The 144,179-nt window shown below is 42.4% G+C and overlaps 2 protein-coding genes across 8 annotated transcripts; one reads left to right on the top strand and one right to left on the bottom strand.

The window, feature by feature from the left end:
* Positions 1–23,859: 23,859 nt before the first annotated feature.
* On the bottom strand, positions 23,860–40,371 carry EGR4 (early growth response 4). 2 transcript variants are annotated; one of them, XM_089527141.1, is made up of 3 exons: positions 40,334–40,371; positions 28,785–28,902; positions 23,860–26,180 (listed from the first exon to the last, which is right to left on the bottom strand). In XM_089527141.1, the coding sequence occupies exon 3, from the start codon at positions 26,170–26,172 to the stop codon at positions 24,823–24,825; it is 1,350 nt and encodes a 449-aa protein (XP_089383267.1). In that variant the 5' UTR covers positions 26,173–26,180; positions 28,785–28,902; positions 40,334–40,371; the 3' UTR covers positions 23,860–24,822. The 2 variants fall into 2 exon arrangements, with proteins under 2 accessions (XP_089383267.1, XP_089383266.1); XM_089527140.1 differs by lacking the exon at positions 40,334–40,371 and having other exon boundaries at positions 28,785–29,012.
* Positions 40,372–53,426: 13,055 nt separating this feature from the next.
* On the top strand, positions 53,427–143,915 carry ALMS1 (ALMS1 centrosome and basal body associated protein). 6 transcript variants are annotated; one of them, XM_089526403.1, is made up of 20 exons: positions 53,427–53,548; positions 69,836–69,970; positions 71,790–71,985; positions 78,782–78,902; positions 81,781–84,046; positions 87,118–87,277; positions 88,652–90,034; positions 92,055–92,185; positions 96,679–98,431; positions 101,969–102,094; positions 104,816–104,986; positions 112,677–113,872; positions 117,260–117,307; positions 120,592–120,709; positions 124,927–125,151; positions 129,831–130,003; positions 131,499–131,679; positions 133,822–133,885; positions 138,262–138,361; positions 143,431–143,915. In XM_089526403.1, exons 1-20 carry the CDS (start codon positions 53,513–53,515, stop codon positions 143,473–143,475), a joined length of 8,628 nt encoding a protein of 2,875 aa, XP_089382529.1. In that variant the 5' UTR covers positions 53,427–53,512; the 3' UTR covers positions 143,476–143,915. The 6 variants fall into 6 exon arrangements, with proteins under 6 accessions (XP_089382529.1, XP_089382527.1, XP_089382530.1 ...); XM_089526401.1 differs by having other exon boundaries at positions 129,831–130,075; XM_089526404.1 differs by lacking the exon at positions 104,816–104,986 and having other exon boundaries at positions 129,831–130,075.
* The last annotated feature ends 264 nt before the right edge of the window (positions 143,916–144,179 follow it).

Genomic DNA, 144,179 nt, shown 5'->3' with positions numbered 1-144,179 from the left:
ATTACTGGACTAGAAGAACCAAGGAGTTGACTCTAATGTAGCTTGTTATATTCCCAAGAGGAAAGTTTCAACATGCAGAAGGTCCCAGGCTGACTCTCAGGGCTCCTCTGCAGGGCTGGGAAAAATGCTGTCTGGAACCACAGAAAACCATGACTGCTGGCCAGAGTAGGCAATCCTGGCTGGATAAAGCAGCTTCCATGTTCCAAACGTTCGGAAGGTTCTCGGTTGGTTCACAAAGATCTCCAGCTAGGAGAGAATTGTGCCTAGAATCCCAGAAAGCCAGGGCTGTGAATCAGAGCTGGCCTTTGTATTTTCCAAGCATGGTCCAAAGGCACTCTGGATAGGAAAAGCAGAGGAAATAGAAATAGTAAAAGAGTTCCTATACCTTGGATCAAACATTGATCCGAACAGGGACTGCAGTCAAGAAATCAGAAGAGGACTAAGAATGGGAAGGGCAGCTATGAAAGAACTAGAAAAGGTCTTCAAGAGCAAAGACATACAAGTAAGTACGAAAGTCAGAACCGTACAAGCAATTGTGCTCCCTGTGGCCATATATGGATGCAAGGGTTGGACAATTAAGAAAACACATAAAGAGAATATAAAGTTGTTTGAGTTGCGGTGCTAGAGAAAAGTGTTGAGGATCCTGTGGATGGCCAAAAAGGCAAACGAATGGGTCATAGAACAGGTTAGGCCTGAGAGCTCCCTGGAAGCCAAGATGACTAAACTGAGGTTGTCATACTTTGGCCACATCATGAGAAGACATGACTCATTAGAAAAGACCATAATGCTAGGAAAAGTGGAAGGATAGAGAAAGAGATGAAGACCACAGGAAGGCCATGGACATGAATCTGCAAGAACCAAGGGCAGTGATGGAGGACAGGAAATCTTGGAGAGGTCTCATCCACAGGGCAGCCATGAGTTGAGATCGACTCAAGGGTAGTTAAGAAGAACAACATCCATTTCCAGCATTTAATATGTCCATGGTCTTCTGCTCAAGGTGGAGCCAATTGTGTTGGGCTTGGTGGCACATATCTGCACATCTGGGAAAGGAAAGTGTGCTGTCTGAGCCACAAATTGCTCTTGAATAATATCGCTCTTGGATAATATTTGCTTTTGATGATGATAGTTTTGGTGATTCAGTGGCAACATTTGAACTGCAAATCCTAATGGAGTAAAAGTTTTCCTAGATTTAGAACATGAGGGATATATTAGAAGAGATATCCTATTGAGGATGAAGCAAGCTTGTTTTCTATTGCTCCAGAGACCAGACTACAGGAAAAGAGATTCCAGCTCAACATTAGGAGGAACTTCCTGATGGTAAGAGTTGTTTGACAGTGGAAGATGTTCCCTTGGAGTCTGGTGGAGTCTCCTTCTTTGGAGGTCTTTAAACAGAGGTTGGGCGGGCATCTGTCAGGATTGCTTTGAGTGCGCCTTCCTGCATGGCATTATGGGGTTGGATGGATGACCCTTGAGGTCTCTTCCAACTCTGTGATCCTATGATTCTATAACTGGATGGATGCTTACAATCCCCAAATGCTCTCCTTTAATGAACAAGTCCTAGGTCTGGTGGATCCTTTATGACCAATGGGATCACTGGGGGAAAGCCAACTTCCTTTGTTTTCCATTATCCCCCCCCCCCCCCGCCCCTGAAATTGGCATGAGGATTATGCAGCCCTCTTGCTATTGTTAGGCTCCAACTCCCAACAGTCCTAGTTACCATGCACAATGATAATGAATCCTGGGACTTGTAGTCCATCAACATTTGGAGGACTGCAGGATTCTGATCCTCAATTTCAACAGTCCTTTAAGAAATGAAAAACACTGACTATTTTCCACACTGACATGGAATTATTCTCTGTGTTCTGTTGTGTGGTTTTGTGTTAAAAAAATACCCCTCTCCCTCCTTCCTTCCATGCTTTTTAAACTTTTTTCCTTCTACATGGCTGGGTTAAAGATTGGTCTCCATTTGTAACCTTCATTTGCTTGTGGTTTTGCTTGTCTCCCTGACAATGGCTTGGTTTTCCACTCTTGTGCTATCATATTTTTCATTTCTATTTTTGGCTTTTGTGTGTGTGTGTGTGTGTGTATGTGTGTGTGTGTGTGTAGACAGAGTTTGAACAATCTGTGCTCCCTGGATTTTTTTTTAAAAGAAAAACACCAACCCAACAGCAACACTTTGTGCTTTTGCTTGCTCCAGAAGGATTTGGCCAGATGGGACTTCCAAGCGGCACTGGTGCCTATCAGGGCTGTGCTGGAGGCAGCTGCGCATGAAGAGAGCTGAACTCGTGGCCCCAGCAGAATTCAGATTGGAGCTGAGCTGGGACTTTGGGACAGATCTGCTGGGAGAGTCAACCCAGAGCCAGAAGCAGAATAAGAAATCCAAGCAAAGATGTTGAGCCAAAGGAATCCGACATCGAGAGAAAGACAGTGGCATCACTAGGGTTGGTGTCACTCATGTTGTCACCTCCAGGCTTGGAGCCACCGGTCCAATAGTCCCTCAGGAGTACATTGGGCCACTATAGAAGAGAAAGGCTTTGGTCTACTTGGTGGACCAAAGGTCCATGTAGTGGACCACAAGCTGAACATAAAACAACAATGTGATGCGGCAGCTTAAAAAGCCAAGGCTGCATCAATAGGAGTATAGTATCTAGATTGAGGGAAGTAATAGTAGCACTCTATTTTGATTTGGCCAGACCTGACTTGGAATACTGTGTCCAGTTCTGGGCACCACAATTCAAAAGGGATGTTGACAAGTTGGAGTGTGTCCAAAGGAGGGAGACAAAAGTGGTGAAGGGTCTGGAAGGGTCTCAAAGCCCTATGAGGAGAGTCTTGGGAGGTTGGGTATGTTTAGCCTGGAGAAGAGAAGGTTAAGAGGGAACATGATAGCCATGTTTAAACATTTGAAGGGATATTGTGCTGGGGATGGAGCTAGTTTGTTTTCTGCTGCTCTGGAACAAGGACCTGGAACAAGGGATGCAAGCTAAAAGCAAAGAGATTCCATCTCAACATTTGGAAGGACTTCCTGCTAGTAAGAGTTGTTCGACAATGAAATATGCTGCCTTGGAGAGTGGTGGAGTCTCCATCTTTGGCCGTTTTTAAAGAGAGGTTATATGGCCATCTGTTGGGGGTGCTTTGATGGTGTATTCCTGCATGGCAGAATGGGGTTGAACTGGATGGCCTTTGAGGTGCATTCCAGCTTTATGATTCTATAATTCTATAGATACCATGCACTGCCAGAAGAACAAATAAATGGGTCTAGTTAACAATTTTCCATACTTTGGATCAAACATTAATCAGAATGAAGACTGCAGTCAAGAAATAATAATAAGACTAGGAATGGGAAGGCTAGCTATGGACATCAGTGATACCTTTATTGGCCAAGTGAAATGCACAATATACTCGTTGCAAGCTTTTGAAGCTCGATAGGCTTCTTCATCAGGGAAGATGTTACAAACCAAACAGGAGAAGAAGGGAAAACAACAACAACACAATTGGAGATGTTAGTTAGGTGCCTGCATGTTGTTTCAGTCCTTAGTAAAGATGTTATGATGGGGAGGGTATCTTTTGCAGACAGGCTTCTCCTTCTAGCCATGTAGCAATAGGGAGATTTGCAAAGTCCAGGGAACTTAAAATCCATTTGCATCTCAACATTCAGTTTCTTCTTCCAAAATACAGTGGGCCCTTGGTATCTTCTGGGGTTCAGTTCGAGAAACCCCTGTGGATACCAAAATCTGTGGATTCTCAAGTCCCATTACATACAATGGCGTAGTAAAATGGTGTCCCTTATATAAAATGGTACAATCAAGATTTATTTTTTGGAATGTATATATATTTAAAACAAATATTTTCAAGCCATGGATTGTTGAATCCATGGATACAGAATCTGTGGCCATGGGAAGGAGGACTGTATTCCAGTCCAGCCAGACTTCTCTCCAATCTTCCTTTGTAATTTCTTTGTTCAAGGGCAGCTGTCCTGAGGTCAGAGATGGAAAGCCCAGGAAGATTGTGTTTGAGACTTACAAAATTCACATGCAGCTGTTTTGTACAAAGTACATTTTCTGCATGAGAAACGGCATGCTGTAGTAATAATAATAGTAATAATGATAATAATAATAATAATAATAATAATAGAATACAAAGATATAGTTGTGTTAATATAGAATCAGTATGTAGAGAGATCTTGTAGCACCTTTGAGACTAACTAAAAGAAAGAAGTTGTACTTTTGTAGACTTCAGTCTACTTCCTCAGTCCAAATGCATCTGAGGAAGTAGAATAATGATGATGATGATGATGATGATGATGATGATGATGATGATGATATAGTAGGCTCTTGGTATTGGTGCTGCAATGATGATGATGATGATGATGGTATAATAAAGTAGACCCTTGTGGTTTGGCTCTGAGACTCCCTGTGGATACCAATATCTGTGGATGCAAATATACACTGCTTGCATGCATGCATACAATGGCATCATAAAATTGTGTCCCTCATAAAAGATGGAAAAATCAAGGTTTGCTTATTGCAATGTATATTTTTGTATTTTATATTTTGGGGGAGAATATTTCCAAGCCCTGGGCGGCTGAATCCGTAGATGAAGATCCGGAGGGCTGACTGTAATACTGTTCCCTTTGCAGAATGTTGCACAGGTTAAGTCTCAAGCTGTGACTAGCCTTTGAGAATTGCACAGTTTTCAGAGATTTCTTTTTCTCACAGCAAGACGAAAAAGGCTGCAAGTTTTGTCGCTTCCTTCAAGAAGACAATTAGCCAGAGAATTGCATTATTACTGTAGAATCAGAGGTTGCACTGAAGTCAGCAATGATGGCAGGATTTTTACAAAAGGTCACTGAGGCCAAGGGGATGAACACTGCCACCTAGTGCTAAGTGTGAGTAATACCTCCCTTAGTCCTCCCTTGTCTGCTTCATTTGCAACAAACTCTTGTCTTCAGCTGTACAGTATTGTTTAGAGGCTTTCAGGGGACATTTGCATTCAGTTCCAGCAGTCCCACATCTTTGCCCAAGGCCAGATGATGACCCTTGGAGCTCTGGACTAGTCCTAGAAACCCAAAATCCCCTTTCTGCATGTGTGCAACCCTTTTCTAGGAACAGCAGCATTGAGATTAATTAAACGAACAACTCATTGGCTTTGCAAAATAAATCAAAATGCAAACTGCACCAGACAGCAGCAACAGAAAGATGCATGTGTGGGCTCTTTCCTAACCCTGTTACTTTAGTGAGAGTAACAGCCAGATGGCATCCATTTTAATACAATTCCTCAAGCCACACACATACACAAAAGGCAGAGCCTTGTTGCATGTACAAATCCCTCTACAGATGCGGTTGGATATCTGTTTCTGGCATGCAACATCCACAGAAGAAACTGGGTACTCAAGATATTTGTTTATTTATGGGGTTTATATCCTGCCTGTGTCCCAAAATGGGATCCAAGGTGGCTCAATCGATGGTTCAGAAGATGGTTGGTAAAAAAGTCCAATGTGTTTCAGCCTGGGTATATAACCCGAGGCAGTGTGGTGTAATGGTTTGAGCCTTGGAATATGACTCTGGCGACCATGGTTTGGTGCCCTGCTTCATCATGGAAACCCACTGGGTCACCCACTGAGTAAGTCACACACTCTCAGCCCCAGAAAACCCCCTGATAGTTTCTCCTTAGGGTCGCCACCAGTCAGAAACAACTTGAAGGCACACAACAACATACTTTAGCCTGCATTATTAAAGGAAACCTAATTTCCAAGACAGTGGAAGTAAGAATCCCACTATATTTTGTGTTGGTCAGATCTCACCTGGACTCCAGCATTTAAAACAGTGACCATTTAAAAACAACAACAACAACACGTAGAAGTCCAGCACATTATGCAATGTCTTTCGCTAATTATTATTATTATTATTATTATTATTATTATTTATACCCCACTCTTCAGCCAAAAGGCTATCAGAGCAGCTTATAAATTGTCCATTAGACACTTCCCTTCCCTCAGGCTTACAATCTAAAAAGACAAGACACAAAAGGAGAAGGGAATGACAGAGGGGAAGGGTCCTCTCCATCATTATCATCATCATCATCCTGCCCTTCTCCCAAGGCTGGGACTCAGGGTGGCTTACATCATTAAAAAAAACCCCACACAGTTAAGGATATACAAAGATAGTATATTAAAATATACTATTAAATTACTACAATAATTAAAACAAATTCAAGTTTAAAAAGCTTAAAAAGCTTAAAATACATTTAAACAATATAAAAATCAGCTTTCTTTTTTAAAAAATGATTAATTTTATTGAATGTAATAATCATGCAAATCCATATATACATTAACATGATCAAGCATATAAACATAAATTTGGGCACACAAACATATACCCCCCTGTGTTTACAATTAAAACCACACACACATACATATATACACCATCTCTCCTTACTTAATCACATACACATGCCTACTACCTCCCTTACTCCCCTCCTTCTTCAACACCAAAACAACGTCAGCATTCAGTCATTCCTCATTCTTACCCATTTCATCATATTTTCTTCTATCTTCCTTTCTTACAGTCTTCCTTTATTTCTTATAGTCATTTCTGTGGATATTCTATATTTTAACCCCCAAGATATTTTACCATTTGGATCTACTTCCTTATTTCAATCAGGCTTCCTTTACTTACTTTCTAGTTTTAGTATTTATCTGTTTTAAACCCATTATATCTATTTCATCTCTTTCTTTCTGTTTCCAAATAGGCAATTCTAGCCTGTGTCTCCTTACTATTTATTTGCTCACTTGTATTCCTCCTTCTTTCTCATACTATTTTTCCTTGATCTTTCTCATCACTATACTTCTCCTCCCGGTATATTACAATTAAATCCAAATTGTCTTTTATCATTATATTATCTTCTTCATTAACCTTATTTGAGCATCTGTCCAGTTTTATTCCACCATAAATGGCACAATTGCAAGAAAGCGAGGAAATTGTGGGTAAATATACATTTGGCAATGATAGAAATTCTAGGAAAGTTTTCTTATTATGAAACCAGAACTGTACCTTCTGAATATGATAAAGGAATGGAAAGAAAATATTGGGAAATAATACTGTTTCTCTTGTGGGTTTTATTGGATTTTATCCCCCAGTTTTTCCTTCCTTTGATTTTGAACATCCACCAGTTCAAAGTTGTGGAATCAGAATTGTGCAAATGGCGCATGGGCGCACATGTGCATTTGGTTTCTTGGTGCAATTGCACAGTGCTGTCCTTCAATGCAAGTGTTTCAGAAGAGAAGAGAAAAAGACTAATGCATAACTCTGCATGCAAAGATCTATGTTATCCAACCCGAACATAGGATCGTAGCCAATATTGTACATTCATGGCCATGAAACCCACTGGGTGACCTTGGGCAAGTCACACTCTCTCAGCCTCAGAGAAAGGCAATGGCAAACCTCCTCTGAACAAATCTTGCCAAGAAAATCTCAGGATAGGTTCCCCTTAGGGTTGCCCTAAGTCAGAAATTACTCAAAGGCACACAACAACAAATAAAAAGCAGATGATAAAGAGCCATCATGGTGTTGTGGTTTAAGTGTTAGGCTACAACTCTAGAGACCAGGGTTTGAGTCCCAGCTCAGCCATGAAACCACTGTGTGGCCTTGGGCAAGTCACATGCTCTCAGCCTCAGAGGATGGCAATGGCAAACCCCCTCTGAACAAATCTTGCCAAGAAAACCCCATGATAGGTTTGCCATGATAGGTTTGCCATCAAGTCAGAAATAACTTGAAGGCACACAACAACAAGAACAACAACACTGATGACAGCAGAAGCATCAGGAGATTAAGGAAGCCATTGCAGAAGGAGAGGAAAGAACTGGTATCATCATCATCATAATCATCATCATCATCATCATCATCATCATCTAGTGAGGAGCCTAGAACAATTGCTCATCCAGCCCTGATGTTGCTTGTTGGGAATGACAATGAAAATCTAAGATTTCAGTGGTGAGACACCATCGTCTTTCAAGCTTTGGAAACCATAGGATGGAGGGATGATGGTGTTTGTTGTTGTTAACTGCCCTCAAGTCAATCCCAGCTCATGGTGACCCTGAAGATGAGACACCTCCAAGACCCCTTGTCCTCCACTGCTCTGCTCAGGTCCTGCAAATCCATACCCATAGCCTCCCTAATTGAGCCCAAGCATCTAGCATGTGGTCGTTCTCTCTTTCTACTGCCCTCTACCTTTCCTAGCATTACTGTGTCTTCCAATGAGTCGTTCTTTCTCTTGATGTGGCCAAAGTACAACAGCCTCAACTTTATCATCTTGGCTTCCAGGGAGATTTCCAGTCTGATCTGTTCTAGGACCCATTTGTTTGTCTTTTTGGCTGTCCACAGGAACCTCAGCACTCTTCTCCAGCACTGTATCTCCAATGAATTGATTTTCTTCTTCTTCACTGTCTAGCTCTCACATCCATCCATCCAAACAGGGAATAAAATGGCTGGCACAATTCTAAGTTTCATGCTCACTTGCATATCTTCTCTAGCTCTTTCATGGCTGCCCTTTCCATTCCTGTCTTCTTCTTATCTCTTGACTGCGGATCAATGTTTGACTATTTTGATTGCCTCATTGTCTGGGTTGAATTTGTGTAGATCTTCTGTAGTCATTGTTTTTGTTTTCTTTGTCTTCGGCAATAAGCTAAACATAAAATAAGCTGGCCCAAAAATGGCGTGATAATAACAACAGAAAGAGCCCTAGCTCAGCAGGCAAACATGTGCTTCGCATGCCAATGATGCCATGTTAAATCCCAGTTCAAGGCTCTTGTGTCACAAGGCTGGGAAGAGGTCTCTGCTCCTGTCACTCAGAGGCAAGGATATTGGGTGCTTTAGCACAGTATGAGGCAGACTTCGCTGGAATGGGAATAATCTGTTTATTGGGCCCACTTTGCACGGATGAAATCCTAATCCCATTGTCAGGAAGAAAAAGAGCCGCGGGATCGCTCCAGCTTTTCGCTGCTTTTTGGAGGCGAGTTGCACTGCTCCGATCTTCCCTGGAGAGAGAGAGATGCTTAGGTTTATTTATCTTTCATTTATTAAGAGTATTTCTAACTTGCCCTTCATCTTCAGGTGGTATGTATCAGACACGGAAAATATCAATATAGACCAAAATAATAGAATGCAACAGGAATGGAAGGTTTGACCCTTCTAGAAAAGGCATAAAAATCAATATAGATAGATTAGATGGATGGATGAATGGATGGATGGATGGATGGATGGATAGATAGATAGATAGATGATAGATATAGTGCAACAGAAAGATGCCTGTGCTTTTTCTTTAAAAGCTATTTTTTATTATCAGTTTTCCAAGAATAAAAGACAAACTCATATAAAACACTTTCCATATCCATAAACGTTCAGCTCCCAGTAATATCTCAGACATCCATTTCTTTATGCAGCGAACCCACAAAAACAACTCAAACACAATTAAATCATACCCTAAACTATGACATTCCATTCCATCCAGGATTTAGGAAAATTACTTTTAGATGACAAGTGCCAAAATCCGCTCCTGGTTTTAATCCAAATATGAAAGGAGCTAAACAAGGCATTGCTGGATGAGGAACCCTGGAACTTGTCATCCAAGAATAACTCCCTTGCTCTGGTAAAACCACAAACACCATTGCCACAAAGCCAAATAACAGCAGGACAAACTAAATAAATCTGCATAACACTTTAAAATGCATGGACAAATATGTATATTTTCGCCTGGTTCTCAAATGAAAGTAGTGTTGGCACCAGTCAGGCTTCAGATAAGGAGGAAGGTCAGGGTGGCTTGTAAAACTTGTAATCTTGTAAAACTACAAATCCCAACATCCCCTAGGATGGAGCTACAGCACTCAAAGTGATGTCAAACTGCATTATTTCTAAGTGTAGATGTGCCCTGACACGGAACCCCGCCTGCTCCAATCCTCACAATGTTGTACAAGGGGCCATGTGTCTGCATGCAAATACACATTTCACTTTGTTCGGAGGGATCTCCAGCTCCAGTCATCTTTCCTTACTCCAAGGAAGGCGAATATAATCTGGGCTGAATCTTTGTTGTTCACATGCATTTCAAATTCATCCAATTAAATTTGGGTCAGGGCTGCCAAAAACCCACTTAATCTGGGATAATTAGTATCAGGGTTTTTTCCAAGCTTTAAAAAAAGATTTGTATTGTCAGCAGTGTGAATAACTGATGCAAATAAACCCATATGGACCTGGAATAAAACTCTGCATGCCTTGAACATGTCCCAAATGCATTCACATAGTTAAATCCATCTTTATTCAAATGCTGGCATGTGTGAGCAACTGAACTCACAGAGATGTGCATAGATGTGATTCCTTAGTATGAACAACAAACCTGGAATGTGTGAGTGAGATTATTTGCACACTAAAAAAAACACGACTGCAATCCTAGAGAATTATATCCACTTCTCTTGGAAATAACCAGCGCCTTAAGCATTACACTGTGCCCTTGAGAGCTCCATTTCTTTTGCCTTCAGAGACATTATTTGGATTCCTGGGATTCTGCGCTGTACGCTTGGGCCAATTTTGCTCTGATTTGTAGATTTTTCTGTTTGTTTGGGCCGAGGTGGAGAACGTCTTGCACATCCTGGGTTGCAAGTCTTCTTGTTCAAGTGGTGTGCACCATCTGGAAATCTCAGCAGGAAATCTTTAAATGTGATGTGATGTGGGTTTGAAGAGGTGGATGCTGTTCTCCCCATGAAAACACAGAAGCTGGCTGTTGTTTGGTTTTAACTCTGGAGCAATTCTTCTGAACAAATCTTGCCAAGAAAACCCCATGATAGGTTCACCTTAGGGTCCCCATAAATGGGAAACTACTTGAAAGCACACAACAGACACACATATAAGCAGCTATTTGTGTGCTGCTGTGGCCTGAGCAAAGGAGAGTATTTGCATTTCTTCTGGGTCCCACAAGGAGGCAGCACATATAGGCTCTCTTGTGCTTTTGCTAAGGGAGGCATTGCCACAAGGCTCACAAGAAGACCAAACCAACCCATTCGTTTTCAAATACTTACATCGCTTCCCAGTTACTTTTTATAATCAAACTGGGCATCCAAAGAAATGTATGTTGTGATGCTCCGATTGTGCCTTCCAAAGAAAGAGCCACACAGATCGACTGGGTTACTATTGGCGTCTCACACCTGTCTAAGTTCCATGGTTGACTTGAAGGCACACAATAACAAAACAACAAATGAATGAGAGACCTCCAAGTCACCTTGTCCTCAACAGCCCCACTCAGACCTTGCAGACCTTGTAGGTCATTTCTGATTGTAAAGAAAGATCTTGGCCTAAAATGGCCATGCCCCACTCCAATGGATAAAATGACCTCACTATAGTGTATATATATATATATGCATGTGCACATGTGTGCACTGGAACGACAACTTTTGAGTAACTGTAGTTCGTACTTAACACTTAATGAAATCATCAGAGGCTTTTGCTAAGTGTCAGGTCTTAGTCTGGAAACCTCACTACTTGGGACAATCCTGAACCGGCAAACCCTAATTTGAATGGACTTTCTGACCCTCTACCCATCTTTTAGTGTGCTCTAGTGGTTTGAGCATTGGATTATAACTCTGGAGACTAGTGTTCAAATCCTGGCTTGGCCATGGAAACCCATGGAAGACTTTGGGCAAATCACACCTTCTCATCCTCAGAGGATGGCAACGGCCAACCTCCTCTGAACAACTCTTTGCAAGAAAACCCCATGATAGGGTCGCCTTAGGGTTGCCATAAGTCAGAAATGACTTGAAGGCACACAGCAGCTTACCATTATTATTATTATTATTATTATTATTATTATTATTATTATTATTGCACGCTGTGTTCTATGCAAAACATATTGCACCTGCACCTTCCTATCCTGGAGGGGGCAAGGTCAGCTGCAAAGAAGATTTGTTGTTGTTGTTGTGTGCCTTCAAGTCTTTTCGGACTTATGGTGACCCTATCCTGGTTTTCTTGGCAAGATTTGTTCACAGTAGGTTTGCCATTTTCTTCCCCTGAGGCTGAGAGTGTGTGACTTGCTCAAGATCACCCAGGAGAGGAATCATATCTTTGAAAGGAAGGGAGGAAGAGAGAGAGATCCACTGATGGAGAAAGGCATTTTCAGTTCCTTAAGCAGGAGATCAATTGCTGCAATGGCATTGATTCTCCAAGGAATATTAAGCCCCACAGAGGTAATTTCTCTTGGAAAGAATGAACTCGCAATGACCTTTGGGTGATGCAAACCAGGGCTTGATTTATGGACACATTGCCAGATCATTCCCCACTTTCAACCTGCTGCCCTGTTTCTCTCCAAGCCTTGGAGAGACATGTCTGGAAGAAGACATCATGGTCCAGTTGCAAGATCCCCCCTTGAGTCTCCTCCTCAACACTTTCAGCTGGTCTCCTCCACTTCCCATGAGAGCAGGACTGGGCAGTTGTGGTGGATCTGGAGCCCAATGTTCTGCCTCTTTTATGAACAGCCAAAAATCAGAAGATTAGGAATGGGGAGGCCAGCAATGAAAGCACTAAACAAGATCCTAAGGAGTAAAGATATACTACTGAGAATAAAAGTTAGAATTGTACAAGCCATTGTATTTCCCCATCCCCATGTATGGGTGCAAGAGCTGGACAGTGAAGAAAGTGGATAGGAAAGAAGTGAATGTATTTGAAATGCGGTGCTGGAGAAGAGTGCTGAGGATACCATGGATGGCCAAACAGACCAAGAAACTGGTCCTTAAACAGACCAAGCCTGAGCTGCCTCTGGAAGCTGAGGCTGTCTAACTTTGGCCACATCATGAGAAGGCATGAATCATTAGAAAAGAGATTAATGCTAAGCAAGGTGGAGGGATATAGAAAGCGAGGAAGACTGCATGCCAGATGGATGGACTCTATTAAGGAGATCACAGGTATGAATTTACGGGACCTAGGTATAGTAGTGGAGGATGGGAGGCTTGGAGATATCTCATCCATAGAGTCACCATGAGTTAAGGTTGACTTGAAGGCAGTTAACAACAATGACGACAACCACCACTACTATGGCTTGGGTCTCTGTATGGACTCAGTCCCTGTGTCGTGTTTTGAAGTAGGCAAGCACCCAAGAGTGTATGCTTCCAGTCTACAGAGAATGACCAAGAGAAAGCCAGCCTCAGTCACTGTTGTTAGTACTGGTTAGGTATGGGTACATCCGTTGAATCCATTGGATTTATCTATATGTGGATTCACCATCCAACCATCCATTTAATGGTTCTACTCTAATTGGGATTCCAGCCTATATCTCCTTCTGTGAGGCTCTCAGATTTTATGATCTTCAGGGGAGGGTTTGCTTTCAGTAAAACTGCTGTCACAAGTATGTTTAGGAAGCACAAGAGAGAGACCCTTTTTGGTGGCTGCTCCTAGGCTGTGCAATTCCCATCCGCAAGAGGCTATCTTGGTTTGTGATGTTGAAGGTTTTCATGGCCAGCATCCATAGAGTTTTGTGGGTTTTTCGGGCTATGTGGCCATGTTCTAGAAGATGGCCACATAGCTCAAAAAACCCACAAAAAGCCTAGAGAGGCTTTGGGGTTTGTTGCTGTGTGCCTTCAAGTCATTTCTGACTTACACTAACCCTAAAGTGAACTTATCATGGGGTTTTCTTGCCACATGTCTTCAGAGCAGCATTTCCTTTGCTTTCTTCTGAGGTTGAGGGAGTGTGACTCAGTAAAGATTACTCAGTGGGTTTCCGTGGATGAGTGGGGATTCAAATCCTGATCTCTAGAGTCCTAGTCCAGTGCTCAAACCACTAGACCACAATGGCTCTCAGGTATCAGGGTATTTAGTATTTATACTAGTCCCTTCCAATTCGTGGACTTGGAGTCCATGGTCTCGCCTGTTTGCTGGCAGCAAGTGGGCAAATGTGCTGCCATTCAAATCAATGGGGCTTGTATATGTGTGATTTTCCGGATTTGTAGGGGATTCCGGAACAGATCCCCCACAAATTGGGAAGGACAACTGTAATTGTTGTTCTTAATTTTTGATTAAAATATTTTAAAACTATGTTTTGTTTTAATTTGTTCCATAAACTGCCTTGCCCTCCCCATTTTTGGGAGAAACAGGGTAGAAATAAAATAACAATTAATGAATAAGTATCCAAGTTGATCACCAAGCTTGCAAAATCAATGCGGCTATTAATGGATGGCTCACTCTGGCCAGGAGAGCAATTTAGCTTTCTAAGGAGCCCCGGATTTTCCTCTTGTGTGTTGTGGTGGGCATAAAATATGCAGCACATGTGAAGCTCACTTCCATGAGGCTAGGAGACCAAGAAGTGCACCAAATGTTGCAAACCTTTATATGCACCAAAGCCGTTAGTGCAACAGGGACCTTGCAGCTCTTGCTCGTGCTGGGGGACTTGCTAGTAGCAATGAGATCTATAATAAGACTTGCATTTTCTCAAAGGGTATTAATAAAGCTTCATGTATCATTCATTAAAAAGAGAGTGCAGGGAAAGAGATGGGTTGTGCTTATGCCCAGGAGAGGAGGCTGGTTTGGGAGAATTTGCTTTCTAGTGGGCAAAGTTCTTGATCAGCATTGGTGGAATATGCAACATGTAGTCATCCCAGAGTTGTTTTGCTGCTTGTTCTGAGTTGATGGGAGAAACAAAGCGGTGCCCATATGCCAGGAGAAACTTTAGGCTGGTCTACAGCATTGTGGGAGAGTGAGGAAGTGGTTCCATAGAGGAGTATTGGATGCCTCTTTACTGGGCCTCATTCCCACTTACAAAAAAAGTGGTTTGCGATCCAAATCAATGGAATGCTTTATTCATGTATTTTCGGGTTATTTTTGGCTTGATTATTCCCTCATTCATTTGTTTTTCACTTCTTTATCATTCATCCCCCCTTTTCCCTCTTTGTTCCCTCTTCCCTTAGTATGATTTCCGCACAATGAAAAAGGGGGGGAAATTAAAAACACATGAGTCACCTGCCATTTAAGGATATAACCCACCAGTCAGCTGAGGTTCTGAAGTACACTTAACATAAATCATCTGGCATTTGCTTGTAATGCTGGAGTCACTGAGAGACAGTTGAGGTTGCCAAGTGATATCCCAAATTGGTTAGTCACTTTGTTCGACAAGAGGGCAAAACAGGGCATGCCAGGAAACAAAAGAGCCCTTGGAAAGAGATTTTGGTTCCAATTATTCCAACTGGAATATTGTGTCCAGTCCAGGAACCACAATTCAAGAAGGGTATTGAGAAGGTGAAGCATGTCCAGAGGAGGGCCACCAAAATAGTGAAGGATCCATCTTGTACGAGGAGCGACGAGGAGAGCCAAGCATGTTTAGCCTGAGAAAGAGAAGGTTAAATGGTGGTGACATGATGGCCCTGTTTAAATGTATGAAGGAATGTCATGTTGAGGATGGAGGAAGATTGCTTTCTGCTGCTCCAGAGAACAGGACATGGAGCAATGGATGCAAGCTACAGGAAGAGATTCCAGCTCAACATTAGGAAGAACATTCTGACAGTGGAAGATGCTCCCTGGGAGGATGGTGGAGCCTCCTTCTTTGGAGGTCTTTAAGCAAAGGCTGGGTAGCCATCTCTCTGGGATGCTTTGATTGAGAATTCCTGCATGGCAGAATGGGGTTGGACTGGATGGCCCTTGGGGTCTCTTCCAACTCTATGATTCTATGGTTCTATTGGCAGCTTGAGTGATGAATCTGCTCTGGATTTTAGCCTGAGCTTTACAGTGCTGTCCAAACTGAGAGGCCTGTTTTGGGTCTAGGATTCAGCACCACAAATCATTACTTTGATTGAAGATTCCCATATGGTTGAAGGAGGTTGGACTGGATAAACAACATTGTAAATTGTGTTTTTTATCCCTGGTGGGAATGCCCTCCACACAGCCTTAGAGGTCATTTTGGGACATTTGGGGGCATCTTTTGACTCCTGGAGTCTACAAAGAAGGCCAATGCAGCCCATCGGCCACACTTTTCCCACCCTTGAACTGCGCAATATCAGTATTCAGCAGAAGGGTGGTTTAGCACAATATTTCTATGTGATTGTCACTTTCAAACTGGCCTCCAGAGTCGCAGTCCAACTCTCAAACCACTACACTACGTTGGCCCCCATATTACATATACTGTATTTTATTATTCACTTATCCATATTATTTTGATGAATGTATCTTTATTAAAATGCTTGTTTGGCTTGTAAGACACTTCTAGAACTCTGAGCAAGACAAAACGGTTAAAACTGTACTTTACTAGAAACAAACCCGTGACTAGATCTATATTTAAATTATTCCTTTTACACTTCTCCTTCCACATTCGCTGAGGTTAATGGCAGTACTTTTTTAACCTGAGAAAACCCCTCTCTAGGAATTTCTAGGACCTCCAGCAGAACTCTGTGGTCAACATCTGTCAGAATTTGACCATAGAGTCATGTTGCAGGACCTACACATGCCTAGAGAAGTGTTTTCTCTAGGAATCTTTAGGTCCTCTGGTGCAACTCTGTGGTCAACTTCCAGCAGCATTTCTTTGGAGGATCTTGAGATTCGTAGGCAGAGAGCATATTAATCCAATCCGCAAATAATGAAACCCGCGAATGTCAAAGCCACAAATGTGGAGGGACGAGTGTTTTTGTCTAGTGTGCTGAAATTAAGGAAAAAGACCTCTTTGAATTGTGTCCTCAAACAACTCATTGCCTAACATGTTTTTGCTGTTCCTCTGAGAAACAAATGCACTCTGAGCTCTGGGTGCGAGTCTTGTCTGCTGCTTCTCCTAGGAAAAAAGAACTTTAGAAGGAACCATCCTATCTTCCCTATTTGCAGCGAGGGCAGGCTGCCAAGTAGATGCATTTCTCGAAGGAGAACAACACATGTGTTGTTACTCAATGGGCTTCTCAGTCATGCTCAAAATGGAGGATATTTTGAAATTCTTCCTGGACAGGAGGTTATAGAATCATAGAATCATGGAGTTGGAAGAGACCCCAAGGGCCATCCAGTCCAACCCCATTCTGCCATGCAGGAACTCACAATCAAAACATCCCCATTGACAGATGGCCATCCAGCCTCTGTTTTAAAGATCTCCAAAGAAGGAGACTCCATCACTGTTCCACTGTCAAACAGCTCTTACTGTCAAAAGTTCCTCCTAACATTGAGCTGGAATCTCTTTTCCTGTAGCTTGCATCCATTGCTCCAGGTCTGTAGTCTGGAGCAGCAGAAAACAAGCTTTCTCCATCCTCAATATGGCACCCCTTCAAATATTTATTATTACTGTCATGAAGTTCCTCCTAAGGTTGAGGTGGAATCTCTCTTCCTGTAGCTTGCCTCCATTGTTCCGTGTTCTAGTCTCTGGAGCAGCAGAAAACAGGCTTGCTCCATCCTCAATGGGACATCAAATACTTAAACAGGGTTAAATGGTTGAAATGGAGGATATCTCCTGGAAAAGGAGACTATCTGGTCACCCTGAGGCTGCTGAGAGGCGATCCTAGCATGCTTTTTGGCCCGATGTTAGAGAGGCGAAGGGTGTTAGAGAGGCAAAGGGATCTCCAAGATGAGAATCGGTGCAGGTTTGTGATGTAACTCAAGGAAGGCATCCATGTGGCAGGAGAGACCCATGAATGGCATTTGGTTGTTATAGCAACAACCGTTCTAAAATTGAAAAGAGAAAACAAGCCAAACCCGCCAAATTGGGAAAGTGCCAGTTTCTGCCTTGAACAAACAGGCTCTATTTTTCTCTCACACTTCAGACAATGTCAGGGCAGAGAATGATGGAATTTCCTTTTTGGGATGATTGTTCCCAGAACCCATGAGCCAAGAAGCTGGGGATTTGGGGAGCAGAGAGCAAGGGAGGCGGAGTGGTTTGAGTGTTGGACCATGACTCTGGAGGCTGGGGTTTAATTCCCAGTTTGACCATGAACCCCACTGGGTAACCTTGGGTGAGTCACAGCCTCTCAGCCTCAGGGGAAGGCAATGGGGAATCTCCTCAGAGCAACTCTTGCCAAGAAAACCCTATGATAGTTACACCTTAGGGTTGTCACAACAACAACAGTCCAAAAAAGAACATCTCTCAGCTTGAGCAAATGTGGCTGAGAAATGCTTTTCCTCAAGCCATATTCAATTCATAGAAACTTACCCATTTATTTCTTATTGATTTATTTAAAGCATTTATCTATCACTTCTTGGTTCACTTTGGCTTGTCACCTCTATATATAGTTTCTACATATGGTTGTGAAGGCTGGACAGTAAAGAAAACTGACGGGAAGGAGATCAACCCATTGGAAATATGGTGCTAGAGGAGAGTTTTGCAAAAGCCACAAATTGCTAAAAAGACCAATGAATGGGTCCCAGAGCAAATCAAGCCTGAATGATCCCTATAAGCCAAGATGGCTAAACTGAGGCTTTCATACTTTGGAGACATCATAAGGTAACATGACTCAGTGGAAAAGATTATAATGCTTGGGAAAGTGAAGGGCAGTAGGAAAACAGCATTTAGCATTTACATTTCTATACCACTTAATAGTGAACTCTCTAAGTGGTTCACAATCTGTAAGCCAATTGCCCCCAACAAACCGGGTACTCATTTTACCGACCTACAAAAGGATGTAAGTCTGGGTCGATTTTACAAGGGGATATTGTAAAGTTTTAATCATCACCTTTTTAATGGTGCCTTATGGGGATTTTACCCTTTGGTCACTTCCGGCACAACCTGTCCCCAGAATAAAGGACACAATGATCTTTTCTCAACATCATGCACCGAGGGACCAATGATGACACTGACAAAATTTCATCAATATACCATAATAAAGTTTGGGCGATAATTATTATTTTTCGATACCTGCCATAAGGTGCAATTTGCAGACTTCTACAATATCAGATATTTAGAGGGTCAACAAATGCTGGGGGAAATGTGTAAATCTGGATGGTGACTACGTAGAGATAAGCTCACAACTACAAATCAATACAAACTTTCTGCCAATTTTTTTTAAAGGTGATCACTAAAACTTTATGATCCCTTCTCAGAGAGCCCTGGGACCAAACTGCAGGACAGGCATTTAACCACTGCGCCACCAGGGCTCCTGGGAAATGGTCATCCCAAAAAGGAAAGAGGGAGATTTCTTTGCTGGTGGAGTCATTCAATCAAAGGAGCCACAGCCCTGAGTTTGCAAGACCTGAGTGGGGCAACTGATGACAGAGTGACCTGGGCTGGATCTGCACTGCAGAAATAAGGAGCCCTGGTTGTGAGCTCAATCCCAGCCAGGGGCTCTGGGTCGACTCAGCCTGGCATCCTTCTATAGGTCACTAAAATGAGTACTCAGCTTGTTGGGGGAAATTAGCTTACACGTTGTAAACTACTCAGTACATCAGTACGTGGTATAGAAATGTACTTGCTATTGCTAGCTTTGTTGGTTCCCCTCTGTGTACTGCATGTGTGCCGTGACAAAAACACACTATGCCCAAAGAGAGGTGCCAGCATTTATCACTGTCTGAAGTGCTTGACCTCAACAGTAGCTCACAAACAGCAGACTGCAGAAGCACAACCCAGTATGCAGTATTTGGCAATCAGGCACTGACCAACCTGAAATGCGGCACAGACACAGTTGACTTCTTCCAAAGTCCTTGGAAACTTTTATCTTCCAGTTGCAATATGTACAGCAAAAGCTCTGACATAAACTGTGTCTTATAATTACAATCCACACTAGCCAAACTCACCAAACCAACACCCCAACTCCTCTCTCCAATCCACTATCCTCAACCCACAAGGGTTTCAGAGTCCTTATACACATAACTACTTATAAAGGATTGGCACCTGGTGTTTCCCCTCATTTACAGCCATATAAATAATATAATATAATATAATATAATATAATATAATATAATATAATATAATTAATATAATATAATATAATATAATATAATATAATATAATATATATTTCCTTAAAGGGACATTTAACTTAACAAGTTTGACTTTGCTTCAGCTGCTGTGGCACAGTGCTATGGAATTCCGAGATTTGCAGTTTGGTGAGATATTTTTCCTTCTGTGTCAGAGAACAATGGTGCCACCTCAAACTACAGATCCCAGGATTCCATAGAACAGAGCCATGGCAGTTAAAGCAGTGTCAACTGCATCAATTCTATTGTGTGGCAGAAGCCTTGGAGCTCTCTCCTTTATCTCATCACCATAAGTCGAAGTCGACTTGATGGCAATTCACAAGAAACCAAAGACAGAATCATCCAGGCCATTGTTTTTCTGATTTCTATGTATGGCTGTGAAAGTCGGAGAGTGTAGAAAGTGGATAGGAAGCGGATCAACTCATCTGAGATGTGGGGCTGAGGAAGAGTTCTATCTATGGATACCATGGACTATAAAAGACGAATAACCTGAGTGGGCCACCAATGCTTTTCCTCACAGTAGCTGGAATCCTGATGGTTAGCCCAAACAAGAGTAGGGCCATTAAACCAATTGTTGAACGGTGAATCAACCCAGATGTATATCCAATTAATTCAACGGTTCTACTCTGACAATAGGATTTTGCTCCTTAGCTCTTTATGCGTGGATAGAGAACTGCATGTTTAACATCTAGTGGCTGTTCAACCTGTTAAGTTTTCTGCTAATTGATTGGAAGATGACTCATAACAGGGTCAAGGTGAGGCAGACTTGCAGTTTATAAAGCTGCATTATCTGATGAATCTCCGTCTGCCATTTAAAAAGAAGCAACCCTTCTGACCACTTGAGGACTCCAGCCTTTTACTCTGATGTGAACAGTTTTATCAGTAGCAGTCTCCCACAGCTCTGGAAAGAAGAGAAGGCGGGTAATGTGGGCTGATGGGACAACAGAAGCCAGAAAGAGAGGCAATGTTTGATTCAATGGGATCAATGGGAAGGTGATGAGGAAAAGTGACCAAGATGGCCAAAGGTCTGGAAACCAAGCCTTCTGAGGAATGACTTGGAGAGCTGGCTACATTTAGCTCGGAGAAGAGAGGAGTTATAGGTGATTCGATAGCCATCTCTAAATGTATGAAGCGATATCATGAAGAAGATGGAGCCAGCCTGTTTTCTGGTGCTCCAGAGACTACAGTGAGAACTAATGGATTCAAATTATAAGAGAAGAGATTCCACCTAAATATGAAGAAGAATTTTACTGTATGAGTGGACCACAAATTGAACATGAGACAACAGTGTGAAGCAGCAGCTAGAAAGGCCAATGTGATTCTAGGCTGCATCAATAGTAATGTCTAGATCAAGGGAAGTAATAGGGCCACTTTATTCTGCTTTGGTCAGGCCTCACCTGGAATAATACTGTGTCCAGTTCTGGGCACCACAATCCAAAAAGTATGTTGAGAAGCTGGAGTGTGTCCAAAGGAGGGCGAGCAAAATGGTGAAGGACCTGGAAACCATGCCTTATGAGGATTGACTTGGGGAGCTGTGCATGTTTAACCTCGAGAAGAAATTGTGAAAGGGTGATATGATAATATTTGTTTAAATATTTGAAGGGCTGCCATATTGAGGATGGAGCAAGCTTGTTTTCTGCTGCTCCAGAGACTAGGACCCAAAGCAATAGATTGAAACTACAGGAAAAGAGATTCCACCTAAACATTAGGAGGAACTTCCTGACAGTAAGGGCTGTTTGACAGTGGAACACTCTCCTTCCTGGGAGTGTTGTGGAGTCTCCTTCCTTGGAGATTTTTAAACAGAGGCTGGGTGGCTATTTATTGTGGGTGCTTTGCCTGTGAGTTCCTGCATGGCAGAATGGGGTTGGACTGGATGGCCCTTGGGATTTCTTCTGACGCTATGATTCTATGATGCACTGATTCTATGACAGTGGAACAGATTGCCTTAGAGGATGGTGGTCTTGGCAGGTCTCTTAAACAGATTTTGGATATGAATCTTTCAGGAGTGTTATAATTGTATACAGCTGAGAGGCAGTGTGACATAGTGGTTTGACTCTGGAGACCAGGGTTCAATTTCCAGCTCAGACATGAAACCCATTGGGTGATCTTGAGCAAGTCACATGCTCTCAGCCTCATGGGAAGGCAATGGCAAACTTCCTCTGAACAATTCTTGCCAAGTAAACCCCATGGGGGCATCATGTTAGGGTTGCCAAAAGTCAGAAATGACTTGAAGGCACACAACAACAACAACAACAACAACAACAATTGTGCCCATGGCAGGAGGAAGGACTAGATTCTATGATTCTATGAATTAAGAATTCTTCTTCTCCCAATGATATTGTCCCTTAGCCCTAAAATTTCTAGAACTGTAGAGGGAGAGATGCTGAAACCCATTCACACTTATAAAACACTTAGAGATGACTTGTTCAGAGGAAATATGCCATCGTCTTCCCATGAGGCTGAGAGCATGTGACTTGCTCAAGATCACCCATTGGGTTTCATGTCTGAGCTGGAAATCGAACCCTGGTCTGCAGAGTCAAACCACTATACCAGACTGGCTCACAGCTGTATATAATCGTAACTCTCCTGAAAGATTCATATCCAACCGATTTTTAAAAGACATGCCAAGATGGAAAGACCACCATCCTCCAAGGCTGTCCATTCCACTGTCATAGAATCAGTGAATCAGAGAATCATAGAGTTGGAGGACACCGCAAGGGCCACCCAGTCCAACCCTCTGCCATGCAGGAAATCCAAATCAAAGCATCCCCTGCGACAGATGGCCATCCAGCCTCTGTTTAAAGACCTCCAAGGAAGGAGACTCCACTACACTTCGAGGGAGTTTGTTCCACTGTCGGACAGGCCTTACTCTCGGGAAGTCCCTCCTAATGTTGAGGTGGAATCTCTTTTCCTGGAGCTTGCATCCAATGCTCTGGGTCCTGTTCTCTGGAGCAGCAGAAAACAAGCTTGTTCCCTCCTCAATATGACATCCCTTCAAGTATTTAAACAGGGCTATCATATTACCTCTTAACCTTCTCTTCTTCAGGCTAAACATCCCCAGCTCCCTAAGTTGTTCCTCATAGGACTTTATGGTTTCCAGACCCTTCACCATTTTAGTCGCCCTCCTTTGGACACATGGCTCCAGTTTCTCAACGTCCTTTTTAAATTGTGGTGCCCAGAACTGGACACAACATCATTCCAGGTGAGGTCTGACCAAAGCAGAACACAGTGGCACAATTACTTCCCTTGATCTAGACACTAGACATCTATTGATGCAGCCTAGAATCGCATTGGCCTTTTCAGCTGCTGCATCACACTCTTGACTCATGTTCAACTTGTGGTCTACTTGGACTCCTAGATCCCTTTCACACATAGAAGTCTCTCGTTCAGCCAGGTGTCCCCCATCCTATATCTGTGCATTTCATTTTTCTGCCCTAAGTGCAGTACCTTACATTTCTCTGTGTTGAATTCCATTTTGTTAGCTTTGGCCCAGCTTTCTAGTCTATTCAGGTCATTTTGAATTTTGATCCTGTCCTCTGGAGTATTAGCTATTTCTCCTAATTTTCTTGGGTTTCTTTTTGTTTGGTGGTGATGGTGGGTGAGGTGCAGCCTCATAACCTTACCTCTCGATTTAAACCCACAGGTTTGTTCTCTTTTGCGAATAAAAGATTAAGGTGTGCCTCTTGCATTTATGAGGCGTGAAAGTTAAGGAAGAAGCCTTCCTTGATGGGCCCATGTTTTGAGTTAGCAGGGGAATGGGTTAAATGGTGGTCTGAATGTCCTTCCTTATGAGGGTATAGCACCAACCATCATTTTAAGCTTCAAACCCAAACGGCTGCTTCTCCCCACACCTTTTGTGGGAATTGAATATATGCTTGCTGAGTCCGAGCTGGACGAGAGTTAAAAAAAAGTGCTTTCGCCCTTCACAATAACCAGTTTGTTTTATTTGCAAAAATAAACACAGCTTTGTAATAACCTTGACACATCCCCTTTTTACAAAGGAAGGGAGAGAGAGAGCTTTATAGAGAAGCACAAAATCCCTCAGTCGCAATTATGTACAAAAAAATTATCGTTAGGCAAACTCTGTCCATTCCAGAACAACCATTTATATCATTAGCAAAGCAACGACTTGTGCTGATTTTACACACCTCAAAAGTCCTCCCCCACGGGTTTTACATGAGGAATTGAATCTTTAGCATTAACAACAATAATAGTAATACTAATACTTAAAATGTCACCCCCAGCTTGGAAGGTCTGTTAAAGTGCTTACGAAGGGGAATGTGGGGGCAGTTCATTAAAAATTGGTAGCATTTCCAAAGTCATCTTGTTCTTGTATAAAATGGAGGCAGTTATTTAGATACATATGTATATGTAAAAATATATAGCCATACCTATCTAAATAACATATTGCATATGTATATATACACACACACATATATGCATATTTGTTCTTTTAAACTAAAGCTAAAATACAAAAGCAGGGTTTTTTAAAAGGAAAAATAGACCATCCTTTGTTGCCTCCAGCTCTGCTGGGAACTGTCCATGGCTCTCATGGCACTGAAAGTTGGAGGCATGCTTCCTGGAGTTGACCATGGACCATGTGCTGAAATATGGTGAACATCCCACAGTTGTTATAGAGCTGGCTCATTCCGTTGCCTGAGACCCACCAGACATGCATGTGGGATGACTTCAAATGTAAGCCAGGCCCCATCGAGCCCTTTCCTCTGTTTCCTTTCACCCATCCATCCATTGCAATGCCATCAGATCTTTTGCACTTCGTGGAATGACTCCACAAAACAGATGGTCGCCATTCCCAACCTAACTTCTTATCTTCTTCCAGAAGAGGGAACCATTTGGGAAATGGCTTCTCTAACCTGAGTATCAAGTGCCTCCAAAAGCCCTTTTAAGCCCCACAGAAATTAAAGTCTTTACTGGATCCCCCGAGTGGCTTTGAGTGTCCCAAAGGCAAGTCCCACCGTGTAGAAGCCAAGGCCTTTCAGCTTCTCCTCGGCTCTGGCTTTCTGCTTCTGGTGGACTTTGCTGTGTCGCTTCTTCTCATCGCTCCTGGCAAAGCGGCGGCCACAGTCGTCACAGGAGAAGGGCTTCTCTCCTGTGTGGGTCCGGATGTGCGTGGTCAAGTGGTCACTGCGGCTGAAGTTCCTTAGGCAGATGCGGCACTGGAAGGGCTTATGCCCAGTGTGGATCCGGAGATGCCGGTTGAGTTCGTCTGACCGAGCAAAGCTTCGGATGCAGTTCTCTACCGGGCAGGCAAAAGCCTTTGCGTGAGGTTTGGGGCAGAAGCATTTAGAGGAACATTTCCCCCTCCGAGACTTCTTCTTTGGCTCTGCGAGGATGCCGGCGGTGGTTTTGCTGGACCCTAAAGCATTGACTGAGGAATTGGAGGCATGCGCGAGAAAGTCCGTCATAGAGGAATGGCTAATGTGCAACCTTTGGTCGTTGGGGTTTATCAAGCTTGGCAGGATTTCAGGTTGAGGTAAGGCTGCCTCAAAGTCTTGGATGAGATGTGGTGGCAGGCTGGGGATTTTGGTCTCCACAAAGTCACTGGGGATTTGTGGGTGGGTGGGGAAAGGCTCAGGGTGGCAGCCAAAATCTAGGTTGGGCCCAAAGGCCCCTGACTGTTCTGGAAGGCTGTTGAGTTCTGACTGGCAGCTGACTGCCAGCACATTCTCTGTTTTGGAGCCCAGCTGGGGAAACATGGCAGGACTTGGTTCGATGGGATGGAAGGTCTCAGAGGGAGGGTATTCTGAGGGTAGGTAACTCTGAGGTGGGCCAAGAGGTTCCCAATGGGAGCAAGGGGGCTTGAACTTCTCCAGAGAGGGCGAGAGGGAAGAGAGCTTAATGCCCTGCTTGCTGTCCAACAGTTTTTCATTAAAAAGGCATTGGGAGGAGTTCTGTAGTTCAGGAGACGTTTGGACTTGCTGCTGGATGTTGGTGGAACTGGAGAAGGTAGAATACCCTTGTTCTGCTAAGGAAGGCTGTACAGAGATGTTCAGTTCAGGTTGGCAGGTAGAATAGAGGTCCAGGTGACTCTGTATGGCATCTGGGACACTGTAGGCAGCATCCATCTGCCTCTGGGGAGCTTCTGAGTTGGAGAATGGAGACAGTCCAAGGATGCCAGACATCAGATTGAAGAGGGACTCTTGATCTTGGCATTGCTCTGTCTTGATGAAGAAGCTACCCGTATAGCTGACAGGAGGAGAAGCCTGGCCAGAGAGGAAGTAGTAATCTGCCATTTCAGGGTTCATTGTGGCTCCCATAAAGTCGCCTAAAAATGCAAAGAAATACAATTCATTTTTAGAAAGGTTCCATGAATCAAAGGCCAGTCACCTAAAACAATGCAAAGAAATATGTTTCATTTTTTGAAAAATTTCATGGATCAAATGCCAGCACACCCCGAGGAAAGGCAACACGGGGCTCTCCATATAAGATGGCCAGTGGTTCCTAAACTTTGGTCCCCCCACATGGTTTGGACTTCAGATCTCAGAATTCCTAATGGCTGGCCAAGTTGGCTGGGGCTTCTGGGAGGTGAAGTCCAAAACATCTGGAGGACTAGTATTTGTGGGAATCACTGGCATAGATCATTGCTCCATGATAGCAAAGGTGGCTAAAGGTGTTGAATCCATTTTGGAGATAGGGCCCAGCACTTGGAAAAGCTGCTTTAAATTTCTAATCTAAAACCCCCAGAGCATATTTACCATCTCACCAACATGGAAACCAAAAGCTGCCATTGCATAATAGTATATATATATGTAAGGTACACTGGTTTCCATCCCTAGAACCTGCAGTCAAAAGGATTGTGTGGTAGGTCATGGTGAAGACCTTTATCCAACACACTGGAGAGCTGCTGCCAGACAGAGTACACAGTACTGGGCTTAAGCTGGTATAAAGCAGTTTCTCATGCTTCCCAGGTAGAAGCTGAACCTGCCAAGTCCATGTCGGAGAGCCATGTAACCCTGTAGTTCTTGATCTAGGCTTGTTTTCTACCCAATTCCAAGAGTTCAAGGTGGGATGTGATATGTTACATAATCCCCTTCTCTCTCATACATACACATCTCTAACCCATTTTATCTTTACAACAAGTATCTGAGGCAGGTTATCTTTAGGACATCCTTTGAGTCAAGACTAGATCCCAGGCCTAGTTTTCATGCTGTGGAGTTTAATGTCCCCTTAAACCAGTGGTTCTTAACCAATGATCCTCTGGATATGCTGGACATCAGCTCCCAGAAGACCCAGTCAGCATAGGTAAAGCTCAGGAATAATGGGACCAGGGGCAGAAAAGTAACTTCTTCAGCCCATGTAAATGAAAGTCAAAATCAGTATTCCCAAACAGAGTGCCATTGTGTAAGTAGCTCACAAATTTGAGATTCATGACTAAGGCCATCCATATCAGAAGCTACAAGTTGTCCAAGAAAAGACCTTCCAGCTGATCTGTGTCTTGGACCCAGAAGCAACTCTTGAAACAAGGAACCACACACTCAACTAGAAGGGGTCAGGTTCAGCTTGAACTGGGGACACTGGGGGTTCAGATCTCACCCTAGGAAGAGACTCAGGTGGGAGACCAGCATGGATTTATTCCCCATCAATCCCTATTGATAGAATCATAGAGCTGGAAGAGATCCCAGATCTAGTCATTTAGATCCATCACAGCTCAATAAAATCATGGAACAACACACTTGGATCCCCAGGGCCCCTACCAATGCAAGAATCCAGCGTTCCTTTTGGAATAATAGGACTACAGATACTGAAACTAGCTTGGTTAGAGTGTCAGAATAAGACTAGGGTTTGAATCCTTGCTCAGATGTGGAAACCCACTGGGAGACACTCTCTCAGCCTTGAAGGAGAGCAGTGGCAAGTCCCCTCTGAACAAATCTTGCCAAGAAAGCTCCAAGAGAGAGTCACCATAGGGTCACCATAAGCCAGAAATGATTTGAAGACATCTGGCCGCAGGAGATTGAAAGGGTTATGTAGTCAACCCCCTGGCAGTGCAGGGATTGAGAGCTCAGTTAGTAGGGTTGGAAAGTATTCCAAGGGTCCTTTAGTTCAAACTTCTCACAAGAACATAAACCCACAGCTGAACATCTATTGGAAGGGGCCTCATGTCTTACCTGTTCCCCACCCACCATTTCAAGGATCCAAGGCTGATTAGAACCCTAAGATTTGGAAGGGGTCTCAAAGATCATTCTGTAAAATGGGAACAGCCACAAAGCCCTACTCATGGCGAACAGAAGAATAAGGCCCAGAAATGGTCTTGCAATGCCTCCACATTCTGAGAGCAATTCAGCAACAGAATGGGCTGCTTTCCTGTGCCATCTTTTAGACATTACTTGAGAATACCCCAGTTACGTAACAGACATGCTGATCCCTGGGAGTGGGGTTGGACTACATAACCTCTTTGCAATCTTTGCTTGGAAATACTCCAGGGACATAACAGACCTTGCGGATCCATGGCAGGGGTCAGACTACATGACCCCATGGGAGACTGGGATGTTTTGAACACTAACCCTTTGGGCAGCATTGGTGGAGAACACCAAAGACTTGGCATAACCCAGGCTAGAACAGATGGCCATAGGGGAGGCCATTTCCATTTTGGGGGCTTTAATTTGCCTCGCTGAGCCCAGGCCTACCACCTAAAGACTGTCCCCTAACCTGAAACCCCTGCCATCCAGGGAACACCTAAGCAGATCAATTCACAGAGATGAAAAACACACACATAGAGATGGATATACATATACGTTGACGTCTGCTATGGCATGCATGTCTCTCATGGCATCTCAGGAGATAAAGATAGGTACCACTGCATGGTCCTTCCAGGTTGGATGCCCAAGAGTTGCCCCCTCCAGGAAGGCAGCCTAAGGCCTTCTCCTCTTACCTGGCAGGTAATCCGGGATCCCCTCCCTCTGCGCCTGGCTCAAAAGGTCCTCTTGCTGCCCAGGGATCTGGGCATCTCCTGAGGGGTCCAGCCGGCCCTTGGCATCCAGGGAGTCCTGCTGTTGGCGAGAGGAATCCATGAGGTTCAACATGTCCCAACCGAAGGAGAAGACCAGGAGGAGGAGGAAGAAGGGAAGGAAGGGGAAAAAAGGAAGGAAGGAAGGAAAGATGGAAGGGAAGTAAGGAAAGATGGAAGGATGGAGGGCAGGGCTGGAGGGCAGGGCTGGTGCTGGTCCTGCAGGTGGGGGGACTCCCCTGGGAGGGCGGGAGGGTGCCCTGCTGGGGCCAGGCTGAGGGCTCCCTCACCTGGGTCTCCTCCGGGGGGCGCTCTCCTTCCTCTGGCCCTGCTTCCCGGGGTTTGTAAGCAAAGGGTTGCGGAGCTGCAGCCAGGCTTTTTATACCAGGCTCCCGCCTTCCGCTGCGTCCGGGCGCTTCCATTTCTGGAGTTCCCAAGCCAGGCGGTGCGGTGACGTAAATGCCCATAAATGGACTCAGGATGCGGGCCAGGGAGACCCAATAAGGAAATCTCTCCCTGTGACGTGGCCCTGGCTTTTGGGGAGGAGGAGGGAGAGGAGGAGGGGGGAACCTCTCTTTCTCTTACCTCTCCTTGACAATTTCCACCAACCCTCCAACTCTAATTAATTATGTAACTGGGATGCCCTGGGTTTTATCCCCCCCCCATTATGATTGATTGATTGATTGATTGATTGATTGATTGATTAACAGAGACTGAATGACCATCTATTGGGCTGCTTAAATGATGATTTTTTAAAACGTGGATCATTTTAATCTGTGTGTGTGTTGTCATTTTAAAGTGATGTCCATTTGAACTGATAGGTTTTTAGCTGATGTTGTTTATCTGTTCATTGTTGTTGCCTGGATCCATAGGGTGATGCAAATAATTAATGATAATAATAATAATATGGAATGTTGTTATAGTCAATGTTGTCTCTGTTGCTCCTATTTGCTGGTTGGCAGAAGTTTGTCGGTTGAGTTAATAATACAACAGAATGAAACCCAATGAACAACAAAACAAAAACATATTTATTTATTTATGTTTTGTTGTTCATTGGGTTTAATTCTGTTGTGTTAGTAATTTAACCAACAAACCTCTCCTGCCCATTAAATAGAAGCAACAGAGACACAAAACATAATAAATACATTATTATTATTATTATTATTATTATTATTTCATTGTTCATTAGGTTTCATTCTGCTGTATTAACTCAACTCTATTAGCCCACCAAGTAGACCAGAACAACATTATTCACAAAAAGTAACAATGAAATGGCCTTCTTCTTCTTGTTGTCTGCCTTTAAGTCACCTCCAACTTATGGCGACCCGATCCCTTATTGGTTCTGGTGGCTGGCTGGGTTTCTAGGATGTTGTATTTCATTGTATTTTAATGTTTTAGCCCCCTCGGACTTAATGGAGAGGTGGGGTATAAATAAATTGTATTACTATTAATGATTACTTGGGCCAGTCACACTCTCTCAGCCACAGAGGGAGGCAAAGGCAACCCCTCCTCTAAACAAATCTTCTTTAGGAATGCCATATGTGAGAAACAACTTGAAGGCACACAACAACAACCTACGTAAAGCCATTCTCCTCCACCACCATCTTCTCCATCGGTGGCAATGTCCAACAGTAATAAACCAGACTTAAGGAAAACAGGTTTATAGCACATCTATCCAAAATCTCTTTCTCTCCTGATCTCTCTTTCTCTCGCACACACAACAACGCTGCCATCACTCTTTTGACAACTCTCAACAATCATCCAGATCTGCCTCATCCTATTTATAACTCTCCTCCATCTAGTTATCTCTCTTTCCCTCTGGCTCTCATATGTAATCCTTCTCATAGAAACAGACACACACCCTCCTATCCCTTCCTGGCATTTCAAGATCTACACAACTGAATGTCAACATGTATTAATACGTACTACATTTAATAATTTTTGTAGAACGTATGCCATATGCAGGCTTGTTTTGTCTGTTTATTTTAATTGATTGTATGTACAGCGCTGTGTAACATTTACAATGCTACATAAATAAAGCTTAATAATAATAATAATAATAATAATAATAATGCTCTTGTCCCTCCATATCACTAGGGTTAGGGGCACAAGACCACCGTGAATGTGGAAAAACCGCAAATAACAAAAACACCATGTTTTTACCTGAGAGGACACCTCTCTAGGAATTTCTAGGTCCTCCAGGGCAACTCTGTGGTCAGCGTCTGACAGACATGGACCATAGAGTTGCACTGGAGGAACTACAAATGTCTAGTAGAGTAGGAATCCCTAGGTCTTTCAGTGCAACTTTTAAAGTTGACCACAGAGTTGCACTGGAGGACCTAGATATTCCTAGAGAGAACATATTAATCAAATCTGTGAATAATCAAATCTGCAAATATCAAGGCTGCAAATATGAAGGGATGAGTGTCATTGTATTTATAATCCACATCTATGTAATTATCTAACCTGGGGGTCCCCAAACTGTGCTCTTGAAGGGATTTTAGACTTCAGCTCACAGAATCCCAGACTATTGGCCAACATGGCTGAGGCTTCTGGGAGCTGAAGCCCAAAATCTCTTAAAGGGCAGAGTTTGGGGACCACTGATCTAAACCTTCTCTCCATCTCCTTTGCACACAAACCATCTTATCCTCTCTAACAATTTTCAGTAGTGATAATTCAGCTCCATCGCAGCCTATTTTTAAAATCTGCACCTAATTATCTATTACAGCCAGTGTGGCATACTGGTTTGAGTGCTAGGACACTGGGAGGGCAGGGTTGGAATCCTCACCTACTGGGGGACTTGGGCAAGTCACACTCTCTCAGCCTCGATGGACGGCAAAGGCAAATGCCCTCTGAACAAAGCCTGCCAAGAAAACTCATTTAGGTTCACCTTAGGGGTCACCATGGTCCAAAACACACTGCAGGAATAACTGCCTGGCTCAATGCTAGGGGATTTGGGGAACTACAGTTGTGTGAGGCATTTAGCCTTCTCTCTCAGATTGCTCTCTGGTGTCAGCATAAACTACAGCTCTCAGGATTCCTTAGCCCTGAGCCAAGGCAGTTAAAGCAGTCTCAAACTTGGTTATTTCTGCCTGTAGGTCAAAAATGACAACAACAACAACATTGTCCATAACCCCTCACATTCTCACACATATAGCTCACCCTATTATCACTATAAATTCTCAACAATTATTCGCAGCTATCCAATAGTCTCTATAACTCACTCCCAACTCATTATCCAATTATAACCCCTTGCTTCCCTTCCTTTCTCTTCATAGCTATTGCTTTATTCCCTGTCTCCAGAGAGCTAGTGAAATCTCCTTAGGGGGACTATAACTCCCAGAATCCCCCAGCCAGCAGGGCTACTTGTGACAGCAGGGGATGGCTCTCATGTCACTGAGGCGAGGAAGCCACTTTGGGCTTTATTTTAATTAGGAGGAGAGGGACCTATTTTGGAGATGAGGTTCAGGACCATGGATAGCGCCACTAGAAACTTCCTCAGTTCTTTTGCAAAGCAAGGTATCCATTTAGCCTTTTCAGCTGTATAGCAAAGTACAATAACATCCACAATCCACCAAACAGTGAAACCTTTATGGGGCCAGACGAAATGCACAAGATACACGGCACAAGCTTTTGAAGCTCCACTGGCTTCTCCATCAGCCAAAGGTGTTAAAAAAATCATTTCTTATTGTTGTGTGTCTTCAAGTCGTTTCTGGCTCATGGCGACCCTAAGGCGAAGCTCTCCTGGGGTTTTCCTGGTAAGATGTGTTCAGAGGAGGTTTGCCATTGCCTTCCCCTGAGGCTGAGAGAGTGTGACTTGCCTTAAGTTACCCAATGGGTTTAATGGATGAGCAGGGAATTGAACCCAGTCACCAAAGTCCAACACTCAGACCACTAAAATGTGACAATGTTAGGCACAGCCTTCATTTCTGGGAGGCTTTTTGAGAAATTCAGTGTCCTCTGCCTCACAAAGAGACAACCTGAAGCTCAAAGGCCTACCTTTCTGTATTGTAAATGGAATCTAAATTTTATTTACTGGACTTTAAGATGCTTTGTCTCCCAGTACCCAAGGGCCAGAAGGAATAGCCTGTGTGCATGGATATCTCTCCATGCCATCTGAACTCAGAACAACATCTTAACAAAATGCAATCCTGTGATTAACACTGCCATTCCCCCCGTACAATTTTTAATGCTTTTGCCTGATGAAGAAGGCAGTAGAGCTTTGAAAGCTTGCAGTGTGCATCCTGTGTGATTTGATGGTATTTTGTGCATTTTGGGCCCAGTAAAGGTATCACTCTTTGTGGATTCTGGAAGTTCTTTTGTGTAGACTCCTCCAGCATAAAAAAGAAAGAAAAGGAGGCAAGGAAGAAAACCAGCAGCACCTTTAAGTCTTTCAGCAAGAGCTTTCATAGATTTTAATGCATTCCAGGATCTCTGAGGAAGCAGACTGAAATCTCTGCAAACTCATGCTAAAATAAAACCAGTCAAGTCTTAAATATGTTGCTGAATTTCTTCATTCTTTTCCTTTTTTTGGCTAAGCTCCTACATCAAGAAGATGGAATATAGCTTCATACACATGATTGTGCCTTCAAGTTGTCTGTTGGTTTATGTTGACTGAGAAGTGGTTTTGTCATTGCCTTGCTCTAAAATTTAGCTCACAGAACTTGGTATTCCTTGGTAGTCCCCCATCCAGGTTCCAACCAGGCTTGACCCTGCTTAACTTCCAAGATCAGATGAGATCGTGTGCCTTTAGGATATTTAAGCCCTGTGTTATGTTATGTGTGTTTGTGCCTCCTAGTCTCCTGTACACTTATGGTGATCCCCTGAATTTCATAGGGTTTTCTTAGGCGAGGAATCTTCAGAGGTGGTTTTCACAGTTCCTTCCTCTGAAATGTAGCTCACAGCAGTTGGTATTGCTTGGTTGTCCCCCATCCAGGTTCCAACCAGGCTTGACCCTGCTTAGCTTCCAAGATGAGATGAAACCAAGTGCCTTCAGGGAATTTAGACGCATTAGTGAATTGCAACACAGCGCAATGCAGACAACTGTGAAATGCACTGCCGCAATGCACAACATACTTCTGCATGTGTGATGTGCACTGCACAAGAGCACATCTGCATGCCCCCTGTGCAATGGCATTCCATGCGCAACTTTGCCCTTGCAGTCTTCAGCTGAAAATGGAGTTCCCCATCTCATAAAAATGCCCAACTCTTTCTGCAAGGGAACTTAACAGATGCATGAGGCATTAACCGGATGCCAGCCTTCATGTTCCCAGCTATCAATAGATATCTGCCTATATCTATATTTATCTGTATCGACACCTACATCTATATCTATATTTCTATATTCCACAATCTGGCTATCTATACATGTCTATATCCCCTAACATTTAAAGCCTGGGAAATACTAAGAATCAAGAAACTTGCAAACTGAATAGGAGTCTCCCCTTAAAGCAGTGAAGCTGGAGGAGCTGGCTGCAAAGTGAGAGACAACCTCCTCCCCCCAAAAAAATAATTGCACCCCAAACACCTTTTAGACCCTTTCTGGCCATCTTCAAGAGAAGGACCTGGACATTAGGAGGAAGGTTGTGCCCAGGGGGACCAGATGGATTTTGTCTTCTCCCATCCAAGCCTTCCCTGCTTGGCTGAGACAGCAGCTGCTAGGTTGCTGAGAGTGCTCTAGGGATGTGCGTTGGGGAGGGGGAGCAAAGATATCTAGGTCATTGGGACAGGAAGATCACAGCCAAAGGAGGCCAAGGAAGAAACGGCGGAGGGGAGTGCATGAGATGACACAGCTCCACAAACAAGCGGGTGAGTCATCGGAGTGGTGCCCACTGGCATCAAGAGAGTGGGGTGGGCGAGAAAAGTATTTCCTCCATGGGTTTGTCTGGAAGTGAGCCAGCGTGGCATCACGCTTTGAGTATTGGACTATGACTCTGGAGACCAGGGTTCAATTCCCTGCTCAGCCATGAAATCCACTGGTTGACATGCTCTCAGCCTTAGGGGAAGGCAATGACAAACCTCCTTTGAACAAATCATGCCAAGAAAACCCCATGATAAGTTTGGCCAAGGTCCCCATAAGTCAGAAATGGCTTGAAAGCACACAACAACAACAACAACAACAACAACAACAAATTTGACTGAAAGCTAAGCCTTCTGGGGAATCATTGAAGGACTTTAGCTTGGAGAAGACAAGGCTGAGAGATGACATGATCTGTGTGTGTGTGTGTGTGTGTGTGTGCCCCTTCAAGATGCCTGTTGACTTATAGTGACCCCATGGATTTTTTCATAGGGTTTTCTTAGGTAAGGGATCCTCAGAAGTGGTTTTGGCAGTACCTTCCCCTGAAATAGAGCCTGCAGCACCTGGTATTTATTGGTGGCCGCCCCTCCAAGTGCCAACCAGGCTAAACATCCCCAGCTCTCTAAGTCTCTCCTCATAGGGCACGGCTTCCAGACCCTTCACCATTTTCGTGGCCCTCCTTTGGACACATGGCTCCAGTTTCTCAATGTCCTTTTTGAATTGTGGTGCCCAGAACTGGACACAGTATTCCAGGTGGGGCCTGACCAAAGCAGAATACAGTGGCACTATTCCTCCCCTTGATCTACTATGCTTCTATTGATGCAGCCTAAAATTGCACTGGCTGTTTTAGCTGCCACATTGCACTGTTGACTCATGTTCAACTTGTGGTCTACTAGAAGTGGTAAGGTCTCCTTCTTCAGGTATCTTCAAAAAGAGGCTGGACAGTTACCTGCTCAGAATGCTTTAGCTGGAAATCCTGCATCAAGCAGAGGGCTGGACTAACCCATGAGATGCCTTCCAACTCTATGATTGTATGCTTGTACGATTCCTCAGCACCTATCAGGATCCGGCCTTTATGAGGCAGCTTTTCTGTTATAGAACGGAGCAACCTTTAATTACTTTGGCAAAAGGCAGCTCCTCCGTTATGGGAAGCTGTCAAGGCAGGTTTACATCACCCCAGGCTTCCGTTCACCTTATGCTATTTTTGCCCTAAGTGTAGCTTTCATGGCTCTGGAGTCTTGCAGGAACGCAGAAGGTGTTGGTGTGTGTGTGTGAGTGTGTGTGTGTTTCAAAATGCTTCCTGTCCCCCTCCTGTCTTCCCTTTGGCTCTTCCCTGATGCTTTTCTCATGTAGCCTGGCCTCTGAGCTTTGGAAAGCTGTGTTGGCATTCTCTGCTGGCTGCAGACCTGTCAGAATCCCTCTCATACTGTTTCACCGCTTTGACCCAATTGATCACCAAGCCAGGTCATAACAGTCTTTGGAGGCGGTTTCCTCCACACTTTGTGCACTGACACAGTGACGGTCCCCCCCTTTCACCTTGAAGGTACATAAAGAGCAACAGGTGAGATGGGGAGAAGGGAATCATCCCAACAGACAGGGGGAGGTGATGGCTGTTTTAGGGGGAAAGGTTCAGGACTTGTGATAGTCCTTTCAAAGTTGAGACTGATCCCCATAGCAGATCCACTGCCCCCCAGGCACTGCTGAAAGAAATAGGTGAAAGGGAGACACCATCTGAACCTGTTTTAGGGATGGAGCTCACTGCTTTGGATGAAGACCTGAGATGAAAACCTGAGCAGGTGTTTAAGAACAAACCCTATGAAGGACATCGCTCCTTCATAGAGTTTGCCACGAGTTGAAGGCGATCTGATGGCAACCAACAACAATGGGAGACCTTTGACTGCTGATTTTGAGAGAGGTGCTGCTCCTTAGAAGAATCTTCTTGACACACTTTGAACACTAGAGTGGATCCATTGATTCACAGCTACGGAAGGCATCAGACACCTTTTCAAAAGCAGGAAACAGAAAACGTACCTGGGGGAGCCATGCTGACCAAGAACCAGTGTAGTTATAGTGATCTGAGCATTGGACGATGACTAGAGACCAGGGTTTAAATCCCAACTCAGCTCAGGAAACCCACTGGGTGACCTTGGACACATCACACTCTCTCAGCCTCAGAGGGAGGCAAAGGCAACCCCCTCTCTGCATTAACATGCCAAGAAAACCCTACGATAAGTTTGCCTTAGGGTCAGCATAAGTCAGAAACAACCTGAAGACACACAATGACCACAGCAGCTGTGTTGGCCATACAGCAAAGTACAACAACATCCCAAAATCCACAGTATAGTCATGCTTTTATTGGCCAATCAAAATGCACAAAATACATGAGGCAAGCTTTCAAAGCTCCACTGGATTCTTCATCAGGAAAAGGGGTTAAAAACCAAACAAGAAAAAAAAATCAGTCAGAAGAAAGATTCTTTTTGAGTTGCCAATGGACTTTAAATTCTATTTCTTGAAGTTTACAATCCTTTGCCATGGGCAAACCCCCTCTGAAGAAACGTGCCAAGAAACCCCTATGATAGGTTCTCCTTAGGGTAGCCATAAGTCAAAAAGAATCGGAGACACACAACAACAACAACAACAACAACAACAACAATGTCAATCACCATCCTACACGAAGTCCAGTACTTCGAGTTGCTCCTTGAAAGTTCAGGTTAAAACACAGAACAGATGCGCCACCCCACTGACGTGGCACGGATGCCCACCAAAATCCAATTAATATAAAAGCAGGCAGGCATATTCTTAAAAAACCCTTGTGTTTCCTCAAGCTCAGCAAGATGCAGTGATGGTGGCACCCGTGCCCAGCTGCTGCTTGGAAATCCCCATGCAAAAGGCATCCAAGATCTCACTGGGCAGGAATCTGTGAAACCATTCCCATTGCTCCTTGAGGGTTGCAGCCTTGGCAATCCTCTTTCCTCCCTCTTGCTACCTGCGGATGGGCCCACCTGTCTGCTTTGTATGTCCAAGATGCTGGCAAGGAAGGAATTCCCTTTCAGCTCAGGGGGTTTGCGTAGTCTTACCAATTGCTACAGGGGCTCCTTCTATTCATTTTGATTTACTTCTGTTTTGGAAAATGTTGTGTATTTTTGAGGAAAAAAATGCATTTCTTAGAGTGAAGTAATGAATCAAACCTAAGAAAAACATCTGTGATTCTATATCACAGTCTGGTTGTATAACTTTAAGCATATGGAGCTAGGAAACCTCCTAGTGAATTTCAAAGATGTATACCAGAAAATCCTATGAAATTTGTGGGGTCACCATAAGTCAATAGATAATGCACACACACACACACACACACACACACTTCAGGACATCAGCAATAGTGTCCTGGTGTGCATTGGGCCCTATCCATTGTCCTGATGTGCATTGATGCCTGTTCAGCACCTGTCTCACTGTGCATTGATTCCACAGTGCATCTGTCCCTACATGCATCAGTCCCATTGTGCAGCGGTCATTTTGCTGGCTTCCCTACATAGTAACACCATGGCAGTCCCTTGTGGAATACAGACATTGTCAATATGGTCAGGTCTATTTCCAGCAGACTTAATACCATTCCCATGTGCTTAGATCAAACCTCCTTCTTTCCATGCAGCTGATGACCGGTAAAATAGGTTGGGGAGGGAAGTTATGATAATGGCAATAGTGTCATAACTGTGACTAAGTAGTGATCGTGAATACAGAACAGTTACAGATTATGTAGATTACAGGCTGCTATTCTTATTGTTGTTACCTGCTGTCAAGTTAACTTTGGTTTATGAATGAGAGACTATCAAGTCACTCTGTTATCAACAGCTCTGCTGCCTTTCTTGATTGAGTCTATCCATCTGGAATGCGGTCTACTTCTTTTCCTGATGCTTTCTATCATTGTTTTTGCTGTTATTGTTGTGTGCCTTCAGGTTTCTGGCTTATGGAGATCCTGAGGCAGTGGTTCCCAAACTTTGATGCTCCAGGTATTTTGGACTTCAGCTCCCAGACGCTTTAGCCAGCTTGGCCAACAAGCAAGAATTCTTGGACCTGAAGTCCAAACCATCTGGAGGACCAAAGTTTGGGAACCACTGCCCTAAGGCAACCCTATCATGGGGTTTCCTTGGCAGGATTTGTTCAAAGGAGGTTTGCCATTGCCTTCCCCTGAGGCTGAGAGCTTGTGAGTTGCCCAAGGTCACCCAGTGCGTTTTGTGACCAAGTTGGAAATCAAACCCTAGTCTCCAAGGTCATAGTCCAATGTTCAAACCACTATGCTATGCTGCCTCTTGTCTTGCACCTTGCAAAGCATTCTTGTCTTTTCTAGTGAGTCATGTCTTCTCCAGACTATGACAGTCTCAGTTTAGCTTGGCTTCTACAGAGACTCCAGACTCGATTTGCTCTTGGCAATGCACCAAAGATAGTTTGGGGCTGGGAGAGGAAATATCTGTGCTGAAAACTAGTTATTTCTAATTCTAAAACCCCAAGGCATCTTCATCCCAGGTACCCTCAGGTTTGTCACGGAGTTGGAGAAACTTATTTCTTAGGACTACAACTGTGTGAAATATCCTAGCCAGCATGGCTGAGGGATTCTGGGAGTCAGTGGTTCAGATCATACGTTGAGCTTGAATAAGATAAGTTTGCACCCAAGCGGTTAAGTGCACTACATTAGCCATCTACTCAGTCTTGACAATGTGATACCAGTTGCATGTCTATAGGATTTAGAGACATAGCCATGTGAGTCTGGAATATAAGTATGCCAAGGAATCTTTGATTAACTGAGTAAAAGAAGTTTTAGCATGAGCTTTTGTAGACTTAGTCCAGTTCCTCTGATGCATGACTACAGGATTCCTTTGTAATTGCATATCTATGAATGGTCTTGGAGTTTTCCTGTGAACCAAGAGGTACATTGAAGACATTGATGAATAGCTCCATACCATTCAAGAATATAGGACTGCATGTATGGTAGTTACACTCACAGAACACGGTTTACACAACAGTGAACCGAATATGGATGTAACCCCATGGCGAAAGAAGTACAATCACATGCATAAAGGAACTTGTAAGCGTGTAAAATGCCAACAGGATGCCAGCTGTAGTCTTGGGCTTCATCATCATTTAGTATCATCTCTATACACAAACTGAGAGCCGGCTTGGTGTAGTGGTTTGAGTGCTGGACTATGACTCTGGAGTTCAGGGTTCAAATTCCCGCTTGGCCATGAAAACCCACTGGGTGACTTTGGGCAAATTACACTCTCCCAGCCTCAGAAGATAGCAATAGTAACCCCTCTCTGAAGAAACTTGATAAGAAAACCCTGTGATAGGTTCACCTGAAGGTTGCTCTTAGTTGGAAGTGACTTGAAGGCACATAACACACACATACAAACACAATATTCCTTTTTTTAAAAATGTAGGCTCAGGATCTCGGGGTTCTGTGTTAGCAGCTTGCATTGCAAAGATAAAATTGCGACATCTGTAATGCAAGGAATCCTAGGCTCCAACTCTTAAAGGTTTGATATCCATTGTTCTATCCAAGGAAATTCATGTACAGAGATCAGGTCTGGCTCTACTTCACTGACTCAACATATAGGACTTGATGTCTAGCAATTGATCCCATAAACTCCTGCTGGAGAAGTGTTCTGATGTTTTGGCAACTCACCAGGAAAGCCCAAGACCTTGGTTCAGATCCAAGAGGTGGCTGGTTCTCCCATCCAGCAACGGCCCAACTGACTCCGTTTTGCCTTTCAGGAAAACTTCTAGAATGTGCATCCTGCGAGTTCCTATAGCAACTGGCATATGCTTGGCACATTCCAAGACTATTCCTTTCTCAGCTCTCAACATCCCTAGTGCAATTGTGACTTGGCAGTGAAAAAACAAAGAAGTAAGCAGAAATCAACAAAGATGGTGTTGCGTTACAGATGGGCTACACATTGCATGGGGTTACATCCATATTTGTTGCAGGTACAGAGACAAGGGGCCATCCATGGAAGGTTCTGGAAATGGCTTCCTCTTGTAACTTCTCCTCCCTTAACAAGGGAGCTGGAACATCTCACACGGAGAGCCTTTCAACTGTATAAAAAGTTTCCAGGTGGGATCTGGGTTCAGGGTAGGTGTCAGCCTCAGATCAGAGCCCCTCTGAATCCCTGCCATGCTTGCTAGTCAATAAAGCTGTACCTGCTTTACTTTGTATTATTGGATAATGGGTTATGGCATACCTTTATCTGCTGGGTAGAAGGGATGATTATCTTTCCTGGAGCAGATGTGGATGTAATTAATGTGGTTTCATTGATGTTGTTCATTGTTATCTGTTGTTCCCTGCCTTGATTCATGGGGAGAGGTGGGTAGGAAATTGTTGTTGTTGTTGTTGTTAAGCATCAGGAGGTGCCAAGGTCCATCTTGTGGGAACACCTGGTACAGAGAGAGAGACAACAGAACAGTCCTGGAAAAAGGATGTTTTGGAATGGGAGTGAATAGGGTTGAACATGGAAAAGGGATTGAATTGTCCTGTGCTTTTAATATACTATGTAACTGAAATTCCTTTAGTTCAAACATTCTCAGGGAATTTGTGATTGTCATCTGGCTGTCTGATAATGTTTGATGTGATGTGATCTGCTTTTATATTTGATGTTTTTAATTTGTCTCTTCTTTTCTACATGGTAATTTTATCTATTCCTCTATTTAATTGTTATTATCTTAGAGTGTATGCCTTGGGCAGGCTTTTATATACTCCTTAATTTTACCGACTTTGTACAGCGCTGTGTATAATTACAGCGCTCTAGAAATAAAGTTTAATAATAATAATAATAATAATAATAAGACCTAGGACAGAGTGAATGGAGGATTTGAGTCAAGGAAGTCTGTTAGTCCAGTTTAGGCATTAATGAGTGCTGCTTAAAAGTCTGAATCATGGAATCATAGAATCCTAGAGTTGGCAGAGACCCAAGGGCCATCCAGTCCAACCTTATTCTGCCATGCAGGAACTCTCCATCAAAGTACCCCGACAGATGGCCATCCAGCCTCTGTTTAAAAGGTTGGATGGCCACCCAGCCTCTGAATTAGCTAGAACTGGAGTATGTGAGAGTGTGAGCTCTGTTCTAAATATAGTGGGCCCTTTGTCTCAGTAGGAGTTCAGTTCCAACTCTTCCCTGCAGGTGCCAAAAATACATAAAATTGCATCCCATATTATTCAATGGTGGTGCAATGTTTCAGCGTGTGTGCATTCGTGTCACCATCACTGAATAATATGGGGCATGGCAATCTGTAGGTGGTGAAATTAGCAGATCCTACAGGCGCTAAAGCACAGGGCCCACTGTACATCAATTACTTACATGATTTTGTTATGTTCAGCCTCTGTTAATTTTGAACTGCGGTTGATACGCCAACTGCGTCCCTACTTGGACCAAAAGGACCTTGAAGCAGTGGTACATGCACTGGTAATCTCCCATTTAGATTTCTGTGATGCGCTCTACATGGGGCTACCTATGTACCAAGTTCAGAAGCTTCAGATGGTTCAAAATGTGGCAGCCAGAGTGGTCACCGGAACATCCAGGTCAGACTATATAACACCAGTATTAAAATCTCTTCACTGGCTGCCGATTACCTTCTGGGCGCAGTACAAAATGTTGGTCATTACCTTTAAAACCCTACATGGCTTGGGCCAGAGTTACTTGAGGGAACGCCTCTCCCTACACAATCCACCCGCACTCTCAGAAAACCGTGAAGAACTTATTAGAGTATGCAAAGACCAGGTTAACAACAACTTCCCACAGGGCATTTACTGCCATAGCCCCTAAATTGTGGAATGGCTTTCCGGAGGAGAGCCGTCTCATCACCACCTTAGATGCCTTTAAGAAGGCACTTAGATGGATCCCTTCCGACAGGCCTATCCACCCAATCTGCTATAAGAGAGTTAGATACGCCACCTCTATTTGTAATGATATGTATTTTAAATGACGATTTAGTCAACACATTGTATTGGTAATGGTTATATTGTTTTATTGAGTGTATTTTATATGACATTGTAGTTTTAATCTTGTAATTATTGGCTTTATTGTTGTAATCCCACATCAATCCACAGGGAGAGATGGAAAATATAAATAAAAATATTATTATTAATTATTATTATTAATTGAGCATGGGTTTTGCCTTTGTACACTCTTGGGAATGCTATATTCTAGAAAGCTTAGATTCAGACACAATGTCATTGGTGGCAACAGTGAAGAAAGAGGGGTGGTGTCCAGTGATGACATAAGTTACATTATCATAGAATCACAGAATCACGGAGTTGGAAGAGACCCCATTCTGCCATGCAGGAACTCCCACTCAAAGCATCCCCAGCAGATGGCCATCCAGCTTCTGTCTGACAACCTCCAAAGAAGAAGACTCCATCACTCTCTGAGGGAGTGTGTTCCACTGTTGAATAGCTCTTACTATCAAGAGGTTCTTCCTGAAGTTGAGGTGGAATCTCTTTTCCTGCAGCTTGCATCCATTGCTCTGTGTCCTATTTTCTGGAGCAGCAGAAAACAGGCTTGCTCCATCCTCAGTAGGACATCCCTTCAAATATTTAAACATGGCTATCATGTCATCCCTTAACCTTCTCTTCTCCAGGCTAAACACCCCCAGCTCCCTAAGTCTCTCCTCATAAGGCATGGTTACCATACCTTTCCCCATTTTGATCACCCTCCTCTGGACACACTGTGAACAATACACAGATTAACATGTGCATCCCTCCTCCCAACCTAGAGTCACACAGTATATATATATATACCCATTTCTCTTCCATGCCAGCAATCTCTGAAGATGCCAGCCACAGATGCTGGCGAAACATCAGGAGTAAACTCTTCTAGAACATGGCCACATAGCCCAAAACCCCCCACAAAAAAGACTAGACATTTCCTCATTATTGATTCTGCATTCTAAGCAAATCCATCAGCTCCACTTTCAATTCACATTCAGAAAGTTAAGTCAAAGCCATTCTGTTTTCATAAGAAAATGGGACAGGGCGGGCGGCTGCTGTTAATCTCTCAGCTGGAGGGTGGTTGCGTTGCATTTTATACGCTTTAGAACGCCAAGCAATTTTGCATTCTTCATAAATAATAACTTGTAGAGATGACTAAAATCTGAAAGTCACTTCTCTCTGGGTGACCTGCCGAACCTCGGCTGAATCACTGCGATGTCACAGGATGTCCTCAAACCCTCTAATTAGTCAGAGTGAAGGTGACAGTTGCCGAATGTTGACAAATAGTATAATTGCAGGGTAAAAAAAGAACGATCCATATGGGATGGAGAGAAACCATGCCCAGGGCCTCTATGAAGTTTTTCTCCGCTCCATATGCGCTGCTGGAAAGTGGAGAGAGACAAAGAAACTTGAGGGTGCTGTGCCTGTCTGTGTATGGTTTTGGGGGGCTGGGAGATCAGCGAATGAAACAGATCAAAATGACTCTTTAAAAAAGCAAATAATAATAATAATAACAATGAAGTAGAAGGCTTTCATGGCCGGCATCCATAGTTCTTTGTGGGTTTTTGGGGCTATGCAGCCATGTTCTAGAAGAGTTTATTCCTGATGTTCCACCAGCGTCTGTGGCTGGCATCTTCAGAGAATAAAGTTTGTTTATATCCCGTTTCTCCAAGCAGATTGAAGGGGCTAACAATAATAACAAAACAACATTAAATTACAATCAAGACCCATAAATGGTTGGCAGGTTTTTGACTCCCACAAATCAATCTGAATGAAGCAGATACATTTCTTTTTGTTATTTCGTCATTGTTGTTGTTGTTGCTGTGTGCCTTCAGGTCATTTCTGACTTATGGCGATCACTATGGATCCTTCTGCCTCCAGCTCTGTAGTTATTTCCCTCCCCTTCCCCTTTTCTCTCCAGAGTCACATTGCTTCTTGGTTTGTCCTGCATTCCTTGAAACTGCTTGTTAAGAGTCCCATCCCAATGTTCTGACAGGTAATAATAATAATAATAATAATGATAATGATAATAATAATATTTATTTATATTCCGCTCCTCCGAACCATCGAAGCGGCTTACATTAAAATGAACCAATAAAATGCAACATCAATACAATATATATAATAACATTATAGCCCTACCCCTCCCACCAGTAATAATAAAATGCAATTAAATTATCGGTTATTAAATTATTAAGATGGAAAAATCTATTAGAAGAGACAGGGTGCCAGACCTACCCATCTTGAAGGTTTTGTGAGATATTTAGGATTCTCTGTCAGACAGCTCTGGTGCCATGAAGTTATAGTGGTATCAAACTGCATTATCTCTGCTGCAAGGATTTATCCATCTTTCCCAAGCGAAACATGGGAAGAAGTAGAGAGAACAATCTCAGCAACACTGATATTATTACTTTAGATCAGAAGGATGGTTAGTGTAGGCTGAGAATACAAAGGACAGCCCAGTAACTTCAAAGGCCTCTTATCTCCTTCTGCCCATGGAAATCCATGCATCTTCACTATAAGCAGAGCTGCTTCTTTGTCACATCTAACATTATTGTCTAGACCAAAACTGTACAGTTATAGAGTCAATGGCATCTGGTGGCTCCCATGTCAGTGGCTCAATCTTCACTGCAGAGATAATGCAGTTTGACACCGCTTTAACTGCCATGGCTCCATCCTATGGAATCCTGGGATACATAGTTTGTTGTGGCACCAGAGCTCTCTGATCAAGAATTCTAATTATCTCACAAAACCTTCAAGATGGGTAGGTCTGGCACCTGTCTCTTCAGCCTAGTAGACTCTTCCATCTGCCACAACATCGGGATGCGACTCTTGGCAAGCAGTCTCAAGGAATACGGGGAAAACCAAGAAGCAATCTGACACTGGAGAGAAAGGAGGAAGGGGAGGGAAATAACTACAGAGCTGGAGGCAGAAGGATCCATAGCACTGAGCCATGGCAGTTCAAGTGATGACAAACTGCATTATTCCTGCAGTGCAGATTCAGCCAGTGTGTGGTGACTCCACTGTAGGTTTTAATGGAGTTCTCCAAAGTGCTAAACCCTACCCTTAAACTACATTCAACACCTTGGAAAGCTCCTCTAAAGCTATTAAGTCGCTGGAGTGGCTTCATTGCTCAGCTGACATGGGAGTCACCAGCTCCCACTGGGATAACTGCATCCGAAAGGACCCTGAAGTCATCCATTTTGTACCCCCCTCTCATCCCAGAATGCTTCTTCTCGTTCTTCTTGCATGGCCATTTGCCTGATTGCTTTGGCAGGCCCAGATCACAGCTTGCCTTAACAGTGTGAAATGAGTAGATTAAACTCCAACGAACTTCAAACCTTCTGCATGAGGGAACAATCAGATCAAGTTTTTCTTTTGTGAATTTTTAGCTTGCCATTTATACAAGGATAGGATTCAGTCTTTCCTTTCCTGCCGCAAGAATTTTATATCTGGCTTGTTGCTTTTTGTCATATCACAATCAATGGGAGCAGCCTGTTAAATAGAGAGAAAGGGGGTTACAAGGAATGAACATTTAAACAAAATGAAATGCAATCCCTATTACTGTAGCAAGGTTAAAAGAAAAAGGAAACCACAGAGTATAAGCAAACTGGATTCATTCCATCAGGCCTGTAATAAGGCAAACTATGGCCACATATATATATATAGTGAAATTCAAATATATTCTTTCATAGTGTATACATAATGCAAAAGGATTAAATACTAATATATGTTCATGTTTAAATGAAAGAGAGAGAGGTATGTCCAATGGACAGAAAGCAATAGGTAAAGCAATAGGGGGCTGGCTGCTTCTATGCCAACATGGTAGTGAATCCACACCTGGTTCACCTAATCTTTATAGGAGCTACCCAAGGCAATGAAAGCTATTCTAGAGTCTACTTCAGGACTTTGGACAGTTCTGTTCCAGTAGGAAAAATTGGCTACAGTGCTAATCTGTGTCAGCAAAACTAATGAAGACTTTTATGGGACCATACAAGATTCACAGGTTTCTGTGCTCTATGTGGAAAAGATTATAATGCTTATTAAAATGGAATGCAATCAGAAAGGAGGGGATCAAACTACAGATGAATGGACTCCATCAAGGAAATCTCCGCTGCTGCACTGAATTTGCAGCACGCTAAGGAATCCAGCAAATGAATGGGGCTCTTCCAGCCTTCTCATTCATTTGGGTTTCCATAAGTCAAAGTCAACTTGATGACAAATAACGACAAAAGCTTAAGCGGACACCAGGAAAGATGATGCTCCATGCATCTGATGAAGTGTGATGGGAACAACAAAAGTTTTGGCCAAAGGAAAATGGTTAACATGTAATGTTTTCCACTCTCTTTGGTTTCTCAAAGACCTGGTGATGGTGGCTGTCGTCGTCATCATCATCGTCATCATCATCTATTTAGACTCATTAATGTACATGGCACTTTACAAGTAAAAGAACAACAACAAAATCCCCTGCCCTCAGGCTTACAATCTAATTAAGACATGACACAAAAGGGGATGGCAGTGCAGGAGGGAACTGAGTCTAGCAGATACTGCTGGCTGCTTCTGAATGTAGGAATGATGGAGCCATGCCTGCCTTTTCTTCTTTCCCTCCTTGGCCAGGACATTGACCATTTCAGATGGATGTAAGATTTACTATCTCCTCCTGGACCTAGGCATGATGGAGCTGTAACTACATCTTCATCTCTCATCTGAGGCAGGATAGTGGCCATTTGGGATGGATGGAAAGTCTTCCATTTGCTCCTGGGCCAAGTATAATGAAGCTATGTCTGTCTCTTCTCTCCCTCCATGGCTAGTACAGTGGCAGTTGGGATGGAGGAAGGACCTTTCAGCCGTTTCTGGATATAAGAATGATGGAGCCATGCCTGCCTCTTCTTCTTTCCCTCAAGGGCCAGGACAGTGGCCATTTGAGATGGATGGTCTTCCATCTCCTCCTGGACCTAGGCATGATGAAACTATGCCTGCCTTTTCTTCTCTCATCTGAGGCAGGACAGTGGCTATTTGGGATGGATGAAAGGTCTTCCATCTGCTCCTGGACCAAGGCATGATGGAACTGTGCATGACTCTTCTGTCCCTCCATGGCCAGGACAGTGCAATTGGGAGCATAGAGGGGCTTTCATTTGCTTCTGGGCCTAGGCATGGTGGACCTGTGCCTGCATCTGCTCTCATTTGAGGCAGGACAGTGGCCATTTGGGATGGATGGAGAATCTTCCATCTACTCCTGGGCCTAGGCATGATGGAACTGTAACAGCATCGTCATCTCCCATCTGAGGCAGGATAGCGGACATTTGGGATGGAGAGAGGGCTTTTCATCTGCTTCTGGGCCTAGGTGCATGGACATAACAGGTGGAGCGAAGTGTTAAGGATTTATGTGAGTTCAACTACTGATGATGTTAGCTGGAAAACTCTAGAGGTGGCACCTGAAAATTAACTTTTTCAAGTTTGTCCTGAGATGAACCAGGGAAACAGTCTGTCACATTATTTTCCCCAAGGATTTTGGAATTTCTTTCAATCAGAGCTTCTAAGGTGGCTTTTAAAAAAAACAACCATCCCAGCAGGAGGAAGTTGAGCCTAATCTTAGCAATGTTCTGTCATTACTCATCCAATATGATTTGTTATATTTATTACACGATCAACTACCATCCATAGTTCACTGGGATACAGATTTGTTTCCTTGGCTGTCAACCAATGGAAACTGGCTTTTAACCACATTACTCATGCAATTGATTTCTGCCTCTCTTATGTTCTGTTTCATTACTGTTATGAAATGTGCACCTTTTTTATTTTTCTGCTGTCTAGATTTTAATAATTGTGAGTTCTTATCATTTTCTATAATGAAGACAGGAATCATGGGGTCCTCCCAATGTTTCTGTGACTGGTTTTTGCATGTGCTAGCTAGGGTTAATGGGAGTTGTAGTCCAACCACATCTGGAAGGCTACACATTCTTCCTTTGTGCTATGTAAAGTAATTTAAATTGAATGGTGTGTGTGTGTGTCATGCATGTTTTGTTCGCAGAGAGATGTATTATTTATTATACTTGCTTGTAATTACAGGAGTATGTTATGCAAACCGCAGTTTATAAAGATTCCATTTCTATCAGTGTCCTCTTGCTTTTGGACTAACATTTATTTGTTTGCTCATTAAAACACACCTCATCTTTTATCCTGTCCTCCTTGCGCAAGTGCAAACATGCTACTTCGAAATCAAGAAGCCAATGGGTACGTACTCATGTGATGATTGCATTCGCATTCGCACTGCTTTCTCTTTTGGATGGATGCTATGTTTGTCTGTGCATGTGATGAGCTACTATGAAATTTCTTGCATTTTAGGATTGCCCCCTCCTTTCTTCTTCTTTCCGGACAGTGATACATTCCTCCAAGTGAAAAAGTCCCTAGAGAGAACATAGTAATCAAAACCGCAAATAATCAAATCTGCACAAATCAAAGCCGCAAATATGGACCCAACTGTACATTCAAAATAGACCTCATTGATGAATTTGGTTTCCTGGCCTCTGTGCAACCTTTGAACACAAATGTCTTCCAGAGGCTCCAGATCCAAGAAAGAACATGTCAAGCCTTCTTATTTCCCGACATCATACTGGGCTATTTTCTTTTTTCCCTCCTTTCAATAGCAAATTTCTTTTTTTCACAAAAGAGTTCCAGCATTGCTTAGAGCACACAAAAGTATTTCCCTGGAAACATGAAAGTGGAGCACAATGGAGCAAACAAAGGTGTTGGAGGAAGGGAAGAGTTGACAAAGGCATATGCAAAGTGAGGGCGCCTTGTTGTGCCTCTTCCAGGTGATGATGATCAGGGAGGATCTGGAACACAAATTACATCAGCAAGCATTCATCCGAATTAAACTCATCGCTTGTTATTTCTCTTCACTTCCATGCAGTCATGCTACACAATGAGTAATGCATTATTATTTGTTTAAAAAATAAAACGAAACGAACAAAAGCAGCAAAGACCTATCATTTGTCTGCAATGGCAACCAGTGGCAGTGGCTGCAGCCACACTGCAGAAATAATCCGGCTTGACACTACTTTAACTGCCCTGGCTCCATGCTATGGAATTCCAGAGCGGAGCCACAACCAACCACAATTCCCAGAATTCCACAGCATGGAGCCAGGGCAGTTAAAGTGGTGTCAAACTGGATTGCTTCTGCAGCACAGGCACAACCTCAGAGTCACATGTCAGGAAAGTGGTGAATCTTTTTTGGGTTTTGGCCGCTACTCCTTGTGTAGAGACATTTCCCTGTGACCCTGGCTTGCGCATGGGTTTTCTCAGTTTGGAACAGATTGCCTCTGAATGCAAACCCAATAATCTGAAACTAACAAGAGGAAAATAACGAGAGATAGGCATATAGTCTTGCACAGAGCCAGTGAAATGTAGTGGTTGAGAACTGGACTATATTTATTTTATTGATTTTATTTATTTCATTTCCATGCCACCTTTCTCCCAGGAAAGGACCCAAGGCAGCTTACAATATATATATATATATATATATATATATATATATATATATATATGCTTCAAAGTAAAAAATTAAAAACAATTATAATCATCTATTTAAAACAGATTAACATGGGAAACACTCCTCCTTGCCCAGGGTCACACAGTATGTGTGTATATATATATATATACACACACACACACACACACACACACACACACCCAACTCCTTTCCAGGCAAGCATTCTCTGAAGATGCCAGCGAAACGTCAGGAAGAAACTCTTCTAGAACATGGCCACAGAGCCCGAAAAACCCACAAAAACCTATGGATGCCAGCCATGAAAGCCTTTGGCTTCACACAGTGGATGAACTTGGGTGCTTTCATTGTGTATTCCTGCATGACAGAATAGGATTGGACTGGATGACACTTGTGATCTCATCCAACTCTGTGATCCTATGATAGCCCTGTTTAAATATTTGAAGGGATGTCATACTGAGGATGGAGGCTGGAGCAAGCTTATTTTCTGCTACTCCAGAGAACAGGATCCTGAGCAATGGATTCAAGCTATAGGAAAAGAGATTCCACCTCAACATTAGCAAGAGCTGTTTGACATTGGAAATACTGTTTGACATTGGAAGACTCTGCCTTGGAGTGTGGCGGAGCCTCCTTCTTTGGAGGTTATTAAACAGAATCAGGATGGCTATCGATCTGTTGGGAGTGGTTTGATTGTGTATTCCTGCATGGCAAAATGGGGTTGGTTTGGGTGGACTCTTGGGATCTCTCTCTTCCAACTCTATGATACTATGACACCGACGGGATTCCAGCCGTGGTTTTGCACCCTATTCTCTGAGACCCAGTTTCTTGTTGCCTGCCTTTCCTATATCAGATCAATCCCCCCCCCCTTTCATTAAGCACACATTTCTCTTTATTTATACACCCAGCACACACCACGGAGCACAACCTGTTCCAGTCTAAGTGGCAGGCTATTCACAGCTGATTTTTATAATGACAGAGTGGTGTGTATGTGTATAAGACCAATTTGCAACCAGGAAACATTGGGACAGGGTAAGGTAGGGAGAGAAACTTTCTCAGCAGGAAAACCCTTAAGTGGCTGTGTGTCTTTTTCTCATCAAGCCTATTTGATTCAAACCCAGAAGCTCTCTGCTGAGTGCATCATCCAATGCTCAATTCTGAAGTGCACAGGTTTTGTTTTTTTGTTTTTTTAATTTCCCTTTTCTGGAGCATTAGCGACGTCGTCATGTGGGAAGATTTAAAATAGGCTGTTGCCAACATCATGCCGGGAGCAACCAAACGCTTGCATAACAGGCAAGGGGAGGTATTGCATCTCGGTGCAAAGTCTCTCTGAAAAGTGTACTACAGCATGCCAGGAGGACTTCAAGTTTTTGTTGCTACTGTCTCCCAAAGCAAAGAGAAAAGAAAGTATTACAGTCCCAAATCAGACACAAAGTGGATGGCATGAGCAGAGATCATAGAATCATAGAGAGTTGGAAGAGACCCCAAGGGCCCTGATCCAGTCCAACCCCATTCTGCCATGCAGGAACTCTCAATCAAAGCATCCCCATTGACAGATGGCCATCCAGCCTCTGTTTAAAGACCTCCAAGGAGGGAGACTCCTCCACACCACGAGGGAGTTTGTTCCACTGTCAAACAGCACTTACAGTCAGGACGTTCTTCCTAATGTTGAGGCGGAATCTCTTTTCCTGGAGCTTGCATCCATTGCTCCATTGGGTCCTGTTCTCTGGAGCAGCAGAAAACAAGCTTGCTCCCTCCTCAATATGACATCCCTTCAAATATTTAAACAGGGCTATCATATCACCTCTTAACCTTCTCTTCTCCAGGCTAAACATTCCCAGCTCCCTAAGTCATTCTTCATAGGACATGGTTTCCAGACCTTTCACCATCTTAGTTGCTGTCCTTTGGACATGCTCCAGTTTCTCAATGTCCTTTCTGAATTGTGGCGCCCAGAACTGGACACAATATTCCAGGTGGGGCCTGACCAAAGCAGAATAGAGTGGCACTATGACTTCTCTTGATCTAGACACTATACTTTTATTGATGCAGCCAAGAATCGCATTGACCTTGTTAGCTGCCGCATCGCACTGTTGACTCATGTTCAACTTGTGGCCCACTTGGACTCCCAGATCCCTTTCACACATAGTTTCATTCAGCCAGGTGTCCCTCATGATCCTATATCTGTGCATTTCATTTTTCTGCCATAAGTGCAGTACCTTACATTTCTCTGTGTTGCAATTTCATTCCCTTCTCCTTTTGTGTCTTGTCTTTTTTAGATTGTAAGCCTGAGGGCAGCAGGGAAATGTCTAATTAACAAATTGTAAGCCGCTCTGATAGCCTTTTGGTTGAAGAGTGGGACATAAATAATAATAATAATAATAATAATAATAATAATAAATCAATTAAGGTCATTATGAAGTTTGATTCTGTCCTCAGGGGTATTAACTCCTCCTCCTAATTTAGTGTCATCTGCAGATTTGATAAGGATGCTCCCTATTCCTTCATCCAAGTCTTATGTTGCAGAATGTTGACATGGTTTTGCTTGCAGTGCTATGGCCCTATCGTTGCCACAGTTCCTTGTGTCCCTTAAACTTCAAATCCCAGAAACCTATAGTGTGTTCTCATGGCAGTTTAATGTCGAAACCAGACCCCAATAACTGTAGTATGATTAAACCATAAAACAGTGCTTCTCAGCTTTTGGGCCTCCACATATTTTGGACTTCAATTCCCAGAAGTCCCAGTCAGTACGCTCGTTGTTCAGGAATTCTGGGAGTTGAAGTCTCAGGAAAATCCCAAGTGAGTCCAACGTTGAGGCCTTCAGGTTGCGTTTTTCTTTTTTATGGACTTCAACTCCCATAAGCCTCAGCCAGCTTGTCCAACGGTGAAGAACTCTGGGAAGTGGAGTCCAAAAAAAAATCCTGAGGTATTCAATAATTGGCCTCTTTCATCCGGGTCTCCCTCAAATCCCCGCCCCTTGAAAAAGCTGATTGGCCTAATGACAGCGCGGGCAGGGAGAAGAGTTTGGAGTCGATTGGCTCGTCGTATTCTCCTCTCCCCGCCTCTCTGAGACCCCGCCCCTTGATGCCTTAGAATGACTCCCAACGGCCGCTGGCTCGCGCCCGCGTTCCCGCCAATAGGAGGCGGGCAGGTCGAGCATGCGCTTAAGGCCACGCCCCTTCTTGCTCCTAGTCAGAGCGAGTCCTTAACAACGGAGGGAGCGCGGCGCGCATGCGCGTGTCCTTTCCCTTCTTCTTGGTGTCTGAGTGGAAGGAAGAAAAAGGGGGGAAAGGGGAGCCTGGTTTTGGGGGGACGTGATTTTGGGGGGTTCCCCCATTATTATACCCCTCCTCTTCCTCCTCCCCAGACTCCCCAAAGCCATGGAAGGACCCCAGAGAGAGGGCAGCCCAGCTCTTGTGAGTAAAAGGGCCAAGCAGAGCCAAAAAGGGGGTGGGTTTTTTGGGGGGGGGTCAGGAAGCATTTTAGGGGCGCCTGAGACTCCGAGGTGCATCTTGAAGAGGCTTAATTGCCTTCTATGTCCTCCTGTTCCAAAGGGAGGCGGGTGGCGCAAGGTATGGATTGTCCCAACATATTCCAGCCATGGAAGCAGAAAGAAAGGCGGGCTACAAGAATCACATGCCTTTGTTTGTTTGTTTGTTTGTTTATGGGCACAAGGACTGCCCCCCCATAAAAGTATATTATTATTATTATTATTATTAAGAGCTTAATTTTAAGGGTTATATTTGCATCTGCTGATTGATATCCTGCACACTGTATTTTAAAGCTATTTCTCGGCTTTAAAATGGTCTTCTTCCCTGGAAAAACTTTTCTTTCGAACAGCTTGGGGCTTTATTACTGTGTTTCTGTGTTGTGTGAAAAGTAACAACTGTAGTATGTCACAAACTTCACAGTCCATAAGCCCTAGTATCTCAGAGTCGGTTTAAGACACGTTTATCACTCCCTAGCATTTGCGCTCCTCAGCAGTTCCTGTTGTTGTTGTTGTTGTTGCTGTTGTTGTTGTTGTTGTTGTTGTTGTGTGGTTTCAAGTGGTTTCAAATGTATGCTCCTCTTTTTTGCATGCTTCTGTACATCATTATTCTTTGAGAACTTGGTGGTGCTGAACACTGCCCTGTTTTTCCTATGAGCATACATTCCCCTTTCCTTCTTGGGAAGAAAGAAGCATTGCACACTTTGAGAAACCCAGCTTCATTGAGACTGAGAAGTGTCTTTTCTGGGTGAGGTTTCCCAGATTCACAGCTTTCCCTGACCACATCTGTGGCAAGTGAGCTGCTATTTCTGTCTCCTTGACTGTGACTCCATAGAATTCACTTAAGGTTCAGCCTAGGAATTGGCCTTCAAACGGTGGCTTAAATGGCTTCTTGCTCATCCCTTCTTAGAGCAATTGCAATGTCAGTTTTTTGCTTTAGCAAAAAGGAAGACTGCCTTAAAGGTGAGAGCCAGCATGGCGTCATGGTTTGAGTATTGGACTGTGAATTCCTTCTCGGCCACGAAGCCCATTGGGTGACTTTAGGCAAGTCACACTCTCTCAGCCTCAGGGAAAGGCAGTGGCAAACCTCCTCTGAACACATCTTGCCAAGAAAACCCTGTGACAGGTTTCCCTTAGGTCATCATAAGCAAGAAATGACTTGAAGGCACACAACACACACACACACACACACACACTCTACAGGTGGATTGATTCCTGTTCATGGGGTTTTCCTGGCAAGTTTTGTCAGAGGAGATTTGCCATTGCCTTCTCTGGAGGTTCTCTGGTGCTTAAATGCATGTACTGTAGTCGCTCACTTGCAAACCAGTTCACTCCCAGCCAGGGGCTCTGGGTCGACTCAGCTTTGCATCCTTCCATAAGTCACCAAAATTGTCCCCAGCATGTTAGGGGCCATTGGCTTACGCATTGTAAACCGCTTAGGGAGTGCTTAGGTGCACTGATAAGCAGTATAGAAATGCACTTGCTATTGCTATTCCCCTGAGGTTGAGAGAATGTGACTTGACTCAGGTCACTCAGTGGGTTTCATGGCCCAGCTGGGAACTGAACTCTGGCCTCCAGAGTCATAGTCAGAGTTCAGCACTCAAACCAGTAAAGAATATTCGGAAGTGGTTTTGCCAGTTCCTTCTTCTTGAAATAGAGCCTGCAGCGCCTGGTGTTTATTGGCGGTCTCTCATCCAAATACCAAAGTGACCCTGCTTAGCTTCCAAGGTCAGAGGGGCTCTGGTGCCTTTAGGGCAGGGGTAGGCAACCTTTTTGAGCCGGGGGCCGGGTTGCTGTCCCTCAGACAACTGGGGGGCCAAAGCCAAAAAATAAATAATTAAATAACTTTTAAAAATTAAATACATAAATAAACCAGGACAAATGTAGGACAAAATTTTCAAATGGAAGACACTTTTTTTTTAAAAAAAAGGAGGACACTTGAAAAAATTTGCTGATTTTTAAAAAAATGTTAATATAAATGCATGTTTCTGAGGCTTCTATAGATAATTGCCCCCCAAAGGCCCCGGCGGCAATCGGCGGCAGGACTGGGCTGGGGCCGGTCCCAAGGCCTCGCCGGGCCGCATCCGGCCCGCGGGCCGCAGGTTGCCTACCCCTGCTTTAGGGTATGTAGGCCCTCTTCAGTTAGCACCATTGATCCCTTGTGGGATAAGCTGTTAGGAAGGGAACATTCCTGATTATATAAGCAGAGAAGTAATAATAATAATTTGTTTCATTTATATACCGCTATTCCAAAGATCATAGCGGTGAACAGCAAGTAAGCTAATTAGCAAGTAAGCTAATTAGAAGTAAGAGGATATAAGATTGCAAGCAAGTTGGTACATACTGTGTTTCAGTGTTTTTGGGGGAGTTTGTTATTATTTAATACTGGTACTTTTATATTGGCACATTACAGACTGCCCCTTTGGGCCGGCCTGTAGGCGCTCCTTTCCCCGCCGGATCGGGGCCTCAGCTGCCAGAGTGGCAGCCTCCAAGGCCCCGATCCACCACTTTCCAGGCCGTGGGGAAGTGGCAAAAGGCTGTTTCCCCGTGGCCTGGAAATGGGTGTCCTTGGGGCTTCATGCCCCAAGGACACCTGGTGGCGGCAGGGAGGAGAAGAAAGGGGCCACTCGACCCCTTTCTCCCTTGCATTGCTGGCGCAGCCGTCTAAAGGTGCGCCAGCAACGCCATGGAAAGGGCGCTCTATGCACCCTCTGCGGCGCAAAGATGTCACATCTGTGCCGCCTTGTTTGGAGGCGGCGCATTCGTGACATCGTAATGGTGGCCCTCGTGTGGAATGGGTGCCGCCATTTTGTATGGACTCGATCCGTACTAGGGTTAGGGGCGTCCAGAAGGGACACCCCTTTCTAACCCTAGTACGGACCCAGTCCATACTATTACACTTGTGCGGAACGGGCCATTGACCTTTACTAAAAGTTAAGCACACATGTTTTTGCTTTTGTTGAGCCCCTGCCTTGTTTCCTGTTTTTACAGCTTTGGTAAAAGCTCCTCAAGGGAACTTGGGAAGAGAAATGAACATGCTTCTTTTTAAATAAATGACTAAATGCATGCCACATTGCTGTGAATTCATGATATGCACATAGCCCTGTGCATTTTCTAAAAGAATAAAGGTGCATATTTTCCCTCCTTGTGTTAAAAGACAACAGAGAAATCCTAAGCAGTAATTGTGCAGATTGATTTACAACTTTGCTTTCTCCAGGCCTGTTAAAATGCTATTTTCTAGGTATAAATAGCATTGATATAGGTTTGCTGCGATGTTGTGCCACATGGTTGGCATCTTCTAAATTAATCTTTTAGTCTATAAAAGCACTCCAGAATGTGGCAGTGATGGTGACAGTTTTATTACCTCTTTGTCATTATGGTGGAGGCCTGTGACTTTAAATTAGAGAGGATTGCTTCCCCTGTGGGTTAAGAAGCTCCACTGAGCCATAGTGGCCCAATGTTAGGGATATTTGCACACTCCTCTCCTTTAAACACCACAAAAGGCGTATTTACTGAAATGAAATAATACTGTGTAGAGAGGGTCCTACACATTTGCTGGGGTTACAGGTGCAGGACCCCAGTGAAAGTGGGAAAACTACAACTCTTTTCTTTTCTTTTTCCCCCTGAGAGATATCTAGGAATCTCTAGGTCCACCAGCATAACTCTATGGTCAAGATCTGGCAGATGTTAACCATAGAATGTGCTGATCTACAGATGCCCAGAGGAGTGTTTTCTCTGGGAATCTCTAGGTCAGTGGTTCTCACCCTGTGGGTCGTGACTCCTTTTGGGGATCAAATGACCCTTTGATAGGGGTCCCTTAAGACCCAGGGTTGGTGCCATAATCTATAATACTCTAGTGCAGCGGTTCTCAGCCTGTGGATCGCGACCCCTTTGTGGGTTGTGGCATTAGAAAGGTTGAGAGCCACTGCTCTGGGTCCTCCAGCGTGACTCTATGGTAAACCTCTGGCAGAGTTGCGCAGGAGGACCTAGTGATTCCTAGAGAGAACATACTGATCAAATCTGGAAAAGTCAGAGCCACAAATATGGAAGGCCAACAGTATATCGCCTCAGTCCTTATCTTCTGCTTGTGTGCAGTTAAGTAATTTCCTATTACATTCAGGAGCGACTGTTGACAAATGTCAGATTCATTTTTCCCAAGAATTTCTGATGCTGGAAAATACTTGTTGAAAGTTAGGACACAATTTTTTTTACTTCCCGACTTTTCTTGTGCTCAGAAGTATTGTTCCTACTGTCACTCTGGGTTAAATGCATTTGAATCAAGGACTCCTAGAGCCAATGGGATTTTAGTTAGACATGTTTATGTTTGGGGTGTAAATCCGAGTCTTCAGCTGTTTTATGTTCACAGCTGCTCTTGATTTGTTTTATGCATAACATCTAATTATTGGGAACTAAGAGGGGCTTGATATCTACTTCCAGTTATCCGGCAAGGAAGATCCGTTCAGAACCTAATCAGCCGGAGGACTAGTAATGTAATTTGCAAATTGAAATATTGAACATTCAGGCTTCTTATGCCTGAGTGAGTTGCTTTCTGCCTGTGAGCGAAACCAAGACTCTTTCAATTTAATCTCCTGCATGCTCCTTGTGATTTATTCCATTGAGATCCTAGTTTGATTTTGATGTATCTCAACTCCATCTCTGGAGTGGCTGTCACAGGTTTTGCACATTGTGAAATTGACTGGAAGGGAACTGGGGTTTGCTGGGGTTGGGGTGCACTCTGCATTGAACTAAACTGTATGGCAGAAAAGGGGGCTGTGTTCTTGTCTCTGCTTGTCAGTAACTATATCCTGCTGAGCAGGATGAAGAAAATGGAAGGTGAAGTGTATGTGAGACAGCGTTTGGGGTCGCATGCCACGATAAGCCAAGTGTATGTAGTGGTTTGAGTGCTGGATTACGACTCTGGAGACCAGCATTCGATTCCCAGTTTGGCCATGAAACCCACTGGATGACTTTGAGCAAGTCACACTCTCTCAGCTTCTGGAATGCAGTGCAAACCTCCCTTGAACAAATCTTGCCATGAAAACCCCATGATAGGTTTGCTTTAGGGCAGGAACGTAGCCAGGATTTTAGGAAGGAGGGGGGTCCAGACTAAGTGCCACCATTATAATGGGGCTTGGGTGCGGCGGCGCAGCAGCATGTACCATTAATTTTTCTAATGGAAGGGGAGTCCGGACCCCAAGGACCCCCCCCCCCCTTGGCTACGTCCCTCTTTAGGGTTGCCATAAGTTGGAAATGACTCAAAGGCACCTAACAACCATCACTGAGTGTATCTTGCTTGGTCTGTTGTTTAGATGGAGTACTGTGGTGTACCCATTTACTTCTCTGTGAGGCCGGAGTGACTAAACAGACCATTGAACTTTTGTCTGTGGTTTGCATGCCATATTGTGATATTTAAACCTAGCACTCTTTGTTTTAGGGAGGGAGAGACAAGACAAGAGTGCTGGGTATTGTAAAATACAAAGCTAAGAGTGACTGGAAAGTGTTGGACAAGACACTGCACTGTTCACGATGAGCTAGAAATCTAGTTTGTCATGGCATTGGTGCATGCCCAGTGTGCATGAACAAGCAGTTATGTGAAGATCTAAACTAAGTGCACATGTGTACAGTGTTGTTGTTGTGTGCCTTCAGGTTTTTTCTGACTTGCGGTGACCCTAAAGTAAGCCTCCCACTGGGTTTTCGTGGCAAGATTGGTTCATGGAAGTATGTTATTGTCTTCCTCTGAGGCCAAAAGAGTGGGACTTGCCAGGGTCGCCCAGTGGTTTTCCATGGCCAATCGGGAGTTCAAGTCCAGCACCGAAACACTATACCATGCTGGCTCTTGTATATACCTACTGTATATACTCATGTATAAGTCTAGAAATTTTAGTCAAAAAATTGCCCCCAAAACTCAGGTCGACTTATCCACTGGTCACTGTAAATACTATACTTTAACTCTTGTTAAAAAGGGAACCATCCCCTGGTGAAAGGCAAGGGTGCAATCTGTCCTAGAAGCACTGACCTCCCTCTGTTCTCTCTTCCATCCAGTATTTAGTGTGAGCCAAAACCGTTATGCCAGAATTTTGTGGGTTCTTTGGCATTGCTTTGCTTCATCATTTAGATCCTTAGTTGCATGTCCTTAAATTTCACTGTCGACTTGTCCAGGGGTCATATCAAAATCCATAATTTTGGCCCCAAAACCTGCCCTCGACTTATACATGAGGTTGACTTATAGTCGAGTATATACAGTAATATACTTCTGATATTTATAAACTACATAGCGTTGGAAGAGACCCAAGGGCCATCTAGTTCAACCCCCTTCTGCTGTGCAGGAACACAAAGCATCCCTGACAGATGGCCATCCAGCCTCTGTTCAAAGACCTCCAAAGGAGGAGACTGTACTACACTCTTAGGGAGTGTGTACCACTCTTAAACAACTCTTACTGTCAGGAAGTTCCTCCAAAAGTTGAGGTGGAATCTCTTTTCCTGGAGCTTGCATCCATTGTTCCGGTTCCTATTGTCTAGAGCAGCAGAAAATAAGTTTGCTCCATCTGCAGTGTGACACCCCTTCTCATAGGGCTTTATAGACTCCAAACTGTTCATCATTTTGGTGGACACATTCCAGCTTCTCACTATCCTTTTTGAATTGTGGTTCCCAAAACTAGACCCAGTATTCCAGGTGAGGCTTCACCAAAACAGAATATTACTTCCCTTGATCTAGACACTATACTTCCATTGATGCAGCCTAGAATCGCACTGGCCTTTTTAGCTGCCGCATCACAATGTTGACTCATGTTCAACTTGTGGTCTACTAGGACTGCTAGATCCCTTTCACACGTAGTTTCATTCAGCCAGGTGTCCCCCATCCTATATCTATGCATTTCATTTTTTCTGCCCAAGTGCAGTACCTTAAATTTCTCCCTGTTGAAGTTCATTTTGTTAGTTTTGGCCCAACTTTCTAGTCTATTCAGGTCATTCCTCTCCTCTGGGATATTAGCTACTCCTCCTAATTTGGTGTCATCTGCAAATCTGATAAGCATCACCTCTATTCTTTCATCCAAGTCACTGATAAAGATGTTGAATAGCACTGGGCCCAAGACAGAAACCTGTGGCACCCCACTGGTCACTTCTCTCCAGGACAAAGAAGAGGAGTCATTGCTGAGCTTGCCCCAAGTTTTCCCAGCCTTAGACCAACCACTTCTTATTAAGAACAGGCTGCACAACAGGGATACAAAGGACAAGGCTCTGAAATTTAGCCAGATGTTAATTTTTGCCATAGATAATTTTGCATCTACCCGCCCCCATTGAACTGGATGCTTAGTTCATCATTTTTTTTTCTAGCTAGGTCCCTAGAGAAGTTCTGATCTGTGGTTAACCATACCCCTCCATTAAATATAGCTTGGCAAGATTTACTAGGTAGGCTGGATATACTGTGTGTATGATCTGACCTTCCAGTTTGAGTCATACTCATATGAGGAGGAAGGCTATAACCCATGCCAGTTATACAGTGCTCCAGGGACTGTCTCAAATCATCTCAAATCTGCTAAGTAGACATAATATGACAGCCTTGCCAGGACCTTTGCTGTTAAGTAGGATACAGAATGAGAAGCTATGAACTAGGAAGACAGGAGGTGTTGGGGATGTTTGGATTCAAAATATGTACTGTAGGCCTTGTCCTTAATGTCGAAAAGGCCTATGCCAAAAATAATTTCAGTTATGGTCAGGTATTGATTATTCTTATGGCCTGCCCCCAAATTAGAACTACCATTGTGCCATACTATTTAGGGTGCATTTTACAAGTATATAAGACCCATAAGGAGAGATTAAAGCTTGCTTTCTGACTGGAAAACTTGCCATATCTACTTGCTGACTGGTAAGAAGGAAAAGAGAGCTTCAGGGGAAGTGTGTTTTGCTTTGTTATGTTTTGTCCCTCTGCTTTCATTTACTTAAACTTATATGTTCATTGAGATGCTTTATATTCTATTTATATACAGTATGTCCCTTCAAATGGCCTGTCAGTTTATGGAGATTCTATGAATAGGCAAGGAATACTCTGAAGTGGTTTTGCTAGTTCCTTCCTCTGAAACATAGCCTACAACACCTGGTATTCGTTGGTGGTCTCCCATCCAAGTACTAACCAGTGCTGGCCCTGCTTACCTTCCAAGATCAGATGGACTCCGGTGCATTTAGGCCCTCTGCTTTGTATTAGCAGTTATGTATCAGTAAATAAGTGTTATGTTAGTTGTCATTGTTAACTATCCTCAAGTCAACCCTGACTTTTAACCCTGTGTATAAGGCATCTAAGTTCCATTATATACAGTGGTATAGTTAAATGGTGACCCTTTGCAAAATGGCAAAATCATAGTTTGATTTTTAGAATTTTTTTTGGGGGGGGGTGGTTGGAATACTTTCAATCCATGGATGATTGTATTTAAGAATGCAGAATCTGTGAATATGGAGGGCTGTCTGTACAAAATACAGTACATACATATATACATACAGTTGTCACTTCCGATTCAAAAGGGATCTGTTCTGGACCCTCCCCACTGCGAATCGGAAAAACCACCAATATTGGAGCCCCATTGTTTTTAATGGCCCCACACTTCCATGTGCACCTGCCATTTTGTACCTCCTGGCTTCCTGTCCAGCGAAATTCAAAACTGCGAACAGGAAGTCAGCAGATCCGAAGGGACGATTGTATAGACATATGTTTTTCAATATGTATTCATGTTAAATTGTAAGCCACTTTTGAGTCCCAGTTTTGGAGGAAAAGATGGGATAAGTCACCGTCCAGCTTAGAACATCCAAAAGACAGAATGCACGTGTTGAGAGGTTCCTGGACAATGGCACTGTATACTCTTCTGTCACCATTACAGGACCTAATGATGTCAGTCACAACATGGGGAGCTTTTTTACTCCTTCATCTCCCAATATAGCATCCTTCGGAGCGTGGTGGGGCCTCCTTCCTTGGAGCTCTTTAAACAGAGGCTGGATGGCCGTCTGTCGGCTATGCTTTGCTTGAGAGTTCCTGCATGGCAGAATGGGGTTGGACTGGATGGCCTTTGTGGTCTATTCCAACTCTGTAATTCTATGATTCTGTTATTTGTTGTCTTCAATCAGCAATATGATCCATAGAATCATGGAATCATAGAGTTGGAAAAGACTTCAAGGGCCAACAAAGCCAATGCCCTGCCATGCAGGAATTTACAATCAAAGCACCCCAGACAGATGGCCACCCAGCCTGTGTTTCAAGACCTCCAAAGAAGGAGATGCCACTACACTCTAACACAGCATCTTCCAATGTTGAACAGCTCTTACCATGAGTAAGTTCCTCCTAATGTTGAGGGGAAATCCCTTTTCCTGTAGTTTGAATCCATTGCTCCGTGTCCTATTCTCTGGAGCAGCAGAAAACAAGCTTGCTCCATCTTCAATATGACATCCTTTCAAATATTTAAACATGACTACTGTATCACCTGTTAACCTTCTCTTCTCCAGGTTAAACATACCCAGTTCTCTAAGTTGTTCCTCATAGGGCATGGCTCTGTATTCTACGTGGGGCCAAAAGGCCCATCTTTATGCAAAGGGGAAAATCCATAGGCAGTATTCAAAAACCAATGGGAGAGAGCAGCACATTAGACTGTCAGGATCAGTGTTGCCAACAAGCCTTGAAGATATTCCCCGGAATGTTTTACCAAAATCCCCAGAATTCCCCAATATTTATTATTATTGTTCATTCAAAATCCCTGGAAAGAAATTTCCCCGGATTCCAGAGAATTCCCCGGAAATTGGCAACGCTGGTCAGGAAACTCTTGCAATGGAGCTTTAGGCTGCCGTTCAGAGGGAAATGAGAGAAAGAGACTGCTGAGTGAACTGTCTGCCACCAGGCTTTTGAATGAGGACAATCATTTCTTATTTCACTACTTGGGTGTTAATTGCTTTGCCCCCTTCAAATGTTTCAGGACACGGAGCATCTTCAGACATGCAGTCTGGATGTCTGCCAAGCAGAATTTAGACGAATGGCGAGGCCATTTGCACTGCAGAGCCTCTGATTCCTCTTGCTTTTAACTTGCTTCATGTTTCTCTCATCTTCTTTAGCAATGCGGAAGAAACAGGTATGTTTTGGGAAATATATCAAATCAAAGAAAATGAACCTATGCTCTGAAATTATATGGTTATCATGCAGTTCTCCAGATGATGATAGATTGCAACTGCCTTCGTTCCTGATTATTGGCAATGCTGGCTAGGGTTGTGGGAAGTTGCAGTCCAACAGCATATTGTGGGGCACATGATTCCTGTCCCCAAGCTAGACTCTTTTACAGGGAAATGGCATTTTTGTCCCAAAGATGGCAAACTGGTGTTGTGAAATTTTTATTTTCCTCCTGCCCTAGTCATAGAATCATGGAATCATAGAGTTGGAAGAGACCTCAAGGGCCATCCAGTCCAACCCTCTGCTATGCAGGAATACACAGTCAATCAATGTTGTGTTGTTCTTCATCTCATGAGAACTGAGGTTATTGCTTAGGTACTTGTAACACACAGTCTTTCTTCCTGCATTAGCCCTTGTAAGCAGCCATTGGGTAGTTAAGCCAGTGTAGTGTGATGATTTGAGCACTGGACTATGACTGTGGTGGCCAGGGTTCAAACCCTGTTCAGTCACAGAAATGCATTGGGCGATCTTGGACAAGTCACACTCTCTCAGCCTAAGAGGAAGGAAAAGTCATCCCCTCCTCTGAACAAATCTTGCCAAGAAAACCCTGTGATAAGTGTGCCTTAGGGTCACCATAAGTCAGAAATGATGTGAAGGCACACAACAACGAGAGGTTGGATTATTGGTGGAAGCTTGTTAGCTTCCTACTTGCGCAATGGGTTTGTGCAAATCGCTTTGTGAACTTTCTGTCCTTTTCCTCTCTTGCATTTAGTTTTGGACTGTTCAGTCCAGCACTGCAGTGTTGGTGTTGTTTCTTTCTGAAGTGTACTTGTTTCTTTTTTTGCAAGACTTTATTACCCTTTTCTTCATAGCATGGGATTTTCTGAAAGTCTAAGGCTTTAAAACCTCTTTAATACATTCTGATATTATGGTTGGGAATTCCTTAACAGCATTTTAATTCTCTCTTTTGCAGTAATGATTTGCTGCTGATTTCCCCACTCTTTCTATCTGTTACTGAAATACTCCTTTGTTTAGGGCCTGGATTAAACCTAAGGCTTCATGTTTCTTTCAGTTTTGGTTTCATATTTTGGAATATCTTCACTTCATTGCTTTCAGTAGATCCTGATCTGTCTTATCTCGTAACTTATCCAACTTGACATTGCTGCCTTTCTTCTTCTTCTCCTTCATCTGACAGGCATTTGAGAATTTAGGAATGTTTTTTGGTCTTTTTCATGTACCATTCTTCCTATGGCAAGGTGAACCTAATTTCACTGCAACCAGTCTCACATCTTTAATACATGCTACTAATGAAGTTGAATTCCCATGCTTAATCCATTATTTTAACATCTAACAAAGCTCTCTTCCCTTTAGGTTTGTTACACACACTTCCCTGGAGAGAAGTTATTCCAGTTTTGTTAATTTGAGGTTATTGTCTATTAGCAGTTGTTTCCGAAAGCTGTCAAGATAAATATTATTCTGCACAGTCTCTGTACCAAATGGCATAACTTCTTGGACATTTGTATTCCCTCTGTATTGCTCTTTCATTTCCTTATTTTCTTTACTCTTTTGGCAACTAGTCACATAAAATGTGTTGTTTCTGTCAACTTCCTCCAATTGCTAATGTGCACTTTCCAGGGTTAGTTAATTGGCTGTCTTTTGAGGCATGAGACATTCTGTTTGGCTTTTGTTACTGGCATCTATTTCCCCAGTTTTCTTCTTAATGCTTAATTTGTATGCTTGCATGGAAAAACTGTCTGAAGGGATTAATTCTGCGTGTAATCTTACAGCTGTTGAGTTGGGACTGGCATCTCAAAGGTATGCCCTATCTAGTGAAATTATTGCTCTTCCCTCTTCTTCTTTTATATCTTCCAAAACATGAAACCAAAACTGAAAGGTTGTTGTCTTTTCAGGAAAAGGAAGCAAATAAGCCAAAATGGGTGATAGGCTTTCCAGGAACTGCTAACAGCGCATTGTGTCTCTTTGATTCAGCGTGGACACTTCCCATTAGTCTGTGTCAGGATATAACATGCCTTGACAGTTCATGAAAGTTGTCAGGATGAGGCAAATGAATCCCACAGACGCCTCAGCCTTCATGACAGTCGTGTAGTAGACGTATACACGGGGTGTAATTCCACTCCCATTGCTGGGGGGTGGATGTTGGGTAGAGAGGAACTTGCCATGTTGCTCCTTACTGCTTTTTGTTCATGGGATCAGGGCTATTTGGAATATCTTCCTGCCACTTAGATTATTTATTATTATTACATGTCCCAATCCTACTCTTCCTTCTGACAAGGGAAGCTTCCAGCTTTGGTAAGTTCTGCGATTGGTGCCCATTAATTCTGAAATGAGGTTGCCCTCCCTTCAGTCCCCCACTGATTCTGTAGAATATGTGGATTTAGTTAACCCAATTGTAGGTACTCACTTAGGCTCATGGAGTGATCCACTGAGTAGAAAGGCCAGGGCCAGAAGAGTTGGGAACCTTTGTAGTTGGTACGTTTGGGATGACGTTTATAGTGAATTATTAGGGGAAGATGTGGGTAGCAAAGTAAGCTGCTTAAGAAGCAAGACTGTAAAGCATCAGTGAGAAGGACATGCACAAATGATATTTTTGTTCCTCCTGTTTCTCACATTTTCTGCCTTTACCATTTCCACCTTTCTCTTGGGCTCTCCTCTTCTTGGACTCATTGCTTTTGTTGTACTGCGACCACATTGGAAGTGATCTTGGTTTGATATTTTCCCTCTTAAAATTAGGATCTTTAGCTTTTAATGTTTACTCTGTCATTGTCCAGGTAGAAGGATGTGGAAGATACCATGGTAGTTTATTTTAAGCAGGGACACGGATAGCTGAGAAATGTAAGTAGGATACTGCTACGTTTTCTGCTTTTTATCTAGTGGAAACTGGCAATGACTTTCTGAGAAGTTGTGTGTATTTCTTAGCTTCTTCTTCAGAATAATTTGCATTTGATAACATATTTTGAAGGTTAAACAATATTGATTCCGGAGACCATTTAGTTATGTTGCTCTCTGTCATAGGAAATAGCACTCTTTATTTTTTTTTACATTTATTGCTCCTTATATTTGTTCTAGTTCATTAAAAAAAGCCTTTCTACAAATGTGCAGAATTTAGTTTAATACAGGAATGAACACAAGGCACACGTTTGCCATGTTTTGAGGATTTCTCTGAGAATGCCCGCAGATCTGCCATGTTTTGAGGACTTGGGTTAAATCCAGTGTTAATTCAACTAAATATGAATCTGTTGAAGTGAATTGTATTTATCCGTCACAACTAACATCAGTTGCATTGATTTCAATAGATCTACTTTAGGTAGGAACATCATTGGTGCATTATGCCTGTTTATTTGATTTACATATATTTATTGCACTTACATCTCACCTTTCTCCCCAGATGGGAGCCATTCTACTTATTAAAGAGAAGGGGTATTTCAGTAGTTGGTCTGGTTATAAGAAAATGGCTTTTTGGAACCTTGAAATATATTTAAATCCGTTTGTGAAGGATATTTTGTTGTTAACATTTTTATTTATTTCTTTGGGAGTTTAGAAGGAAATGTGTTGCAGAAACACATTGAGCAAAGTAAATAATTCAGGCACGTTGAGAATTCCCTCTTTCTCTTTCTGTGTTTGTGTATGAAGAGTTATTTTCCCCTTTTCTTGGTTTCATGCTGAGATGCTCATCAGGCTCTTGCTGGCTCCCTCTTCCCTCTCCCTTTCTAATGCAAGATAATGGAACAGTTTCTCCACTGACATGACAGCCCTCTACAAAAATAAAGGCAGGTCATGGGGAAGCATCCTGAGGGCAGCAACATCTAGTGCGCTGTGGCTAGCGGGTGGGATGGCATCCCTATGCCCCCCATTTTTATCAATGCACCCCTGCCCTGAAATCCTCCCATCTGCTTTTATGGGGAGTGTTCTTACAAATTTTATCTCTGTTTCTTCCTTTCTGCATTAACTTCATTTTCTGTTTGAGAAAATACATACACACCATGCTCCGTTTTTGACTGCTTCAACCTCAAAGCAGCCATTTTGTGACTAGTTATGGCCTTCACAGCAGATATGTCAAGAACCTGCCTATGGCAGTTTTTAAAACCAGCAGGTCCCATGCTTTGAGGGGCTTTAACAAACAGAAAGCAGCATTTTGAACTGAGCTTGGAAACAGGCATTTGCCAAAAGCAATGGTGTTATACCATCCTAATGCCCAACAATAATCTATATGTGAAGTATTGGGAGTTTGCAGACCATCTTAGAGAAGCAGCGTTTTCATACTTTCTAGTAACCCCCTTACTAGAAAGTATGAAAACATGCTTCTCTAGCGCTGGCCACAGACTGCGTGTGGCCCTTGGACTCAGCATTGTGGTCTCCTGAGTCCTTCCCACTCCAGAAGCTCCCCTGAATCTGGTACTGCTTCTAAATGCCTCCATTTTTCTGTGCATTCCCTCTCAAAATGGCACCTGGATATGAGATTACAACATTTCCTGTCATTATTAGAGAAATTGCAGAAGAAAACTGTTATTTGGGCTAGCTGTGTGGGTGGGCACAGCCTGAGTACACACTTAGGAGGGAAAAAATGGCCCCTGGTCCCCTTGCAGCGGCCCATCTTCGGTGTTTTGTTTTTGGTGCTGCTGTTCCCTCTTCTTTATTTAGTAGAGAAGAAGAACTAATATCGTTTGTTCCGCCCCTGCCCCCCATGGCTTTATAGAGGTTACTTTGAAGGTTAAATGATAGCATTGTCTTTTGCTTCTATTTGCTCACTGTGGACCCTTTTGACTAGGCTATGGCCTTACTGGTCTATTTGGTTGCCATTGAGAACCTGCACATAATGAGCCTTGCTTGGCCTGTGCCGCCTATCCAGTATCGATATCTATTGCTTTTCATGCTGTGCTAATTGCCTTTATTGTTTTTGCTTCAACACTCACAGCTTTCCAGTTGCCTGAGGGTCATAGGTGCATCCTATTCAGTTTGTGCCTTTTAATAAATCGAATTCAAGAGGGAGGTGGTTAAAGTGGGGCGGGGGCTTATCCAGTACATTTTAAAATGTTGTAAAATTCTGACTTTTAAAATAAAGGCTTGTGGATTTTTATTTACCAGACCCCCCCCCCCCCCAATTTGGCAAGGTTGCCATGCAAGGCTGCATTTCATCACCCTATTTGTTTAACTTGTATGCAGAACGTATCATACCCAAAGCAGGATCAGACGGAAAAATGTGTGAAAATTGGGGAAGGGAACATCAGCAATTTAAGATATACATATGACACCATCCTACTGGTAGAAAATTCCAAAGGCTTTGAACAATACTGAAGAAAGTCAAGGAAGGCAGGTTTACAGCTGAATGTAAGGAAAAAAACATTAAGGAAACAAAAGTAATGACCACTGATAATTTATGTACATTTAAAGTAGACAATGAAATCCTTGAGATACTCAAACATTTTCTATACCGTGTCTCATTAATTAAAACAGAGACTACAGTCAAGGAATCAGAAGATAAGTAGGATCTGGAAGGGCAGCTATGAAGGAAGTACACAAGATCCTCAAGTATACAGTTTTCTCCATATTCTGTCCTAACAGTGGCTTCTTTTCCTGACTACAGATTACATGTTAGGATAATGAAATGTTGTGGTACACTCATTTCTTTAACAGCAGTCCATGGTTTTTCATGATCTATGCAACCAAAGACTTTGCTAGAATCTATAAAGCAAAGGCTGATTTCTTTCCTGAAGTTCTTTTGTGCACTCCATTATCCAGTGTATGTTTGCAGTATGATCCCATGTACCTCTCAGCCACCATTAATGACTTCTTCCTGTTGTGATTCTGTCTCTTCAGTATTCTTGCTTGAATTTTAGTTGCAGAAATTTTCGGTGCCTTGTGAGAACTCAAATAATTGGATTGGGCAGTCTCACTCTTTATTTTGGGCGATAATTCATGTCCTATCTTGCTGCTTTAGGCAACCGATATAAAATATTCTGAAACATCAGTTTATTTCTAAAACCTAAATAACTCTGTGGGCTGAAACACTGTGCAAAACAAGTTGTCTAATCCTGATGGTTGTTGTGTTTGTTCCAGCCTATTGCAACAACTCCACCACTTGCTGGACAGAAGGAAGACCTATTGAGCCAAAGCAGCAGTGGGACCCAGATTTCTAATGCCAGCGGTGTCTCTTTGGGAGAAGTGATACGACGTAGATCTGCTACTAACTGGGTAAATATGAACTGCTGCCTGTACATTTTTTGTGGTGACCCATAGAAACACAAATGTTTGGTTAAGCAGAATATTTTGAATGGAACAGATGTTTTAGGACTCTAAACCAAGATCTATGGTGTCACCCTGTTCATCTTTCTGGGGACATGCCCTTGTACAATCTGATTGTGACTGTGCAGAGGAGACCTGATCCTTCATCTTTGGAGAAGGCTATTGAAATATTACTGATGTTAGGGATATAGGTCCAAAGCACACTGCAGAAATAATCCAGTTTGAGACCGCTTTAACTGTCCTAGCTCAGTGCTAGGGAACTCTGGGAGTTTGGTGAGACATTTAGCCTTCTCTATCAGAGACCTCTGGTGTCACAATCAGCTACATTTCCCAGGATTCACTAGCACTGAGCCAGGGCAGTTAAACCAGTCTCAAAGGGGATTATTTCTGCAGTGTGTTTTGGACCATAGGTATTACCTCTGGCGATTTCAAGAGCTACTCTTAGATATACTGGGCTGGATCCTGATTGTCTCCTACAAACAAAAGGGAACATTCCATTTGCAGAATGCACCAAAATCCAGTAAAGTCTCTAGTTGGAGAAAGTGGAGAGATTATTTTTGCCATCCTCCTGGCCTGTGCCCAAGCAGTATTTCCAAAGCTCTAGAAAGTGCCATCCTTCAATACAGCTTTTCAGGGGGGAAAAGGTGTTGGATGAAAATTGTCTATCGCCTCCCCCTCTCCAGTCAGGAGCATCCCATGAGTAGAATTGCATCCATGGAAATTTTGGATCTAGTTCATCATCCTACTAGACACTTATGGAGACTGTACAGTTATGAGTTCTCGGTATTCCAGTTCATGCAATAGTCTTGTGCACATATTTTTTTAATTCCTTATAGGTGTCCATACTAGAAGTCACACTAGAACAGTTTGTTCATTGGTAAATGCTGGACAGATCCCCAGATAACAAAGTCCTTCTGGAGTGCCTTGCCAGGGGCTGTGCTGACTTGGGCTGCTGGGAGTTGTGTGCCTTCAAGTCATTTCCAACTTGTGTCGACCCCAAGGTTAATATCATGGGGGTTTCTGGAAATGATTTGTCCAGAATGCTTTTGCCCTTGCCTTCTTCTGAGGCAGTACCTTCCAGTAAGGGAATGGCAAACCTCCTCTGAAGAAATCTTGACAAGAAAACCTTTGTGGAAGGTGCATAACAACAAAAGTGTGTGAGACAACTGTGTTCTGTTGTGACAGCTGTGCTGGATTTGTATCCTCTTGTTGGCTGCAGGATTTCTATATTGAATACCACCCTGTTGTATCCATCCTATGGAAGCAGATCTACCTACAGAATCCTAAACACTGAACAAATATTGCATGTTCCTAGTATTATAGTGCTTCTGTTTCAGTAAATGTTGGCGGCTGCCACATCCTGGTTGTCAGCACCTTGATCTTAATGGACATCAACAGAATGATCTTGGGGCTAACTTGGGCTTGCAACAGCCTTGCAGATAATAGAAGTGATTGGACCACCTGTGTTTAGATACTTCTGTTAATCATTTGTGTACATTTTGACCAATATACTACATTGGACTTTCCAAACTTATCCTTATATCTGACAAAAAAGAAAATTTATAACAGAACTGCAGAAATCTAATTGGGTGAAGTGACTAGGCCCTCGGCAGGTAAGGAATCCTTGAAGTTTGTGTTTTAGAGGTGTGTGTGTGGTTTTTTTTTGTATGTGTATATATGTGTGTGTGCGCACGCACACACGCGCAGATCTAATAACATGGAGTTTGTATAACTTTCTGTGGATCTTCCCGCTTCTATATTTCATCAGGAGATGGAAGAATGGTACCAGCCTTGTACAGAAGTGGATGCCAGTAATCTAATAGTGGCCATAGGATGGAGGATGGGCCAGACCCCTGGAGCTTGTGACTTGACAGAGTTCACAACTATGGAGGAAGGTTTTGTTACTCCTGCAGGGACTTTTGGGAGGCAGCAAGCACCTAATGTGACACACAGTCCAATCCTAGGTACATTCTATGTACTGTTCTATTATTATTATTATTATTATTATTATTTTAAAATAATGTTTTATAAATAGTGTCTTTTCTGAAGGCAGTTTTGTATCCATTTATTCTTTACTGTAGAGACAAACCTGTATATTCAGTAAGAGAAGCAAAAAGGTGTTGCTGATGGGGAAAATACCTATCACATTGTAAGATAACAAATGAAAGACCCTCTGCTGTTGTGACTGAAGTCAAGTAGTCCTGGGATAATGTTGCCAGGGCTGGTACTGGGACAGAGTTGGCATATGGGCTTCGTGTAGACTCTGGTCCATGTTTTGTATTTGCTATGGAGCTTTTTCTGATAAGCAGCTGTTTTAGGCCTTTTAGTTTTGCAGTGACAGACATGGCTGCCTTTCTGAAACTTCAGCAGTTGTTGCAACTGAACATTTTGTTTAGGTTTCTTGGGTTTAGAGAAGCTCTAATATATTTTCATTTATTACATTTTTATCCCACTGTCCTTGTTTGCCTGTAACAGTACACAGTTAAGTAGCCTGAGTGCAAATTGTAGTTTTTCCTTGCCAACTCTATGTGTCGGTAGTCAATATGTACATGTACATGTCTGTGGACAGGCTGTAAAAAAATTCTAGTCTTACACTTTTTATTTTCTGAGGTGATGTGCACGGTGCTGGGGTTCTTCCACTTTTTCAGCTATTGTTGGACTTCAGGTTACAGCTGAAATGTGCAACAGAAGAGCCAGACTGCAAAATGCTGGGACTGAGACTTTGGCTTTGCTGTGCTTCCCCCTTATTTCTCCATATGGGGGGTGGTCTGACGTCTGGTGGAGTCACTGATCTTCATTTCCTTCTAGAACCTTGTCTTGCTCATCCCGAAAGCCCTTGATCTTCAGGGAGGGGGACACTAGGGCCATTTCCAGAAGAGGGGAAAGCCATGGGTGTGAGAAAGAGAGAAGAGTGTGTGAGAAATGGAAACTTTACATGCTAATTTAGATCCTATTTCTGTTTAATAGTACTGTATGTGCCATCCCAGTGGTAAGGGTGGTTAATAGCAGAATTAAAATAGCTATAACAGTCCTCTAAAATGGAAACTGCTGAAAATATAACATATGGAAAAATGATTATAACATGACTAAGGGAGTTATATTCGGATTCCGTACTGCACTTACATTTTTGTAGCTGTCAGATGTTTTAGCAACCGAAGGGAAGCCATTGAAAATGATATATCGCCCACACTCTGATCTCTCCCTGCCACTTCATGTTCTGACTTATGGTGGCAGCTCTTGCTCTCAGCTTAAGCTTCAGCGTTTAGTCACTGGCAGACTTGCATTTCCGATTGTGACTATGGAGGTACTGGATGGTTCAGTGCATATTGCTCACAGAGTTGGAATTTTGATAATGGGCAGTTAAGCATTTCACTTGATTTGAGCTGGAACAAGGGGCACAATATCCTTGCTGTGCTCGCAGAGGTGTAAGCGTAAGTTCTCTGCTCTAGGAGCAACCCCAGTCTTCTGTCTGCTCTGGCAGTTACTAGTGTTGGAAGCAGAACATGTGCAGTGAAGTGACTGGCTGTGCAAGCAAGAGTAATTTATTTTGTTAATATCCAATCCTTCCTCCAGATAGCTTGAGGCAATGTTTATAGACTCATTCCATTTAATGTGGGTAGTCTACATGGCTTAGTGGTTTGAGTGTTGGACTCTGACTCTGAAGACCAGGATTCAATTCTCAGCTTGGCCATGGAACCCACTTGAGCAAGTCACATGCTCTCAGCCTCAGGGGAAGGCAATGGCAAACCTCCTCTGAACAAATCTTGCTAAGAAAACCTCATGATAAGGCCTTATGGCCTTAGGGTGGCCATAAGTCAAAAACTGCTTGAAGATTCACAAGAAGAACAACACAGTCTAAATTAGTGTAGAGGGAAAGTTTGCAAGTAGGGTTCCTAACAGATGATGTGGGATATATAGTGTAAGCTGGGCTTTGCATGCTGTTGTATTAACAAGCATCTTCAGACATCTGGGATAAAAGGGTGGAATCATTCTTCCACCCAGACCCACTTTAGTCCACTTGTCAAACAGTATACCTTGTTTAATACAGTTGCCTACTAAGAGATGGCATTTGCTCTTGAAAGAGGCATTAGTTTCCTCAGCTCTGTAGCATTCCCCCTAATGATTTTTTTCTTGGTCAGATGTATTTTCACTTTGTTCTCTCAGAGCTTATGAATGTTATCTGCAGTGGAATGGAAAGGGCAGGTGAGTGGGTTGGTAAAAGTGATGCTTTTCTTTGGCCGCCTGGCCTTGGTGTCCTTGAGCCTTGCTATATTGCTAAGTATGAATCTTCTCAGTAGTCCTTCTCTTGCTGTAGCAGCTGCATATGATACCCTTTTTAGGTAAAATTCTTCCTGGAAGATAAATGCCCAAATGCCACTCTTGTAGTTACCACATTTCTCTCTGAGGAAGCTAGGATCAGAACCCGTTATGTATAAAGGGACAGTTAGAGTTTAGCTAGATAGTTAGAGTTTGCAACCTCCGTGACTCTTGTATTACTGTTGGCAGTTTTATTTTGGGGAATTTGATATGGCACATTTTCTCCGCTAAACAGTGTAGTACACAAGGGGGAAAAAGAAGAATAGGAAAGACAGAAAATGGACCTTTTGTTTCTGAAGCTTTCCTTTACTTGTGGCCTGGTTGCTGGGTAACTACAAGCACAATACATGCTTATATCATTCCTATTCCAAGCCTTGGAAACGGGCATGTTCAGAGCATTGCTGTTTCTGGCTTCTTGTTTACAGTCCATATCCTTTGTGTTGAAAAGTTCAAATTCATCTCGAGGGAAAGGAATCCCACGTCAGGAGACCAGGTACATTATGAAAATTAAGCACAGGATGCTCCTCTGTATTACAGCTTTTCAATGGTCTTTTAAAAAGTATTTGGGCAGGGAAGAGTGGGTGGGAGTGGAAACATATCGGTTCTGAGACCAGCACCACGTCCGGAAGTCTTTTTCCACCTGTTTTCCCATCTTTGTCCAGCACTGAGACTAGCTCTACATAGTTCTCAAATCTTCCAAGCTTTCCTTGCTTTTTTTTTTTAAAGGAACAATACCTGAGAATTTGAGAGAATTGCATTCGGTGCTTAAATGATGTGATAACAGCTCTGTTTTCTTAAGCAATTTCATTTTCACCTCAACATTAGGAGGAACTTCCTGAGAGTAAGGGCTGTTCGACAGTGGAACACACTCCTTCCTCGGAGTGTAATGGAGTCTCCTTCTTTGGAGGTCTTTAAGCAGAGGCTGGATGGCCATCTGTTAATGGGGATGCTTTGATTGAGAGTTCCTGCATGGCAGAATGGGGTTGGACTGGATCAGGGCCGTTGGGGTCTCTTCCAACTCTACGATTCTATGATTCTATGATTTTACCCTTGCAACTCTTCCAGATTTGTCAAAAGGTTTCATTCATATATAAAGAAATAAGTCCATCAAAGCCTGTCTCCAACAGTTGTGAGATTCTACACATACATTGGCTTGTTTTATTTTGTAAGTAGTGCCTCAGTAATAAACCTCCAAAATAAATGCCTCATTTTCTAGATGGTGCCAAGATCATGCAGAGAGCCAGTGTGGCCTAATGGTTTGAGTGTTGGATTAGGACTCTGGGAGACCAGGGTTCGATTCCTCACTCAGCCGTGGAAACCCACTGGGTGACCTTGGGCAAGTCACATTCTCTCGGCCTAAGAGGAAGACAGTAGCAAATCTCCTCTGAACAGATCTTGCCAAGAAAACCATATGATAGAGTTGCCATAGCTGATGTTGACTTGAAGGAACATAACAACAAGCCAGCCTCATCACTTGAACCTCAGAGGATGGGTCAGTTTCTAATGAAAGGAAAGTGCTAAAAGAATGAGAGACATTCACATTGAATTAATATTACCAAAGCATTCAAATTTGGCTTGAACTGGAGATCATGACAATCCAAAAGCATCTTGAATATCTTTTGAAAACAATGTATTTTCAAAGGTATGCACTGTAGTATGTTCTTGTGTGTTCAGAAATGTTCTGTGCAACAAGAGATTTGTTTGGCCCTTGAACTGTTGTCTTGACAGCAATGGCTAAACTGTAGATTATGGCATACTAGTCTACTGCAAATATTTAACTTAAGACACCGTTGAACATAAATACCCAGCTGCAGAAGTCTTCCTTTTCTTCCCTATCTGGCTTTGCTCTGGCCAGTTAATTCTGCTGTGTTTCCATACTGAATGTGATGGGACGGTTCTTAAATAAGAGAGACAGTAGAATTAACTGCTACCCAAGGAGTCTACCTGGTGAATATTGATATGAATCACTGCTTGGGCGTGCAATTTTTCCAAGCAGGAGGCAATTTTGGAACACTGAAAACACATGGAGAATAAGTATGTTTTGGGGCTGCATCATTTTTAATCTTTTAGAAAGTCTAGACCTTTTGGGTGTAAAAGTGGGGTTTTCCTCCTTTTCTAATTCAGAAGAATAGTGACATATTTCAGAAATGTGGGAAACACTGGTCCTGGAGAATAAAGGAGTTCTAGAGCATACAGAAGTTGGCTGTTCTCAGCATGCAGCATATTAACCTGTGATTGTAGAAGCTGTTCTCTTCACTGTTTGTTCTTTGTCTCCCAAAAAGAGGACAGCTTTTGCAAACGCAATTGAGCAAATACAGTGATGGTTGCTGATCCTTTCCCACCCACCCACCTTCCCCGCATTGTGTGAAACAGAAAGAACCGTCAAGGGATGTGTTTGTGGTGCTGTGATGGAGACGTTCTTGGCTTTCAGATTTTCTTTCCTCCAACCTTTGAGCCTAGAAAGAGACTCCTGTTTCCCTTTGGCTTTCTTTTAAGATGGGGATGGAGGAATTGTGGGTCAGGGCTAGATTCTTCCACCTTAACTTTTTGGGTGTTGACAGTTACATATAACAGCAACACAGAGGTGAAGAATGAATTAAACTTTGGCCATAAGTTAGCAATGACTTGAAAGCACACAACATCAACAAGGGGGCTTAAAGGTTTTCTTGTGTACCACTTAAATAGCTGTTCCCTGCTTAGTTAATGGAAACTTGAATTCAGGTACTTATTGCTTCCCTTAGAAGGACAAAATGGCAAAAACTAGAACCATTAATAGAAAATACCAAGATTAGTTGGCCACGTCTGCTTGAACAGACAAAATTGCAGATTATAGGTGTAAAAACTGACCTAGCCATGCTCCTTGCAGAAGCGTACAAAGGAATTGTGTAGGACCTTTGAGGCTAACTATTGTATATACAGTGGTCCCCCGGGTTACGAAATTAATTCGTTCCGCGGTTAATTTCGTAACCCGAAAACCTTCGTAACCCGAATTGCCATAGGCGCTAATAGAAAAAAAGCCGCGGCTCCGCCGCGGCTCCATTTGAAACAGCGCCGGGGTTTTTTCGTAACCCGAAAAAACCTTCGTAAGCCGAAGCAATAAATCCCTATGGGATTTATTCGTATCCCGAAAATTTCGTACCCCGGGTAATTCGTATCCCGGGGTACCACTGTACTCATGTATCAGTCTAGAAATTTTAGTCAAAAATGTACCCCATTTTGTAACTTGTTTTGCATTGATTTCTTTGCTTCATCTTTTAGATCCTTTGCCACATGTCCCTAAGTTTTACACTCGACTTATCCATGGGTCATATCAAAATAATTTTGGCCCCAAAATCTATCCTCGACTTATACATGAGGTTGACTCATAGTCAAGTATATACGATAAAAGGAAAAAATGGGCAGCATAAGCTTTCATAGACTCAATTGGCTTTGTCATATACATCCACGTGATCAACAAGGAAGGGGTAGATTGATGGGGTGCTCCATTCTGACCTCAGCAGATGTGATGGTGATGGTCACACTGTTGCAGGGAGCTGCTTGGCTGGTGAAGCTGAGGTTGTGGTGGCAGTGATATGAAGGAGGTAGGGCCAGTGGGGATGGTGTGGTGGGTGTGTAGACATGTGCAGAGCTGGGAGCAGCCCAGTTGTGCTGGATGCAGCCCAATCCCATGTCCTCATGTTCAACACATCCAGGTTCAGAGAATCATAGAGTTGGAAGAGACTACAAGGGCCAACTCCCTGCCATGCAGGAATACAGAATCGAAGCACCTCCGACAGATGACCATCCAGCCTCTGTTTAAAAACAGCTTTCAGAAAAGGAGGCTCCACCACCCTCTGAGGCAGCGTCTTCCACTGTTGAACAGCTCTTACTGTCAAGAAGTTCCTCCTAATGTTGGGGTGGAATCTCTTTTCCGCTTCACACTGGAGTTTTAACAGTTTCTGTCAAACTGGATTAATGTCTTAAAGAAGTGGATTCTCTGTGTGCAGTGTGAACTAGACGCATCACACTGGATATGGAGTGAGTCCAGGGCTTTTTGGCCAGTGTAGACAAGCCCACAGACTTAGCACAGCAATGTTTTCACAGAAGTACTGGGTTTTGGTAGAGAAAAAGGAATGACTGTTTTATTGAGCTGGATCCATACAAATGTTTCTTACCAGAGATTAGAGGTCGTTTCATTCCCCAAAATTAGTATTATGGAATTTATTTTTATTTTCATTGATTATGTGATCTTTATTAAGATGACTGTACACCATTTTTGCAATCTGTGCATTTCAGTTTGATTCATTTTTGTCGCTTAATGTTGTTGTGTTGCACAGCTTTTAACCACACATGGTTTTTAAAGCCCATGCCAGTTGGCAAGGCAGTTGCATTCGTAAGGCTTTGATTAGCAAGCCATGACTTTTCAGTCTTCCCACATCACCCTGGTATTTGTAATCTTGACAGAAATTCAGGACAGTTGCCTCTCTCCCAAACTCCCACTGCTGACGACATTCGCAACTCAAGGCCAAACCTTCTTCAACGAGACAGTCTTCCAGCCAGCGGAAGTGGACTTTGCTGCTTTGAGGTGAGTTAAAGCTACTACTTTGCTTGAGCTGTTGTGAGCTGCTTTCTTTAAGGCAATCAATTTCCTTTCAGTTACATGGGTCTTGCTCACATGTTAACTAATTTTGACTTGTATTTCTAACCCAATTATTACCTTTGGTTGGCACCAGTCACCTCTCTTTGTTAGATCTTGTGGCATGTGGAAAAAAACCTCAGAGAAGTGTGTATTCACATTCCTCGGCTTTCACAGAAGACATGGAAAGGTAATATTATTTCCTACAAAAGCAAAGCACTCTGGGAAGTTAGGGGGTTGTATTAGCCCCCCAGGAGGCCTTGGAGGGACGCATTGCAACCCCCCTGACTTGTTTTGGCTGTAGTGCCCCCAATACCCAGTAGGTGCCGTGGGGGCATTTTTGCCATGTTTTAGGCTCTTCTCCACCATTTTAGGCCCAGGAGAGACTTTTTTCAAAGCCGGAATAGGCTGGAAGTTATTTCCGTTTCAGTTTCAATTCCTGCTTTTAAAAAAGACTTTTACAAGACAGGGTTCAAAATGGCCTGCAGGGGGCAAAATAATGTGAAAATGCCCCAACACCCACAAGAGGGCATTTTCGGAGTGGGGAGCTGTGGGCCACGAGCGGCATGTTTCCCACCCCTGCTGTTGAGGACAGCAGAGAGAGGCACTGTTCACGTTTCTCTCTTTAAGTTTCCTTTTTTATGTGGAAGGGAGGAGAACATGGAGGGAAACTCTTTTTATTTCCTGCCCCAAGTGATCTTTGAAGATGGGGAGAGAAACTATTTGGATTGCCCCAAGATCAGTGTCCTTGCAGCCAGTGCCAGCTGCCCCTTTCTGCTGTTGCTACTTTCCATGAAAGCCCAATGTGAAGAGAAAATAATCAGTCTTCCTTGGGAGGGAAAAAGGCAGCTTCTCTCCCTTCCCATGGGTTTTGTGATTAAGGCAGTGTGGGGGTTTACTACTTCACCCACCACTTTTGTACCAGGTGTGAGGCTCTGCCTAAGCCAAATGTGAAGACTTAGTTATCACCAAGAGTGGGGGCTTTTTTCCTTGTCCCCACTTCTGCTGCCAATGTAAGTACTTCCTGTCCCTTTGTATTCATGGCTGCTACAGATGCCTTTTCTGAATCCAAGCTTTCTAATATATAGCTTTCCTGGGGGCTAAAAGCAAATAAATAGAAAAACAGTACTTTATTAGCAGAAGTTGAACAGCTTAATTATTTAATACAGTACATTAGGAACACAGCTCACACTCTCTCACACCTTCCACTCCTAACTAATTCGGATCTTAAACACCACTCACTAATTCCTAAACCTGACTTGCTGACTCTCTGGACCCTCATCCTCACTTCACTCATTTCTTTCTAACTATATCATCTGTCATCCCAAGTATCATTCACTAATTTTATTCAAATCCCTTCAGATATTCCACCAGTCATGCCTTGCTCTCAACATTCTGTTCTTCACCCTCTTTCTGACAGCTTCTTATCATATTACCTCTGGTACAGTGGACCCTTGCCTTACGCAGGAGATCTGTTCTGGACACACACACACCCGTGTAAGGTGAAAACCGTCTATGTTCGAGTCCCATTAAATATAATGGGGCTCGGGCACGGCATAATGTATACATAAACAAGTTGCACACACGCACATACTCATATGTAATTAGCATTTTACACCAAAAGTCCATGACATCACATGCAGGTTCTATTGTTTGCCATTCTTATCCTTCTTGTGAGAAGAGAATGAAATTCTGACCCACCATCACCATCATCATCACCATCTTTAATTATACCAAGGTGAGGCCTGACCAAAGCAGAATACAGTGGTACTATCACTTCCCTTGATCTAGACACTATACTCCTTTTGATGCAAGCAAGAATCGTGTTGGCTTTCTTGCTTGCCGCATCACCCTGCTGACCCACCTTCAGCTTGTCCTCTACTAAGACTCCTAGATCCCTTTCACATGAACTGTTGGCTAACCATCCTCTATCTGTACATTTCTGGATGACCAGGATGGTTATCCAGCCTTGGTTTAAAGACCTCCAAAGAAGACTTCACCACTCTCCAAGGGAGTGTGTTCCACTGTCAAACAGCTCTCGCTGTCAGGCAGTTCTTTCTAATGCTGAGGTGGAATCTCTTTTCCTGTAGTTTGAATCCATTCCTGCCTTCTGGCACACTTCCTCTTGTGCAGTATGCCATTGGTGCTGCAAATGTTTTCTGGTGAGCTGTCAGAGTAGCAGCAATTTCCTGAGCATTATACATGGAGGATAGCATTCCCTACCCAGGGAGGGTATATGCTGGCCAGAATACTCTGAGCTGGTAAGGGGTGGAGTTTGGGGGGAATTTGAGGCTGCCTCTGGAGTATTCTGTCCCTGAATTTGCCCCTTCTCTGCTCTCTCTTGCTCTGGGTGTTTGGTTCTCACAGTGAATGACAGGCAGCTGTTTTCCCACATGGTTCCCATTCATCACTTGGTGCTGGTGCTGAGGTCAAAGAAGGCACCCAGCCATGCTGTTGACACTGGGCAGCTCATTCTGACCTCAGAGTGACTTGCGCCTGCAGCTGAAGCACCAGGCGGCTTCCAGGGGCAGCAAGATGAGGCAGCCACCATCCAGAATCCAGATCAATAACACTTAATAGACTGAAACCAGTGACGATGACTATGATGATGAAATACTACTACTTATATCATTATCTACTAATACTAATAATACTACCATTTTCCTAATTATCATTGTCATAAGCTTTATGTTGTCATTCTGTCTACTAGTACATCTCAGCGAAGGAAACAAATTGAACTTCTGTTGCTTAGACCTGCAAATTTTTCTCTCTGGTTTCTGCTGGGTTGTAATGAAGGACTGCGCTTTTTCTCTTTTTTCTCTTTCAGAGGGACTCCAGATGTTTCTCGTACTGCTTCTGAAGAGGCTTCCAGCCATTTGCAGATGAGAGAGGCTGTGCGGCTGGCAACTATGGAAGTTGGCTCAGAGTCTTCCGGTGATTGCCTTCCTCTGTCTCAGCACCCACTGGCTATCAGCACCATGGCACCTAGCAATACCAGTCTTGGTAGCTATCTGTCCCAGCATCCTCTTTCTCTTTCTGCATGTATGCTTACAGAACAGAGGAATTGTAATGAAGAAGAAACACCTCAGCTCAGTATGTGTGGTAAAACCTTTGGCTCCAAGGATGGGATTTCTGGAGTCCTATCGTCACAAAATTTGCCAAACCAGCAGATGGCAACTCCACTAGAATCTTGGGGAGCTTTTTCAGGCCAAGATCTTTTCCTTTTGGACAGCAATGTGCCAGCCCCTCTCCTGCTTGAAATTCTGGAAGAAGAGGTGGGGTTATCCAAGCAGTATGGATTCTTATCTTCTGAGAGTTCTTCTGGTAAAAGTGTTTTAGGAAAGGATGCAGAAGAAAATGAAACAAGTCAGCAAATGGAGGATGTAGTTTTGGTAGAAAGACATCCGGAAACATTTGTAGAACCACATCAGCAAGAAGTAGGAAACATTTCTGAGCTTGACCCATTAAAAGTATTTTCTGATTCAGAAAGAAAGCTTGGAAATGCCAGTGATGCAGCAAACACTTCACAGGCATTGGCTTCCTTTGGGGGGCAGAGAGTGAGTTTGGGTGACTCATGCAGTAATACTGGGGTACCTTCAAGACCTTTGCAGAATAAGGTGCAGGTGCAGCATGTCTCTGAAGTTGTATTTGAAGAACAAAAAAGAAAGCTTGTTTCAGCTGTAACTGACTGTAGACTTAATGTACCTCTCCAACCAGCCACTATGGCTGCAGAGCATGGCAATACAGGGAGCAAGCAGGTAAATTCTGTGGTGGAAACCCAAATGAGAGCAAGCAAGAATGAACTAACACTCTCAGATTTCATCATAGAGAGAGAGCATAAGGATAGTGGAATTTCACCTTCCTTTAATGAGGGATCATTTTTTGGACATCTGGCTCATCCAGTTCATCATTCTACCCCAGGACTTTTTACAACTCGAAACCTGAGGCAAGAGGCTTCTGGTATGACCATCCCAGCCAAGTCTGTTCTCCACTCCCCTCTTTCTTGCTTACGTGAAGAGACATCTAAAAATTCTTCTGGTGAAGCTTGCGTTCCTTCTGTGGAAGAACCTCGAGTGCCTTCTGGCGATGACACTGGTGTACCTTCTGCTGAAGAGCCTCTTACACTCCAAAGTGAGCAAGAAGCAAAAAATGAAAGTAGTGGACATCTTAGAGTTTTACGTCCTCTTAAAGGCAGGATTCAGTCTCTGCCTTCTCTTAATTTCATGGAGAAGGTAGGGGCATGGAACACGAGTCAGTCAGCAGAGAGGATGCCTAATGCTTTGGCATTAGATGGTTCAAGTGGCATCTCACCTAAGCAGAAGTCTTACAATGTCATTGCAGACTCCTTAAACAGCATCTTGTTGAAGCATCAAAACCAGTTTGATCTCAAGCCAGGGTTGGTGACACCATTCTGTGGACCAAAGTCCATGACCAGTCTGTGTGCTTATGACAAAAAATCACCTCACGCTTTACCACTTACTAGGTCCCAGTCTGAAAACTCTGTGATGGCAATCAGCAGAGAAATGTCAAAGACTGAAGTAGGTCATGAAAAAATCCAGGATTATAATCTTCAACCAGCAGAAGACAAGGGCCATGCATCAGGAGATTGTGAGGTTAAGCAAAGTGAGGCTTGCAGAGATGATGCAGAAGAGCCTCTTATCCAGCATCATACAGCCGTTTTAGTCTCCACTGTATCCAGTGATGAAGAAACAATTGAACATGTTGGAAGTGGCAAGAGCTCAAATCCAGATAATTTTATTACTAGTGAACGAGTCGCTGAACTCCTTAGAGAAGAAACTGGTTCTCTTAGTGGTTGCCAGGAAAAGTCTGGGGGCTCTCCAGATAATACTAGAGAGTTGCCAGGCACTCACCGTTGTAACAACCAGATTAGTATGGACTGTTTTAGAGATGTTTCACCAGATAGCTTAAATCAGCTAGCAAGTTCTGGGGGAGGTAGTTGTATTGACTTGAGGCTTTCCTCAGGACAATCTTCAAGACGATCCTCAGCTGTTTCTGGGAAGCTGCAAAGCAGTTTCGAAGATGTATTGCAGACTTCAGATCACAGAGAAATGAATATAGAAGAGAGGATACCGGTAAGTTCATATTTCTTTTCCAGTAATCTCTTATCATTTTAAAAGATGTTTTTCATTGGCAGGCACTACTGCTGTGCTTGGTTCGCTACCATCTTATCCTGCAGTTTGTTTGATGCATATACATGAATTCTTATTCTCTTTGTTGCACAAAGAGGTTCTTTTTGTTTCTTGTGTAACTTCAGATGCCACTTTTCCTAGAGGTCATAATAAAAGATAAGGGTAAAGGTAGTAACTTGGAACTTGGGAAACAGAAAAATAAAATAAAAGTTTGAAATAGAAGCTATCATTAATGTGGTAATTAAGGAAGAGGTTGCATTGTTAATTAGCCCTAAACAGGGTCATACAAAAACAGAACAAAAACCTGCATACTTGTAAAGGGGGGGGGGGGGAATCTGAAATGAACCCCTTTGCAATGTAAGATAATTGTTATTAATTATTTTTCAAAGCAAATAGGGTGTTCCTCCAGTCATTCCATAGCAACCTTTGGAAAAGATTTCCCCCTTTCCTTATTCCTGCCCTTTCACCTTATTTTTTATTTTATTTTTTGTCTCCCAAGGTAGGACCCAAAGTGACTTACAACAAGGTTAAAACAAAATACACTTAAAGCCCTCATGAGACAAAAGTTAATAAATAAATCATCTATCATGTTAAAACACCTATAATTTGAAACACTATTGAATAATTAAAAAAAATCACTGGAATAATAAAAATTGCAGCACATGGACCCCATTATAAAACCCTATTGTCCGTTCATTTAATTGCCAGTTGCCTGTTCAAATAAATAGGTCTGCTTCCTGGTCTATTCTTATGCTTCATTTTTCTCTGTGCTCCAGGTAAAATGCCTTAAATGGCCTTCCTTTCTGGCGTAGTAAATTGCACAATTTTCCTGTGGGAAGACAGTTCCAGACAAACGCTCCTATACTTAAAAGGGAGAGACTTACAGCCCAGTGGAAAAAGACTACTCCATTCTAAGACTATATTTAAAAAGCGTTAGCTTTTCTGAAAGAAGACAGGGTGCAAAAACTGAGGTTGTTGGCATGACTGGGAAAGTCAATCAACCAGGACTGCAGGTGTGAGGAAACAAGATTGACAAGAGATGCAGGGACTGAGTGATGGGGAACTTGACGTTCTGTGACGGTTGCATTAAATGGCTATATGTGACCTTCCAGTCTCTCTCTTCTACTGGGATAACTCTGTGCCAGGAGGAATCAGCTCTATGATAGACTCCATTAAAAGCTTTCTCACACCAACAAGTTCCTGCTTTCTCCATGAAGTTAACCCCCCCCCTTTTTTTTAAATATTTATTATAATGCAATTTTTCTGCTTCCTGGCATGTCATAGTCCTATCTTTCCATTTTGCTCTTTCTCTCATCTAGCAATTCTGCACCCAGGATGCTTTTTTTTACCAATATGTGTAATGACTAGCAGTGTTAAAAGGGCCACATTGCATCTAGTTGGACTCAATACTTAGGTATGAGGCAGGAACATCAGTCCACCCCATCCACCTAACAGCCTTAAACCACGGTTACAAAGGAGCGATCAGGAGATCAATGTAGAAGTAACAAACACAGGGCAAGCAGGTAGCTCCCAAGCAAGCCAGGTCACACAGCACAGAGGGATGCAGCATTTATCAGTCTGGCTGGTTAGAGGAAACATCCCCTCCCCAAACATGGCTTTATTGGGGTGAGAGATTCCACTTGTAAGGGGCAATGTGATCTTCAGGGACCTACGTACCACCTTCTCCTTGGTTGAGGCACTTCCAGTGCCCCTGAAGAAATGGGAATCAGCAAGTGAGAATCAATGCTGCTCCAGAGGCTAGGACACAAGCCAGTGGATTCAAATTACAAATAACAAGGGGAAAAATCCACCTGAAACTGCCTTGAATCCCAATTTTGGAGAAAGGAGGTATATAAATCCAATCAATCAAATCAAATAGGAAGAACTTCATGTCAAGAGTTGTTCGACAGGAATAAACTGTCTCGGAGGGTGGTGGACTCTCCATCTTTGAGATCTTTAAACAGAGGTTGGATCGGCATCTTTCAGGAGTGCCTTGGTTGTGTCTTTCTGCATGGCAGGGGGTTGGACTAGACCACCTTGTGGTGCCTTCCAAATCTAAGGTGCTGTGATTTTGGGTCTAAGAAAATGTTTGCAACCTCCAGACTCTATCCTACTCAAGCTTGCATTCTTTAGTTGGATGTTTGCAGCAGTGTGCTGCTCCTTCAGGAAAGAGAAGAGGGAAAAGGCTCCTTTTGCTGATGCAGCTGGGCCAATGATCCTTCACACAAGGATGTTAATCCCACTAAAATGAATGCTGTAACAAAGAATGAGCTCGGCAGGTCAATACCAGGAAACATCATCCTACATGTTGTGGGAGAGGAGAGATTGTTTCTAGCAGTTCTTTGTCTGGCTTTTTATTAAAGGGATGGGAGAAAGACCTATTCCTGACCCCTCTTCCAGCCTGGCTTGGCTCAGCACAAATAAAATTGGAGACTCATGACTTGGTTGTTTGAAAATATATTTAGTCCCCTTGTAAAATTTGTTTTATGGGTTTACTTCAGAAATCAGCATCAAGATTTTTTAGAATAAGCCATGCTTTTGTTATGCATTTCTCCCTTTCTGTGATAACTCCTTCCTTTTCTAAATATAGTTTAAATTTCATCTACTAAATAATATATTTCTGGCAATGAAGATGTATGTCTTTCATATTGGGAGGGACTAAGGTATGTGAAATATGTGCTTGTTTTTGGTCTTAAAGGAATATGAAGGATTGGAAGCTTTAAAATGAGTATTTGGATAGGTCTCAGTAATATCTTCTTTGCATATGGTTGTTAAAGAAATCACTGTGCAAATGAAAGTAGATTTCTTAGTGTTTTTGGCTCCTCTTGCCTTCTTGGCAGATTCTTTTGCTAAATGCTGAAGAGACTCATCTATGCAGTTCTTTCCATCTATAAATGTAGTTGTGAAGTCCTTGTGGAGTAGTGGTGGTTGGTGAAATTTCAAATTGCATATTGCATCAGAATAGACTGTCTTAATTGCTTTTCCAGATTAATTTTCTTCACCTCTTGCATCAGGTATACCTCCATAACCTTGGCATCGATCAGTCACCTTCATCGATACTGACTCCATTCGTGCCTCGAGGGCCAATCAGAGAAATTGAACTGTCTCCAACTGAGCTCAGAACACTGAAAGCATCTACTGATTTGTCAACACAGTGTGGACAGCTGTCAGAAGGTATGGCGGGAAATAAAGGAGGCGGTGTTCATGGCAATTAGTTGTGTCAAGAGTTATGAATCTTGATAGCTAAACAGAACAGTCTGCCTCTGAAAACCAGTTGGTGTGGTAGATGTTGCTTTCCTTCAAGGGCTGCTTCTTCTGGGCTTCCCAGCATCATCTACAAGCCAGGATAGTGAGTCAGGTGAACTCACCTTGATCTGGTCCAGCAAGGCTCTTTTAGTATTTAGTCATCTTCTGTGGACATTAATGGTATCAGCGGAGACCCTGGTGTCTGTCTCTCTCTGTCCTCCTCTCCTCCTTTCATATGTTCATGTTCTTAACTTACTATTGGTCCTTGTTTCCTACAGATAGTGTAACAAGAAGTTCCTTTATTAGAATTTTTTAGGTTTGGCAGCAATGCCTTCCAGTAACACTTTTTTCCTCAGTTTTCTTATTCAGAGGAAAACTATATAAGAGCTCTTGGGGAACACCTCCTTCTTCTACTGAATCAGACCAGTATGGAGCTTGGAACCTTGTAGACTGAGTGTATCAGAGGCATTTATGTCTGGTGGTTCTCTTAATCTGTGTGCAGCTAACACTGTTCCATAATAATTCCAAGGGTAGCTATTTTGGCCATATAACAAAGTACAGTAACATTCAAAATCCACAAAATAGTGATACCTTTATGGGGACAACCAAAATGCATAAAATATATGTCGCAAGCTTTTGAAGCACCACTGGTTTCTTCATCAGGCAAAGATGAAATAAGATGAGGAAGTTGTTCTTCATGTTCTTATTATAGAGTGAGTCATCCTGGATCTCATAGAGAGTACCTTTTTCTTTTGCTAATGCAATTTAAATTTCCTGGACTTTAAAATGCTGTTTCCCAGTACCACATGGTCAGAAGGAGAAGTTGCCTGCCTGCAGGGATAGCTCTCCAGACTCAGAACCAGTGTTGCCAACAAGCCTCAAAGATATTCCCTGGAATGTTTTACTAAAATCCCCGGAATTCCCCAATATTTATTATTATTTTTCAGTCAAAATCCCCAGAAAGAAATTAATTAAATTCCCTGGATTCTGGGGAGTTCCCCGGAAATTGGTAACACTGCTAAGACCACCACCACCACTGTCTTGACAAAATACAGGCCTGTGACTAACATTTTTCCTCCTGTATTATTTTTTAACACCTTTGTCTGATAAAGAAGCCAATGGAGTTTTGAAAGCTTATACAGTTTGGTTGGCCCAATAAAGGCATCACTGTTTTGTGGATTTTTGATGTTATTGTACCCCATAATAATTATTGTATCCACACCTGTGCCTGACACTGTATTTGTAGGCATTTTCATTTGTAAGACATATTGTGAATTCTAACCATTTTTTGTTTTCTTCTAGGAGACCCTCACTCTGTTATAGATGCAATACAGTCAAGCTTTAACTCTTCCATTTTTAGCGGGCCAGTTCCAGCAGGATCACATACTGGCTCCGATAGTCCACTTCCCACAGAGCTTCCCTCACAGCCTTCTGGAGACTTGCTTGGTCAGAGCAGGACTGTCTGCCGTCAGTTACAGCTTTGTGCTCTCCCACAGCCACTGTCAGAGGACACATCTAAATCCCCAGCTGCTTTGCCGTCAGCAGAACTGAGCCAAGTAATCCCAGAAGTTCCTTCTGATTCTCATTCTGAAGAGGAGAGGGCCCCAGAATGTGTAAAGGCACTGGCAGACATAAATGATCCAAAGGAGCTTGGAGTAAGTAAAGAGAAACCATTTTGTGGCTCTGTGGCTCAAGAAAATGCTGAAAAGGGTAGGACTGGAGAAACTACTTCTTTGCGTGTAGATTCTGAAGGAGAAAGAGATGATTCTTTCATAGGATCAGAAACACTGAAGGAAATTGAGAAGCTTCTGGCAGAGTCAGAAAGTAGAACTTCAGGCAGAAACTTTAACACCAGCTCCTTCGTCTCCTCCTCCACAGAACTGGGCAGCTCATTGAAACAAATGAAAGACATGGATGCCTCTGTAGGTTCTGGACCAGTCAAGGGAAGTTATCCAGGGATTCAGAGGATGTGGTCATGGGATGAGACACTCAACAGGCAAAATGTTCAAGAAGACAATACACGTGCCAAAACCCTTAGTCTCTCTGGTGGCTTAAAATGGGAAGGTTTTCGTGCTGTGGATATTGGCAGCCAGAAGCAAGTTGTACCAGAAAAGTTGAAGCCAACATGCGAAGCAGTTGCTGAAGAGAACAAGGGAGTGAAGCCCATCACACGCTCTGAGCCAGAAGGTTGCAATAGTGTAGTGGTAAATAAAAGTCTGCCTGTTTCTGGAAATAGTGCTGCAAAGAGCAACTTGAGTAACCCCAGAGATCTCAAAGAATTTCAGGCTACTTCTAGTGTAAAGCCCTCCAACACTCTGGAAAACGTTCAACAAGTTTTGGAGAAAACCAAAGGAGGTAGCAATAAAGAGATGAGTAGTAGTCACAGCAGCAGTGTGGACTCACTGGGTATGAAAGTGAAAACCCTTCTGCGATATGAACCTCCTGTTCTGCACTCAACACGGTGGTTAGATGAGCAGGCGTGTGGTGAAAGTGCTCAGAAACAAGGCTCAGTTGGATCCAGTTTAGCTGGCAGTAAAGGGGCCCCCAGTGCCAGTCAGAGCAACCACAGCAGCAGTCTGGACTCCCTGGCGGCCCGTGTCAAAACTCTTCTGGAAGATGAACGCCCCGTGATGCACGCCATTCAGATACTACAGAGTGCTGAAGAAGAAGAAGCAAAAGTCCATGGTAGGCAACTGACTCCCAGGAGCTCTCTGAAATCTCCTAGGTTTATAAGTGTCAGAGTTCAGCATCCATCTCCTGACTGAATTGAGGGTAAAACCTTAAGCTGGAGCTCTGGGAACTGTGGCTGCTGCCACACTGCAAAGTCAGTGCAGTTTGATACTGCTTTAATTGTCATGGATTTATCCTATGGAATCCTGGAATTTGCTGTGGCACCATAGCACTCTGACAGAGAAAAGTGACTGTCTCACCAAACTACAAATCCCAGATGTCTCTAGTATTGAGCCATAGCAGTTAAAGCAGCATCGGACTGCATTATTTTTTGCAATGTAGATGCAGCCTTTGGCTTCCACTTTTGCAGTTGGAACACTGCCATGGCAATATCCCGGACCTAGTAGAGGCCAGAAACCCTAGTTCTCCAGGGTACCTGAACCCACAATGCAGATTTAGGCTCCCCGGGAAACTGCTGTGGCAGAATATGAGATGCCAGGGAATGCACAGACTTCCAGCAAACACTCTCTCCTTTGTTGCTGTTACCATTACATAGGTTTAGGGAGAAAAATAGGATGGGCCTCAGGGACTCTGGGAAGTGTATAGGGAATTTCGGAATACGTCAGGAAAGCAAATTAAAAAGAAATCAAAACAGTTCTCTTAATTCCATCCTTCTCCCTTCTTCTATTGGAGGCTAACAATAACAGGGGAAGAAAATTGTAAAAAACCAGGCCTGTTCATTTGCCTGGAAGTGGCCTTGCCCATCCAGTGACTTCAGTGCATGTGACTGCAGGCTTATACTTAGAGACAGCCGTCTAGCTTGCAATCAACAGCAAAATGAATAGCTGTTTGTGTTCAGTTTCTCTTGGGATAAGAACAGTTTGGCTCCATAGTGGAACAATCAGATAATTGTTTGATTTCTTGGGCTACTGCAGTATCACTGCAAAGGCTGGTTTTGCCAGTTACCAGTTTGGGCAACTTGTCTGCTAACAGGAGGTTGTCATGGTCTAGGTTTACAAAATGATAAGCAGTGTAGTAAATTGTAAGCAAATCTTTTGAAAGTGGTTCCAGGTTGGTCAGGGTTTAGGAGTAGGGGGACAAGGAAGTGGGGTGAGGGAGGAATTACTAAAAATAAAAAGACTGACATATTTGCTATACTGAGAAATTAATACTCTGGAAGGTAAACAACATTTTGTCATATTCTGTATTTGAATCTAGTCAGAAATTAAAATAGTGTTCAAATTTAATTTGTCCAAACAGTCATGCACCAGAGCAATTCTAGTCTAACATACGTTAGTACGTTAATATCACAGTTCTGTTACTTATTTCACTGTATTTTGTGTTCTTTCTGCAGTCCATCTATGAAGTATCACGATCTGACTAGTATGGATGGGGAAAAATGACTGAATTTGCATTACAGTAGAAAAATTGCCAAAATTTAATTTTCTGAACCAGTATGTAAAGAGATCCTGTAATACCTTTGAGAATAACAGAAAAAGAAGTTGGTGATATAGGCTTTCATAGACTTGGTCTACTTCATCAGATGCATCGAGTGAAGTGCTCAGGCATCTAATGAATCAGACTTAAGTCTACAAAAACTTACACTACCCAACTAGTCTCAAAGATGCTACAAGATCACTTTGCGTACAGATCCATACTAACAGAGCTATGTCTTTGATTTCTCAATCAGTGTGCAAGCAAGCATGCTGTCCTTCAATATTTGCACGTAATTCAGTTCTGTGGTACGTTTCTCCAAACAAAAATGTGTATATTTGTGAAAAATAATGTGTAAAAGAAAAGATGAAGGTTTACATCTTGAAGATTGTCTTTATTTAGGTGAAACCACTTGTACAAAACTGTCTGTATTAGGCAAAAATGCATACATCAAGAGAACTGTGCATATATGTTTTTGTTCAGACTATTTTATAGGAAAATACTTTGTAATGCATAACTAGAAAAGAATGAATTGTCTGTAAAACTGAGGAACAGTGAAAAACCAAAACTGACAGATTCATCCATCCCTATTCTCCAAAAGCCTCATTGAAACTGAAGCAGGCAGCTCAACCTGCAGACTCTGTGCCTGACCTAAATGAGGAGGATCGACGGATGATAGAACAAATCAAGAGAGAGCAGTATCTGAATGCCAGGACATCTGGAATTCGTATGGTAAGCCCAAGGACACGAGTAGCAGATTTAGGAGACTTTGGTGACAATGTCTTGAAACTGACATTAAGAAAAGAGTCTTGCAGTGATTTCTTGCATGTTCCATAATGACATTTTAAGGAAATTTTCACATTGGTTGGAACATCTGGGAAATATGATGAACTGGGTAAATGATTATGTGGAATACCTGGAAGGCCGCTTTCTGCATGTGATCCCTGCTGCTGAGCACGTTCTGGAGGCTACAGGCTGCTTCTGTGTGTCTGTGTTGCAGAGTGTATCTGAAGGAGGGGGGGAGGACCTTTATTGCAGGTGTCCCTAGACTAAAACAGAAGTGGGGAAAGGGTGGGCTGTGGGCCCCAACCTTGCAATCCTAGAAGCCACACATCAGTCCTCCAAACAGCCACCCTGCAATTAAAAAAACTAGGCACAATTTTTCAGTAATTCCTCTCCAGAGAAAAGAGACATAGAGAAAGGCTCCCAAACACACAAACAATAGGCAAACCCCTGTCTCTGAACCATCCCCACTAAATTCCTTTGTTTCCAATGGAGCCTTTGTCAAATTGATGGCAGAAGGTAATGCAGCATCACCTCTGGTTGCCATTTTGAGAATAACAGAAGCAAAACAGGTGTAATGGTGCACTGGGGAGGATGGGTTCTGGGGAGATCTGGGGGACTGATCCTTCAGTCTTGCACAGAAATGATGTGACATCATTCCTGGTTTTACTTTTGGACCACTCTTGACTTTTGAGTGGCGAGAGAGGGTTTCAGGAGGAGGGAATGAAACTAGCAAAGTCACCGTGTTTCAGATTACTTTTTGCTTCCTTTAAAAAAAGGGTTTGGAGCTTTGGCTGTGATTTTTTTTTAAGGAAGCAAAATGAGAACTGCTTTTGTCTCAGTTCTAGGCTGTAGTCTGTGGCCGTAGCCAATCCAGGGTAGTGGATCTATATCTCAGAGGTACTAGTCTAACTGCCAGGAACCAAGAAAGTGGGTTAGAGGAAAGTTTGTGTGTCGCCCTTTCCCACTTCTGCTTGCAAAAGGGAAGATGGGAATCAGCCTTGTTGAGGTGGAAAAGTAATGTGAGAAGTGGCCTAGTTTCATGGGTGATAATGGGAAAGATGTGTGACGAATCCCTCTTTTATGCATTCAGTGTTGTTGCTCCATGCTCTTGAATAACACACAGATATAAATGCCTGTTGATTTTCTATGTGTTTGTCTTGTCTGTTTTCAGCATATGATAACAGGGACTCTGCCGCTGGTGCTAACATGTGGGTGAGGTGACTGGCATGTGGCTATCCAGCATGGTTTGAGTAATGCATCTGGATACTTTCTCAGTTTTATTCTCTTTATTGCAAGCAGTTTCCACCGCAGGAAGCTGAAGCTTCTGGTGCTTATCTCTCTGCATGCATCTAAAGGAGAACCTTCTTGTTGACTTGACTGACTGTTTACTTGACTGAAGGAGAATCTTCTTGTTTGTTTGATTGTCTGTTTGCTGTGCGATCTTTGCTGTGTAAAGATATATTTGAATTTAGCCTCGCTTTATGAAACAGGCTGGGCTCCCCTCACCCACTCATTTAAATTGCATTTACTGGATCAAGCAGAGGCTATCTCTTTATGTTTTCTGCACTGTTACCAAGAAAGGAATATTAGCAGCCTCTCTGTTACCTCTCTGTGGTTCATATATGGCTTGATGTGAACTGCACAAAGGTGAAGACCTTTTTTTTAAATGGACCGTCCACATCCTTATTGTGCCACGAAATGTACTTGCTTCTCTTTAGCTGCGAATTTTCTGTTTACGATTATCAAGAAGGCCCTGTGAATGTAGAAGCTTACTGTGCTATAGTTACCCATGCATTATTTAGAAGAGCATTTCAGTTAAGCTGGGTGATATTGGATATACTTGAAACATCCTTCAGATCTAGCTTATAGAAATTACCCATTTGTAATTACACATCTCTGCTTTTGTTCTTGACTTTGTCAGTTTTGTAAACACATGTAGATTTCAGAGCAGGCCAAATGAAACATTTCCCCCCTTGGCTACATGAGAGTGCTAGAATATTCATCTCTCCAACTTGGATTACTGTATTTTCTGGCGTATAAGACTACTTTTTAACCCAGGAAAATCTTCTCAAAAGTCAGGGGTTGTCTTATATGCCGGGTGTCGTCTTATAGGGTGGGTGCTGAAACCTCTGAGCTGGACTGGCGAATCTACGGTCACCGCATATGGTGGGGGGAGATAAAAAACGGCCACGGTCACATCCCCACCATATGCGGTGACCGTGTGAAAGCAGCAAGGGCGGAGTAAGCTGCAGGTGTCTGAGATGCCCGGGGAATGGAAAAAAGAGCCGTGTTTGTGCTACCACTGTGATAGTCTTAGAGACAGGGAGGGCTGGGCAGGCAGGGAGAGCTGACCAGTCCAAGCAGGCTTTGTATACAACAAGGTTTCCTGCTAAGTACCTGCATGTCTTAAGCATTTGAATTAAAATTACCATATTGAAATCAAATCTGATGTTTTTTTAATTTTTGTTTGGTGTACGTTGGAAGAGGGGTAGTAGTCTTATACGGCGAGTATATCCCAAACTCTATATTTTAACTGGAAAAGTTGGGGGTCGTCTTATATGCCAGAAAATACGGTACCTGGGACCTTACCACACAGTTCTTGATTTTTTGTATATTTTTGCCAGCACTTGCTTATGGGTTTGTCCCTAAAAATATTAGGGCATGGCCAGTCCTGAAATCATTTTTCATATTTTCATATTTGTACTTTCAAAACACTCTCATTATTTTGTGAGCAAAAATACAGCTGGAACTGATCCCAAATATTTTTTTGTGGAAATACTTTCTGGAAATAATTTTTTAGCAACATTACCTGTAAATTCTGCCCCCCCCCCCCACTCCAGACACATCAGTAAAGGAAATAGTTTTGTGGTAGAAGGGGAAGGAAGCTTATATATTAGTTTTTATGGCAGTAATATGTGTGTATATAGATTTCAGTTTCTACTAGATGTTACCTTTAACTGACATTTAGTAAAACAGTCAAATCAGACTTCATCCTATCTTGCACATGACAGTAGATTTCATCTTTCAGTGAATGCTATCCTACTGGAAATTGTAAAGTCCAAAGGATTTGGGGGAATGGGACCAGTCTTATGAAATTTCTTCCTTGGGGAAACCTTACTAACTCCCCTTTCCCATTTTTAGGGTGGTCTCTGAAGCTCTTTTATTCCATAAGGTGTTCTACTATTTTTCTGCTAACTTGGTGTTGTGTGTTATGTTTTTAAAATGTTAACATTGTGCTTTTACTATGAACTTCCCCAGCAGTCTTTGGAAAAACCTATGCCAGAAATAAATAAATAAATAAATAAATAAATAAATAAATAAATAAATAGGAGTCCTACCATTAAAAATAACTACGCAGTTTAACTTACTAGAAGTAGTGGGAGGAAATGTGTGAAAATACTGATAGCATCACGACTTAAAACATAAATAATTTTCTTTAATATAGGTTGTCAGGCTTTATTCCTAGCATCTATCAATATGTTTCTCTGGAAACTGAGAGCTAAATCCATTAGTTAGTCTTAACAAGAATTGGATCCTTTAAAGCAATGGGATTTGTATACAGTTGGCTCTCTCTATCCACAGATTCTGCATTCACAGATTCAATCATCTGTGTCTTGAATATATGTGTGTGTATAAAATCCAAAAAGCAAACCTTGATTTTGCCAATTTATACAAGGGACACCATTTTACTATGCCATTGTATATAATTGGATTTGAGGATCCATCAATTTTGGTATCGTTGGGGTGTGTGTCCTGAAGCCAAACCCCAGGACTTATCATTCAGCAGTTAATTTCTTCAGTGTACTTTAGTTGGGAGTAGCAACTAGTTTAGCCCTGAATTTTGTATGAAATTAGTTTAGAAGACTGTTTCCCATGAGATCGGTCTTCTTTGTGGGAGGGAATTCTACATCCTGCTCGCTCCCTTGAACTCCCATGTCCCTTCAGAACCTGCCCCTCTCTACTTTTTCCTGGCTAAAGAAAAATAGTGCCTTGTTGGCAGTTCTGTATTAAAAGAAGCAGCAGGGAGCTGAAAGTAAAATAATAATAATAATAATTTTTGCAAATTTGGAAATAGACTTTTGGCCACTTCCAGTTGTGGTTTGGGTGCTATTGTGGTCTGTGGTGGTTCTTGGACTCTGGTGCTTACCCATACCTTATCTACTTGTTTCTCCTCCATCCTTAAATGCTGAGGTTTTATTGGAGATGGTCTGGGAAACTTTTTAGTGTGTAAAAGTCTCTGGTGTTGCCATTATGGTATAGCACTTTTCTGGGACTCATTTATCTCAGTACCACATGCCACAAATTCAGCATGACAACAACCAATTAAAGATATTCCATTTATTGCTTATTTTAATGAGCGGAGCTCTAGATCTGCTGCAGGAAAGCTGTATTAATGAATTCTGCATGTTGTAAATTTCTGTCTCTTGGATTCCTAACAGGGTCAGCTGTGGAGAACTGGAAAAATTTCTAGCCCTGATCCTATTTCAAAGCTCAACCCAGAACTCTCAAAACCTTCAAGTGGCAATGAGCTACAAAAGGCCATTCATACACAGAATTTCAAACCAGCTGAGGTACCAAAGGTAGTTCAGGCTAGACCAGTGTGTAGAACTGACTGTGCCCTTCAAAGTGAGCCAGAGACAAAGTCCATAAACAGAATACAATTCCCTGCCTGTAACCAGTTTCAGACACATACAGATAATTTCTTGGACTCCAAACAAAATGTTCACGTTCCCCTGGGTAGTGCCAAAGACACAAATCTGATGGAGTTGGCCGGTGCCTCCAGAGCACTTGTAGGAGACAAAGTGAAAGCATCAGCCCAGTTGACAGTCAGTAACTCTTCCACTGAACCTGCCAAGCAAATTACTTCTATCACATTTGCATCCCGCAAGAGGTTATATTCTCCTGCTTCCTGCCCTGGTTTTCATAAAGCCACTCCTGGTAATTTAGTACCTTTGGAAAGGCAACCTTTTAACAATGAACCGCTGAAACCTAGTAAGCCACAGCAAGAAAATTTAAAACCCTGTGCTTTGGGAGACACAGCAGCTGTTCGTATACTGGATAGGAGTGTTGGGTTTTCCTCAGGCAGAGGCTCTGATCAAGACGTGTCCTTATTTGGCGTCAAAGAAGAAACTCATCTAGAAAAGAACATTGCATTAGTAGAAAAATCCCAAGCCGGTTGTATTGAGCAAAAAGTCAACTTTACAGAGGACTACAAGGAAGCTCAACCTTCTCAAATACTTACTGAGTTGAGAAGATCTGACACACCTTTAGATGATGTTTGTGATAACAATTCTAACCCAAAAGGCATCATGGCTGATTTGTCCTTTTCCATAAATGTGTCTCAGCAGAAGACAGATGATGCTTGTCCCCAAGATAAGTCTGCAGATGGCAACGGAAGCTTTCCCCACACCCCTGAGCCTAAAGGCAAGGAGATCATGTTGGTAAAAGAGAGTAGTAAACTTACTTTTGATTCACATTTAGGTAGGGCTGGAGACATAGATGTAGGAAGCAGCAGTCTATTACCACCTTCACCTTCTCCAGATCACAAAGCCACAGTCCTAGCAGGATCTCCTTCGTCACCAACCAGGAAAGCACTGTCTGGTGTCCACATTACTTTATCTCCAAAGCGTATCGATTTGGATCTTCCAGGTCATTTGGACACTGGAACTGAAATGAGACAAGTTGGTGGAGTTAAGAATAATCTTCAGCCAGCAGCTTTAAATGCTTCAGCTATTTCATCAGAAGCTACCTCCCAGTTAAAACCCAGTGAACCTTCCCCAAAGACTCAGGAGTCTTCATATTTTCCAACACCACTAGCATCAGAGTCTCAGTTTAAGCATCCTGATGTTCCAGTTGTAGCAGAACAAGCCCCACATCGAAGTCAGGAACTGTTGGAAAGCAGGCAGAATTTTCCAGTTCAAAGCAGTGGCAGAAATCTGGGAACTGGTGGGCAGAGTCTGGAAGAGAGCTCAAAGACCACTGCTGCTTCTCAAACAGAAAGGATGTCATCAGATGCTATCACTCAGATAACAACAGAAAGCCCTGAAAAGACCATTTATTCAGCAGAGATATTTGTCAGCACTGACAACAATGAGACGGATGCTCCAAGACCTCTTCCTCAGAAGAGACATGAAATCCTAAGCACCACAACTGCTGATGTCAACCAGAGCTCAATTTTCAGCAGACAGGCTGGTGAGAAATTGAATTTGTTTTTTGGTTTGAAAACTCATACTAATGGGCAGGGGAGGACATTTGTGATGACAACCTGAAAAATTCATGGTTGGCTTAAATAACATTGTAATAGGTGATGCCTGACTAGTCAGACTTGTGGGTGAGGGGAGTTTCTTTTTTGAGTGGGGGAAGAGCACAGCATGGCCATTTCAATGTTTTATATGGACAAGAAGCTATTTGATGTAGTTTTCAAAGAAGTACAGGAGTAAATATTCTTTCTGATTTACTACCACTGATCTGTTCATCATTCTGCTTGTATTTGCAAAATCTTTCCTGAGCATTCATGCTACCAAGTCCCCTGCTGCTTTAATATTTGTTCCTAGGGGAAACTGAAAAAGAGCAGCTATCTAAGTCCATAATCATGCAGTGATCTGAATATAGGGTTTTTTGGGTCCAAGACAGCTAGCTGATTGAACTGGTTTTTAAATTTCTGGATGTTATATTATGCCACATCTTTCCAAAACTGAGATTCACCACTTTGAGTTGGGGCATGGAGCAAGATAATACTATGATAGCATGTCCCCCTCCTCAAATTATTTTTCAGTTGTTCACCCTCTCCCTCCCACCCCCTCAAATTCTTTATGCTTTGAGTCACTTTTGAGTCCATACCTCTTTGTTGGTGCTGGCTTTGCATTATAGACACCAAAGCCAGCAGCAGCAACAGCAGAAAGGTATGGCTATGCATTGATGTTAAATATAACAGTGACATTACACACAATATTGTGACAGGCTTTGTAAAATGAGCAAAGTAGAGAAAATTCAGAACTGTTGTTAAGATTCCTCTTTACTGCAGAAGAGCAGCTTCAGCAGCCCTGAGTTTTCTCTTCACTAAACTCAGGAGGTTTGTTCATTTTGGTAAAGCATCAAGCAGTTTCCTATGTGTATATAAAATCTTCCTAATTTCTTTTGGCTTCTAGATATTACACCAGTAACACTGAATACCACTCCTTTCCTGCCAGACACATTTGGCATGTTGTAGAGGTGGGAAAACGATAGCCCTCTTGGTATCAGTGAAATACTCTTTCCTTCATACATCATACTTGGTCAGAATATCTAGGATTGATGGGGTTTGGAGTTCAACAACATCTGCATTGCAGTTCCTGTATTTAGGAAAAAGGAGTTCCACAGCACCCATCTCTTCCATGGCTTCATAGCCAGCCCTAAAAAGACATAATGTTTGTTTTTTGTGGCTCTTTAATATTGAGTTAAGTTCCTTACTTTGAAATGAAAGATTAAATGCAGGCAAATACCAGAACAGTCCTAGGGTAAAATGTGAGCTCTACCCCAGTATATTGAAAGTTCTTGAGTTTAGCCTTACATTTTTCCATTACAAATGGATATATTTAATCAAGGAAGCCATAGCTGCCCAGAGTCTGCAAGACTTGATCAGTGCTGTTGATGACAGTGTGACTTGAAGATCACTCATCACCATACACTGAATAATAATAATAATAAAGTTTAATAATAAAGTTTATTTTTAGCTCGCCTCTCCCAGCAGACCTGAAATCGACTTGACAGCAGTTTGTAGAATCATAGAATTGAAGAGACTTCAAGGGACATCCAGCCCAGCCCCCTGCCATCCCCTGTGACAGATGACCATCCAGACTCTATTTAAAGACTCCAAAGAAGGAGACTCCACCACTCTCCAAGGGAGTGTGTTCCACTGTTGAACAGCTCTTGCTGTCAGGAGGTCCCTCCTAATGTTGATGTGGAATCTCTTTTCCTGTAGCTTGCATCCATTGCTCCGTGTTCTATTCTGAGGAGCAGCAGAAAACAAGCTTGCTCCGTTCTCAGTGTGACACCTCTTCAGATATTTAAACAGGGCTTTCATATCATTTCTTAACTGTCGCTTCTCCAGGCTAAACATACCCAGCTCCCTAAGTCTCTCCTCATAAGGCATGGTTTCCAGACCCTACACCATTACAGTCACCCTCCTCTGGACATGCTCCAGCTTCTCAACTTCCTTTTTGAATTGTGATGTTGAGAACTTGGAGCATGTCCGGAGGAGGGCGACCAAAATGGTGAAGGTTCTGGAACAACAGCAGTGTTTTTTAATCTTTTAGTTTTCCTCTGTCTTCAAGCAGAAGGCATTTCAAAAGACCATCTGATGGCCCATGTGGACCATCACGTCTCTTCGATACAGGAAGACAGTTTTCACCATTTTGTACCTCCTCATACAGTACTTCTAGTTCAGGGAAATCAGCTTTTTAGAATTGTAGTTATTTACTGTCAAGCTAACTTTGAGTTGCAGTGATCCTATGAATGGGAGACCTTCAGGAGCCCCAGTCACAAACTTCCTTGTCCAAGTCTAGCAAGAGACTTCCCAGAAATTTGTTGTTCTATTTCTAGTTTTTCCATTTAGCCCTTGAACAGCAGGTAGATGTATTTGAAGCTATTCATGGAGTGCATGTAACATGGAAGTGCAGATTCTGTACTAAAATGTCAAAATCCAAAAGAAGTCTCTAACCTTGCTGTGCTCTAGTTCTCAGATAATGCAGAGAAGCTAGAGCAGTGCTATACTTATAGAAAATGAGAGGTCTTAGACTCTCCTGCTTCTGAAGTCTGTTGTCTTGCTGTGACTGTATTTTTGTTACATACACTGATCTCAAGACACGTTATCTGGACATGCTTTGTTTTCCAACATGTCACATTCCTGCAATTTATTTAGTGTGGAGTGGCATTATTAGTGATGTATTTTGCCTTGTTTTTGCCATTTTCTATAAGGGACACCATTTTACAACCCTATTGTATATAATGGGATTTGAGCATCCATGATTTTGATATCCACAGGGGTTCTTGGAACCAAAGTCCAGTGGATACTGAGGGCCCACTGTACTGTGCTTATCTTACCAATGAGGACCATCTCATATAGCATCTTTTTTCTTCTGCTCTCATGCTCTTGTCCAGTATAGACCTGTCATGGGACAGACAAACCCCCAGACCATTCCAGTTAGCCCTTCAATCCATCCTTAATGGGCTGTGGAGGGTGGGCCACTTCCAATGCCATTTCCCAGACCCTTCTCTGAGGAAGTGTGAGGTACTGCCTGGCCTGTCTCTCTCTTTCAAAAAAGCCAAACTCCTGTCTTCTATTAAGCAAAACAGAGAGCACTTCTGCTGTCCACTGGAAGGCCAGAGGAATTCATAGGTAAGGAAATTGTCTGTTTTGTGTGTTAGGGAAGAACTGGTTGCCCAAATCTACTCTAGGAGCAACATACATTGGTACTATAGGCACAAACACAGTATGCGCCTGCGGTAGAGCTGAGAGTACCAGACTGATAGAATGTATGAAACTCATTCAGAGTGTCTGAGTGAGCATGGTCTCCTAACTGAAAGATAGTTTCTATTTCTGTGAGTAAGCAACAGGGGTCTTAATGGCTGTGAAAATAAGATGCCTTCTACATGACCAGCAGTACAAAACTGTGTTCATAAATCTTTATACCGCATCTGTTGCTAAAATTGCTGCTTTTGTCTCGCTCACTTTGCTTTACTGGCTTGCAGATCCACCACTTTTGCTGCCTTATAAACCACCAGGGAGCTCGGAGGTGTACTATGTCCCCTGTTCGAAGGAAACTCTTGGACTTTCTCGGATGAGGTCAGAGACTACTGTGGAGAGCTCCCACTCAGGTACTTCACCTTCTGACCTTGATCACAAGTGTGTCTTGGTTGCTCATTACCCTGGATTTTATTCTCATAGCACTTCCCAAGCTAAAGAGCTGATGCTGCATAAAATAAAAGAACACTCGCAGGGTTTTTTTGTGTGTGTGTGGCACTTAAATTGATTGAACAAAGCTGAGATTATCTAGACTTTACACTAGTTATAGAGCAGCAATAAACTTCTTCTTTGCCTCTGTGGCTTATTCATATCGGATACCTTTTCAGACTAGATATTGGCTGGGGGATTCTGGGAGTTGCTATCCAACACATCTGGTGGATGCCAGGTATGGGAGGGTTGTGATAGGGAACATATGCCTATTAAAAGAGAAAGAGACTAAATTGTGTTAGATAGTTGGGATATATAGTCTGTTAATGGAGAAGAAATGTTAGTTGAAAACTATTGTATGTAACCAGGTGATGTTAATACAAAATATAAACCCAGTTCCATTGTGCGCTTTTGAATTATTGTGCCTGCAAGACCAGCCTTGAAACAGTTGTCAGGTATTTATTATAATCATATTCTTCTGCTTTTCCTCCACGTATTTCAAAACAATATGCATTGTTCTCCCCTAGCATTATAGTTTCACAACAATTTTTTGAGGCAGGTTAAGCAAAATAAGAAAAAGAAAAACTGGCTCAAGGTCACTTACTGCCCTTGATAACTGAGTAGAGTTTGAATCCAGGTCTCTCTGGTCCTCATCCTACTAATGCTACACTGTCTTTCTGACACGTCTAACTTTTATTGAGACAACTTGGTATTGCTCTGTGCTTTAATATTTTCTGGCATAGAGAAAGAAATCATTGGCCTCTTACTCTTCCTTTCTACTAAAACCCAGCAGCTTTCAGTCCATCTGTATCCAGAGCACCAGAAGATGGCTGGGACTGTGTACTGTCTAACCTGAGGATAGGCAATCTACTACCTTGCACCTAAACTCACAGTTTTTGGCTTGGCTTCAAAACCTTCCTGCAATTAATTGTTCCAAGGCAAGAGACTAGGTCATAAAGAAAAGTTGATGGCTTTATCCACTGGTGGCTTCCGCCCCACAATCTGTTAGTTTAAGAGAATATTATGAAAGCAAGAACTTTCATTTAGCTCTTGTGTGTATTTGTCTAATAAACATACGGAACAACAGAATTTTAGCTTTAGGGGGATGGTTTGCGATCCTGAAAAATGAAGAGCGATAGCCAGTGTACACAAGTGAAATGTGACTATATCTCATTGGTTTGTTTAGCAAGCACTGCCAGTATTCATGACACTTTCCTAAATTCAAAAGGCAGTCTCAATCCCAGGGAGTTTGTAATTTAAATGTTGATGTGGTAAACAAGAAAGGAAGAGCAGTAAGAAAAATGAAAAACTGCATTTGTTTCAGTTACCACACTTCGACTTTGTTATAGTGCAACATGGAAACTATGGTACAGTTGGCCCTCTGTATCTATGGATTCTGCATCTTACGGATTCAACCATCCATGGCTTGAAAATTTTCAAACAAACAAAAAGTCCCAAAAAGCAAGCCCTGGTTTTCCAATTTTATATAAAGGGACTTGAGCACCCACACATTTTGGCATCCATGATGGGTCCTGGAACCAAACCCCACTATGTTAATCCAAAGGCCAAACGATGGAATGTGTAGTAGCATCATGTAGTTTGAAAAGTAGTTCTCAGTATACAAAACAGCAGGAGAGAAAGCATAGAAACTTGAAGAGGCAGGAGACCTTTGCACTGCTGAAAGTGGGGGAGGTAGATGAGTAAAAGTTATAGGCAGAGATGTAATTGGGATGTATAAACAGACAGGCCATTGGGCAGGACCATAGAGAGCTTTAAAGCTGAGGATACCAGTATTGTTTTGGGTACAGAGGAGGGAGACCAAAATGATCAAAGACCTGAAAACTGTCCTCTGTGAGGAACAGCTTGGGGAGCTGGTTGGGTTTAGCATGGAGATGAGAAGACTGAGAGCTAACATGATAGACATCATAGAATCATAGAGTTGGAAGAGACCACCAGGGCCATCCAGTCCAACTCCCTGCCATGCAGGAAATCCAAATCAAAGCATTCCCGACAGATGGCCATCCAGCCTCTGCTTAAAGACCTCCAAGGAAGGAAACTCCACTACACTCCAAGGGAGTTTGTTCCACTGTCAAACAGCCCTTACATCTCTAAATATCTGAAGTGATTTCATGTAGAAGATGGTGCAAGCTTGTTTTCTGGTGCTCTAGATACTAGAACATGAATTAGGAGATTCGAATTACAATAAAAGAGATTCTGTCCAACATTAGGAAGACCTTATTGACTGTAAGAACTGTTTGAGAGTGTAATAGACTGCCTCAGAGGATGGTAGGCTGTCTTTCTTTGAAGGTTTTTAAACAGACTGGAAGCCAGGTTTAGGACTGTGTGAGAGGCAACAAGGGCACAGAAATGAGAGAGATGAAGCATTTTGATGGCAGAGTGCTGGACACTTAGGGTTTTCCTTAGGGAAAACAAGTTGAGAGTATGAGAGACCATAGAGCAATTCAAAACTGCACTATAGAGACAAAACTAGCATAAAGATGGAAGTGTAGCAGCCCTTCCCCTCAGGCTTCTTTGCTTACCGATACTTTTCAGCAGCTTGCTCTGATCAATGTTTTACTACTATTCTTTTATCTTCCAACTTGTCTTTCTTCTGCAATTCTTTCTGTTGCTTCCTCTCTAAACAGGATCAAATGACGCCATCCCTCCCAAATTCCCTGCACAGGTGCTTGGCTCAAGGGATGAGAATCCTCCAGATACTGGAGCTATCAAACACGGGGAGGGTATCTATAGTAAAAGGACTGTAGCAAAGGGTGCTTGGACTCAAGAAAAGGTGTCATCGTGGGAAGGTTTCAAAGGTAACTATCTTTCTGGATATCTGAGAAGAGAAGACCGAGAAGTGTCATGATAGCCATCTTTAGACACCCGAAGGGGTGTCATGTACAGAATGGAGCACGCTTGTTTTCTGCTGCTCCAGAGACTAGAACATGAGCCACTGGTCAAATTACTAACTAGAAGATAAATTCTTTCTAAACATTAAGAAGAGTTTACTAAAATTCACGGTGCTTCTGTAAGGTCAACAGGTGAATTGAAGGCATGTCCACACACACATACTTTAAAAGGAGTTTGACAGTGGAATAAACTGCCTCAGAAGGTAGTGGAAGTCTTTTTGGAAGTCTTTAAACAAAGCTGCTTGGACGTCTTTTGGGAATGCTTTAGCTGTGTCTTCTTGCATGGCAGGGAATTGGGCTAACTGACCCATGCGGTCCATTCCAACTAAGATTCTGTGTTTCTGATGCTTGAGCCAGTCATTAGAGCATCAACTTTCTCCTGCCTCTTTAAAAAATAATGGTTTTAAACACACACACACACACATATTCCCCCATGGTAAAAATGTCCCCAAGCCACTCAGATGTCTTTTTGGAAGAATTTTTTAAATGATTTTTTAAAACCAAATATGTTTTTTGACTCTGGGGTCCCCAAAGGCTCTGGGGCCCACATGTGTCACATGGGTCATACTTAATCTACCCTGGAAGTAACTATTTAAATAATAAAGAGATAAATATAGATAATAATAATAATAATAATAATAATAATAATAATAATTTTAATTTATATACCACCTTTCCAAAGGATCAAGGCGGTTTACAAAAATGCAAAAACAATTACATAAACAATTACATAACATATACACATCGAAAAACACATCCCCTTACCTAAACTAAAATAAGATCTTGTACCAACAAAATATTTATTTTGGCCCAGAAACCTCTTGTACATTGTGTGCTTCCACAAAGGTGAAGGTTTGGGTTTTTAAATTTTGAAATGGGAAAGTGAGGCAGTAATGTGGTTTTCTGGTAACATGAAAAGGACATTTTATTTTCACCAGCTTGAGACCACTAGATGGGGATGGTGATGTCTGGAAGGAAAAGAAGGTCAAAATATTAGTCCTTCCAACATCAGAGATGCTGAAACCCAGTTAAGGTTGCTGCTGCTGATGGTCTGCACAAAGGCATGCAAACAGTTTACAGGTATACCTGAGTTAACAATGGTTCTGTTCCCCACTCAACCATGGAAACCCACTGGCTGACCTTGGGCGAGTCACACACTCTCAGCCCCAGAAAACCCCGTGATAAGTCAACATAAGGGTCTTATGGTCAACATAAATCTTAGGGTTGCCAAGTCAGAAACAACTTGAAGGCACACACAACTACTACACGTGTACAACACTTACACTCAGAATATTTTTTTAAAAAATGATGGGCGGCTGACTTTTGTTCTGACACTATGCTCTGCAACAAGTTTTTTTGGAGAGCCACATTAAGGAGTGGATGATAGTAGAAAACCAAGATTTCTCACTTTATCTCAGTCCTGGAATGGAATTACTGGTCCATTCCATTTGTTGTGCGTATTCCTGTCTCTGCATCAGTCATATGACAGCAAATATCCCTGGGTCTGCTAACTGTTAGCCTTCTATTTTAATAATGAAACCAGGAGAAAATTCAGCCAGCCCCTTGCTTTCCAGTAATCATTGTGACTAACTTGATCTTGGATAATAGAAAATTAGCTTGGGGACCTCCTTAAAGCTGAATCGAGGATAACGTTACAGCACAGAAGATGGCATATGTCCCTTGACTGAGTGCGTGTTTTCACTTCCTGAAGAAAGAATTACTGGATGTTTGCTTTTTCTGCTGCAGGCAGATCCTCATGCCGCTAGAGAGAAAAATAATTGCATTATACAGCATTCTGAATATGCAGGTCACAGCATAGTAACATAATTATGGCAGTTAATGAGTAAATGGTGGTCACAAGCACACAAGCAGCCCCATTTCAATTAGGCCTCCCCCGAAAGTTCATTGCAGAATCCAGAACAGCAAGTTAATAGGGAATGAATCTTATCCTCCAGCACTTTCAACTGGACATAACAAGTAGCACACCGTTGTGTAGATTACATTGGCTGGAACAGGAGGAACTGGTGTTGTAATCCATGGCTCAGTTGACGGTGCAGAAGAACTTGGAATGACTTGTGAGGTCTGTTATAAATGTACCTGTAAATTAGTGCCTCTCTCCCAAGTTTCTGTCTATGGCTGCATCCACACTGCAGAATTAATCCAGGTTGATACCATTTTAACTGCAGTGGCTCCATGCTCTGGAATTCTGGGAGTTGTAGTTTTGTGAGACATTTAGCCTTCTCTGTCAGAGAGCTTTGGTGCCACAACCAAGTAAAGTTCCCAGAATTCCATAGCATTGAGCTATGGCAGTTAAAGTGGGTGTAAAAGGTAGTTACAGGAGACAGGTAGGACAGGACCGACATCAAGCCAAGATGAGTAGTGGATTTTTATTTTCTTTTTTGGGGTATGGGGAAAAAATAAGGGCTCATGACCACAGATGAAGGGTAATAAGGTAATCATGAGAACCTACTTATGGCTGGGATCTCAAGTAGTGTTATAAAACTTTTTGAATTTCAGATTAATGCTTTATATTTTTACTATAACTGATTATCTGTACTGCCTATGTTTTATTCTGCATTGGGTGTTTGTGTGTGTGGCTTTTTTGCATTGTATTTTAGTATCTTATATTATTGAAAGAGTTATGTTTTATTCTGTTTGTAAAGTGCCATGTCCATGGATGGTGCTATATAAATAACAACAGCAACAACAATTACTGCTGAAGTCTACAAAAGCTCATGCTACCAACTTGTTTCTTTCAGTCTCAAAGGTGCTACAGATCTCTCTGCATACTGGTTTTCCAGACTAATGCAGCTTTACTTTTTGATGATAATGACAGTGATGATATATGTAGTATGCCAGGAAGCCACTGTCTCTTTTCAGATCACTGTCAATATACTAGAGTTTTGGATATATCTTAAGTCAGCTATTTCTCTTTCAATTCTCCTTTGAACAGCCACTGCTGTTCAGAGATCTGAGATGGTGTGTCCAAAAGTTTGTTCTGCACCTGGTTTTTGCTTATTCCCATTTTTAATGTCTGCTTTGTGACCATTTCTTCTCTGGCATAGAGACTGCCCTTTGTGTCCGGTGTGGACTGCTGAGAGGCATTGTAGACCAAGGGTGGCATATATCATATTAGAGATGAGCAAATGAAAGCCCTTGTAATGTTATGGGTGATGTTGTCTGAGTAAAGATGTGTAGGCAGAGTTAGATCTAGGTTTGTGGCAAGGTCTTGTTCCATGTTACTTGTCCTCTGTGTTGTGTTTCCCTCTATCTCCTTTGGCAGTGTAGAATGGACCATTCAAAGCTTTTCTTCAGTGTTGAAAGAGGAAGATGTGGAATGCAATCTCAAACAGCAAAAGAATTGGAGCAGAACAGCAAACCACTTTAGAGAGAGGGAGCGTGGACAGAATGTATGAGCCTGCTGCATAAGCGTACAGAATCATAACCAGCTATACTTGTTCACATAAAAGTCTCAGTGCAGTCAGATACAGAAAAGCTGAGGAAGAATTCATACCTGTGCAGCTTTGATCCCCTGCTGTAGTGCAGTGACATACACAGCTCTTGAGATGTTGGTATTAGATGGAGGGACTCAGAAATGTTGGGAAAACAAGGATACTAAGATGCATGTGTCTGTCATGATGAAGAAGAACGGTCTTTTCTGTCACAGGAAAATTCCCAGCCATACACAGGCGATCCAAATTCTGCAGCCCTAATCAAAACAAGCACATTTATGTTTGTACAAGCTTATCCCATGAGAGAGTCGCCATAAGTTGGAAACTATTTGAAGGCACACAACAATAGGAGTAACTAATACCTTAGAGGACAGGATCAAAATTCAAAATGACATTAATAGGTTAGAAAGCTAGGCCAAAACTAACAAAATGAATTTCAACAGGGAGAAATGTAAGGTACTACACTTAGGCAGAAAAAATGAAATGCACAGATACAGGATGGGGGACACCTTGCTTGACAACAGTACATGTGAAAGGGATCTAGGAGTCCTAGTAGACCACAAGCTGAACATGGAGTCAGCAGTGTGATGAGACAGCTAAAAAAGCCAATGTGATTCTGGGCTGCATCAATAGTAGTGTAGCATTTAGATCAAGGGAACTCATAGTGCCACTCTATTCTGCTTTAGTCAGGCCTCACCTGGAATATTGCATTCATTTGTGGTCACCACAATTCAAGAGGGATCTTGACCAGCTGGAGTGTGTCCAGAGGAGGGTGACCAAATGGTGAAGGGTCTGGAAACCCCCAAGCCCTATGAGGACCGATTTAGGGAGATGGGCATGTTTAGTTTGGAGAAGAGAAGATTAAGAGGGGACAGGACAATCCTGTTTAATTCTTTGAAAGGGTGTCATGTTGAGGATGGAGCAAGCTTGTTTTCTGCTGCTCCAGAGACTAGAATATGAAACAGTGGATCATAGGGCTTGGGGGATGGAAGCTACAGGTAAAGAGATTCCACCTCAACATTAGGAGGAACTTCCTGACAGTAAGGGCTGTTCAACAGTAGAATATACTCCCTCGGAGAGTGGTGGAGTCTCTCTCCTTGGAGGTTTTTGAACAGAGGCTGGATGGCCATCTGTTGGGGGTGCTTTGATTGCAAGTTCCTGCATGGCAGGGGGTTGGACTGGATGGCCCTTGGGGTATCTTCCAGCTCTGTGATTCTATGAACAACAAACAAGCTTATCTGTAGCTGGATGAGAGACCCTTTGCTGACTTCTGCTTCCCAGTGTATGTTTCTAGAGGCCCTGATCTGCTTTGGAACATTTCTTTTCCAACATGGTAACATTATAAGATACTTCACTTCAGCACAGCAATGGACAGTTAACTGATTAGCTAGCAGAACTCTCTTCTTTGAGCTAATTTTATTTTCTTGCTGGGAGGAGCTTGCATCTTCAGTTGCCTTGTTGAATTAGACCAAAAATGTCTCTGGTAGGCAGTCCAGTTCTTTATTTATTTGTGGTACCTGGTTTAGAGATATCCTGGAGGCCCTGTTTTAACTCTCATCATAGCCATGGTTAGATTTACTATGATAAATCTATTTTAATTCTTTTCAGAAGTCATCTAAATTGGAGATCCTCAGCACAACATGGGCAGATAATTCCACAAGTAGAAGAAACCATGCCTTCCTTGACGGAGTCTATCCATCTGGAATGTAGTCTTTCTCTTTTTCTTTCTGCCCTCCATTTTTCAAAGCTTTAATGTTTTTTTTTCCTAGTGAGATAGGTCTTCTCATGATACGTCTGAAATACAATAGTCTCAGTTTAGCAATCTTGGCTTCTAGGGAGAATTTAGGCATAATTTGCTCTAGGAGCAAATTAATTTGTCTTTTTAGCAGTCCATGGTATCCATAGAACTCTCCTCCAGCACCACATTTCAAATGAGTTGATTTTCTTCCTATCAGCTTTCTTCACTGGTTAGCTTTCACAACCATACATAGAAGTTGAAAGTACCATGGCATGGACCATCCTTACTTTAGTTTTCTTCTTTTATTCAAACAAAAAACAAATCTTAATATAAAACACATATATAGGGTTACAACATCACAAAAAGTGCAAACATTACAAACCAAAAAAAGAAAAAAACTCATCTGCTTCTACATCTACAACTACAAAAACTATACACTACTACAACAATATTAACTTCTAAGGACAAGGTTTAACAAATGACTTCCAATCTGCCAGTTCGTTGTTTCAACTAATTCAAAGAATCATAGGATCATAGCGTTAGAAGAGACCACAAGGGCCATCTAGTCCAACCTCCTGCCATGCAGGAACCCTCCATCGAAGCATCCTTGACAGATGGCCATCCAGCCTCTGTTTGAAGACCTCTAAGAAAGGAGACTCCACTACACTCCGAGGGAGTCTGTTTCGCTGTCAAACAGCCCTTACTGTCAGGAAGTTCCTCCTAATGTTGAGCTGGAATCTCTTTTCCTGTGGCTTGCATCCATTACTCCGGGTCCTGTTCTCTGGAGCAGCAGAAAACAAGCTTGTTTCCTCCTCAATATGACACCCCTTCAAGTATTTAAACAGGGCTATCATATCACCTCTTAACCTTCTCTTCTCCAGGCTAAACATCCCCAGCTCCCTAAGTCTCTCCTCATAGGGCTTCATGGTTTCCAGACCCTTCACCATCTTAGTTGCCGTCCTTTGGACATGCTCCAGTTTCTCAATGTCCTTTTGGAATTGTAGTGCCCAGAACTGGACACAGTATTCCAGGTGGGGCCTGACCAAAGCAGAATAGAGTGGCACTATCCCTTCTCTTGATCTAGACACTATACTTCTATTGATGCATTGGCCTTGTTAGTTGCCGCATCACACTGTTGACTCATGTTCAACTTGTGGTCTACTTGGACTCCCAGATCCCGTTCACACGTAGTTACATTCAGCCAGGTATCCCCCATCCTATATTTGTGCATTTCATTTTTCCGCCCTAAGTGCAGTACCTTACATTTCTCCATGTTGAATTTCATTTTGTTAGCTTTGGCCCAGCTTTCTAGTCTATTCAGATCATTTTGAATTTTGATCCTGTCCTCTGGAGTATTAGCTATTCCTTCTAATTTGGTGTCATCTGCAAATTTGATAAGTATGCCCCCAATTCTGTCATCCAAGTCATTGATGAAGATGTTGAATAGCACTGGGCCCAGAACAGAGCCCTATGGGACCCACTTCTCTTCAGGATGAAGAGGAGACATTGTTGACCACCCTTTGGGTTCGGCTGGTCAACCAATTACAAATACATATAACAGTTGCCTTGTTAATTGTCAGTTATACTTCCCTAATCTCCCCTAAGGAAAATAAATAAATAAAAATTAACCAAATTCTAATACTAGTGTCAGTTTTTAATAAATGATACACTACATAAAAATACAGTCAGTACTATTCTGCAATCCTAAACTGAATATTTCTTCCAATTTCTTCTTCCAGTAATCAACCACTAGTTTCCATTCATTTAACTTAAGTACTAATACTTAACATTCAGTGAAGTATCCTTATAGTTCAAGATCTTGTCTAGTTCCTTCATAGCTGCCCTTCCAGGCCCTCATCGTCTTCTGATTTCTTTGGCCTACTGCAAATCTTTTCATGAGATAATCCCAAATTCTCTTGGTTTGAGAAAAAATAGTCTTTGTTCTTTACAGTATTTACAATTTTATAAACCTCTGTTGTGCATTTCCTTAATTTTTCTTTCTTTTACTAAAATATTTCCCTGTAGACAAGTCTTCCTTTGTAATGAACATGTTCCAGTCTCCAGGCCATTTTGGCCAGATGCTACATTGTGTTCCTTTTTAAAGAAGGGGCAAATGTATGGTTTGTTGGTTATTTTTTAGCAGAGTGGGCATCAGTTCTCATACCAGAATGCACAGGGATATTTTTAACAACTGTTGAAATCAAAGGATGTTTTCTAAGTGCAGTTTGTAATGTATTGTTGACGTGGCTATTTGGAGTGGGCATGTATAACGTATGCCTTGAGTTAGTGAGGCAAGAGCATGCTGAATTTAGAATGGAAATGATTGTGCAGAGCAAGTAGCTTTTTCTTTCTAGCTGAACATGATGACTAAAATATCTCATTGTGTCTGTCTTTCCCCTTTGTATAGAAAGTGCCGATATCAAAAAAGCCCTTGAATCTGTCAAAACGATCCATTCAGTCTTCAAGCCTGGTGAGTTTTACCTGCACCACCCAGTGCCTCTGCAGCATGAAACTGACTTTCTTCCTAGAAGTGATTCCTTGAGGCAGTGTTCAGTACAGGAGCGTCCAGCCCCATCTTCTAAAGACTTCTTCCAGCACAAGGAAATGACAGAGAGAAGGCAGGTCCCTTCCTCTCTACCTCACCGGAAAAAAGAGGAGCGGTTTTCCCCACTGACTGCTGAACTAGACTACAGTTTTGTTGAGGGGTCAAGGTTCAGCAAGCCTTCTGAGACAGACTCACCAAGAAGAGAATCAGGCCAACCTGACAGGAGGAAAACAGATCATGAAACAGCAAAAGAGCCGCTTTCACCAGGCACTCAAAGGACTGGCTTAAAAGAGAAGCAGGTGGCCGATCACCCAGTGATGCAGAGCACTTATTTCACTGGCAGTTTGGATGAACTGTGGACTAAATACTTAGAGCGCCAGAAGCAGCCACTGCAACGTATCGCTGATAGCAGTGGCAGAAATGAGCTGTCTCTGGTAGAGCGACTTGATCGATTAGCAAGACTCTTGCAAAACCCTGTTAGGCACTCACTAGTAATACCTTCCAAGGATGAGCAGAGCAATGTCCAAGAGGAGACGAAGAGAAAAGAGCCAAAGAAGACAAAATCCCAAGGAAGAGTGGCGTATAGAAGTAACTTGGCATTCCATAGTAAGGTAAAAGAGAGCCCAGAAATTATTGGCAGTGCACAGTTATCAAAATCCAGGTTTCATAATATTGGAGCTACCACAGCTGTTGACCTCATGGATACAGAGAAGTGCCAGGACTCCAAGAGTCTGAGTGACGCCTCTTCAGAGATGAGGCCTGTCAAAGACTCCAGTGTTTTAAGTGGCAACACCTCTGAATCAGGGGTGACTCAGCTGGAGACAGAAAGTGCCAGTAGGACAGAAGCGAGTGGTTCCGTTTCCACCATTGACACAGCCAGGTTGATCAGGGCTTTTGGACAGGACCGAGTGCACATCTCTCCCAAACTCTCTCAGTTGTACAGCAACATCAGCCTTCAGAAGACTCGCTCTGAGAAGTGGACCAAGGGAAGCCGGAAATCTAGGACCACAGATCACCCAAATATGGCCCGTGCAGTGCCAGCAGGAAAGAACACGCAGGTATGTGATTGGCTTGCCTGATAGGTAAACCAGCGTGTAACCGTTTATTTATTCTTTTATTTATTCACTGGGACTTCCAGAATGCAAAATCCAAAATCTTTGGAGGACCAGAGACTGAGAATTGGTGGACTAGGCCAGTTTATTCTCCCAACACCCCACTCCATCCCTCAATTTCTTTTAAGGAGGTAGCATAGATCCAAACTTTGGAGTTCACCAAGGTGACAAAGGATGGAGAGATAGTTTGCCCTATCTTCCAGTTAACACTGTCATTCACTGTTAACCTGGGCTGTCAAATGAGTGGTGTAATAGTCTGAGTGTTGGACTGCAGCTGGAGATCAGGGTTTGATTCCCCACTTAGCCATGGAAACCCACTGGGTGACTTTGGGTAAGTCAGACACTCTCAGCCCCAGAAAACTCTGCAGGAGGTTTGCCTTGTAGTTGCCATAAGTCAGAAACAAAATGAAGGCACACCACAACAGCACCACCACCAACAGCTCTTTGTCTCCATGTAATTATGTAAAACCACAGTGCCACAGTGGTTTGAGTGCTGGACTGAAACTCTGGAGACCAGGGTTCAATTCCCAGCTCAGCCATGAGGCCTTGGGGAAGTCACACTCTCATCCTCAGAGAAAGGCAATGACAAACCTCCTCTGAATGAATCTTACCAAGAAAACCCCATGATAGGTTCACCTTAAGGTTGGTGTAAGTTGGAAACAACTTTAAGACACACACACACACACACAACTTTCTATTTGTGTGTGTTATCCCATGAATATCCTGTAGAAACTTTGAGGGCAGTAATTGGTCTCCCACCCCCTCCACGCACAAACCTACGTACAGCTGTCTCCTGTTTTGCCTCCAAATTGAATTAAGGTGCTTGAAATGTGGAAATGGAAACTTCAGCATTTGATTTACTGAGACTAATGAATGTGCATCAATGTTCCTCTTTTATCGCACAACTTTGGTTTACCATTAAAAGTTATTAATAGATGCTAATTACTGCAATAGGACTCAAAATCTACTCTGCTTTCCTAATTAAAAAATTAAATGTGACAAAGTTTGTTGTAATAGCTGATTGCTACATTATGGGAAAAATAAAGAAATGTTGTCATTAATTGCCATGGCACTTAAGCAACAGTCATCCCTATTTACATAACGATTAAGATTCACGTAGTTTCATTTTTTCCAGCACAAAATTTTCCTGCCTCTGAGCTTGGTCTTTATTTAAAAAGCAGCAGCAGCACCAGAAACATCATCTACTTGCCAATAAATTATTTTACAAGATGAGAAGGAGCCATGGCTGCCTGTCAAAAACTGCCGTACTGTGGCACCTTAAATAATTACATATTTATTGTAACAAGAGCATACTTTGGATGCACAATATAAGCTTTTGCCTGCAAAAGCTCATGCCATCATAAATTTCTGCATCTTTTAAGGTCTCACAGGGCCCTTAAACTGTTGAAACAAAAACAACCACTTCTACTTCTGTGTGTGGGGAGGATTTATTACTTGTTAGACTTCTGCATTTTAATGTCTATCTGTCTCTTAATTTGGCTCATTTAGGAGGCAGAAATGAATGAATAGCCACAAAATGGATTGGTGGGACTGGCTGACCCATTTAACCCAGTGTAAGGAGTCTAGGGTTTCACTATTCATTCAGTGAACCATGAGCAGTGTCCTGTGTGCTCAGGTTTACTTTCCTTCTTTTCGTATGTCTGTTATCCTCTGCTCTCTCACACAAACAGCTTTTTCTGGTTGCCATTACCACACGGTGTTGAAGTTTGGGCTATTGTTTCTTTGGGAACCTACTCAGTGGCTGACCTACTAGATGGCTGCTTTCTAAATCATCATTTATACTTGGCTTTTGTTGATTATCAACTAAGTGAGATGTCTTTTTGGAAGACTGGATTTTAGCCAGTGTTACATGGGGGCCCAGGAGCCATGAACAACACTGGAAACATGGGATGGCCAGAGGATATGGTCAGACAGAGCATAATCTAGGGCAGTACTACTCTATGTGGTGGTCAAGTGCTGGTCTAGAAGACATTGACTACAGCAGTGGTTCCCAAACTCTGGTTCTGCAGATATTTTGGACTTCAGCTTCCAGAATTCTTGACTGTTGGCCAAGCTGGCTAGGGCTTCTGGGAGGTTAAGTCCAAAACACCTGAAGGACCAGAGTTTGAGAATCACTGGACTCCAGCCAGGTTCCTGGTGAGTTTCCAGGAAACAAACATTGGTAGAAAAATGGGTATAAATACGGTACTCATCCTTGGCACATTGCAAGAAAGTGCTGTATATACTCTAGAGACTAGAAAATTGAGGCAAAATATTGACCCCCCAAAAAAACTTGAGTCGTCTTATCCACGAGTCACTGCAAATACAGTACTTTAACTCTTATTGAAAAAGACCTATCCCCTGGTAAAAGGCAAGCGCATAATCTGCCTTGGAAGCCCCGTGCTACTCTCTCTCCCATTCTGCCATTAGTATGAGCACAGTTACACTTGCTGGAATTTTGTAAGTTCTTGGGCATTATTTTCCTTTCCTTTATCCTTTAGATCCTTTGTTACATGTTCCTAGGTTTTACCCTTGACTTATGCATGAGTTGTATCAAAATCCATAATTTTGGTCCTAAATCCTGCCCACAATTTATATATGAGGTTGTGCATATATGGTAATTGCTGCTCCCCCACACTAGATAGGTTGGAAAGCACTGGTCTTGGGCAGTGGTTCTTGATCTTTTGCCCGTCACAGATTTCCTGGAATTCAGCTCCCAGAATTGACCATTAGCCATGCTGGGTGAGGCTTCTGGGAACTGAAGTCAAGACCTCTGGAGTAATAGAGGCTGCCAGCCACAGGCCTAGGGCAACGTATAACTTGAAGAGTATTCACTTAAGAGTCAGGAGTAGACTATGATCTCAAAATGAACCAGCATGACAGGATTCAGAATTAGAAACTTCTGTGTAAGGCATTTTTAGGTAATTACACACCTGGCTGATTAGGTGTCAGCTAGATTATAATATCTAGACTAGCATGTGAGTTCCTGAGTCAACACTTAAAAGAAGAACTGAAAATGTTGAGAGGATTCAGAGAAGAGACAAAAGAAAAGATTTTAAGAGCTCAGTGAAAAGCTGGAAGACTATTGGTATATTTACCCCATGGGGAAAATAAAAAGGGAGGATCATTTGCAAAGATTCACTAAGGAAGTAGTAAGAATGGCTTTAAATTGGGTAGACATAGACTGTTTAGGTAAGGAGTGCTTTAATTTTCTCATTGTTAATGACAGAGATGGAGACCTGCTAAATTCACACTTACCTGAAACGGTATATAAACCACAATGTCATGATCCTGGAGTATCTGCGTGTCTGAATTTGTTGTGCATTGTGTTAGGAAGAACTGCTTGCAAAATTGGATGAATTAAGCAAAATAGAAATGCAGGTGAGAATATATATGACTTTTCATGCTGACTTTTTTAGTTTGCAAATGAACGTAGAAGTTTCTTGCCATATAAATAATTACTGCTGAGTGCTTTTTTTCTTAACAGTTAGGAATTTACAAATCTTTAAGAAGGGTATAGATCTTCCTAATTTCTGATATGATGGGCCTTGGGCTGCGTCCCACTTGGTAGCACATCGCAGCTAAGCTATTCATCATTGTTGTTGCCTTGCCTGGTTTTTTTGCAAGGTACAAATTCTTGCCTAAGCCATTTATGCCTTTGGAGACTGTAATGCTGGGCTGATGTTTAGAGGGCATTCAGCTGCCTTAGGTGGTATCTTTAAACCTCCCTCTCATCTCTTTATACACCTGTTCTATGTATTTCTAGTTGTCAAATCCAGCAAGATACCAAAATTCAGAAACTCAGGCTCAGTAGTAAAAACGTACTAGAAAAATTAGAGGTCCGGTCTGGTGACTTTCATTGTCAGAACTGACCAGCAAACATTACAATCATATAATTAAACTAAACACAATTCAGATTTCAGGCCGGCTTAATTCTTATTTGTTAAAATCAATGAAAACATTTCTCTTTCTTTTCCCACATCATCCCTTTCTCTTGGTTGTTGGAGCCAGAGGCTTTCTTACAAATGACCTTAGGCGAGGTCGCCTCCTTACCTGCCTTATCTCAGCGCTTGTCTCTGAGCTCACAGTTCTAAAACATACTATCACTACTGCATATCCCATCACTGTATTATAACAAGATGAAAGCATGTGCAACTCTTGACATGAATAGGATTCAGATAAGAATAAGGCAGGAAGAAAGACTCCTCATTCTCCCTTTAGCTCCTCTCCACCAATTCTCTTTACTGCATGTGTCATCTAAGCAACAATGAGGAGGAAAACAGTAAGTCTCAACATTTTACTTGTTGTAATTACTTATATATTACTTATAAATTAGTTTTCTGTGGGTTTTCCAGGCTCTGTTCTGGAAGAATTTATTCCTGACGTTTCACCTGCATCTGTGGCCCTCTGAAGATGCCAGCTGTAGATGCAGACGAAACGTCAGGAATAAATTATTCCAGAACGTGGCCACAGAGCCGAGAAAACCCACAGAACACTATGGAAGCCGGACATGAAAATCTTCAACTTCATACTTATAAATTGCTTATAGTAATTTACTTATATATTGTCAACTGACGTAAAGCAGCTTCTTGTCTCATTTGTTCACACAACATCCTTGTGAGGGAAGTCATTTAGGTCCCATTCGCAGAAGCAAACTGCAGCAAGGAGGCAAGTTACAAAGTGGTAGCTTTTAGAACTATTTCTCAAGAGGAGCGTTGACTGTTTTTTATTGCTTTCTTGTTATTTATTTCATGTTTTTAAAACAACTGTGCATTGCTTTGAGAGCCCTAGTGAGTTGAGAGGAACCACTTAGAATTATAACAAGTTTCTGCATCCATTTTTAAACACAGAGAAATGATAATGATCATTATAATTAGTATTTATCTGTGTGGGAGAGAGGGAATGCTCTTCATGCAATTTGTGTGTGGTGACTTGCCATGCAGATCTGCCACTTTTCCCTACATCTAACTACAGTAGTTTCTCAAGGTGGTCTTAATGGTACCTTCAGAGTTGCATGAGGCTTTTTCCATTCGAACTTTGGCCTGAGGAGCATCTTCCATGTGGTCCCCATGGCCCTTGTTGTGCAGAAATCCAGGCCTGAATTATCCCTCTCGAAGGTAAAATAAAAATTAATTAAATTACAGTGACCTGTCTGTATTTGTAGATTCTGCATCCATGGATTCAACCATCCAGAACTTGAAAATATTTAGAAATATATAGAAATTCCAAAATGCAAACCTTGATTTTGCCATTTTGTATAAGGGATACCATTTTACTATGCCATTGTATATAATGGGACTTGAGCATCCAGGAATTCTGATATCTGGTGGGTCCTGGAACCAAACTCCAGCGGATACCAAGGGCCCGCTGTAATTAATTTTGTGCAACTGGGAATAGTGTTTAATTTCTGCATGTCTTGCTCAAGACTCCCCATAGCTGGAATTACATCTGAACATGGATTTATTTAATATTTATTTCTCCCAGAATATGATTCAAGGCAGCTTATAACCTCTTAAAAACACAGCACTCTAAAACTCTTAGTACAAAAATCAAAATACAATTAAACCAACTTCTGTTTTAAAAACACACATTAAAAACATAAGTTAAAAGATCTTTTAAGCTCCATCTACTGCAGCACATTAAAGACTAAATAAAAAAGTCTTTGCCTGCTGGTGGAATGACAGCAGGGAGTGGACCAGCCAGATCCTTTGGGGAAGGGAGTTCATCAACTTGGGAGCAGCCATGGAGAAGACTCTCTCTCGTGCCCTCACCAAACTTGCTTGTGATGGTGATGGGGCTGAGAGATAGCCCTGTTCAGAAGCTCTTAAAGCTTGGGTAGGCTAAACATTGGGATTTTGTGGTTCAAGCCCAAAACTAGACCTCCTCAATTTGAAGCTTGGGTTTAGAACTCCTGGAGGGAGGGAGAGAATGTGCACACTTATCTCCAAACCCCTTCATCTGTATTCTTGATCTTCTTGTGTATCAGAATGAATTTCTAAGGCAAGGAGTCTTGTCAGTCCATGGGAACTGTCTGCTTGATACAGAATTCTGAATTTCTGGATGGAAGGGGCAAAACTAGAGAGCTCACTGTTGCTGTCTCTCCCCTTCTATTGTGACAAAAATTGTGGAGCATCTGAAGAAGGCTACTAATCTCCAGTGAATGAGGAAGAATCTGAAGGAGGTTGTGTGTGTGTGTGTGAGTGTGTGTGTCTGATCTATATTCACTATGGCTAGTGGGCACATACAGAGATAACAAGGAGAATGGTTGGGGGGCATAATGCTCTAAAAGGATTTATTGTTGTATGCCTTCCAGTTTCCGACTTATGACAACCCTAAGGGGAACCTATCAGGAGGTTTTCTTGGTAAGATTTGTTCAGAGGAGGTTTGCCATTGCCGTCCCCTAAGACCGAGAGCATGTGACTTGCCCAAGGTCACCCAGTGGGTTTCATGGCCAAACTAGGAATCGAACCCTGGTCTCCAAGTCTCCATAGTCATAGTCCAGTGCTCAAACTACTGTCCCTCGCTGGGTCTCTAAAAGGGTAACTGGTTGGTTTACACATGTGATGTGTATAAGAGAGAAGTAGAGACTGTCTAGATTCTCAGAGTGCCAAATTAACTTTCAAGCCTTTAAAATCCTTATGCCTGCTTTCCCCCCTCTCTTTTAGGCAACAGACTCTTTCATTTCATCAGATTCAGTTTCTACTGCCGGTGGTTCCCGAGGACCCAGCTCAGCTCTCAGTAGCAAGCGGAGCGCACGGATGTTAAACAAGGCCGTTCAGGCAGGTGAGTTACTTAGATCTGAATCCTCCCCCATATCAGGTGGCAGGCACTCTTATCTTTTTGTTGAGATTTTCCTCCAAGTGCTTCTAGTCAGCCAGGTTTGTTCCCAGAGCAGTCTCTTTTTTGCACGTCTTTACAGTTCAACTGATTTCACAAAAGAATAGCAAACTGAACTCAAAGGGAACGGCACTTCTCTTGTCTGTACAGGCTTCTTCGGTATCAGCAGGCAGTTCCTTTGTTCTTACTGTGGGCTTTCTAAACTCTTGCCTCCTAATAAATCTTGGTCAGAGGACTGATTTGTTCCACGGGGTATTTCTCTCGCTTGCAAGGGCAGCCAAAAACTTTGACATTGCTTCAGGTAAGCGTCAGTTCTTCTTCTTAGATGATTCAAGGGCTGATTCTCCCTGGAGTTTTGCTCTATATTTGAAGTGAATTTTCCTTTGTTTGTTTCTGTGATGTCTGATCTGGGGCAAGACCCGTTCAAAAATGGAGGCACGTTGCACATTTGAAGAATAGCCTTGCCACCTCTTTACACTGGGGCTAGATATAATTGCCAGTTAGTTTCAGGGCCATACAGTACTAACAAGAAGAACCAAAGTGATTTGGTCACACCTCACCGAGAAAACTTTGGTTCTGGGCACCATGGTTCAAAAACATTGTTAACAACTTGGGATGTATTTAGAGGAGGGCTGCCGAGATAGTAAAAGGTCAGGAGACCCAGCCCTCTGGACACCTCTCAGCTTGTTAAGGCTTTAGAGATCTGGGAAATGTTTAGCCGGGAGACAAGAAGACTGTAAGAGATGATGTGATAGGCATATTAGACACCTAAAAGGGAGGATATCATGTAGAAAATGGAGTGAGCTAGTTTTCAACTGTTCCAGAGACTAGAATGTGAATTGGTGGATTCACATTACAAGAAAACAGATGTCACTTAAACATTAGGAAGGATTATTAGGTAGTGGACTATTTTTGTTTGGAAGCCTTCAAATAGACATTAGATGGCCATCTTTTGGGAGTGTATTAGTTGTATATTTCTGCATAGGAGCAGATTGGACTAGGTGCCCCTTGTTGTCCTTTCCAACTTTACAGGTATGTATATGACTTAGAGTTGGAAGGGCACTAACTTTAGCTTCCTACACCAAGGCAGGGTGTTAGAGGTTTAAATACTCTATATTATCTCTTGTAGGTATTGAGGTTGGTATATCATACTGAATGTAATATCCTTATAACTTTGGTTTAATTTTAATTTTGTTTTTGGAGCAAATATCTAACCCTTGAGGCCATAGAGGGCATAGAGGGTGTCTACTGAAATCTAGAACCTGGAATAGGGCTTCAGCAGAGGTTCAGTGGTGAAAGTAAGGACCTCAGTGCTTAGAAAGTTTTAACAGTAAGGAATTAAGTTATCCAAAGCAAACCTTTGTTTCAGATGTGTCAAAAGTGCTATGTGGAAGGCATCAAAACTGTACCTAGACCATATTCTTGGTTATTCTTTGTGATTGTTTTATTGTGCATGAATCTGCACCTAAGCATCACAGAATCATACAGTTGGAAGATACCCCATGGCCATCCAGTTCAACTCCTTTCTGCAACGCAGGAAGACACAAGCAAAGCACCCCCAACAGATGGCCAACCAGCCTCTGCTTAAAAACCTCCACAGAAGAAGACTCCACCAGATTCTGAGGCAGAGTCTTCCATTAACAGCTCTTACCATCAGGAATTTATTTCTACTGTTGAGGTGGAATCTCTTTACCTGTAGCTGGAATTCATTCCTAGTCTCTGGAGCAGCTTGTTCCTTCTTCCATACGACATCATTTCAAATATTTAAATATGGCTATCATGTTAGGCCTTAACCTTCTCTTTCCCAGGCTAAACATTCCCAGCTCTCTTAGCCACTCCTCATAAGGCATGGTAGTTTCCAGGCCTTTCACCATTTTGGCTGCCCTCTTCTGGACATGCTCCAGCTTCTCAACATCGTTCTTGAATTGTGGTGCCCAGGACTGAGCACAATATTCCAGGTGAGACCTGACCATTATTATTATTATTATTTATTATTATTATTAACCTTTATTTATAAAGCGCTGTAAATTTACACAGCGCTGTACATACAGTCTTTTTAATTGGATGGTTCCCTGCCCTCAGGCTTATCGTACTATTACTTCTAGACACTAGATTACTATTGATGCAGCCTAGAATTGCATTGGCTTTCTTAGATGTCGCATCACATTGCTGACTCATGCTCAGTCTGTGGTCCACTAAGATGCCTAGGTCCCTTTCACATGCACTGCTATCAAGCCGGGTGTCACCCATCTTATATCTGTACATTTCAGCTTGTATTGCCCAAGTGTAATATAGTAAATTTCTCTTTTCTCCCTCTTCCTTTTCTTCCCTTTCTTCCAAATTCCCAAAGAAGAAGATTCTCCAGCCTACTCCTTGCTTTACAATTTTTCTATCCAGCAAGTCTTGAAAGTTATCATTTCCATACCAAAATAGAATTCTGATATTTATAAATATTGGTACAAATTTGTCAGTCTGACTGTCTTCTCATTTAAAGACTCAGAATCCAAGAACAGGGTTAAAAAAAAGAAGAGATGCTACATTCTTTGTTTTTTCAGATCATGCTTCTGAGCCCATGTTAATCCCATGTTAATGACTTTTAGAAGTGTGGAATTGACTGTTTCACTATTAAAAATGCTACAGAATTAAATGCACTGTGTTCTCCAGCCATGACTTGGCATCGGCCCATCCATTTGTGCAATGAGGTTCAAATTATGTTCATTACTTGTAACAGAAATGTGTGTCTTTATCAGACTGTTTCCAACATAGCTCCTAATCATTTTCCAGGGAGCAGCCCTCTGTGGCAACTCAGTTCCTGTCTGATCTAGTACTTCTTTTTGTTTACCATACACAGTTCAAGATGGCTTTCCCTTTTTAATTTGCAGGTTAATGAACTGCTGTCGAAGCTACTGAGCCCAAATAAACTTCAAAATGAAACTGTCCCTTCCCTTCTTCTCGATTCATGCTTCTGCAGTGTAATAATATTCTGGCGGCTTCATACTAATTTCAGTTAGCTTCATGCTTTTTTTTCCTTACCCAGGAAAGAATCTGTACATACTTCATGTTTAGATATATGCGTTCAGTTCTCTTCTTACCTTGCTGCCCCATTTAACAGTTTATTCCACTGTTAAAATGCCTGGGGCACATCTTGCTAAAGGCGATGCTGGAAAGATTTGGAAAGACTTGGAGGCTTCTGGTGTTACGATTCAGCTCTGGTGCATTTCCTTCTGCAGGGCTAGGACCTCTCAAACCTTGTCCTGAGCAGGATTCAACCTGAATAAGAGCTACAGTAGCAAAATTGTAGTTGTCTCGTCTCTCATTGAATTTGTTGAAATTTTTTGCACTGGATTCCCCCCCCCTCCCCAATTTTATTGAGGATTGCAACCAGTAGATTCAAATTACAGGAAAAAAGATTGCATTCAGATATTATCAAGAACATCTTTACTGTAAGAACTGTTGGACAGTGGAGTAATCTGCCCCTGAGAGTGACAGACTCCTTTAGAGGTTTTTAAGCAGAGGTTGGATGGACATCTTTCAGGAGTGTTTTAGTTGTCTTTTCCTGCATGATGAGAGGTGACCACCTTGTTTTGTAAGACATTTAGCCTTCCTTGTCAGAGAGGTCTGTGCCACAATTCCCAGAATTCCATAGCATTGAGCAATGGCAGTTAAAGTGGTCTCCAACTGGATTATTTCTGCAGCCTTAGATTCTAGAATCCCTCTATCAAAATCTCTTGCACAAAGGCAATCATTCTGAGATCTATATTCTTTCTTGTCCTTCTTCTTGTCTAAACCAGCTGGCATTATCTTTCTTCCTTTTGTTTCAATTAAAATATTTTCTAAAGCATGTTCTCCAAACAGGCAGCAACCCTTAGAGGATGCCTTTGCCAATTTTGCTTAAGATTTGTTTGTTCTATGCTATCCAGCCCTCCCATATGTTGGAAGGGTCCTCCTGAGGAATCTTAACAATTCATGCCTGCTGCAGCACTACAAGAACTAAGAAAAATCTCTCTTCTTCTTCTTCTTCTTCTTCTTCTTTTAGCAAAAGCTTCCAGAATTCCCAAACAGCTCTGCAGTGGGCTATACAAGCTAGGGATTTGGGGAGTTGTCCTCCAAAGAAGTATTTCTTCCTCCCAAAATTTGATTAAATGCTTTCTTTTGAACTCCAGGAGACTTTGAGATTGTCAACAGCACAACCAAGAAGCATACACGAGATGTTGGGCAGACTTTCCCCACCCCGACATCCAGCCATGCAAGGATACAGAGAGATCATGGAGGCGGAATGGAAGAAGAGGACGGAGGCAGTTCAGAGAGCAAGGGGAAACAGCGGAGGCAGCCGAGCAGCTTCCTGGCAGAAAAAGGACCAAGGAAGAGCAAGTCGCAGTTTCTGCAAGGTCTCTGATAAATGTGACATCTTTTATGGGTAGGGGCTAGGACTTGCATGGGATCCTGCTGAGTCCTTTGTGGCTCCAATCCAACATCCCCTCAGCATAGTGTAAATATGTGCATGCTGAGATGATGATGATAATGACGACATCATTATTATTATATCTCACCTTTTCTCCAACATAGGGACTCAGCAGCTACCAGCAGATTTAAAACACTGCAACTAAAAACAATACAAATGAATAAAATTGTGTAAATGTGAAGTTTAAAACACAAATAATTTAAAAATATTACATGTTAAAATAATATACAGTAATTTGTTGAAAACTGTCCAAAGCTATAAAAAACTACATGCAGTCCAGATGCACTACACAAGGACTATGCAACCCCCAGACCAAATACCTGTATTGTACAACATATGTTGGTGACTAGGTGCCATGGCAAAGTACACAATGACAATTGCCATGCAAATGATAGGATGCTTAGGCACAGTGCACAATGTGCAATTTCAGTACAAATTGCAGAGATTACACACATCACAAGAAATTAGGAGTTGATATAAGAGCACAATTCTCCTCTTCCCAGCCAATGTAAATTTAGAGGGTACCTGTGCAGGAAAGTTGTGTATTACAGAGGTTTTCCTGCTCCTGCACTGATCTTGGTTCTCTTGAATTAGTTTCAGATGCCATTGAAGATAGGGAGCAAATAATGCTTGTATAGTATAGTAAAACATGAGCATGCATTAAAGCTTTATCCAATTTACTTCTAGCAGTTAGAATAGGCAGAACACATAGGGAAAGTCCCAAGTTAACCATTCAGGGGGAATCAATGTGCTTTGGGGGACAGTTGCTTCAATTGCATGGTTGCTTCTGGTTGTCTTTCCTCTTTACTAATCTTCCATCCTCACTTGCTGTCTACCTGATTAGAGATGTTTTGCTGCCCCCAGCTGGGCAGCGTGGTTTAAAACTAGAGTTGCAGTCGTTTGTCCACCTAAAACAGCAAATCTTGAGGTCCACAACTGATCTTGAGGTTCATGGCTCCCATGGCTGGCTTGATTAGTTCCCTTCCATGCTTGGTTTGTTGGTACAGTCAGATGGGCTCTAAATATTGCTGCCCTTATTGCTTCCATTAGTGCCTTGAGCATGTTAGTTGATGGAGCTTATCACACGACAGTTTTTGCAACTCCAATCCAAAGCCATTCAGGGCCCAACCATGCGAATTCACATTATAACGTGATAGATTATCACACGTGATTGCTTTCTATGGGGAATCATTCCGACCCAGATCCAGAGTCAATCCAAAGTGACTCCTGATGTAGGTGAATTCGGTAACCAGTGAATTCACAAAACTTTATCCAAGGTCAATTCGAATCCAGTTTGAATTGGTCTTGGTGTGGAATGCAACTTTGCTTCAATCCTGGTTACCCTCCCCCCCACAACCTCCAAGGTGCCACATTTTCCTTGATGCGGCACTGCAATTTTGCTCCATTTGCTTCCGGTTACCCCTTCAAGAGCGGAGGCTGCATTCGGATGTGGCCAGGAGGGATGGCAAGAACGGAGGAGGTAATCTGATGTGTCCAAGAAGGATGGGAAGAACGGAGGCTGCATTTGGATGTGGCTGGGAGGGATGACAGGAGGAGAGGCAGGAAAGAAATATAATAATAATAATAATAATATTAATGATAACAACAACAACAACAACAATATCTTGCCTTTCCTCAAGGCTTGAGGCAGGGTACCTAAAAGAGAACAAGGCAAAATAATAATGATAATAATTTATTTTGCAGTGCCTTGTTCTCCTTTGGGTACCCTGCCTCAAGCCTTGAGGAGAGGCAGGAAAGATTTTTTGTATTATTATTATTATTATTATTATTATTATTATTATTATTATTATTAATAATAATAATAATAATAATAATAGGGATGGGAAGAATGGGGGCTGCATTCGGATGTGGCTGGGAGGGATGACAAGGAATGATTCACGTGACACTAGCATTCACGCGAAACAGGAAGTGGCCCCCTTCACCCCGGAAGCGTAAAAGTTCTCAATGCGTTCAGAGCCCCACTGAGCATGTGCAAGGGTGCCAATTCGAATTGTTGAATCCGCATGGTGTGATCATTTATTTTGCACTCGCTCCGCTTTGCCTCAAGAATGACAGCCATTTTGCTTTTCACGTGTGATAATTATTCACGTGAATTGCCTTGGATTCGAATTGACTCTGCTTCCTCTTCCCTTCGGAATGGCTTTGGATTGGAGTTCCAATTTCACATGTGGTAAGGGCTGATGGTCCAGAAAGCTAAAGGATTACACATGCTACTTCACAACAGCATGTCACCACAATTCACGAGGGATGGTAATGAGCTAGAGTGTGTTCAGAGGAGGGCGACCAAAATGCTGAAAGGCCTGGAAACCAAGCCCTGTGAGGAGCAGCTGAGAGAGCTGGGTATGTTTAGCCTGGAGAGGAGAAAGTTAAGGTGAGACATGATAGCCATGTTTAAATATCTGAAAGGGTGTCATACTGAGGACAGAGCAAGCATGTTTTCTTCACTGCTCCAAGTCAAAGACTTGGAGCAGTGGATTCATACTGCAGGAAAAGAGATGCCACCTCAACATTAGGAAGAACTTCCTGATGATAAGAGCTGTTTGACAGTGGAACAAACTCCCTTGGAGTCTGGTGAAGTCTCTCCTTTGGAGGTTTTCACATAGGCTGGATGGCCAACTGTCAAAAGGAGTGCTTAGATAGTGTCTTCCTGCATGGTAGAAGGGGTTTGGATTGGATGGCCTTGGTGGTCTCTTCCAACTCTATGATTCTATATCTGTTGAGTATTTATGTAATAACACATAGGTAAAAAAGATACTTAGAGCAGCTGCAAAACCTGTAAAAATATCAGCAGTAAACAAAAGGAAGTAAATGTAGCAGTAGCATAACAAATACCTTAGCCAGCAAAAATAAAGATCAGAGATAGAAAGTGTTGTTAAATAAGGCTATTTCAAGCTGCCGACTAAACACAAAAGTATGAGTCTAGAAAACCCCAAACCTAAGCAATGTACTATTTTAAAAGGCTATAAAATACTTGGCTGATTAAAACCACAAAGTGAAATTATGTGTTAAATAAAGATAATGCAGTAGGAAGAGAAATTAATTGTTCCTTGACTTTGTGGTTTGTTAGTGAATCTAATACCCTGTGAATGTAGTTTTCTATACTATGTTGGGTTTTGCTGGCTGGAGATGGTGGGGGTTGTAGTTCAGGCCATCTGGAGAGCCTCAGTTTAGGGGGCTGTATCCAACTGCAAATCCCAACAGAATTAATGAAAATTGCTAAATCACTTCTTTCAGAAATTTATTGATTTATGGGTCTATTCTGATTGGGACTAACAATTGGATCTAACCCAGTATAATACATCACTGTTTTGGACCATTAATCCAAAAAAGAGGAGTGGAGGTTCTTAATAAGGGGAAACCACAATATGTTTTAGTTAAAAATAAAAGAGCCAGATGTTTCAAAAGTGATGATCTTATTTGGGGATTCTCTGAACAAAGAACACTCATAATGATATCTAAAGCAAACAAAATTAATGTGCATGAATAGAATCATAATATAGGATCATAGAGTTGGACTTAAGTGTATGAAAGCTCATGCTGCCAACTTCTTTCTTTCAGTTAGTCTCAAAGCTGCTACAAGATCTTTCTACATATTGATTCTACAGACTAATATGGCGTTCCTCTACTAGTCATAGTGCATCCTAACTCTTGCTTTAAATATACTTTTCATTTATTGGTCCTTGTGGAAGAGGTCTGACATGGGAGACCCTACCAACAGCACTGTTGCCATCCACCTAGTATCTTGCCTCATGGGGCACAACAAACTGACTACCGCAGAAAGGTTGAGCCATGGTGGGCTTATGAATATATAATTTGAGTCTCCCTTATCTAAAATACTAGGGACCAAAGATGTTTTGGATTTGAGATTTTTTTGGATTTTAGAATACTTGTATTTGCATATATGTACATAATGAGATAACTTGGAGATGCTACCCAAGTCTAAGCACAAATTTCAATCAAGTTTCATATGCATCATATATGTATAACCTGGAGGTAATTTTGTACAATATTTTTAATACGTTTGTGCATGAAACAAAGTTTGTGGACACTCAATAATCAGAAAGCAAAAACATTACTATCTCGGCTATCCATGAAAAATGTTTTGGTTTTTGGAATATTTCAGTTTTGAAATTCCAGATAAGGGAGACTTAACCTGTAATGCATCCTAAATACTGGCTTGACAATATCACCTTGTGATTCATCAAAATCTTTACAGAATTCAGAGACGTTCATAATATATTAAAACACTGTCCACCAATGCCAGACTTCTGTGTTCTTCCTAGTTTTCATATTTTTCATTCTTTGTTTTCAACCATCTTCATACTTGCTATATCAACTGAAATGCTAATTTGGGAAACAGAATTCTGTATGTAGATGTATGTCTGCAATTTTGGTGTGCATATGTGTATTCTGAATATAACACGCAGATCTTTGGCTTTTGTAAACACAAAAGTATTTAGCAAAAAGGATAATGGTAGGGAGAAGTCCCTTCTTTTAAGCTCTCATGTTTTTGTAAGTAAATCATAATTTAGACTATATTCCTTTTAAAACAACATTTCTTTCCCCAATTCCCCACTTTCCTAGGACTTTCCTGGTTTGTTCCCACAGAGGATTTAAAGTCAGATCCCAAGAGAGGAAATGGATCCAGCAATGTTCCTGAACCGGGTCCTTCATGGTTTGAACCTTTGCCAAATGGGAAGCCCTGGCGAGAACCCCTCCGGGAGAAGAACTGGCAGGAGGATCACAGTGGCCTCCAGGTGCGTCTGGCGGCTCCAGCGAAAGACATAGAGAATAACCCACCCTCACCTTTTGGGAAAATTACACTCCAGGTAAAACCCAGGCTCTGTTTGTGCATTGGCTTCTGCTGTCTGTTTGTTTGGCTGGCAGATGAATGCAACCCCTCTCTTGCCACATGTGTATGTGTGGTCTTTCTAGATTAGGGGTGGGCAACTGTGGAAGGGAACGGGGCCAATTTTTTTGTTCCACCAACATACCCTCCTATCTCCCAGGAGCACTGGAATGATCACCTCCATGCATTTTCTTTTATTTTTAGCCAATTTTGAGGGTTGTTGGGGCTTCTGAGGCAAAGAGTGAGCTTCTGTCCATGGTGTCAACAGGTTTGAAGGTGTTTGGGGGGGGGGGGGTAAAAAAGCTAGGAATTGCCTGGATATATTTTTTAATTAGAGGGTGGAGGCCTCCCCATGTGACCCACATGTGCGCTTTCCCCATCCCTGCTCTAGACTGTGAGAGTTGTAGTGCTAGATATTGGCCTTAGGTTGGGGAAGATGCCTTTCCACCCCTGTGGCACCCCACTGGTCTCTCAGCCTTAGGGAATGGCAATGCCAAATCCCCTGTGAAGAAACTGGCCAAGAAGACTCCATGATAGATTTCCCTTAGGGTCTCCATGAGGCTTGAAGAAACACAGCAACAACAACATTTTAACTTTAACAGTTTGTAGGCAGTTGCTCATTGTTAGACCAGTATCCAGTACTAGTTGCTTCTTTTTAATCACTTTTTATACTGCAAGAAATGCCATTCATAAAGAAATGCTTCAATTAACATAAGTTCAACCAAAACAGTTCTGAGAGTATTTTGTATGATTTATTTGTATGTCTTAATATAAATGTTCAGATTTAACAGGAATAATAATAAGTGTCAGAAGCAGCCCAAAGCCTAGTGCTATTGAAGCTTGAAGGACTAGAACTTTTCTTGGCTATAACCACATTGTACTGAAATCTGGCAAACAGATTGCAAACATGGAGAGGCATCTTCATCCCTACTCTCTCACAAGCATTGGCAGATTTTGCAACCATGGGAAACCCTCCTCTACACTTTTCCAAACCTAATTTTGAACAGTTTTAATTTCCCTCCATATCCATTCGATTTACAATTTCTCAGAGGCCTCCCTGATTGCTTTGCGGCTGTTTTTGTCCCATGTGCGCCTTGCTTGGTCTCCATCCTGCTTGTTTAAGCTTAAGTACTTATCCCTTTTACAAATATGTAGCTGTGCTTATTCCCAGTCTGGTATCTTTCCGGTTGGTTGTCCAACATCAAAGCATTTGTTAACAAGACCCGCAGAGAGATCTCTTCAGCTTTATAGCTGCAATATTCTGTACATTGCAAGGATAATTCTCTTCTTCTAAGGCATGTCTTCAGTGCTTTGTTAATGGGGTTAGCTATTTTTGTCATCTCCCCCTCCCCACCCTTGAGCTGAGGCTCTGAAGCAACTCTCTTTTTTACTTCTCAACTTAGGAGGCTCTTGCGTTGCGCCGTCCCGATTTCATATCTAGCTCTGGGGAGCGTGTGAAACGCCTCAAGCTAATCATAGAAGAGAGAAGATTGCAAAGTATGCTCCAGGGCGAGAGGGAAGAATTATTTAATCCTCCCGAACAGAGGAGAAGTTATAGAAATTCAGCTTTTCTGCCAAACAGAGGTGCCTTCTCATTTTATAGTCTTGGGCTATAGAAATATTTTGTGTGTATGTGCACATGCAAGGAAGTTTGGACTTCCACTAAAGAGGCAAGCTTCCAAATGTGTTCTCTCTCTTTCTCATTTATATAATTCTGACCAAAATCCTAATGTTATTCCTGACTAGAGTAGTTCCTTTGAATCAGCTGGATTGACCTAAGTATTGGCTTGCCATTCAACAGTTGATTGAATGAGTTTACTTGAATTGGGACTGACCGACTGGGTTCCAACCTCTTTTGTAATATGACTACAATGGAGTCCTTTATTACTGTATAATAGGCTATCTTGTTCCCATCTAGATGACATATAGTTTATGTGCTAAATAGACAATTTTTAAAAAGGTTTTCTGAATATAAATGCGAATGTAAACTTCTAGGAAATATGTGATTGTCTTGAGGATAGATCCTCTTTTAACTCAAGCAACCAATAACAGCGTTGACCTATAACTGAGCATTGCATTAGTACCTACAGTACTTACAGAGTGTCTACTCACAAACATTTCTCCCATGGATATATTTCCCATAGGCAAAGCAGCCTATCACATGCTAGCAATAACGGTAGCAACCCAGAAAAACACCAAAGCAAGGGCAGTTACTGATTTTTCATCCTTTGCCCACAGCATCTTAATTTTACCTGCTCACTTACTGATTTGTATTGGTGTTGTATTAGAATACTGTGGTGGATGTGTGTTTTTTTAAAGTAAAAAAAAACCCAGAAGAAATCTTCCTAAGATGTTTATTGGAGAGTATAGGAGAGGATTTACACCAGCCTATCCCATCATGGCAGACAGATACCCCACATGAGAATCTTGGAATGTGGCCCCTGATTGTGTTTTTAATCTGTTTTTAATATGTGTACATTGTTATTTGGTTGATGTTTATTATTGTGTATGATTTTATTATGTTGTTCACCGCCCTGATCGATGGAAGGGCGGTATATAAATAAAATTTTTATTATTATTATTATTATTAATAATCATTCCTTGATGGAATGCAGCAAAGAACCCCTGAGAGCAGAGAGCTTGATATAAGTATCTCTGTAGATCTGGTAGTAAACCTTTCCTATGATGGGTTGATGACATACAGCTACAATTATTTGGAACAAGTTGTGTTTGATGATGGGGGAAGACAGATCCCAAACCTCCTGTTCTTCCTTTCTTCCCTCTGTTTTCCAGTCATTCTCCCACAGACACACACACCTTGACCTGCCCTGTTTCAGTTCTCTTCTCTCCCTGTGTAGACAGAGAGGGACATGGACGATATGATCTGGCCACAACCCCCTGCCCCTCCAGCTGTCACTTCTCTCCATGAATACCTCTAGCCACTGCTTAAAGAGAGGCTGGCAGCTATGTAGAATTGAAAGCAGCAATTGTGGAATTAAAATATAAGATTTGCACAAGCTCAAAGCACACAAAAGCCCTGGATTTCAATGTCACCTTCTAGTCTTATGCACTGTCACTTAGTATTTTTTGTCCTGTCTGCTTTATGATGCCCGCGGCACTGTGGGAGGCTGAACAGACATGCTGGGTGGTGGAGTGTCTAAGAATATAATCTGTGAGCCTAGAAGTCCTCTGTTCTGCTCTTAGCTCTTCTTGTTCAGGTGGCCTTGAGGAAGTTATTTTTTCTCTTTGCCTCAGGCACTGTAAAGACGATAGTATAGTTCATGGTTTGGTGGTTAGAATCCTCTAAGTCTCCTTTTCATTAAAAAGCATACATTAAGCCCAGTGTCATTCATGTACTGCAGTTTTTTGTCACCAAGCTGTTCTAGCTGAAGCCCACCACTTTGATCAAGAAGCTGGTTGACTGCTCTCTTGCTCTTAGTTGGGCCTACTAAGTTTTGGGTTGGCCACTGTGACTCCTGAGATCCAAAAAGGAACAAGAGGAGCACCTGTTTCTGTTTTCCCTTCAAAGTACCACTGTAGCCTTTGCATCAGAAGAAGAGCAGGAATCAAAAGGTGTTAGTGCTGAGGGCTGCTGTTCTGTCATGCCCCAGTCTCCTAGCACCAGTAAATCCTGTGATAGTACTGCGGTGTGTCAGATGAGTTGTTGGTTATCATTTAGTGTAGTTAACATTCTGTCATACTCACTGTTTTTCCTCCTTCATTCAGGCTACCGGACTATACGGAGAAAAAGAGCAATTTCCAAGAATGAAATGGTACAGAGATCGAAACGGTAAAATTGGCTTCAGCTATTTTTCCCATAGAATTACAGTCTACCCTCCTTATCGGCAGACTTGCCATTCACGGATTTTACCATCCATGGATGGCAAGCCCCTGTTTTTGTTTTTTAATATTTATTTTATTAATTTTTTTAAAAAAAAGACAGTCAATACAAATACAATACACACAGCACATACATTACACACATATAATTCAGACACATAACAGTTAGACAACATGAAGACTAAATCTAAAGGCTACATCTAAATAGCCCCTGTTTTGATTAATGGTGGAGTGTGCACATGAGTGTGCTAGCAGTCATACACGCAGCATTCTGCCATTACCTTTAATGGACTTGAGCCTGCATGGATTTTCGTATCTGCGGGGGGGGGGGGGGAGGCGGTCTGGAACAGGTCCCCTGCAAATACGGAGGTCCAACTGTACTCTGTTGGATTTATGCAAGCAGTAAAAATGCAAGTAAATCCTATAAATACTACAGCTGTTGGAGTTCTTCCATTCTCCCTTTAATTTGCCCCAGTCAGAGAATTAAGACCCAAAACACTGTAATGTCTCAAAATCCCAGTGAGGTTTCCTTCTCAACTCTAGTTAATATGGGGGAATGATCCAGGAAGACGTTTTCTTGTGCCAGCTCCACTCAAGTTAACAGGAGACGCATAGAAAGATTTTTGCTGAATTATACCCCAGGAGTGAGAACTACTCTTCTAATGCCATCCAAAATCATCTTGAGTTGTTCATCCTGTCTGTCTCATGACATGGCCACCATTGTGCAGGGTATGTCCAGCCAGTGGGATACATTTGTTGCATGTAACTTGGAAGACTGCTAGTTCCCCACCCCACTATCATTTTGAGAAAATGCCATTTCTGTCCATTGCTGTTTGGTGATCTTGACTGCTAGGAGAAGAGTTGCAAATGCACTCATCTTTATCTTGAAATATACATGTATGGTTTTTATCCACAGGGTTTTAAATACTGGGAGGATAATGGTTTGTTTATGGTATGTTGTAAAAGCCAGTGGGCAATTCAACAATAAACAGACTCTCTGGTAGTTCTCCAAAGTAAGGGTTTTGTATAGGGGAAGAGAACATATGGATAAGCTGGAAAGACTCATAGTAGATGAAAGGGTGAGAATGTAAGCATTGAGGAATGCATCCTGTCTGTATTCTAAATAAGCTGTTTGTTTTACTCTTCTGCACAGTACTTAAAAGATTCCCAAGGGAACCTACAAGTAGATCATCACAAGTAGAAGAAGAAGAAAAAGAAGACACATTTATTTCTCTAACTGTTAGAAATGGAAAAAGAGATTTGATAGATGCTTTTTTCCTAGAGCTTGCAGTCTGGGGTGTATTTTAAGGAAGGCATTGGGAATGATTCACAGCCAGTCTGCTACATCAAAATAGTTCCATTTTATCCTGCTCCTGTTGCAGTTCAGCAATCATTTCTTTTCTCCAGCCCCACCCCTCACCAATTTCTGTTCTTTCTCATCTCCCTATCAGTTGCTGCTAGAGCTAGAAGCATGCCTATGGGCAGAGTTGCTATGTGTGGTGACCCATCAGGACTACATGTACCTGGTCAAAGAAAGGCTCTCAGCTCCAGGCACAACTCCAGCCACCTAGACTGTCCGTTGGCTCTCCCCATCAAGAAGAGCAATCAACAGTTTATGTCCAGGCTGGGATTTTACCTGAGCTGCGATTCTCTTACCTGCCTCTGCTTCCTAGGTCCCACTTGCTGGTTCCTTACAACCTCCCTCCAGCAGCTAGAATCCTTGGTTTTGCTGGGGTGTCTTCAGAGCAGTTGTGTTTGTTGGCTTTCCTGAAGAGGCTCTTGGGCTGGCTTTCTCATTTGTTTGTTTGTTTAATATCCCACTCTTTCTCCCAAAATGGGTCCAAAAGTGGCCTACAACACAAGTTGAAACAAAATAGCTAAAATGGTGTATAATACAAAAGTTTTAAAAAAGTATTAAACAACCAATCCAATTAAAAAAGTAATAATTTAAACCAATTAAAAACATGTACTTAGTACATATCAGAAAAATACAGTACGGCTGTTGTGAACATTCAACTAGTTAAAGGCTGAAGGCCTATTTACATAGGAAAGTCTTTGCCTGCTGATGAAAAAAGAATATAGAGGTTGGCCAAGCAGATCTCCCTTGGGAGGGAGTTCCAAAGCCTAGGAGCAGCCACCAAGAAAGCTCTCCTCTGTGTCCTCGCCAAATGAGTCTGTGAAGGTGGTGGGATGGAAAGAAAACTCCTCCCCTGAGATTGTAAGACTCATATAGGGAGATGCAGGCTTTCAGATAGCCTTTGGGTCCCATTTTGGAAGAAAAGTGGGATGTAATATGTAAATCAAATAATAAATAAAGGCCGGGACCTAATCTGTGTAGTGCTCAGGAACTATACCTGCCATGATAGGAGAATAAGGAACCAGTACCTTATGAAATACTTTTGAGGTGCAACGATACAAGGAGTGTAAAATCAGTTCCAGTCTGGCTTCTGATTTGTGCTGTTTGCCAATCCTGGTTTGTATCCTGCTGCTGTCTTGATTTTTGCAGCTATTTTAAAGGGGCCAAGCACATGACTGTTACACAAGGCTGTTGAGGCCAGTGTTCCTTTGTTCAGGGTACCATTTCCAAGAAGCTAGCAGTCTTGTTTAGCTGAAATTCAGCAAGAGTATTCACCTCCTGGGAAAGAGAGTGGCTGTGCCTATCTCAGATCCTGATTTTCAGGTGGGGGTTTCATCCTGGCACTAGTCAACAAGAGGAACTGCAGGGCGGCTAGCCTGACTTGGTAAAGCCCCCTGATAAACAGAAAAAATAGAAAAGGAAAGGGTAGAAAATGAGTCTTGTGTCACTTCTAAGAGGAACAGATTAATTTTAGCATGAACTTTGTGTGGGTTCCCCAGATACACTGATGGAGTACATTATTCACGCTTCGGGTATATAAAAACACAAGTTAAAAAGTTGTACAGGATGGGATTAGAATTAAAATGGGATGTGGAAAAGGACAATTGCCATACTGGTCAGAAGCCTTCCAAGAGCTGTAATGAGGACCAGAGCTCCACTTTAAGATTAGCTCACCCCTGGGGAATCAGATATTAGCTCAAAGTGTTGGCTAGGTTACACACCTCTCTATGTATTCCAAGGCTGGAGGCAAGAAGAACCACAGGCAAATCCTCTATGAATTGTATTTTATTTTAAAGGGGAAAACCAACATACATTCTTGACAGTCACTGACGCAAGCACACAAGAACTGAGAAATAAAGGAGTTAGGTTGGAATAGAATAAGGCATTCTAATGGAGATACGACACCTGTTTGGAGGTTGTGCCTCTTGAAGACGTTCCGGGACAGGAAGAAGGGAACTCAGTTGCTCCTGAGACCACTGGAATTTGGCAAACAAAAGAGGGGTCTAGCAAAGTGAAGACCAGCAGCACATCTACCTGCAAACCAAGCTAGTTCAACTAACAAAGGAAAGGTTTCCTAATTTATAGAAAATTTGTTCCCTGGAGCAAAATCCAGAGAGTTGATGTGGCCAAATAGTCCAAATTTTTGATATGCATAAGTGACACTTTGAAATAGGGTTCTCCAAAGGTGTAAGATAGGAGTGTGAATGGGTGTATTCCTGCAGCAGGATAGCTTAAAGTGTCAGGAAGATAGAGTTGTTTACTCTGACTTCATGGCTTGGCTGTTCCTCACCTCTAACATGTCCGGAACATAAATCCTCATGGCAACTCTTAAGCTAGCTGACGTGACCTGTTTGCTTCCACATATTGTGTCCACATTAGGATAAAGGCTGCTTTGAAAGCAATTCTGATATCAAAAAAGGGGGGTAGGTTCAGGTATCCACACTGCCACTGAGCCAGGGCTAACAGAGCTTAGCATAAACCACCTGGCATCTGTAGTGCTAATGCATAGGTTTGCTTCCTCTGAAATGTGATCTACACATGGTCACTCTGGATCACAACTGCATGTTGTAGGCAAGATCTGGACCTAGAGGAGGCAAAAGAAGGGATTCAGGCAAGTCCCCCAGGCAAAGAGCAGCCTGTAGCTGTAGAGCAACTAGTCCCTGTTGAAGAGTAGCTGCTGCAACCAGGACAAAGGCAGGACTCACCTGCAGCTGATGGGGTAAAGGATAAGCTTTGAAGGTGGCACCTCTCTCTCTGGAAGAGCCTCTAGATTAGGTCTACCCTTTGGATCCCATGTTCCAAAAGAGATTCTCTTGTGTCTCAGTCTCCCTCTTTTATTGGACTTTTCCACCTTACGTAATTTTCACTTGACTCAATCACATAAGACCTTACTGCCGGGATGTAAAACAAGGATACATTTGGAAGTTCTTACTTTCTCATTTATTCGTTACTTTCTCATTTATTCATAGCATGTACGAGCAGCTGCCTGAGGTGCGTAAAAGAAGAGAAGAGGAGAAAAGAAAATCAGAATATTCTACCAATCGTTTGAAAGCCCAGCTTTATAAAACGGTGGGTGCTTTCTTTTCACTGCAACAAACTAACATTCTGTGAGCTACCTCTATAAAGAGAGAGTTGTCCAACTCAGTGAGTAAGGCTAAGTACAATTTCCTCTTCAATTAGATGCTTGGTGGTGATGAAATATTTCCTGCACTTTCCAACTAAAGAATTTGACTCACTGCCCAGATTAGCTACCACTACCAAATAAAGTTTTCTTCTCCCTACTCTCTTGCAATTCCTAAACTATCAACTCAGTAGAGATGCCAGATTTTGCTACAGCACTTTTGTTAGGAACAGCTTAGTGGCATTGTTTGCCTGGTCCAGTTTTTCAGTGGAAGAAAAAGTTGCTGTGATCTTTTTCATTGACAGTTCAAGCCAAAAAGTAACAAATGGCTTTTTTGTTACTTTCATTTTGGCCAGTCCTGCATCCTGAAGTCCTTTCATCTGGAGATGTGAGGTTTTGACATGATGGGCCTTTAATGTGACAGGATCGTATTATTCCTCAGAAAGGTGGAAAAGTAAGCTTAGCAAAGAAGGTTGAGCCCCTAATGTGTTAGGATTTATTGCCTTTTATATGGCCATAGGGATTCCTAGTGACAAGTGACAAGTTTGCCTTGGAGAAACAGAGTTCCTGGAGGAAACTTGCTCCATGACCTGGGATGGGACAAGCTTCCTGTAGCCAGGTTTATCACTGGGACTCAGATTTCTGCATGAAATGAAATTTACAGCCTGGAAAGAGCTCATAAATCATCGTACAAAGCTCAGGAGCTGGCAATCTTGCATTTTTTATGAAGCCAGGATTATAGGTTTGCATTAACCATAAATGTCTATTTTGTGTTGTATTATGAAAAACAACATAAAAATGGCATTGCTAACCATCTCATCATCCATTCTGTAAGCTCAGAATTGATTGTGTGTATTTGTGCAGACCTGTAGTTGTTCTCTGAGAATGCACAATAAAAGAATATTCTGGTCTATTTTACTGTCTTGCTACATCCTTTGATAGGACTTGGCCAGTTAAAACATGAAGCCTGCACTGATCTTAGAGGAAGGGGCCAGGGAAGCAGGCTTTGTAGAAGCTTTTTTTTCCCGAAAATAGAAAAGTGCCACAGATACGTAGAGTCCAGTTTCCAGCAGGGCTAGCCCAAAAGGTTTGGATACCTCTGGTTGAAAATTCTCCCCAGCCCCAATCCCATCTGATAATTGACTGGAGGCATAATCCTGTGGTCTTGTACAAGCAGCACTAAAATGGATGGGAGCTACATGGCAATGGTTTGCATAGAGGTGTTAAACATACCCGGGAAATTCTGCAAACTGCTGGCAGCAACTGTGGCAAAATGGTAAAGAAGACTGTTCTGATGAAGGACTTTGGAAACCTACAAGTAGTTTTTCAAGTGCAGCTTTCCAGTCAGAGCAGCTACTGCTAGCCATGGACCATTCCAAGATGTTTCCATAGACCTATAAGCTAGTGCCTCTATTTCACTCAACATCCTCATTTGGTCTCACTTTTTACCAGGCTCAGTTCTACCCACTAGCTTTTCCCGGTGGCATGGCAGGTGTGACGGTCACCCTCTAATGTTATGTGGAAAGTAATAAAGAAAGCAACTTAGAGGTCTGTGACAGAATTGGAGCAGTTTCCAAAGGTTGAGCCATGCTGGTCTCTTGTTAAAAAGCCATCAAAGAAACAAATAGATTTATAGAGGGATGTACTTTTTTGAACTGTGATCTGATGTTGGGGGATAATATACATGTGCAGTTGGGTGGAAAATGAAATGCTAAATGGGGTGGGCAAAGTGTGGTCCTTAGAACCATCCAGAAAACCTCCAGCTCCCAGATCCACCAATTTTTAAATAAAAAATGGGCAATTTTCTAGCATTTTACTTCCCATAACCCTGCAAAGCCCCCAAACTTCCCCAAAGCACCAAAAAAAGGGAGGGGGGAATGGCCAAAATACAGCTAAAATGACAGCTGCAAATGACATCTTCAGCTGTGCTGAAACTCGCTAGTGAAGCCCACCAGGGAGGAAAAGTGGCCCCTGCCCCTGTGCTAAAGGAATATCACTGTGATCTAAGGGACAACTCGGGCATGCAGTTTTCCCACACTTTTTGTTTAGCCTTGAACTGAGAACAGCAAACCTTCGTATTATTTGGGAAGATTCAGAAAGGTATCTAGATGGGGAGAGGGAAAACTGGTGTCAAAAGGCTAGGCACCCCCCAAGTGAGGTCTTGAAATACTCTTTTTGATTTATTTTTTTCTGTGAGCAGTCCAAATTGATGCTTTCCTGTGGTTGAATCACCAAAAGATCAGCATTCATGCCCTGAGGGAAGCTTCCTGTGCTATGTGTGTTCTGTACAATCTAGAGCTGCAGAAGGTTTTACGACTGAGTAAGAGATAGTTAATGCTCACAGTATGACTGCAACATGACAGGCCTATCTAAACAGTCTGTCGGAGATCTCATGCTTGCAGGGAGGACTTTTACATTGCCACGGACCTAATGTCAATGGCTCTTGGGGACCAAAAGGAATCTGTTCATGCATCCAGTTGTTGGTCATTAACGGTGCAGGGATCAGCCATAGGCAGATTGTATCCTGCACAGTGCAGACCAAGCTGGAAGTTTAACCACCTCTGGACGATAGGTTAAAGCAGCGTATTAACTGCAAGAGAAAGTTGGCTTCTCCAAAAGAGGAAGTTTTTGTTCTGTGTGTTTCCTATTAATCACCACTTCTCTTTGTTTGCTTCTGGATGTTGACTAGCTCCATGCTACATGAAATACCAGGGGCCTATTAATAATAGTTGCTGATAGCAGCAGAATGTTAAGGGACCTTCTGCTTAAAAAGAAAATTAACTAAATAAAAATAGTTCTGAAGTCCAAAGAATGGCTCTGGATGCTGATGCTTCTCCCAGAAAGGCAAACAGTCTGTATTTTCTGTCTCTGAGGGTGGATTACAAATGGGGAATGTGTGCATAGTTTATCACTGGTTTCTTAAGTCATGCATCTCCGCTGGTCATTCTTGCTGTCTTTGAATTCCTGCTTTCCTAGCTAGAGCAGAGCTGAAAGCTCTGAGTGAGATCAAATTTCCATGGATTTATATTCTCTGTACTGTGTTTAATGTAGGGCTCATTCAGTGCCAATTAATGCAGGCTTCTTTTTAATGTAATGGGAGCAATCTTTTCTTTTTGTCTGTCTTTCTTTTGACCCCCCAGAGGATTTTGTCTTTGGAATAGATTTATATCAGGATGTAATAAGCATAAAGATATGCATAACTATCTAAGGTAGGTGGAACAGGTTCCCTAGTCTGGATATTGTGGTGGGGCATTGCAAGGGACCAAAATCAACTGGCCGGCTACATCCTGTAAGCAGAGTTTGTGTGCCTTGGTTCCTGTATGCTAGGAAACTCCAATTACTCTGTCAAGAGTAAGGGACGCAAAAGAGCCAGCATGATGTAGTGCTTTGAGCATAGGACTAGGACTTGAGATCAGAGTTTGATTCCCTGCTCTGCTGTGGAAACCCTCTGGATGACCTTGGGTAAATCAGAAAACTCCACCACCGCCTTAAGTCGGAAACAACTTGACGGCATACAACAAAAACTTTAGTGCTGATTCCTGTCTTGTGCCTGTTCCGTGACTGCATTAAATAAGTGTAGAACTCAATAATTTCTGTAAGTTCATGATCCCCAACCAGTTTTCTCCCAAGGGCAAAGGAAACTCGAGAGTGTTTGACTGGTGCCTGATGCACACTTTCAGGTACAGAACTCACTGTTTCTGAGGGCCAATATGATGGGCACAGAAGACTGGAATAGTAATACCTCTCCACACATTTCTGTTTCTCACCAAGGCGCTCTAAGTGACCTTTGACAGTCTACTTGGGAAGGAGAACATGAGCAAATCCAACATCGATTGGCCATTAGAATTGATGGGGTCATTGACAGCTTATGTAGTCTGTATCACTTCTTTAATTTAAAAAAGAGGCAGAAAAGGTTTTGTCCCAGAGTCACTCCAAAGTCAAATTTGCAGTGTATAACAGGAAGAGGGAAGACAGCTCTCACTGCATTTAAGGAGAGGAAATGGACAAAAGTGAAATATGGTTGTGAGTTGGACTGTGGTCACAAGGTGGCACTGCTATAAATGGAATGAAGCAGTTGACACATTGCAGTACTGTTAGATAGGACCTTCAGTTTCTGAGCTTCTCCAGTGAAGCTGGTCTTTCTCTCCTGGTCTTGCAAAAGTTAGAACAGATGCAGCTAACATATGCACATCATGTGAAAGTTAAAAATAGAATTAAAGTAGCAATAGAATTAAAAGTACAGCTGGCCCTCCACATTTGCGCCTTTGACTTTTGCTGATTTGCTGATTTGTGGTTTTGATTAATATGTTCTCTCTAGGAATCTCTAGGTCCTCCAGCGCAACTCTGCCAGAAGTTGGCCATAGAATTGTGCTGGAGAACCTAGAGGTTCCTAGAGAAAACAATTCTCTTGGCCTTTTTGTAAGACTTCCAACTTGATTCTATCATCAGCCTCTGCCAGGTGTTGACCACAGAGTTGCACTAGAGGACCTGGAGATTCCTAGAGAGGAGTTCTTTTAGGTAAAAATAATAGTGGTTTGTTTTTTTTTAATTTGTGGTTTTTCTACATTCATGGAGGTCCTTCACCCCAGCAAATGTGGAGGGACCACTGTATGGCCATTAAAAAACAAAAACAGTACAGCATATTTTAAAAGGCCATAAATCCTCAACAGGCCTACTGAAACAAAAAGGTCTTCATCTGCCTACAAAAGGATAGCAGTGAGGGTAGCAGTCTAACTGTTTCAGGAGAAGAAATTGCAGAGCATTGGAGCTGCCACCAAGAAGACCCTTTCTCCCAGTTTTCCAAAAGATATACCTGTGAGGGTGGTGGGACAGAGGGAAAGGTCTCCCCAAAAGATTTCAAGGCACAGACAGACTCATATAGGGAGATACGGTCCTTCAGATAACTTGTAATAAGGTAGGTCCTGGTTCTCTGGACCTGTAGTAGTTTTGCCATTATGGGAGTCATGCAGCAGTGACAGTAAAACTCACACATTTTTCTCATTTTCTTTCATTGCAGAAAATCACCAACCGCATTCTGGGAAGAAAAGTACCCTGGGAATGATGGCGAAACCAACCAATCAGGAAAAAAGCAACTTTCTGTATCAATAAAACCTGTTGCTTGTAGTGAGTTTTCTGGCACCTTCCCTGTGTAACCTGAAATTCATGTGAACAGACTGATTATGTAATGAAGCTTCCAAGAATTTTTAAAACATTGATAAATGCCCTTCCCAGCTAATAGACTTGTCCATGTATTTGAAGACCAATGATCTCATAAAGATTTTTTAAGTGAAAAAAAAATGGTTTGCAATAATGTGCCTGTAAATTCTCAGATTAAGGTAGTTTAAAATAATTTATAATACTAATTAAATCAGTGGATTTTTCTGTGTGAGTGCGTAGGTCGCTTGCTTATTTATTTTTTGATACTTGAATTTTTTGTACTTTTTTAATCGTTTAATTTCTTGTATTTTTGTTTTTCCTATTGCTGAAAAAAAATTAAATATCTTTAAGACTCTATCCCATAATACTTTTCTTAATCATTTTACTTTGGAGTTGTTCAGTGTGGGAGGGAGGGACACATAAATCTGGTTCCCAGTTCCCCTACAACTAAGGATGATGCTTGATTAAACAAACCTGGTTTTATTCTCTTGATCCCATTTCATCATGCAAGAATTTGTATATCATGAATGGGCTCCTTGTACTTCTTCAGATGTTCTTGGACTATAGTTACCCATACCTCTCACCCTTGGCTAAGCTGCCTTGGGCTGA

This window comes from Sceloporus occidentalis, unplaced genomic scaffold (assembly GCF_023333645.1).
Source record: "Sceloporus occidentalis isolate IW3139 unplaced genomic scaffold, rSceOcc1.0.p SCAF_5, whole genome shotgun sequence".
Taxonomy (NCBI): domain Eukaryota; kingdom Metazoa; phylum Chordata; class Lepidosauria; order Squamata; family Phrynosomatidae; genus Sceloporus; species Sceloporus occidentalis.
Note: the sequence above shows the minus strand (reverse complement) of the source record. Positions and strands in the feature narration are given on the sequence as shown.

Bases quoted from the DNA above. Each gene is read 5' to 3' on its own strand.
- EGR4 (XM_089527140.1), bottom strand. From the start codon at position 28,935: ATGTTGAACCTCATGGATTCCTCTCGCCAACAGCAGGACTCCCTGGAT. The intron at 26,181-28,784 runs GTAAGAGGAGAA...TTGCATTTTTAG, and splicing joins GATCCCGGATTACCTGCCAG to GCGACTTTATGGGAGCCACA.
- ALMS1 (XM_089526401.1), top strand. From the start codon at position 53,513: ATGGAAGGACCCCAGAGAGAGGGCAGCCCAGCTCTT. The intron at 69,971-71,789 runs GTAAATATGAAC...ATATTTCATCAG, and splicing joins GTAGATCTGCTACTAACTGG to GAGATGGAAGAATGGTACCA. The intron at 120,710-124,926 runs GTGAGTTACTTA...TTTGAACTCCAG, and splicing joins AAACAAGGCCGTTCAGGCAG to GAGACTTTGAGATTGTCAAC.